Source organism: Lolium perenne, chromosome 1 (assembly GCF_019359855.2).
Source record: "Lolium perenne isolate Kyuss_39 chromosome 1, Kyuss_2.0, whole genome shotgun sequence".
NCBI lineage: Eukaryota > Viridiplantae > Streptophyta > Magnoliopsida > Poales > Poaceae > Lolium > Lolium perenne.
Window position 1 is genome coordinate 153535375 of NC_067244.2, and position 144179 is coordinate 153679553.

The 144179-nt window shown below is 42.9% G+C and overlaps 3 protein-coding genes across 8 annotated transcripts; 2 read left to right on the top strand and 1 right to left on the bottom strand.

Annotated features, from left to right (window-relative positions):
* The first annotated feature begins 56175 nt into the window (after positions 1-56175).
* On the top strand, positions 56176-65254 carry LOC127308289 (carotene epsilon-monooxygenase, chloroplastic). 2 transcript variants are annotated; one of them, XM_051339069.2, is made up of 11 exons: positions 56176-56765; positions 60704-61000; positions 61127-61324; positions 62266-62367; positions 62466-62606; positions 62677-62784; positions 63258-63340; positions 63464-63626; positions 64208-64266; positions 64812-64903; positions 64988-65254. In XM_051339069.2, exons 1-10 carry the CDS (start codon positions 56283-56285, stop codon positions 64822-64824), a joined length of 1647 nt encoding a protein of 548 aa, XP_051195029.1. In that variant the 5' UTR covers positions 56176-56282; the 3' UTR covers positions 64825-64903; positions 64988-65254. The 2 variants fall into 2 exon arrangements, with proteins under 2 accessions (XP_051195029.1, XP_051195038.1); XM_051339078.2 differs by having other exon boundaries at positions 64812-64898.
* A 20587-nt stretch (positions 65255-85841) lies between these two features.
* LOC127308339 (RING-H2 finger protein ATL39) lies at positions 85842-87933 on the top strand. Of its 2 annotated transcripts, none has more exons than XM_051339144.2 (2): positions 85842-86624; positions 87541-87933. In XM_051339144.2, exon 1 carries the CDS (start codon positions 85971-85973, stop codon positions 86577-86579), a length of 609 nt encoding a protein of 202 aa, XP_051195104.1. In that variant the 5' UTR covers positions 85842-85970; the 3' UTR covers positions 86580-86624; positions 87541-87933. The 2 variants fall into 2 exon arrangements, with proteins under 2 accessions (XP_051195104.1, XP_051195110.1); XM_051339150.2 differs by having other exon boundaries at positions 87544-87933.
* LOC127308303 (uncharacterized) lies at positions 87891-98681 on the bottom strand. Of its 4 annotated transcripts, none has more exons than XM_051339104.2 (9): positions 98371-98681; positions 96833-97030; positions 96603-96725; positions 96047-96081; positions 95705-95861; positions 90343-94716; positions 90124-90263; positions 89246-89504; positions 87891-87991 (listed from the first exon to the last, which is right to left on the bottom strand). In XM_051339104.2, the coding sequence occupies exons 1-8, from the start codon at positions 98452-98454 to the stop codon at positions 89300-89302; spliced, it is 5316 nt and encodes a 1771-aa protein (XP_051195064.1). In that variant the 5' UTR covers positions 98455-98681; the 3' UTR covers positions 87891-87991; positions 89246-89299. The 4 variants fall into 4 exon arrangements, with proteins under 4 accessions (XP_051195064.1, XP_051195050.1, XP_051195054.1 ...); XM_051339090.2 differs by lacking the exon at positions 87891-87991 and adding an exon at positions 88062-88164; XM_051339094.2 differs by lacking the exon at positions 87891-87991 and adding an exon at positions 88187-88564.
* Between the last annotated feature and the right edge of the window lie 45498 nt (positions 98682-144179).

Genomic DNA, 144179 nt, shown 5'->3' on the forward strand with positions numbered 1-144179 from the left:
CCCATGTGTTATTTTGCTACAGTAATTTGTTTTATATTTGTGTCTTGGAAGTTGTTTACTACTGTAACAACCTCTCCTTATCTTAGTTTTGTGTTTTGTTGTGCCAAGTAAAGCCGTTGATAGAAAAGTAAGTACTAGATTTGGATTACTGCGCAGTTCTAGATTTCTTTGCTGTCACAAATCTGGGTCCACCTCCCAGTAGGTAGCTCAGAAAATTAAGCCAATTTACGTGCATGATCCTCAGATATGTACGCACCTTTCATTCAATTTGAGCATTTTCATTTGAGCAAGTCTGGTGCCATTTTAAAATTCGTCAATACGAACTGTTCTGTTTTGACAGATTCTGCCTTTTATTTCGCATTGCCTCTTTTGCTATGTTGGATGAATTTCTTTGATCCATTAATGTCCAGTAGCATTATGCAATATCCAGAAGTGTTAAGAATGATTGTGTCACCTCTGAATATGTTAATTTTTATTGTGCACTAACCCTCTAATGAGTTGTTTCGAGTTTGGTGTGGATGAAATTTTCAAGGATCAGGAGAGGAGTATGATGCAACATGATCAAGGAGAGTGAAAGCTCTAAGCTTGGGGATGCCCCGGTGGTTCACCCCTGCATATATCAAGAAGACTCAAGCGTCTAAGCTTGGGGATGCCCAAGGCATCCCCTTCTTTATCGACAACATTATCAGGTTCCTCCCCTGAAACTATATTTTTATTCCATCACATCTTATGTGCTTTGCTTGGAGCGTCGGTTTGTTTTTGTTTTTGTTTTTGTTTGAATAAAATGGATCCTAGCATTCACTTTATGGGAGAGAGACACGCTCCGCTGTAGCATATGGACAAGTATGTCCTTGGTTTCTACTCATAGTATTCATGGCGAAGTTTCTCCTTCGTTAAATTGTTATATGGTTGGAATTGGAAAATGATACATGTAGTAATTGCTATAAATGTTTTGGGTAATGTGATACTTGGCAATTGTTGTGCTCATGATTAAGCTCTTGCATCATATGCTTTGCACCCATTAATGAAGAAATACATAGAGCATGCTAAAATTTGGTTTGCATATTTGGTTTCTCTAAGGTCTAGATAATTTCTAGTATTGAGTTTGAACAACAAGGAAGACGGTGTAGAGTCTTATAATGTTTTCAATATGTCTTTTATGTGAGTTTTGCTGCACCGGTTCATCCTTGTGTTTGTTTCAAATAAGCCTTGCTAGCCTAAACCTTGTATCGAGAGGGAATACTTCTCATGCATCCAAAATACTTGAGCCAACCACTATGCCATTTGTGTCCACCATACCTACCTATACTACATGGTATTTTCCGCCATTCCAAAGTAAATTGCTTGAGTGCTACCTTTAAAATTCCATCATTCACCTTTGCAATATATAGCTCATGGGACAAATAGCTTAAAAACTATTGTGGTATTGAATATGTAATTATGCACTTTATCTCTTATTAAGTTGCTTGTTGTGCGATAACCATGTTCACTGGGGACGCCATCAACTACTCCTTGTTGAATTTCATGTGAGTTGCTATGCATGTTCGTCTTGTCTGAAGTAAGAGCGATCTACCACCTTATGGTTAAGCATGCATATTGTTAGAGAAGAACATTGGGCCGCTAACTAAAGCCATGATCCATGGTGGAAGTTTCAGTTTTGGACATATATCCTCAATCTCAAATGAGAAATTTATTAATTGTTGTTACATGCTTATGCATAAAAGAGGAGTCCATTATCTGTTGTCTATGTTGTCCCGGTATGGATGTCTAAGTTGAGAATAATCAATAGCGAGAAATCCAATGCGAGCTTTCTCCTTAGACCTTTGTACAGGCGGCATAGAGGTACCCCTTTGTGACACTTGGTTAAAACATGTGCATTGTGATGATCTGGTAGTCCAAGCTAATTAGGACAAGGTGCGGGCACTATTAGTATACTATGCATGAGGCTTGCAACTTGTAAGATATAATTTACATGATACATATGCTTTATTACTACCGTTGACAAAATTGTTTCATGTTTTCAAAATAAAAGCTCTAGCACAAATATAGCAATCGATGCTTTCCTCTATGGAGGACCATTCTTTTACTTTTATTGTTGAGTCAGTTCACCTATTTCTCTCCACCTCAAGAAGCAAACATTTGTGTGAACTGTGCATTGATTCTTATATACTTGCTTATTGCACTTGTTATATTGCTTTGCATTGACAACTATCCATGAGATATACATGTTACAAGTTGAAAGCAACCGCTGAAACTTAATCTTCCATTGTGTTGCTTCAATACCTTTACTAAGAATTTATTGCTTTATGAGTAAGTCTTATGCAAGACTTATTGATTCTTGTCTTGAAAGTACTATTCATGAAAAGTCTTTGCTATATGATTCAATTGTTTACTCATTGCATTTACATTGTTTCGAATCGCTGCATTCATCTCATATGCTTTACAATGGTATGATTAAGATTATGTTGGTAGCATGTCACCTCAGAAATTATCTTTTATCGTTTACCTACTCGAGGACGAGTAGGAACGAAGCTGGGGGCAGCTGAGACGTCTCCCACGTCTCGAGAATTTCCGATGTTCCATGCATGAAGTATGACAACACCAACATGTTTGGTTCACACTTTATATCATTTTTATGCGTTTTCCGGAACTAACCGATGGACGAGATGCCGAGAGGCCGATTCTGTTTTCTGCTGTTTTTGGTTTCAGAAATCATAGTAACGAAATATTCTCAATCGGACGAAATCAACGCCCAAGTTCCTATTTTCATCGGAAGCATCCAGAACACCGGGAAGGACCGGAGGGGAGCCACAGGGGCCCCACACCACACCCCGGCGCGGCCAGGGGGCCGCGCCCCTATAGTGTGGGCCCCCTAGAGACCTTCCGACTCTGATTCTTCGCCTATTTAAGCCGTCGTGACCTAAAACTTCGATACCAATTGACGAAACTCCAGAAAGACTCCAGGGGCGCCGCCACCGTCGCGAAACTCCAATTCGGGGGACAGAACTCTGTTCCGGCACCCTGCCGGGACGGGGAAGTGCCCCCGGAAGGCTTCTCCATCGACACCGCTGCCATCTCCACCGCCATCTTCATCACCGCTGCTACTCCCATGAGGAGGGAGTAGTTCTCCATCGAGGCTCGGGGCTGTACCGGTAGCTATGTGGTTAATCTCTCTCCATGTACTTCAATACAATGATCTCATGAGCTGCTTTACATGATTGAGATTCATATGAGTTTTGTATCACAATTCATCTATGTGCTACTCTAGTGATGTTATTAAAGTAGTTCTATTCCTCCTGCACGTGTGTAAAGGTGACTAGTGTGTGCACCGTGTGGTTCTTGTCGTAGGCTATGATCATGATCTCTTGTAGATTGTGGAGTTAATTATCATTATGATGGTATTGATGTGATCTATCTGGTTATGTTGATCTATCTTACACTATAAGGTTACTTAAATATGAACAAATTGTGGAGCTTGTTAACTCCGGCATTGAGGGTTCGTGTAATCCTACGCAATGCGTTCATCATCCAACAAGAGTGTAGAGTATGCATTTATCTATTCTGTTATGTGATCAATGTTGAGAGTGTCCACTAGTGAAAGTATAATCCCTAGGCCTTGTTCCTAAATACTGCTGAGTTACTATCGCTTGTTTTGTTTTTACTGCGTTACTACTGCTGCAATACTACCACCATCAACTACACGCCAGCAAGCTATTTTCTGGCACCGTTGCTACTGCTCATATATATTCATACCACCTGTATTTCACTATCTCTTCGCCGAACTAGTGCACCTATTAGGTGTGTTGGGGACACAAGAGACTTCTTGCTTTGTGGTTGCAGGGTTGCATAAGAGGGATATCTTTGACCTCTTCCTCCCTGAGTTCGATAAACCTTGGGTGATCCACTTAAGGGAAAACTTGCTGCTGTTCTACAAACCTCTGCTCTTGGAGGCCCAACACTGTCTACAGGAAAAGGAGGGGGAAGTAGACATCACAGCCCACGGGTTTCATCGACAGCGCCCACCCCGACCATGTGTGCCTACTCTCGCGCTCGTTATACGTGCTCAAGCAGGCCCCACGCGCCTGGTACCAGCGCATCGCAGCGTTTCTTCACCAACTCGGCTTCCGCTCCACCCGCTCCGATGCCTCGCTGTTTGTGTACAACAATGGCACCACCACCGCGTACCTGCTGCTCTACGTCGACGACATCATCTTGACGGCTAGCTCGACGGACCTCCTGCGACAGATCACTGAGCGTCTTCGCGCTGAGTTTGCCCTCAAGGACTTGGGGCCCCTACACTACTTCCTCGGCATCGAGGTCGTACGTCGCACCGACGGCTTCTTCCTTCATCAGCGCAAGTACGCCCACGAGCTCCTGGACCGTGCCGGTATGCTTAATTGCAAACCCGCGACCACGCCTGTCGACACGAAGTCCAAGCTCTCCGCCACGGATGGTTCGTTGGCCACAGACGCGTCATTTTATCGCTCCATCGTCGGTGCCCTGCAGTACCTCACCTTGACCCGCCCCGAGCTGCAGTACGCTGTCCAGCAGGTGTGCCTTCACATGCATGCTCCGCGGGATCCTCATTGGGCTGCGGTCAAGCGGATCCTCCGCTACATTCGTGGCACCATGGACTTCGGCCTCTCCCTCCACGCCTCCACCGCCACAGACATCGTCGCCTACTCGGACGCCGATTGGGCAGGCTGCCCCGACACGCGTCGCTCCACGTCTGGCTACTGCGTCTACTTCGGACCTTCGCTCATCTCCTGGTCATCTAAGCGACAACCCACTGTCTCTCGCTCCAGCGCCGAAGCGGAGTACCGGGCTGTTGCTAACGCGGTTGCCGAGGTCTCTTGGCTGCGGCAACTCCTCGTTGAGCTCTCATGTCCTGTTGCCAAAGCCACCGTGGTCTATTGCGACAACGTCTCCGCCGTCTACCTCTCCTCCAACCCGGTCCACCATCGCTGCACCAAGCATATTGAGTTGGTCATCCACTTTGTTCGGGAACAGGTGGCCCTTGGACACATTCGAGTACTTCATGTGCCCACCTCCCAATAATTTGCGGATAACATGACCAAGGGTCTTCCTACGGCATCATTTGAGGAGTTCCGGTCCAGTCTATGCGTTCGACCAGGCGACACTTCGACTGCGGGGGGTGTTGAGATACATATCCTTACATATCCGAATGTGTATCTTCTGTAGTTATGTATAGCGATACATATTTTTGTATTTATTATTGGGCCCGCCTTCTTCCTTGTATAGTCGAGGACGTGGCCTATATATGTAACGTCATATGCACCCAATCAATACATTGTGAGTCGCATCCCTTTCTACATCCAACGTCGACCATATTTTTGGTCCGCGCGAGGATCATCCCGAATAAAAACCGTGGCGCCATCTAAATTTTGGTATTTCTGTGTTTTTATGTTATCCTTCGTGACCAATTCGGCCTCGGCCTCGCTCTCTTCAATTTAAAAAAATCTTTTTTGTGAGGTGCCGCATGCGCTTCTCATTCTCTTTGGCAAATGGCTCCTCAATGCAAGTGCGGAAATACTACGCCTGAGATCGGCGGCTTCCACGGCTGGAATTCCTACAGCCGCCGCGAATTTCCGGATGGCCGCCGGCGCTGCTGCGCGCGGCTCCCTGCCTCCTTGTCCTGTACCAGGCCGAGCCGCTCCAGCATCGGATGCCGCCGCCCGTGCGCCAAGATTTATTCGGCGCTCGTCCTGTCGTGATCGAGCCCGCGACGCCGACGTGTCTCGCGCAGAGCCTACCGGCAGAGCTGCAGCAGGCACATCGCCGAGGGAATCCGACTCTGCCCTCTCAACAAAAGGGTTTGTTTAAAAAATGTGCTGCCTCAGAGTGACAGTTGCTACTCAGTCGCCGTGGTCTGCCTAGTACTGACTGTGTGGGTAAAAGAAAGACAAAATCTTAGAGGCGTCTCTCGCTCTGCTAGTGGTAATAATTTTCGAAATGTGATCCTCTCACCGGTATAAAGATCATCGGTGATTGTTCTCTCGGTTATGGTTCTGTTCATGTTAGATTGCTGACTCCAGAGCACAACATTGGATACTCATACAACACCACAAAGTCGTATTTTAGGTATAAAAAACCAAAACCGACTAATAAAAAGCACGATTAATTATTTGAAAATGCTCTTGTGTTATCGATTAATTAGATGTGTTGCGGCCTCCTTCTCTGTAGTTGCATCCAACATTCAACTAATGAGCACCATCCTACAAGGTAGAAATCTAATCATTTTTTCTCGATTATTGTTCGTGGCCTTGTACAGATAAAACAAATGAATTTTTTAATAGTGCCATTTTATTCAAGAACAAAGGGAGTACTAAGATTTCTTGACTCTAGAACATAACATGGGCCTGTTTCGAATATGGTTTTTTGTTACCCAAGCTACATGCAGTTCACTTATTTTTCTAAAAAAAATCGGAAAAGGCACTTTAAAGTTCCGAAACAATCTAGAAATATATCTGTACCTAGACAACGTTGTGTTCTACCAAACTGGAAAGTTTCAAATCGAAATATCTTATATTCGTGCAACATGTACCTCACTCTACATTTATGGTGTCCAGTTTATTTCATAGCGTGCCATAGTGCTTCCTAGGGCCGGCTATGACCCTAGGCAACGATGGGTCACCGCCTGGGGGGGGGGGGGGGGGGGTCAGCGTATCTCTCCCACATTGTAAAAAACATTATCGAAAAGGTCTAGGGAGGGAAACATATGCAGTCAAGCTTTATTATCTCTTAATTTATATTTGAGTCAATAATGAACACCATACTATTAATAGCGGTGGTCTCGATGAGCTCGTTGGGGATGTTGCCAAAGCCATACACACACATCCTACCACCAAATAGATCTATCACACTTTGTGGGTGAGTTGACTTTTTGGATAAAATTTACGTATTTTTGGAAGTTTTTCTGGAAAACCGGCGGTGCCGATTTCCCTTTGGTAGACCAGGACCTCCGACACGTTGCTCAATCAAGAGATTAATTTGTTGATCATGAAGGAACCATCCAAGATCAAGATCGCCACAAAGTCAAGTGGGATGCAAGTGGACAAGATCCTTGGAAGCATTTCCAAGAGAGTACCACAACGTTACACATGTTTCATCCCAAGACATCAAGTGTCGCAACGTTACCAAACTTCTCTTTGCATCGTGTCTCGCTTACACGTTTCTTAGTTGGACACACCCAAATTAATCTGTTGAGTAATTCACGAGGAGATCTTTACCGAACAAGATTATAGAAGATACTTAGAATACTGGACATAACTGTACACCACCCAAAAGAGAGAACACATAAATGCATCATGCAGATAGAGAAATGTCTTTGAGATAGAATATCAACACCGCTACACACATATCTTCAAGACATGAGATATGTCATATCTTTGACATTTATTTTTCTTCAGGCCTGCTTCTTATCCTCATCCATGTCTATAAGAACTGGCATAGACTATTTGGGTGTGCATCTATATATTGTGTGCTCTCTTACTTGCCTTGTTTACGCTGCATTACTTGAGACATGGGAAACGTCGACGTGACAGTCCTGCTATGTTTGCTACTACTAATGCCACTCCATTTGGTTCCTGGTAAATATTTTCTAGAAAAATCACATGAAAATCAATGCACTTCCTCAATGTACGGTTCGTACTTTTGTTATTCATACGTACAATTTATAATACACGCAATACATTCCTTGTTACACTTTAGAATATTGTAGGGTCTAAAAATTTTCATGTTCCATATTTTGATTGTTTTCTTGTAGGTTTAGAGGCGTACACTTGCAAAGATCTCAGTTCGAAATATACCACTTCAGCATGCGTTGAGAAGGAATGTGGCGATGCCTGCCACAAGGAGGGCTATAAAGAAGGGGTGTGTGACATTGCTATAAGAAGAAGAAAACTTAGTCTACTTTGTTTCTGCAAGAAAGAGTGTTGAATAAAAATGTGTAACAACTATTGCAGGATGTGTTGTAGTTAGTAATAAAATGGTGTAGCAAGAAGAAACAATAAAGATCAGTGGTAAATTTGTGACTCTCGCAAATTGTCCTTATGTTTTGTCCGAAAATATATACATGAATAATTAACTCATGAGTGAGTGAGCTATTCCATAGTACCGCTGGCACACCGAAAAAGTGGTACGTCAACGGTAAATAACACTCAGTAATTTCGTGCACCATTGGTACGAATCATGCTATAGGATTTTTTTCTTACATGTGGTCAGGGGCGGAGCTGGACTGAAAATTTCCCTCATGCACGTCCAAGCTTGCAACCTTGCTAGGTGAATTTTTTTCCTCCATGATGCACTTTTCTCACCGTAACCTGATGCATTTGCCTTATAAATCTCACAAAGTAGTACTAAATTTTTCTTTTACCCTGATGCATGTGCATCAGGGTCAGCCTATGCAGATCCACTAGTGGAAAACAGGCCTTTTGATCCGGGTGGTTAGGGCCTTTTGTCGCGGGCGGCCAGCCGCGACAAGAAAGGCGCGATAAAAGGGAGGCCTTTTATCCCGGGTCACTTACGACCCGCGACATAAGGTCCACCACGTGGCAGCCGCCTGGCGCGCAGGGCACAGGCCCTTTTGTCGCGGGCCGTATTACCACCCGCGACAAAAGGCCCTCTACGTGGCGCGCGCACAACGCTTCTGCTTTAGGGTTTGAGGGGTGCAGCACCCCTCCCCCCCGCCACCGACCGCCTGTTATTTCATTTTTTTCGTCCGAAAATAAAAGTTGCATATATTTGTACGCTACTAGAAGTTGTACACATTCATTCATTATATATATATATAGATCGATCAAACAAATATTGGAAGCAGAAGTCGATTCCCCTTACACATATTCGTAGGTTCCCTACATATATACATGGAGCTCACGATCGACAAACGGTACTAACGACCGTCTATTTGGAGGTAGAACAACTATTTGGACTAAACAAGCCTTTGTTGTTTATTACTTCTCTAACCAAAAGTCCCGCCAGTTCCTCCGCGATTCCTAGTGCGTGTTCCTTTGGTTGGAGTCTCATCCCCGCATGAAGTCGACCTATATACGAAAATGAGATGAGTATGACTATATCAGTCTTGATAACGAAATATTGATGATAATAAATATAGTTGTGAATGTTGTTGCTTAGGTCGAGTGTATTTTTGTTCTGCTTCTCAGTGGTTAACATGCGAATGGACTCGCAAACGTAGTATCCACATAGATTCGTCCCTTGTGGCTGCTGGGGGCACGGTACAGGAGTAAATGTTAGCTTCTTTGCAAAGGTAATCGTCTTTCGGAACAGGTCGACTGCCTGGACCCTTTCCAAAGATAACATTTAAATCCTTGACCATGTCAAATATATCAGCACCACTACGGGGGACAGGCTTCGGACGGCGGTCTGCCTCGCCATCGAAATGCTTGCCTTTTTTCCTTAAGGGATGCTTGCGCGGGAGGAAACGACGATTGAACGGATACACAACTTTTCTGCTTTTTCCCAAATATTTACTTTCAGTCTCATCTAAACAGTGTGTGCATGCATTGTATCCTTTGTTCGTCTGTCCTGAAATGTTACTGAGAGCAGGCCAATCATTGATGGTTACGAATAGCAACGCTCGTAGGTCAAATTCTTGCTCCGTGTGCTCATCCCACACACGTACACCTGGTTTGGCCCACAACTCCAAAAGTTCATCGACTAATGGCCTTAGGTACACATCAATGTCATTGCCCGGTTGCTTTGGGCCTTGGATAAGCACTGGCATCATAATGAACTTCCGCTTCATGCACAACCAAGGAGGAAGGTTGTAGATACATAGAGTCACGGGCCAGGTGCTGTGACTGCAGCTCTGCTCCCCAAAAGGATTCATGCCATCTGTACTTAGACCAAAGTATAAGTTCCTTGCCTCACCTGCAAAATCCGGAAACTCTCTCCCGATGTTTCTCCACTGCCGACCATCAGCGGGGTGCCTCAACATCGCGTCTTTCTTACGTTCTTCCATGTGCCATCGCAACAACTTAGCATGCTCTTTGTTTCTGAACAAACGTTTCAACCGTGGTATTATTGGAGCATACCACATCACCTTCGCAGGAACCCTCTTCCTGGGTGGCTCGCCCTCAACATCACCAGGGTCATCTTTTCTGATCTTATACCGCAATGCACCACATATCGGGCATTTATTCAAATTCTCGTACTTCTCACCGCGGTAGAGGATACAGTCATTAATGCATGCATGTATCTTACGCACATCTAATCCTAGAGGGCGGACAAGCTTCTTTGCTTCATATGTCTTGACGGGCAATTCATTATTTCTTGGAAACAGACTTCTTTAATATTATCATCAATTTCTCAAATCCCGAGTCAGTCACACCGACCTCTGCCTTCCATTTCAGCAATTCCAATATGCTACCCAGCTTTCTATGCCCATCTTCACAACCTGGGTACAACAATTTGTGGTGGTCCTCTAACATCTTGTCGAACTGCAACCTCTCCTTATCCGTGTCACAGTCTCTTCTTGCATCAGAAATGGCCCGACGAAGATCATCATCAACAGGATCATCTGATGCCTGTTCTTCACCTCCTTCTTCTTCATTGTCGTCCATTGCGGTATCAAAGCATTCAGAGAACATAGATCGGTACTTCTCATCATTATCTTCTTCCTCATCGCCGTCTTCCATCATAACCCCTTCTTCTCCGTGCTTGGTCCAAACATTATAGCTGGACATGAACCCAAACCGAAGCAGGTGGCTCTTAATATCTCTTGAGCAAGAGTAATCCTTCTCGTTCTTACATTTTAGACATGGACAGCACATAAAACCTTGCTTCGACTTGTTGGCCTCGGCCACAAGCAGGAAAGAATTCACGCCCTCTCTGAAAGCGGGAGCACATCGGTTACCGTACATCCATGGATGACTCATCTGCATCATAAGTACAATTATATATGTATCAGATGCAATCACCTTGCTAAAATTAGTATTGTATGGACTATGCATATATATATAGTCGAGAAAATAGTTGCTAACCTTTTTGGATCAAAAAGAGGAGAAATCTTATCAAATAAAACCAAGTGGCATCCCTCTCACAAGCATTCCATCAAACACCTCTTGTGCACATGTAGAAAAAATGAGCTAGCATACACCTCCACCTTCACCACCAAGGAAAAAATGAGGTGGGGGGGGTGGCTGGCTGCTTGTATATATATAGGGGGGGACATTTGTCGCGGGCCGTATTACGACCCGCGACAAAAGGGGTGGCCACGTCGCTCCTACCCCTTTTGTCGCGGGTCGTAATACGGCCCGCGACAAAAGGCCGCGACAAAAGCCTCCGCGCGCTCCACATGGTTTCGGGGCGACGTGGCCAGGCCATTTGTCGCGGGTGCAGGCGCGCCCGCGACAAAAGGCTCCCACGGAAGCCCTGTTTTCCACTAGTGATCCATCCCTGCCTGTGGTAGGTCTTGCACGCATCCATCGGTTATTAATTTGACCAGTATAATATAAATTGTACAACAAAAAATATATTTTAGAAAGTATAACATGTGAAATTTTTAATAATATATATTTTACAATACTACCTCTATCAATAAAAGTATGTCGTAGATATTTTTAAAATCGAATGTATGTAGACACTATTCAGTGTATAGATACATCTAAATTTAAACAAATCTAACAAACCTTTTTTACCAATGTAGGTTGGCGAAAATGGAGGCATAGGAATACATCTGTGACCTAGGACTCCTTTGATTCATAGCATAGGAAAAACATATGAATAGAAAAGCAAAGGATTGTGATGTCATGCCTATGTGAATCCTATGGGAAGATGGAGTGTGTTTGATAGCAAAGGAACTTTTCCATGATGTATGGCCTAATTCTTTTTCGCTATAGGATTTACACTACAAGATTTCTATAGGCTTAGTTTTTATAGGATGTGTTCCATAAATCAAATTTGCATAGGAAAAGTAACCATAGGATCTAAATCCTACACAATACAAATCCTATGAATCAAAGGAGGCCCTAAGATTTAGCGATTGTTGACTCTGGAACAGTGGATATGGTAAATCCTTCCGTTGTTGGATCCGGTGTGGCAACGCTCGTTAGGGATGGCACCCGCATGTTATGGGTACGGGTAGAGCTATCCCATACACGTACCCGTACCCATAACCGTCAATGGGTGTAAGGTTTTCCCATACCCGTCACCCGGCAGGTAAATGGGTACCCGTGGGTAAAAAATACCCTCCGATTACAACACATCAAATTGATAAAAAAAATAACATGGGGTGAAAGGACCTAAATAGGGATCTAATCTTCACTAACCTACCAACGATTGTGAAACCGGAAAGCGTGAGGTTCAGACTAACAACATGAAGGCATGATTAGAGGGGAAATTAAGGTAGTTTAAAATATTACGGTGGCCCACCTGTCAAATTTAGATGGGTAAATGAGTATATGGGTATGGATTCTACGATATCATACCCGTACCCACTCTACCCAATAGGTATGATATTTCTCCATTTACAAATTCATAGGTAATATTTTGTTTCGTACCCGTACTTGTATTGGGTTTTTACCGATGGGTACACGGGTCATGGGTACCCATGGCCATCCTACGCCGGTAGTTACTGTCCGTGAGCTTTTGTTTTTTTTGTTTTTTTGTTTTTTTTTGCTTTGCTCTTTTCTCTTTTTCTTTCGTTCGCTTATTGATAAGTTTGTTGTGTCGCCCTTCACAAAAAAAAAAATTTGACGTGTGGCCGTACGAGTTGCCAGGGAACCGCAGTGATTGGCCACATGTGAACGCGGCCCGCCGGCCGGGTACGTAGTTATCGCCCTGGATTAAGTACTGCTCTTTTTCCCCTAGGGTAGTGCACATATACAAGGGCTGCCCTAGCTAGCGCTCGATCGCTAGGAGATTAGCGAGCGATCGGGTTCGGACATGATTAGGAGCAAACGTGTTTTCCCTTGCCGTACATTTGCATGCATGTAAAAGGGAACAAATTTGAAAGTTTAAAACGATTTAACTTTCAAACGACAACTCCAAATTAAGATCCGCTTTCACCAATAAATTCGTCTCGGCGAGATCTTCAAAACTAGCACCCATGTTAATATGTTTCGACGACTTTTTTTTCGGGCTAAAAGTTATCAACTCTCTCTATTTGAATAATCAACCCCTCCGTAGTTGACTGATCAACGGCAAATGTATAAAATTATCAACCTGGTGCAGGGTATTGAGGGAAAGTTCTGCATGCATGCACAAATAGACGAATCTGCTTATGTCAGCGGAATCTTTTCCACATTTGAAAATTCAAAACGTTTTAACTTTCAAACTACAACTCCAAATTAAGATTCGTTTTCACCAATAAATCCGTCTCGATAAGATCCTCAAAACTAGCACCCATGTTGATATGTTTCGAGGAACTTTTTTTCTGGCTAAAAGTTATCAAGCCTCTCTATTTGAATAAACAACCCCTCCGTACTTGAGTGATCAACGGTAACTGTATAAAATTATCAACCTGGTGCAGGGTATTGAGAAAAATTTCTACATGCATGCACAAATAGACGAATCTGCTGATGTCAGTGGAATCTTTTTCAAATTTGAAAATTCAAAACGTTTTAACTTTCAAATGACAACTCCAAATTAAGATTCGCTTTCACCAATAAATCCGTCTCGACGAGATCTTCAAAACTAGCACCCATGTTGATATGTTTCGAGAAACTTTTTTTCTGGCTAAAAGTTATCAAGTCTCTCTATTTGAATAATCAACCCCTCCGTACTTAAGTGATCAACGGTAAATGTATAAAATTATCAACCCCAAAGTTAATTTTATTTTAAACATTTTAGCGAATCTTTTTTAGTTTAGAAGCTATCAACCCAGTATCCTGATATTTATCAATAGTAAATATGAATAACTACCAACCCTAAAAATCTAAATTCATTTCGAATATTTTGGCGACTCTTTTTAGTTTACAAGTTATCAACCCGGAGCCCCGTTATTTATCAATGGTAATTATAAATAACTACCAACCCTAAAAAGTATTTCATTTAGAAATATTTTAACGAACATTTTTTTATTTTACAAGCTATCAACCTTGTGCCTCGTTATTTATCAACTGTAAATATAAATAAATAATAACGCTAAAAAGTATTGAATTTAGAATATTTTAGCGACTCTCTTTTAGTTTACAAGCTATCAACCCGGTGACCCGCTATTTATCAATGGTAAATATAAATAAATGTCAACCTAAAAATTTAATTTAATTTAAAATATGTAGCGACTCTTTTTTTGTTTACAAGTTATCAACCCGGTGCCCCGTTATTTATCAACGGTAAATATAAATACCTAGTAACCCTAAAAAAGTAAATTTTATTTAGAATATTTTAGCAACTTTTGTTAGCTTACAACTTAAAACAATACTTAATTTGAGTAGCAAGTGGTAGTTCATTTGAGTTGCAAGTGGATCTTCCCACCCGTTATTTTCCCCCTTAAAAACCACTGGCCCGAAAAAGGGAATTGCAAAAGGACCCCCTTAAACATGAATTACCGTACGAAAAAAAAACAAAAGGGAATTGCAAAAAGAGAATTGAGAGTATGCCTCGTGCTGAAGAAAAAAAATGAGATGTTATGTGTATGCATGCAACAACTTACGAAAGCATGCTGAAAAGTTGGCTCATTAAATGCAAATCCATGAGATGATCTGTGCATGTGCATGCATGCAGTGTGAACGCTCTTTGCTGCATGCAACTTGCAAAGTAGTAATACAAGTTGTTAGTGTGAACACATGTGAACACAATTAAACACTAGGTGATAAAAAGGGAATTGACTCGCTGCGCCAGCCCTTTCGCGCCACGAAAAGTGATTGCTCGAGCGCTCGATTGCCAGGGAGGGGATTTCCATATACAAGCTGTGCAGATATACAAGCTCTGGGTTGTTCGACAACTTTTGTGCGAGACAGTGTACGCAGTGAGTACGTACGTGCACCATGGTCGAATGTGCAGAAGTAACTTCAACCTAAGCCGTGTGAAACGGGTAGTAATTATAACCTATATAAAGGGTGGACGGATTCACGTTCCTGGGCTGCTCGGGACACTGTTGATGGTTATTTTTTGCCAGTCACGTAACTGCAGGTGATGGGCCGCTCCATCACTCTCCTTTTCCTTAGGATTCTTTCTCCATGGCCGTTGTACAACCTCCTAAGGCGGCCATCGGCGCGGCTGGAGGCGCGCTGGAGGAGCTCTCGGTGCCCTCCTCTCCCTCAGGCGGCTGATGGCGAGGAGGATTTGGCGGAGCAGGACGGCGACCACAGGGAGAGGTGCAGGCGCCGGCTAAGGACGGCTCATGGCGGTGGCGGCGTGGGCCGGTGGCGGTGACCTCGGAGCGGAGCAGGCGCAAGCCGGGGATGGCGACCTTGCTGTCCTGCGGGTGGAGGTGCGATTGGGTGGAGGTGCGATCGGCTGGCTCAGCTGGTCTGGCGATGCCATCCATGCCATCACGTTGGCACACATCATCCACCGAAATTACTATAGGCTCGGCGATCTCGGGAGCGGCGACCGTCTCGGTCGCCGGAACGCACGCAACCTGCTCTGAAATCTCTACGTCTTGTGCTATGTAACCTTCCTAGAGATGAGATGGACACTTCCGGGTTCCAGCAACACTACCTAATTTTCATCCATGTGTGTCATGTATTGCAAGCTGCAGTATATTGATCAAATAAATTTTTCAGCAATATAAATTGATCCTTCTTTTTTGTTACCTCAGGTTCTGAGTAGCGGAAAGAACAAGGCCCACATCGATATGATTACCCTGTTGGATTCAAGATCACCTGGAGTGAAGAATTAAGATGCAATAAGTATGTTGGTTACATTACATATGTGCCTCATGACACAAGAGGTTCCAGGTCTAATGGCATTATTAAAGAGTGCCTTCAGGTTAGTTAGATTTTTCAAGTTTGGCCTTTTGCACTTTATGATCAGACATCTACGTCGTTGTTTAATTGTAGTTTCATGTACTGCTTTGGTGGAAACATAAAAATAAGAAGTGGTAAATAATTGTTGGATCGTACTGAAAGGCTAGGGATATGACTTTGTCACTTTCTGAAAATTGTTGCAATCCTTTAGGAGATGCACCCAACTGCTCTTTGATTGATCAGTTTGTCTTTGCAGGCTATCATATTTGTACAGACCTATCATTTTTATCTATACATATCCATGTGCCGATATCTTTTGTATGCAAAATTCTGCACTACCCTTTTGGCTATGATTCACTCTTCGATTTGCTCCAACGTGAGCAAAATTATAAGTCAAAAATGTATTGTGTTGTCATATAGTTGTTCAGTTCATAATGGATGCGCAAATTCATAATTATGAACTCTTCCTTCATTCTAATACTAATATAGTATATTCACTTCCATAATAAGGTGATTCTACAAAAGTTATACCTTTAGGAATGCCTTTTGTGATATTGCATACAACTTGGAAAGGCGTGTATTTCGGAATCAAATAGTTGTGTCTAGAATTTTTATATAAAAATAAATCTTGCACTTCTCGGGTGCAGTATGTAGGATAACCCATAGCTCTCTCTTATACATCACTGCTCATTTGTATTCCTTATGGTCCTTACACACTTGGTTATGGAAGTGACATGGCATCTGGAAGGTTTGATTTTAGTATGATGATAGTTCGGCTATCACTATCCAAGTTGTGATCCCAGGTATGTTTACACATATGGTTACATTATCAACCGGATTCACTTACTTCAGAAAATAGCTATGTATATGAAATGTAACACGTACCTAATGGTGACCCGGTACAACAGCATGTTCTGCTCCGCTGGACGCCCTCATCGCCAGCATATCGACCATAGCATGCACTCTCCACACTGGTGTTTACAGTATTGTTGTCCTCTCCGGGATTGTGCATGCAGAAACTCCTGAGGGTGAAGCATGTGCCAAGATGAACGGTCAGGAGAGGTGGAGATCATCACAACTAGCTCAGCTCAGCCAGGAGAGTGATTGCAATGACACGGCCAGGCAAGGTTGGTGTGACCTGCAGCCCACAGGAAACAATCTTAGAAAGTGACAACAAGAAATGTACAAACTTATGACCTACTACTGTAGTAACTATAAAAGGTATACTTTCAGGACATCTACATACAAGCCATACTAACTCAATGTATATACTTTTTCAACAGTGCAACTCATGAGAGGAAAAAACATCCAAGGATTTGTTATATCTGAACTGGACAGATGCTTCAATTTCTTTTATCCTTTTTTGAATCAATAAGAAAAGAGGATGCCGAAATTGTTCTCCTCGGCCTCCTTCTATTTTTTAGATGGTTGATTACTTCATTGATCTTTTTGTTATACATATATGTAACCGAGTAAGAGACTTTCAAAATTGACTTTGTGCTTGGTGTCACACCTCATGTAAATGGTACATAAATACTCTTCAAAAAATATCACTTGCTATGCACATACCACGGCCTGATGCGGCGAGATGCCGCACTGCGCTGCGGCCAGGTCTTGACGAGCGATGCATCCCTCATGGGACTTCCTTCACTTCTTACTAATTCATTTTTTCTGATCTATTCGTGATTCTAGGTTTTTCTATCACCTCCATCTTACTGATTCCTTAGGTTGTTGCGTTCTGAGCATCCATTCTAAGAGATCAATTTACATTTGATTTCTGCATTTTTTAACTGATTTTTTACCACCATGCATATCTCTCAATACTAAAAATAATATTTTGCAGGGTATAGGGATCAAGCGACATGGCAAAATTTGTTCGAGTTCGACTTCATTATTATTACCAGGGAGGTACCTTCTAAATGTTCAGAAAATTCATTTAACTATTATCACTTATAAATACACAATTAGCTCATGGAATTGATCATATTAGCTGTGAATGCCCACTCTAATATCAAAGGACAGTAAGTAAACACATATGTTTTTTTGACGACAAACACACATTCTTATTGGCTTGCTGCACTTATATTTTAACTGGCTGATTTACCACCATGCAACCAATCAATGCTAGATTTCCATATTGTTACCTGCTAACAAACTTATTTGTTTTCCGCGTGAGATATACACGATATACACTAGGTTTAACTGATGTTTCAGGGCAGCACAGTGGAAGGTTGCATGCCATCCAATCAAATATACAAGTTCAGAGAACAACTAAAGGAAGGTTCGATCTACAGAGTTGAGTCTTTTATTGTTTCAGCGACGCTGAAAAAATACATGACACCACATCATCCTTATCGGATCGATATTGGTCAACGCACAAAGGTCATCGAAGCTATTCCAGAGCCTTAAAACTTTCCTTTGTTGAAATCATTTCATGTTCTCCAGTCACGCAGAGAGAATAACACCGTTCTATCAGGTTTTTCCCCAGTGATTACAAGCCTGTACTTTTCATATTAAACTGTCTGCAATTTATGCCCACTAAATTCTCTTTTTTCTATCAATTTCAGATGTGGCTGGACTGGTGGTAATTGTTAATGGATGTCATTTCAAAGACGAGTCGAGAGACACGGAGGCATATTCACTTAAAAGATGTTTGGTATATGTAACAATGCTTCAGCAGGCCGTTATGAACCTGCATGCGTACTGATAGTGTACATCTTTGTTAAGCGGTAAACACAAGCATGTTCCCTCTAGGTATTGCAAGGTATTAGTGATGTTCTACATAGAGGGCTACAGAGTATGGTTTGGGTTGTTGCTGCAAATCGCTATCTGAAAAGATACTTTGTTATTCCTAACTTTGTACTTGCTTGCAATTTTGCAACGCCTACAATGATATGTTGTGCTTATATCAGGACCTTAAAAGCAAGAAAAAAGATCAGGTCATGTCGGCGTATGATTATCGCTTCAGTTTTCCAATTTATGAATTTCTGCAATTTTGATGATTCTTTTTTACTCAGCTTTTAAAGCATAAAGATTGCAACTATTTTCATACTGGTTATTGTACATACTGCACATCTCTTCTTTTTAACAAAATTTGGCTGGGCCCTATTTACTCAAACAACTTCATGAATACACTTCTTCACTTACCTTTCCCAAAATGTTCTCCTTCTATTATACTGCAAGAAACTTGCTATTGAGCGTTCTTCAATATAAGTGTTCCCACCATTTCAAATATGCAACGAATCAGATCAATGAGGGAAACTATTAGATGATGTTAGTCTTTAACGTGATACTGTACTACTACTTCAGTATAAAATTTACAAGTTTCTAAATTGTGTTCCGTTGATTGGCAGGAAGTGGACGCGGTGGGGTAGTCCTCCTGTTGGTGATCTTTTTCCTGAATTCATTTGTATGCAAACAACCTATTTTGCGCCTCCTTCAAAGAACTCTGGTATCTGGTTTGATCACTCAACCGCATACATAGTCCGATTTGTTTGGGTAAATGCCGAAACTGCCATAATGTTCTACTGGTATCTGTGTGTTGTATATAGTTGCGGTCAACGAATATATCAGAGACTGTCTATTTTATTTCATCTTCTTTGTGTTACTTTTTATGCCCTAAAGAGATCCCCTGTTGTATATAGTCAAGCATATCATAATAATATTTAGGCATAGTAGAAACATTAGCAGTTTAGCACCTAGCTCACATAAGCATAGCATTCAGATTTACGGATAGTATCAGGGGAAGTGATATCAATATGGCTGAACTCGAGTTGCCAGAGTTACCAAACTGAAATTGTGTCTTAGGGTGTTTTCAGTTACATTAATGCGATGATTTCATTTTTAATCTGTGTACTAAGTTTTTGCCCGCAATACTGTAGCGTCCCAAAATCCGTATTTTGGAACCTCTAAAAATTCTAAATAAAAATTTGTATATGGAGGATGCACGTGTGTGCGTGCGTGTCATTTTTCTTACACAAATTCAAAAGTATCTTGCTCAGGGAAAAATGACAAGTTTTAGATAAATAGTATATGAAGGAAACTGGTCCCTTCCGAAATAGTTGTAACTTAGGGGGTCGAACACCATAACTTAATGGAATTTTGAAGTACAGTCGGATTAGGACCAGGTTCTGAAAAATCGCGTTATCTACTTACATCGCTTCTCAGCACACACTGAGGCCAATTATACCGACAAGTTTGTCAAGCCTAAAGCTAAGACAGTCATCAACACGAAAAGGCAAATCAGTGCCATTTCTAATTCACATCCTGATCAAAGTGATCGGATTACACATCTAGATATTTTGTTTCTCATACGAGTATTGAAACGTAAACAACTCACACATGCATTCTTTATCCAAAAAACTCACAACGAGCATTTCAAAAAACCAAAACTAACACTGAAGAGTAGATTGCCTCATGGTTTTAAATTTCAGTTTTGGAAATATTTTATCTAATGCTGAAATCACTAAAATTCATTTAATTTTAGTGATTCCTGTTTGCAATTCGGCCGAAGGACCGAAATTGTCTCTTAAAACTCGTTAAAACAATTATTTAGATTTTTAAAATTCCTGAGTATTTCCATAGATAACGCTAACATGAGCGCGGCGTGTCGCCGCGCCATTGCTTCCTAGTTCAGATTTACGGCAGGCCGCAGGCAAATGCAGCGCTCTACGGCAGTTAATGCTCACAAGGCTAAGGGCATCTCGAGCGGCGCGACGAAAACGGACGCTGAGCGACAGTTTTCGTCCGCCGTGACCGGAAATGCGTCTGAGATCTGCTCCAACGGGGCAACGCAAAGTGACCGGACCGTCCGCGGAGACGCAAACCTGACCCAAATATGCGCCAGGTTTGCGTCTCCGCAGACGATCGACGGTCGCTGAATCTGTCCGCCTTGGGTACATCCGGGCTCGGTCGGCAGTGAGTAGGTAAGCAAGAGATTTTTCATTACTATTGATTGGCCAAAAGGACCATCTTTACAGAGATGGTTAGTCGAGTTAACCTAAAACTACAACGGCTGTACCTACTCGCCGTCGCGTGGCCTACACCGGCCTCGGTTACTCGCAGTCGCGCGCCCTAGTACTGGCCGCCGGAAGGGCCGGCGCCGTCGTCGAAGCGGGAGCGCTTCGCGCACTCCGCGCGCCGCGCACGCCGGCGAACGAACATCTCGTCCTGCCGCCTGCGGCGTTCGAGGGCCTCGGCCAGGGAGCTGTCCCACAGGGTCGTCGCCTGGGCAATGGCCACCTTGTTAGCCGCCGCCTCCGCCGCCGCCCGGGCCTCCTCCTCCTCCTCCGCCGCCGCGTCCACGTTCGCCTGGATCGCCGCCACGTCGGCGATGAAGCGGGCCCTGTCCCTAGCCGCCGCCACCGCTTCGTCCCTGGCGGCGATGGCGACCTCCAGCTCCCGGTTCTCCTGCTCGACCCGCGCGGGAGAAGGGCCCCTACGCTGGAGCGAGTCCAGGTCGGAGCACATTAACCCCCGAGCCATGGCCATCGCATAGCTGTGGGCTTCCTCCTCCGCCACCCAAGCCCGGCGGCGTTGGGCGTCCCCAGCCAGGGACTCGAAGGACGCGAGCAGAACCCACTGGTTGCCGGCGCAGTCGAAGCGTCTAGGCACGGGGGGTCATCAACCGCGATGTCGTGGATGACGGCGTCGGCCGGAGGGGCTGCGATGGCCGCTCGCGCCTCCGCGAGCTCGGCCCTGGCGTCGGCGAGCTCGGCCATGGCGTTGGCGATCTCCGCCCTGATCGCCGCGAGGCGCCCTTCCGCGCGCTCTGCCGCCTCCAGGTCTTGGGCTTCAACGCCGGCGGTGGCTACCTCCTCCTCCTCCTCTGGGTGGAGCTGGCGGCACATGTGAACAACGTGCTCCCAACTCATGTGGTCGGCCATGGATGGATGGTAGGGTTAGCTTGAGGTGTGCCCGTCGCCCCCGCCGGTGTCCACCATATATAGCCACGGCGGGGCGAGAAACGGCGTTGGCGCGCAGGCGTTTCCCCCGCGCGCGAAACGCCGGTGAAATTTGCCAATGTATTGGGCACACGCGGGAACGATCGTCGTCGCGCGGGAACAGTTAATCGCCGGCGGCAGTCCTCGACGGGACGTAAAACGCCATTAGCGAGGCTGACGCTATCCCCGGATAAAAAAATGCGTCCGCACCGCTGGAGGTACCCCAGATGCAAACGGTCGCCCTGGCCATACGTCCGCGGGCCGACGCAAACGGACATTTTGAACGTCCGAAATGCGTCTGGAGATGCCCTAAGTTTGAAAACGAAGAAGATGGGCGCACGTGCGATGGGAGGAAGATGCAGCTGCACATACGCCGCATAGGTTTCAGCGCCGCCCAGGCGGCAGCGCCACCGTGGTCCAGCCGGCCAATCAATCGAAGTGTCGCGAGCCGCGGCATACACGAGCGCACGCACGCACGCCTCGCCTAGGAGCAGTATCCGATCTCGGACCACGACGGCGCCACGCCACGCCACGCCACGCGACCGGCGGCGGCGGCCCCCTCAGGTTTTCTCTCGATCGATCCCCGTCCAGTCCTTTCCGAGGAGCATTTTTCTGAGGAGGCGTCGACGGATCACACGGCTTTCGCCGTCGCCGGACCTTTTGCTGTCGGGATGATTGGCTGCTACTCCATCGTGTTGGAGTTTTGGCTCTAGTATTCTGTTCGACTTTTTTTTTTGGAGGTTGAGTATTCTGTTCGACCTGGTCATATAAGCTGAGGCGGGCGTCAAAGATTGGGGGGAAAATGAAATGGGACCAGACGGTGGCCGGCCTTGTTTTTTTTTTTGAGAGATTGGTGGCCGGCCTTGTGATACGGGGCTGGCGCAGACCGTATCGCGTGTCCAAGACGTGGGCTTGTCTCCCATGTATGGGCCATGTATGTACCCATCTATTTTTTTTGACAGGTGTATGTACCCATCTACAGCACCGCCCACTACGGATACTACTCAAGCCCATGCCGCTCCGAGAGGTATAAGAATTGTTTAGTTGCTCACCAAATCTGTGTCCTTATCTCAACCTCTCCATCCTATTATTATTTTCTGAGGAACAATAGTACCCCATTCGTTTCCAAAAAAAAATATCCTTGGTTGTGTAGTTTAAATTATGGAACGGAGAGAGTACAAGCTTTGCTACGTCCTTTTTTTTGTTAAGAAAGGATGAGACTCGTATGATCGCTGCAGCGAGTACTGTTAATCCAAGCCTTGTTGGCTGAGATTTTTCTTAGGGTTTATCTACGTGTCAGTCAGTTGAGATTTTCTTAGGGATTTTTTCCCGGTGTCTCGGACTTTACAAATTCTCTTGAGACATAGCAAATTCGTTTTTCTTAAGCCAGAATAGATTTCTCAAAAGCTGTAACTTCCAAATATATGAGATTTTCCTTTTACAGAGCGCACATTTCACTAAGTTGGAGCAGATTCGCAAAAAAAACTAAGTTGGAGCTGCACCTTTTGTTTTTGAATATGTTTAAAAACCTAAAAATCTCAAGGAAGTGAGAATTACCTAATATAGCTTTATATTGGTATATTGCGGTGACCCAGCATACCACTGCATGTTGTAGTATACAAGTCGTTGATATGATCTTTGTGAAGGGGCTTCCTCACAAATTGCCATATCCCTCAGAGTGGTACAACAGAAACATTGCAGGTCATAACACTCCATACTTTATTACAAACATTGTCTTAACAAGTTGGTATTCTCACAGGTCCTATGAGAACACCCTAAGATACTACTTAAGTACGATTACAACTCATAACAAATATAAAGAGCTCAACAACTTATTTAGGTAAGTTCTACGCTGCTCGGCTCTATGATGTTAGGGTATGTCACTACTCCTCCACCTCCGTGTCATCTGGTCCGTAGACTATCCCATAGTCTACGCCTTCCACTCCGCCGGTAAGATCAGGTTCTTCGTAGACCAGTTCATAGCTTCCTTCTGGTGCTCCATCGTTGATAGTCTCCACTTCCGGATCACAGTCTAGCAAGGGTGTCGAAAGAAAGTGAGTACAGAGGTACTCAGCAAGTTCTAAAAGAATAAAAGGTGTTTGATGCACTAGCTACGACCATTGATCAGGAAATCGCAGGTCAATGCATGTTTTGAAAACATTTCTTCAAAAGGTTGCTTTTATTATGAAAACTATGCCCGTCAGTCTTCACGGGTTGACCGAGAACTTCGTGGAGTTCCTTTCTGCCCGCGTTCGCGATTCCTTCCGGAACAAGGAGTAGCGACCACAATTTGATACACTCTGCAGAGGTGCGTTACTTTTCCCACAAGAGATCTCACCCTTTTTGCCATCCGCAGGGACTTGCCCCCGTTCACACTTCCTTTGGTGTGAGGCCAGGTATAAAGATCCAAGCCCACACCGCCTTCTCCGCGACTGCAAACCCACCCTTTTGTCCACCCGCACACCTCCAGTAGACTTCCCCCGATAATACGGCTTTACTCATGATGTACTTTGGACAATCCTTCATAGATCGTAGAGCCATCATCACTAATGGATGGGGATTTAAAAGGCTATCCCAACCTACGGCAGTGCCTCCAGCACCCCGCCGGCTCTACCAATCCGTTGGCGTGCAGAAGGGAAAAGATACAGCTGGCTTTTCCAGAGCCATTATAGATCTCATGGTCAACGCGGTTTGTACGGCGCTAGAATCACTGGACGGCATTGGTAATTTAATCCTAGGGTGATATAACCCATTGCAATGGAACCTCCACCATATCAACACATACCATGGTTCCATTGCCAGCCACATAGTCATATTCATAGTTGGAAAATAACATTTCATTTGCGATGCAGGAATGATAAGTATATAGCTTTGCATTAAAGTAGTAGAAAATAATCAAGTTGACATGAGCAAGGGTGAACTTGCCTGTGGACTGCGAGATAGTGCAGTTCAATGCAGTTGATGGAACCTGGACCTCGGGTTCTGTAAAAAGCATCATTGTCCGGTAAGGACAATGTTATAAAAATCCAAATAATGCAATCATGGATGGATTATTTTATGTTGAATCCCTTTACCCCAATGAGTTATTACAATTTAGGGTTGTATTTAAGATTTATGTCTTTGACGGTAATTTACAATTGATTTAAAAGTATTAATCATTGTGATTCACACAAAGTACAACAATTCAAAGTAAAATGATTTTACTTGATGATTACCTTAGTCATCCCAAAATAATTTGAAATTATAGAGTGAACTCTATAGTTTTTGGAATAAAAAGGAGTATAGTATTTTTTTCTGGGAAAAATACCCTTTTTCAAAAGAAATGACTTGGAATAATAGAATTTCATTTTGAAATATTTGAAAATAAGTATTTGAACTTATTTGAGATTTTTCCTTGAATTTTAATTACAAGGAAATAATAATTTTAAATTCCAAGTTTATTATCTAAATTCTTAAATTCATGATTTTGAATTTGTTTCATAAATTCCATTTCATATTTTATTCTTGTTAAGATTTATTTTTCATTCATAAATCCAATTTTATTGGATTTTTAGAGTTGTTTATGATTTATTAAAATTTGGTAAAGTTTTGATCTTTTATTAATTGTAAAAAGACCAAAATACCCCTCTGGACCCATATTGGGCCCAGCCCAATTACTTAACCCAGGGACGGCCCAATAAGGCTGGCCCCCTTTTGGGTTCGGTGGCGCCGTAGCGGCCCACCTCACTCACTCTCACTCGGTCCTCTCACTCGCTCGCCTAACCCTAACCTTTGGCGACTCCCGTGGCGATGGCGTCGCCGCCATGGCCGCCGCCCTGCTCCGGCCATCGCCGGCCTTCTCCGCCGTAGCCACCAACCGATCTTGAACCGCCGTGAGCAGATCTATCGATCTGTCCGCGCAGTTTCTCCCTTCTCGTCCTCTCCTGGCGAATCGCCTCCGATCTGGATCCACTGGAGAATCGCCTCGGACGATTTGGTGGTCTCCGGCGAACTCTCGTCCTCGCCGTCGACGTACGCGCCCCCTGAGACCGACCTGGTGCGGTGCTGCTTGCAGTACCAGTGCCGTCGTCTCCGTGCCGTGCTGCTGTGGTGGTGTTCGTGCTCGTCGGTGTAACGCCGGCGCCTACCCTGGGTCTTGCAGCTGCTATGGCCGCGCGAGCACTGCCTCGCCATGCCATAGCCTCTGCCACCAGGCGCATGTAAGTGTTCTGCTCCTCCTCCTTCTCTTCTCCATGCCTGTGCTCCTCCCAAGCTACTGTGCCTCTTCTTCCTCCTGTTTTACTGCTCTCTGGTGATCCTGTGATCACATAGAGCCTTGCCATGGCTGCCTAAGTAGCCTGTGCTTCCATTTTCTGCAAGCTATGGCCAATCTACCAATTTCTGGTACTGGCCAGTGCTGCCTTGCTTGCTGTACATGCCAGGTGATAATTATCTATTGCTTCTAGCATGCTCTGACCTTGCTATGCTATGCTGTGCTTGCTTATGGCTTGATATACCCTGCTGTTCATGCTTATGGGCTTGCTATGCTTACTGGTCTATCATGCTTGCTTGTCTAGGTGTACTTGTGTTGCATCTGTGACACTTGTGTGTGTGCCAGTGGTGCCTGATATGTTCCAGTACTATCTCTGTAAGCCAATGATCCCTTGGATCATTCCTTGCTTGTTGGCTAACTTCTCTGTGTAACTTGGCTTGCTCTAATTGATCCATTTGATCAATTGATTGTCAGTAATTGCTTACTGTCTAATACTGTGTCTATATGAGTTAATTATCTGGTGATGCTGATGCTCAAGCATCACTGTGCTGTTGCTTACTTGTGCTGTTGCTTATCTTAGCTACCTAGACTTGTTCTAGTGGCTATAGATTAACTGTGTTGCTTAACAGTGTGCTACTGTCATGCTTAGCATGGATCTGTGATAAATTCATGCTTGTATTACTTAAATTATGATGAACTGCTCATGCAGTGATGATTAAGTTACTTGCTTGCAAATGATTTGACTGTTCATGATTATCTAGCAAGCAAAATAGAATCTGAATCCATTTCTGGATAGTGATGTGATATATTTGGCTTTCTCTTATTTGATGCTAAGTGTGATGTGACCTCAGTAGCCTTGCTACTGACTGGTTGCTCACATGATTGGTTGGATCTTTGTTGGCTACTCAACTTTGCTTGCATATTTGGGGATCATACTAACTATGAATGCCAATATGCTTGCCTGTGATGAAATCTAGGGTTTTACTGATGGTTATGTGCCTAGGATTTTCTGTGTAGTCTATACTAGCTGCTATTTATTGCAATACATCTACTGGTGCTATCTGTGCATCAGATCTTGCTTCTGTGCACAAGATCTGTATCTGGATGGTTTCTATTTTGGTGGCTTTTTAGACTAGCAATGATCCTTGGTGAAAACCAAGTGATGATTCACCCTGTTGAGCATCTGCTCAACCCCATGACTATGTCATGCATATGATGGATTAGATCCATTGGATCTTCTCCAGGAACTTGGTATACCTTGTTCCAGCTCCTAGTATGAGATTTTGTGTTGATGCAGACTTGTGGTTTGTTCACAGCCCTTCACCTCCAAGTCTAGTTGATCTTCTAGGTCACCATGATTTCTGGTGGCTTAAGTGGTTGTGTGGTTTGGTTCTGTTCTTGAGCAAGAACTGGATGAACTGAGCTGGTTCTTGCTTCACCCTTACCTGGTGAATCTCTATCTGGTCGTCTGGTTATGATTTCTAGGGTTTGTGCCCCTTTTATATGAACCCTGCTTCTATCCTTGCTTTGACACACAAGCCTGGCTTGCTTTGGTGACTAAGCTAATGCATGGCTTTGCTGTTGCTGCCCAGCACACTTGAGCTGTGTGCTCTCATATGCTGAAACTTGAGCCCCTGGTGTGTGCTCAGGTTTGGTCTGCTGCTGCCCTTATCTTGTGCTGTCCATGGTTTTGGACAAGCACAAGTGTGTTGTGATAGTTTACACTGTCCAAACTGAATCTTTGGCTAACACTAACATTCTGGCTAGTGTTGATTCTTTGTTTTGCAGGTTTGAAGATGGACATGACCATGAAGAAATACTTCAAGTCATATAGTCTAGGTTTTAGTTTAGGAATCATATTGTAATCTTCATTTTTATTTCTGTTTATTATTCATCAATTCTTGTATCAAGAATTTTGTAAAGACAATGTAATTTGTGTTGTGATATCAATAAAGCCCAAGTTTTTGTTTATGAGCTTTTGATTTATGTAATATTTATATTCTGGAATAAACATTGTATTTATGATTCACTTTGAAATTCAAAGTTGTTTGAATTCATAAGTTGTGTTTAAATTATGAATTCCATTTTATATTGTTCAATGCTTATTGTTAATTGTATTAACACTTGTCAAATGAAATCAAATCCCCAAATCAACAAGATACAAAAGAGATCATGTCGAAATTTCCCTAACTCACATTGCCTAACCCTAAGTGCAAAATGAGAGAGAACCTCGATCCCTCTTAGGTTTAGTTGCAATAAAGCGCGAAAATTTCCCCCATTTTGCGATGAAATGCACATCCCATTTCTAAATCTACCCTTCGTTGTTCCTATGTTCTGGGTTATTACAGCCTCTCCCCCTTAACAGAAACTTCGTCCCGAAGTTAAGATTGGTACCTGAACATCTCGGGGTAAGACTTCCTTAATTCTTCTTCCGTCTCCCAAGTTGCTTCTCGCTCAGGATGATGTTGCCATTGCACTTTACAATATTTGATTGCCCTGTTCCTTAACTTCTTCCACTGTACTTCCAAAATCTTTTCCGGTCTTTCCACATAAGTTAGGTCAGATTGCAATTCTATTTCTTCATATGTGATAGGATCATCCGGTGCCTTCAAACACTTTCTGAGTTGTGATACATGAAATACATTATGAACTTGACTTAGTTGTGCCGGTAACTCCAATTCAAAAGCTGTTCCTCGATTCTGACTGATTATCTTAAATGGTCCAATATATCGAGGGCTTAACTTTCCTTTCACTCCGAACCTCTTAAGTCCTTTCATTGGGCTAACCTTCAGATAAACCATGTCTCCCACTTTCGGTTCCCAATCTCTTCTCTTTAAGTCAGCGTAACTCTTCTGACGACTCTGAGCTATTTTAAGTCTATCCCGGATCACCTCGATGACGTCTTGTCTCTCCTTGATGTAGTCCGGTGTAAATTCCTTGTTTTCTCCGGTTTCAAACCAACAAATTGGTGATCTACACTTCCTTCCGTACAATGCTTAAATGCGGTGCCATCTGGATGCTACTCGATAACTATTGTTATATGAGAACTCCGCTAAAGGTAAATGGTCCTCCCATGAGCCTCCAAAGTTCAGAGCACAAGCTCTAAGCATGTCCTCAAGTATACTGATTGGTTCTTTCGGTTTGTCCTCCGGTTTGTGGATGGTATGCGATGCGAAATCCAACTTGGATCCCAAAGATTCTTGTAGTTGTTTCCAGAATGCTGATGTGAAAATCGAACCTCTATCTGAGACTATCTTCTTTGGTACTCCATGCTTACTCACAATTTCCTTCACATAAATATCCACAAGCTTTTCTGCAGTATCTTTTGTGTTTACGGCTATGAAATGAGCACTCTTGGTGAGTCTATCCACTATTACCCATATCATATCCTTCCTCTTACTAGTCATTGGTAAACCAGTAACAAAATCCATTCCTATTTCATCCCATTTCCATTCCGGTATTTCTAGTGGTTTGAGTAATCCCGCAGGACTCTGATGCTCTGCCTTTACTCGTTGACATGTATGACATTCCGAGACATATTGTGCTATTTCTCTTTTCATGTTGTTCCACCAGAACATCTCCTTCAAATCCATATACATCTTAGTACTTCCCGGATGTATTGAATACGGGGTTTCATGTGCTTCCTTTAATATGATTGACTTTACTTCTGGATCATCTGGTACACAGATCCTTTTCTGGAAGTATAATGAATCAAAATCCCCTAGATGGAATTCCGATGGTCTTCCTTCGCCAATCCTCTTGATTTCTTCTTGGATGAACAAATCATCCGCTTGCTTTCGGATAATCTCATATTTCAAGTCTGAGTACAGCTCATCCATAATCCTCATGGTTGCTATACTTCCCTTCTCATCACCTTGAATAAACAAAATCTGAGCATCCTCTAACTCTTTCCGAAGTTCCTTTGGAACCTCCCATTCCGTAGGTTGATTCTTCGTACTCTTCCTACTTAGAGCATCTGCTACTACATTAGCTTTACCTGGTGTATAGTTGATCTTAAGATCGTAATCCTTAATCAACTCTAACCATCTCTTCTGCCTCATGTTTAATTCTTTCTGGGTGAAGAAATATTTCAAGCTTTTGTGATCGGTGTATAACTCACACTTGGATCCATATAGAAATTGTCTCCAACTCTTCAAAGCATACACAACTGCCGCTAATTCGAGATCATGTACTAGGTAGTTGTGTTCATGTGGTTTTAACTGTCTTGATCCATAAGCTATTACTTTTCGATCTTGCATAAGAACACATCCAAGTCCATTCTTGGAAGCATCACAATACACCGTGTAATCCTTTCCAGGTTCAGAGGCGCTAACACCGGTCTTGTGGTTAACTTATCTTTGAGTGTTTGGAAGCTGGCTTCACACTCATCTGTCCATACAAATGGAGTATTTTTCTTGAGTAACTTGGTCATTGGTCCTGCAATCTTCGAAAATCCCTCTATGAATCTCCGATAGTAGCCTGCCATACCAAGAAATCCTCGTATTTCTTTAGCATTTTTAGGTGATCTCCATTCCAATACGGACTGAACCTTGCTTGGATTCACCGCTATGCCTTCTTTGGTTATAACATGTCCAAGAAATTCAACACTATCTAACCAAAATTTGCACTTGCTGAACTTCGCATATAGCTGATGTTCCCTCAAAGTTTGCAGAACTATCTTCAAATGCTTGGCATGTTCTTCTTTATCTTTGGAATAGATTAGAATATCATCTATGAACACTATCACAAACTTGTCCAAGTACTTCATGAATATCTTGTTCATCAAATTCATGAAAATTGCTGGTGCATTTGTTAGTCCAAATGGTACAACCAAGTATTCATGGTGTCCATACCTTGATACAAACGCTATTTTTGGTACATCTTCCTTCTTGATCTTGATTTGATGGTATCCTGACCTTAAATCTATCTTTGAGAAGACTCCCGCTCCTTGAACTTGATCAAAAAGATCTTGAATTCTAGGTAAAGGATACTTGTTCTTGATAGTTACATTGTTCAAATTTCTGTAATCTCCACACATCCTCTTTCCTCCATCTCTTTTATCCACAAAAATAACTGGTGTACCCCATGGTGACACACTTTCTTGAATAAATCCCTTCTGTTCCAGTTCATCTATCTGAGCTTTTAGTTCCACTAACTCCTTTGGCCCCATCTTATATGGTGGTTGTGCTATTGGTCTTGTGCACGGAATCGGATCGATTGTGAATTCTATCTCTCTATCGGGTGGCATTCCCGGTAGTTCCTTAGGAAATACATCTTAAACTCATTCACTACAGGAATATCTTCAATTCTCACTTCCTTCAAGCTATTGAGTTCCAATCCGATCTCCAAACTCACTGTACTTATCTCCTTGGAACACTATTCGACCTCCTATGGAGTTGCGAAGTGATCTTGTTTTGTCTCCACGAGTTAATCACCGCTCCATTTTCTGTCAACCAATCCATCCCTAAGATGACTGATATGTCCTTCATGGGTATGATGAATAGGTCCGCGAAATACACACAGTCACATATGGTTAGGACTTGTGCTTCTTTCACGTGGGTTACTAAGATCGTCCCCCCCGCGGATAGAACAGTTATAGGGGTTTCTAACTTAGAACATCTAAGCCCGAACTTTTCCACAAACTCCAATGCAAGAAATGATGTGGTTGCTCCAGTATCAAATAATACTTTGCCAGGATGAGTAAGAATGCTTAGCGTACCTAAGACTGTTTGATCCGACTCTTCCGCTTGTTCCAAAGATGTGCAATTCAGCTTTCCATAAGGCTTTCCCCTCTTATTGTTGTTGTTGTTGTAGTTGCGGTTGTTGTTGTTGTTGTTGCGGTTGTTGTTGTTTCCACCTCGTCCTCCAGAGCTCTGTCCGCTCCAAGATGACTTGTTTGGACACTCCGGCTTGATGTGTCCTTCCTTCCCACAACCATAGCAGATGATTACGGGTTTCGACGGTCCTTACGCAAATGACCCTTTAGGCCACAATTGTTGCGAGATGATTTGGTTGATTGGGTTCGACTACGACCTCCCGGTTGTATTGGTTACAGTGGTAGGTCTGTATCGGGGTTTGAAACTCCGATCAGGTGTTGGTTTGCGATTGGGTACTTCCTTGGCTCTATACGAGCCCTCTTCCTCCTGTCCTCTTGGACTTGCCGGTAATCATCCTCGAAAGTGATTGCCGAGTCAATCAGTTCCTGGAATTCGGCAGTCCGTGCCAACCTCAGTTGCATCTTCATGTATGGATTCATGCCTTTCATGAACCGCTTCTTCCGCTTCTCCTCTGTATCTACATCCTCAGGTGCATACCTGGATAACCTGTTGAAATCCCGAACATACTGCATAATTGGTGCAGTATTCTGTCTTAGTTCTTCAAACTCCCTCTTCTTCAATTCCACCACGCTGTCCGGAACATGAGCATCCCGAAACTTCTTCTTGAACTCCTCCCAGGTGAATACCTTATCTGGAGGGTGTACTGCTACAAGGTTCTCCCACCATGATGCTGCTGGTCCTGACAACAGATAAGTGGTATATCTGATCTTCTCCTCATCGTTGCAACCAACGGTCTTCAATTTCCGTTCAGTATCCATGAGCCAATCTTCAGCATCCATTGGTTCTGGAGCTGATGTAAATGGTAGTGGTCTTGCATTTTGGAAGTCCGATAGAGTTACTCCCTTGCCTTCATTACCCCTATCATTAATGACATGGGTAAAGAAATCCTGCATGTTTTTGCTCTGGCTTTCCTGGTAACGCCTCCTATCTTCCTCCATTGACCTCATATACTGTTGGAAGTCTGGGTGCAACATTGGGTGTGGTGGTGGTGGTGCATTCTCTGCTCTAGCTGCTGCATCTGCCTCCTCTTTCTCTCTGGCTTCCCGCTCTCTGCGAGCCTCTTCGGTTTCTACTAACGCCATTTCCCCCTAGTCCTGTAACAAAGAGTGATTACTCATAATTACACCATGCGAATGTTTTCTGAGCTCAACTCATTGCCCAGAACTAGTCACACAATAAAATCAAGAAGCAAATCCAAAACAAACATTTATTATGTATATACACCGTATAATACATAACACACTCACAAACTTATATTACATGTGGTATATATAAACCACTTATTTGGCTCAAAGCCCAAGCCAACGGGAATTTAAAATACGTTCTATTACAATACCACCTAGATTACTGTATTCATCCCTGGGCTCTACTCCTCATCGTCTTCATTCGCCTCCGCATACATTCCTGGGGTCCATCCGGTACAGCGGTCTGTCCTCCGAAGACCGTCCGGAATGAAAGTTCTTCCCGTAGGTATGTAGTCTGAATCGGAGGAAGTGCCGAGACAGAGATCTGTCATGCCAAAGTAACTAGATAAAGACTCATACATATCCCCAGTGGAATACAGCTCCTCTTCTCCAGTCATCCATGGAGGATTCCTATTCACTTGACCCCTCATCTTCTTCTTCTTCTTTTTCTTGGTTCCAGAACTCTCACCTACGACGTACTGGGATGTTTTGGGTAACCCCATCTCCAAATCTAATGAAATGGAGTTGGTGTCTTTCTCTTTCTGCCCATAGCTTTGGTTAACATTCTGGTTAACCGCATCACTCTCATCTCCTGTATCACATGGAATTGGCTCCTCCTCATCACCGAAAGGTTCCCCGAAACGCCAACCCGTCGAGTTCTCGATCGGTGACTCCGAGCAGTTTATGTTCCATGAATGGTCTCCCCCATATCCAGTATCATATGATGCTGACACGTGTGGATAGTGCGGAACAAAGTTAGGTGTAAGGGGATCTCTTGTAAGTGGATTTCTCTTGGACCACTGGTCGCTCAAATCTACATTGCTGTTCGGGTTAAAGAAAGGTGTAGTATGTTGTGGTTGTGCCCTCAAATCACGCATCCGAGTTTGGACTTTATCAGGGTCCGTGAACTCAGCTAGCATGTGGTCAATCTCACCTCTCATCTTCATGTGTAAAAGATACATCGTGGTCAATAAAGACTTACAGCTATCCATGTCTTTGTCTTTGCGGCTTCAGGACTTACGTGTGCTAACACCAAATGATTAAGAGTGGGATCCTCATCTTCCTCGGCATGAGGTATATGAGAAAACTACGAACATAGCAGTTCTGCGACTTGTGCTGCCTTATCTCAAGGATCGCCTTGAATAGGCCCATATGGTAGAGAGTTTGTGGTGATAGTTTTGGCTTCTCCGTATGGCATTATACGACTCATCAAGTTTTTCCGGTAGTTGGACCGATACTCTGCACTTGGCTAGGATTTCCCCATCATAGTAGGTATACTTGATAACAGGTATCCGTGGATCACAATGAAGTTCCTTCAGCATCCCACACAGGAGAGCTGTTATTGGTCCATCATAATCACCGAGCCAACCCTCAACTTTCCTCAAAGTCCTCTTAGGAAAAGTGTTCGCCATTATGGCTGTATACAAAAGCAGAATATTAGTAATGATAATGCATCATAATAGCTATAATAAAGAATTATCGCACTAAGATATATGGTTTTGCTATTCTCAAGTGAATAATCACCATATTTCTAGAGAATCCTTTACTATTTCTACTAGACTCCTACAGGTTCCTTCCCTATACTAGGTTTTTCCAACCTAAGGTCGCAACATTTGCTCTGATACCAGCTGCGGTGACCCAGCATACCACTGCATGTTGTAGTATACAAGTCGTTGATATGATCTTTGTGAAGGGGCTTCCTCACAAATTGCCATATCCCTCGAGTGGTACAACGAAACATTGCAGGTCATAACACTCCATACTTTATTACAAACATTGTCTTAACAAGTTGGTATTCTCACAGGTCCTATGAGAACACCCTAAGATACTACTTAAGTACGATTACAACTCATAACAAATATAAAGAGCTCAACAACTTATTTAGGTAAGTTCTACGCTGCTCGGCTCTATGATGCTAGGGTATGTCACTACTCCTCCACCTCCGTGTCATCTGGTCCGTAGACTATCCCATAGTCTACGCCTTCCACTCCGCCGGTAAGATCAGGTTCTTCGTAGACCAGTTCGTAGCTTCCTTCTGGTGCTCCATCGTTGATAGTCTCCACTTCCGGATCACAGTCTAGCAAGGGTGTCGAAAGAAAGTGAGTACAGAGGTACTCAGCAAGTTCTAAAAGAATAAAAGGTGTTTGATGCACTAGCTTCGACCATTGATCAGGAAATCGCAGGTCAATGCATGTTTTGAAAACATTTCTTCAAAAGGTTGCTTTTATTATGAAAACTATGCCCGTCAGTCTTCACGAGTTGACCAGAACTTCGTGGAGTTCCTTTCTGCGCGTTCGCAGTTCCCTTCCGGAACAAGGAGTGACAGCCACAATTTGATACACTCTGCAGAGGTGCGTTACTTTTCCCACAAGAGATCTCACCCTTTTTGCCATCCGCAGGGACTTGCCCCCGTTCACACTTCCTTTGGTGTGAGGCCAGGTATAAAGATCCAAGCCCACACCGCCTTCTCCGCGACTGCAAACCCACCCTTTTGTCCACCCGCACACCTCCAGTAGACTTCCCCCGATAATACGGCTTTACTCATGGTGTACTTTGGACAATCCTTCATAGATCGTAGAGCCATCATCACTAATGGATGGGGATTTAAAAGGCTATCCCAACCTACGGCAGTGCCTCCAGCACCCCGCCGGCTCTACCAATCCGTTGGCGTGCAGAAGGGAAAAGATACGGTGGCTTTTCCAGAGCCATTATAGATCTCATGGTCAACGCGGTTTGTACGGCGCTAGAATCACTGGACGGCATTGGTAATTTAATCCTAGGGTGATATAACCCATTGCAATGGAACCTCCACCATATCAACACATACCATGGTTCCATTGCCAGCCACATAGTCATATTCATAGTTGGAAAATAACATTTCATTTGCGATGCAGGAATGATAAGTATATAGCTTTGCATTAAAGTAGTAGAAAATAATCAAGTTGACATGAGCAAGGGTGAACTTGCCTGTGGACTGCGAGATAGTGCAGTTCAATGCAGTTGATGGAACCTGGACCTCGGGTTACTCAAAAGCATCATTGTCCGGTAAGGACAATGTTATAAAAATCCAAATAATGCAATCATGGATGGATTATTTTATGTTGAATCCCTTTACCCCAATGAGTTATTACAATTTAGGGTTGTATTTAAGATTTATGTCTTTGACGGTAATTTACAATTGATTTAAAAGTATTAATCATTGTGATTCACACAAAGTACAACAATTCAAAGTAAAATGATTTTACTTGATGATTACCTTAGTCATCCCAAAATAATTTGAAATTATAGAGTGAACTCTATAGTTTTTGGAATAAAAAGGAGTATAGTATTTTTTTCTAGGAAAAATACCCTTTTTCAAAAGAAATGACTTGGAATAATAGAATTTCATTTTGAAATATTTGAAAATAAGTATTTGAACTTATTTGAGATTTTTCCTTGAATTTTAATTACAAGGAAATAATAATTTTAAATTCCAAGTTTATTATCTAAATTCTTAAATTCATGATTTTGAATTTGTTTCATAAATTCCATTTCATATTTTATTCTTGTTAAGATTTATTTTTCATTCATAAATCCAATTTTATTGGATTTTTAGAGTTGTTTATGATTTATTAAAATTTGGTAAAGTTTTGATCTTTTATTAATTGTAAAAAGACCAAAATACCCCTCTGGACCCATATTGGGCCCAGCCCAATTACTTAACCCAGGGACGGCCCAATAAGGCTGGCCCCCTTTTGGGTTCGGTGGCGCCGTAGCGGCCCACCTCACTCACTCTCACTCGGTCCTCTCACTCGCTCGCCTAACCCTAACCTTTGGCGACTTCCGTGGCGATGGCGTCGCCGCCATGGCCGCCGCCCTGCTCCGGCCATCGCCGGCCTTCTCCGCCGTAGCCACCAACCGATCCTGAACCGCCGTGAGCAGATCTATCGATCTGTCCGCGCAGTTTCTCCCTTCTCGTCCTCTCCTGGCGAATCGCCTCCGATCTGGATCCACTGGAGAATCGCCTCGGACGATTTGGTGGTCTCCGGCGAACTCTCGTCCTCGCCGTCGACGTACGCGCCCCCTGAGACCGACCTGGTGCGGTGCTGCTTGCAGTACCAGTGCCGTCGTCTCCGTGCCGTCTTCTTTGTGGTGGTGTTCGTGCTCGTCGGTGTAACGCCGGCGCCTACCACGGGTCTTGCATTTGCTATGGCCGCGCGAGCACCGCCTCGCCATGCCATAGCCTGCGCCACCGGGCGCATGTAAGTGTTCTGCTCCTCCTCCTTCTCTTCTCCATGCTGTGCTCCTCCCAAGCTCTCGTGCCTCTTCTTCCTCTGTTTCTTGCTCTCTGGTGATCTGTGATCACATAGAGCCTTGCCATGGCTGCCTAAGTAGCACATTGCTTCCATTTTTACGCAAGCTATGGCCAATCTACCAATTTAAAGTGCGGCAGTCTTTGCCTTAACTTCTTTGTACATGCCAGGTGGTAATTATCTATTGCTTCTAGCATGCTCACGACCTTGCTATGCTATCTTTGTGCTTGCTTATGGCTTGATATACCCTGATGTTCATGCTTATGGGCTTGCTATGCTTACTGGTCTATCATGCTTGCTTGTCTAGGTGTACTTGTGTTGCATCTGTGACACTTGTGTGTGTGCCAGTGGTGCCTGATATGTTCCAGTACTATCTCTGTAAGCCAATGATCCCTTGGATCATTCCTTGCTTGTTGGCTAACTTCTCTGTGTAACTTGGCTTGCTCTAATTGATCCATTTGATCAATTGATTGTCAGTAATTGCTTCTTGTCTAATCTGTGGCTATATGAGTTAATTATCTGGTGATCTTGATGCTCAAGCATCACTTTGTCTTATTGCTTACTTGTCTTTGTTGCTTATCTTAGCTACCTAGACTTGTTCTAGTGGCTATAGATTAACTGTGTTGCTTAACAGTGTGCTACTGTCATGCTTAGCATGGATCTGTGATAAATTCATGCTTGTATTACTTAAATTATGATGAACTGCTCATGCAGTGATGATTAAGTTACTTGCTTGCAAATGATTTGACTGTTCATGATTATCTAGCAAGCAAAATAGAATCTGAATCCATTTCTGGATAGTGATGTGATATATTTGGCTTTCTCTTATTTGATGCTAAGTGTGATGTGACCTCAGTAGCCTTGCTACTGACTGGTTGCTCACATGATTGGTTGGATCTTTGTTGGCTACTCAACTTTGCTTGCATATTTGGGGATCATACTAACTATGAATGCCAATATGCTTGCCTGTGATGAAATCTAGGGTTTTACTGATGGTTATGTGCCTAGGATTTTCTGTGTAGTCTATACTAGCTGCTATTTATTGCAATACATCTACTGGTGCTATCTGTGCATCAGATCTTGCTTCTGTGCACAAGATCTGTATCTGGATGGTTTCTATTTTGGTGGCTTTTTAGACTAGCAATGATCCTTGGTGAAAACCAAGTGATGATTCACCCTGTTGAGCATCTGCTCAACCCCATGACTATGTCATGCATATGATGGATTAGATCCATTGGATCTTCTCCAGGAACTTGGTATACCTTGTTCCAGCTCCTAGTATGAGATTTTGTGTTGATGCAGACTTGTGGTTTGTTCTGACCCTTCACCTCCAGGTCTAGTTGATCTTCTAGGTCACCATGATTTCTGGTGGCTTAAGTGGTTGTGTGGTTTGGTTCTGTTCTTGAGCAAGAACTGGATGAACTGAGCTGGTTCTTGCTTCACCCTTACCTGGTGAATCTCTATCTGGTCGTCTGGTTATGATTTCTAGGGTTTGTGCCCCTTTTATATGAACCCTGCTTCTATCCTTGCTTTGACACACAAGCCTGGCTTGCTTTGGTGACTAAGCTGATGCATGGCTTTCTTTGTTGCTTGACACACTTGAGCTGTGTGCTCTCATATGCTGAAACTTGAGCCCCCTGGTGTGTGCTCGGGTTTGGTCTGCTTCTTGCCCTTATCTTGTGCTGTCCATGGTTTTGGACAAGCACAAGTGTGCTGTGATAGTTTACACTGTCCAAACTGAATCTTTGGCTAACACTAACATTCTGGCTAGTGTTGATTCTTTGTTTTGCAGGTTTGAAGATGGACATGACCATGAAGAAATACTTCAAGTCATATAGTTTAGGTTTTAGTTTAGGAATCATATTGTAATCTTCATTTTTATTTCTGTTTATTATTCATCAATTCTTGTATCAAGAATTTTGTAAAGACAATGTAATTTGTGTTGTGATATCAATAAAGCCCAAGTTTTTGTTTATGAGCTTTTGATTTATGTAATATTTATATTCTGGAATAAACATTGTATTTATGATTCACTTTGAAATTCAAAGTTGTTTGAATTCATAAGTTGTGTTTAAATTATGAATTCCATTTTATATTGTTCAATGCTTATTGTTAATTGTATTAACACTTGTCAAATGAAATCAAATCCCCAAATCAACAAGATGCAAAAGAGATCATGTCGAAATTTCCCTAACTCACATTGCCTAACCCTAAGTGCAAAATGAGAGAGAACCTCGATCCCTCTTAGGTTTAGTTGCAATAAAGCGCGAAAATTTCCCCCGTTTTGCGATGAAATGCACATCCCATTTCTAAATCTACCCTTCGTTGTTCCTATGTTCTGGGTTATTACATATATGGTCCTCATTTTCGTAGATTCCCTTATCACAAATAGGTAACATCATTTCACTAGGCTTTTCACAATGCAAAGTATTTTAGCAGGTTAACCTTGGCATAAGTGTATATTGAAAGCATGTTCAATAGTATAGCTAATATCTGGCTATAAAATGTTGCCATGTTATTATAACTAACCTTATACTAGTAAGCTTGCACGTGCACGCACGTCTCAACTAATGCAAATATATACACTAAATAAGTCACTCTTCAATATTCTGAAGTTATATGCCCTCTAATATTGTCCCCTGAATTTTTTTAAAAATCTTCTTCATTTGTTTAAAATATAGTAATAAAACTATTCTAATCCATTGAAAATATATATCTAACATAAGGGAATGGGTTTACATGGCGTATAAGAAAATTTTCATATTGACAACCGTTCTAAACCAGAAATGAAAATACCATGTCCTCCTCATATCACTGCAATCTCCTTATCATCAAAAATACCCTACCCTCCAAATAAGAATTCTCTCGGTCTTGCAATCTACACTTGAAAGAACATCAATGACTCTCTCCAAAGTTTGATACAGAAACTAGCACTTGTTGGTGCTCAGAACAAATAGCAAAGCAATTAAAAAAAACAAATAGCAAAGCCTCAAACCACAAGTGTTGTTTAAAGTGGTCGACAAAGTAGCTTCATATTGCCGTGGGAATAGATCGTCATCGTGAATTTGAGTTTCCTAAGATACATCACATGTCTATATATCTATATATTATATAAAAGAACAAAGAGTACCATTAGTTAGATTGTACAAAAAATCAAGATAATGTTTTAGCATGAAAGGTAAATGTAATTCTTGCTCTCTCCACCTTTGATGATGATACATTGCTTAGTGCCAGCAACATATTAAATGAAAATATATAAGGCATGTCATAACCAATAATTAACAAACTTACTCATGGCTCACAAGATGGGCTGAAACTTCTCATAACCCAAAACAAAGTCATAAAATCATTTATTTGTCTATAGATAACATGGTTAAACATTTCTTGTGACATTTCCATTATGCCCGCCAAACATCATGTAGTTCTCTGCATATGTTCTATCCATCCTTCTTCAAGGACTTTCAGTCCTGAAATAAAGCATTCTCTGCATCACGGATGGTTGTTGCCTGATTAAGCCTAGAAATATCTTCTAGAGGGAAGATACAAAGCTATTAGATTAGAGAAAAAATGCATCAACTTCACTGCGATATAAGCACCATTTTCTGACAAATTAATTATCTGGCATTAATTGCAAAAAGAAAACTAAGTATTTTTCTTAGCTTAGTGGAAGACAAACACACATCGAAATATATACCATGAAATTTGATCAGATGCTAACTAAATTTGCTTTGTATTCAGTTGCTAACAAAATCAAGGTTTTAATCCATAGAATATACTTGTCTAATTAACAACAGTATCTCCCTCGGTCAATCAGGTTGTTGCATGACTGGAATAGGAACAATTACGTCAGGGAAATCCATAGATGGAGAAATTCAGACAAACGCACCATATTATTCAGATATTCGGTTCACCCATTCTTCCAGTACATATACATATTTCACTTCTTTCTGACTGCGAGTCAAGATATTCTGTCTTATAAATATCTCATAGTCCATCCGTCAAAAGCCGTGTGTGGCTTCTTATCTGCAGATATACTGCATTAATAATTAATAAATTATATAAAATAACAACTCTCTTTGAAATGAATTCAAAACCTGCAGCTAGTACATTAGACATATGATCGATGTACTCCACAAATTTCCTGGGAACGTGAAGAACTTGGTGTAAGCATACATTCAGAGACAATAATACTGCAGACCTATGATATCTCGCCGGTTCCGTCAGACGGCAATACGCACGATCGAGGGATCGATCGTCGATGGCCACCGCGACGACATGAACGACTAAGGAAGTGTTGTGGGCAGTGGCGGACAGGGAGGCGTGGCGCGTGGTCTGCTGCGGATGTGAGCACATATCGGCACATCGCTGAGGGTGCTTTTTGGCAGACGCGATAAGACTGGCTGGGAGGTGCCGGAAGAGAAGGAGGGCGGGCGCTGGGCGGGGCGGCGACGTATGGAATTCATTGAGATGAGGAGAACTGCAAAGGAGGAGAATAATTGGGCAATCAGCCGAACGGTTTAATGGCAGTTCCCTGATTTGTGGATCGTGCGGGACGTGGGCAGCGACATGTGTTCCTCTTGCGGTGGAGAATGGTCAGTCAATGCAAATTACTAAGTGCACCCCAGGCAACGATTAGATCAATGGCAGCTGTTAGATTGAGGTTAGTGGGTATAATCGTGTGGTGTTAATCTTTTCGTGTGCATTGGGTGGTGTGGCTTTAGAAAAATTCAGGTTTGCTCTTTTATTAGTAGTTTAGCATGAAAGGTAAATGTAATTCTTGCTCTCTCCACCTTTGATGATGATACATTGCTTAGTGCCAGCAACATATTAAATGAAAATATATAAGGCATGTCATAACCAATAATTAACAAACTTACTCATGGCTCACAAGATGGGCTGAAACTTCTCATAACCCAAAACAAAGTCATAAAATCATTTATTTATCTATAGATAACATGGTTAAACATTTCTTGTGACATTTCCATTATGCCCGCCAAACATCATGTAGTTCTCTGCATATGTTCTATCCATCCTTCTTCAAGGACTTTCAGTCCTGAAATAAAGCATTCTCTGCATCACGGATGGTTGTTGCCTGATTAAGCCTAGAAATATCTTCTAGAGGGAAGATACAAAGCTATTAGATTAGAGAAAAAATGCATCAACTTCACTGCGATATAAGCACCATTTTCTGACAAATTAATTATCTGGCATTAATTGCAAAAAGAAAACTAAGTATTTTTCTTAGCTTAGTGGAAGACAAACACACATCGAAATATATACCATGAAATTTGATCAGATGCTAACTAAATTTGCTTTGTATTCAGTTGCTAACAAAATCAAGGTTTTAATCCATAGAATATACTTGTCTAATTAACAACAGTATCTCCCTCGGTCAATCAGGTTGTTGCATGACTGGAATAGGAACAATTACGTCAGGGAAATCCATAGATGGAGAAATTCAGACAAACGCACCATATTATTCAGATATTCGGTTCACCCATTCTTCCAGTACATATACATATTTCACTTCTTTATTGCGAGTCAAGATATTCTGTCTTATAAATATCTCATAGTCCATCCGTCAAAAGCCGTGTGTGGCTTCTTATCTGCAGATATACTGCATTAATAATTAATAAATTATATAAAAGAACAACACTCTTTGAAATGAATTCAAAACCTGCAGCTAGTACATTAGACATATGATCGATGTACTCCACAAATTTCCTGGGAACGTGAAGAACTTGGTGTAAGCATACATTCAGAGACAATAATACTGCAGACCTATGATATCTCGCCGGTTCCGTCAGACGGCAATACGCACGATCGAGGGATCGATCGTCCATGGCCACCGCGACGACATGAACGACTAAGGAAGTGTTGTGGGCAGTGGCGGACAGGGAGGCGTGGCGCGTGGTCTGCTGCGGATGTGAGCACATATCGGCACATCGCTGAGGGTGCTTTTTGGCAGACGCGATAAGACTGGCTGGGAGGTGCCGGAAGAGAAGGAGGGCGGGCGCTGGGCGGGGCGGCGACGTATGGAATTCATTGAGATGAGGAGAACTGCAAAGGAGGAGAATAATTAGGCAATCAGCCGAACGGTTTAATGGCAGTTCCCTGATTTGTGGATCGTGCGGGACGTGGGCAGCGACATGTGTTCCTCTTGCGGTGGAGAATGGTCAGTCAATGCAAATTACTAAGTGCACCCCAGGCAACGATTAGATCAATGGCAGCTGTTAGATTGAGGTTAGTGGGTATAATCGTGTGGTGTTAATCTTTTCGTGTGCATTGGGTGGTGTGGCTTTAGAAAAATTCATGTTCGCTCTTTTATTAGTAGTTTAGAAGCACGTGCTAGAGTAATGTACTTTCTCAATCATATTCTCTCTCATCAAACAAAGGACAAATATATTTAAATCGTTATAGTCTGCTGACTAGATCTTATTGTACTTTGCTTCAAGAGACAATACCCCAACGTATTGTCTATTAAGAGTTATATCTATATTTTATGATTTTGGGAATATGTGTGTATATGATCGGCTTAGAAACCTTTTTTTAATGAAGTTGTGCAATAGGTGTATCCTGCTAGCTAGTACTAAAAACAACAATCCCTTTCCCAATTAAATATATTGCCACGTAAGCAAAGTATCTAGAATACAACATCGAGAAACCCATGTTGTGAAAAGCCTTAGGAGAAAAGAAAAACAATACTTCTCTTGACCTTTTGTGATGAAGTGGGATAAGAGTTTTGGTGCTACAAACTCTTTAGTTGCACCTTGCTACATAATGGTACAATGAGAAAAACAGTCGTCTCTTAATTTATAAGAGATCGTACTTTAGTTAGAAAAAGAAAGACCCTACGTTTACGAAAATTATGGACTTGCAGGTGTGGTGGTGGGTCATGATTTACATTGTTCATGTACATATTGAAACATACGTAGTATATGTTTCACCGCACCCCGGTGTATTGTGTCCTAAAAGTTATATCTACATTCAATGATGATATGGTATAACGAGGAAAACATAACTCTCCATTATGTTTTGGGAAAATTTGCCACAAAATATTGTTATTTTGTGGTCTTTGCAAAACACACCGCTAGAATATGTCTTTGCTGAGTACCACTAAAATTTGGTGACACATTTGCCAGTACACACCGTAATGACCAAAATTGAAAGTTTGATGTTTTTCTTAGAACAACCACACTAGGTTCGGTTTTGAATTTGAACAGGTTTTTTATGTACGTATCAATTTTGACTTTTTTTTTTGCCACAATACGGTAGTTGTAGTTCACATCTAATTGGAGGGATCCGGCACAGAAACTTCATGCACCCAGGCCATATAGTTCATCACGAGCAGCTCATGGTCCAGCGACCAGCGGGAGGGTGCTGATGAGTGCAGCTGAGGGGCCAGTAAGATTGACCCATAGCATCGGTGAAGGGCCCGGACTCCCCCCGAGTGGCGTGGCGCCTTTGCCTCCCTGCGGCCGATCGACGTAGGTGCGGACGCGAGAGAGAGGCGACGATGGGGAAGAGGGAGGTGGGCTCGCTGGTGGAGAGAAGTGGAACAACGACGACATGCACTAGTGGAGAAGTGGCCTTTGGACCCAAGCAAATGACCCACTGCTGAACCAAACCGGGTCCAATGCCCCCATTGGACCCGGTTCGTTTCTGCCCAGGACGACCCCACCCGCTGGCGCCTGTCCTGTAGCGGCCTTTGGACCCGGTTTGTATGACAAACCGGGTCCAAAGGTCCACCCGCAGGGCGCGCCAGGCCGTGTCAGCCTGGGGAACCCTTTAGTCCCGGTTTGTATGACAAACCGGGTCCAAAGGCCCCTCGGCTATATAACCTTGCCTGCCCAAGTGTGAGCCACACTGAGCCATTTTTTCACTATCTTCACAAGAGGGTGTATTGCTCTCCTCTCTTCTTCACATGCACAAGAGGTGTTTGATGAAATGCTTAAGAGGATTTGCCACTTGAGTTTACACAAATCAAGCCACACTTAACTTGCTTTTTTCTTCTTCATCGAGGTTAACAACTTTATCCTTTTCATCTGCAATTGATAAAATGCATGTGTATATATACATCGTGATGTTCTGTAATGGTTTTGATCAGCTTAATTATATCATGCAGATGAATCGGCAATGGATGTACATTGACCGACGGTTTGACGAGTTCACTGCGGGCCTGGATAATTTTATGGCCGTGGCGGAGGCAAACAAACATGGTGGCTTCATGTATTGTCCATGTGTGGACTGCAAGAATACCGTAAATTACGCTCGCTCGAGTCTCATTCACAGCCACCTTCTGCGATCCGGTTTCATGCCCAGTTACTATTGTTGGACCAAGCACGGAGAAATAGGGGTTATGATGGAAGACAATGACGAAGAGGAAGAGGATGATGACGGTTATCCCAATTTCCACTGAATACGATGATCTGCAGAAGGCAATGAAGACAATGAAGTAGAAGATCAAGAGGCACCGGATGAGCACTGCGATGATGATCTTGGCCGGGCCATTGCTTGATGCAAGGAGAGAATGTGAAACTGAAAAGGAAAGGTTGGCCTTCGACAAGATGATAGAAGATCACAACAAATTGTTATACCCAACTTGCGAAGATGGCCATAAAAAGCTAGGCGACACTGCTGGAATTGTTGCAATAGAAGGCGAGAGAACGGTGTCAACGACTCGGGATTTGGAAAGTTCTTGACAATAATTAAGAGGAAGCTTCCAAGGGGTAACGAATTGCCCGCCAGTACGTACGAAGCGAAGAAGATTGTCTGCCCTCTAGGATTAGATGTGCAAAAGATACATGCATGCATTAATGACTGCATCCTCTACCGAGATGAGTACGAGAATTTGGATGCATGTCCGGTGTGCACTTTGCATTGCGGTATAAGATCGGACGAGATGACCCTGGTGATGTTGAGGGCGAGCGCCCGGGGAAGAGGGTTCTGCCAAGGTTATGTGGTATGCTCCTATAATACCACGGCTGAAACGCTTGTTCGAAATAAAGAGCATGCTAGGTTGTTGCGATGGCACAAAGAAGACCGTAAGAAAGACGTGATGTTGAGGCACCTAACGATGGCTCCCAATGGAGAAAAATCGATAGAGAGTTCCCAAACTTTGCACAGGATGCAAGGAACTTACGGTTTGGTCTCGGTCTGAGATGGCATGAATCCTTTTGGAGAGCGAGCTGCAGCCATAGCACCTGGCTTTGTGACTCTTTGTATATATAACCTTCCTCCTTGGTTGTGCATGAAGCGGAAGTTCATTATGATGCCGGTGCTCATACAAGGCCGAAGCAACCGGGAACGACATTGATGTGTACACTGAAGCCATTAGTCGAAGAACTTCTACATTGTGGTCCCTAGCAGGTGTACGTGTGTGGGACGAGCACAAGCGGGAGGAATTTGACCTAAGAGCGATGCTTTTCGTAACCATCAATGACTGGCCTGCTCTTGGTAACATTTCAGGACAGTCAAACAAGGGATACAATGCATGCACACACTTGTTTACATGAGCTCGAAGGTGATTATTTGGAAAAAGGTCGAGAAGGTCGTGTACACAGGGCATCGTCGATTTCTTAGGCTTACCCATCCCGTAAGAAAGAAAGGCAAGCATTACAACGGTGAGGCTGATCACGGAGGAAGCCTCCCCATCGTGATGGTGTTGATATATTTGGTATGGTCAAGGATCTAGATGTAATATTTGGAAAGGGTCTGGCGGACGATGCATTCCGAATGACGATGCCGGACACGCGCCCATGTGGAAGAAGAAATCTATATTTTGGGATCTACCCTATTGGGAAGTCTTATAGGTCCGCTCTTCAATCGATGTGATGAACGTGACGAAGAATCTTTGCGTGAACCTTCTAGGCTTTCTGGGTGTGAACGGGCTGACAAAAGGTACACCCGCAGCACGGGCGGTCCAGCAACGCTGGAACGACGCCAAATCGCTGCATGAGAGAGTTAAAGGACGTCATTTATCCAGCTACGCTCTTACAAAAGCAGAGAAGGAAATATTTTTTGAATGTCTTAGCAGTATCAAGGTCCCGTCTGGCTTCTCCTCCAATATAAAGGGAATAATAAATATGGAGAAGAAAACATTCCGAACTTGAAGTCTCATGACTGTCACGTGATAATGACACGATTGCTTCCGATTGCATTGAGGGGCTTCTACCGAAAATGTTCGATTGCCCATTGTGAAGCTATGTGCATTCCTCAATGCAATTTCTCAGAAGGTAATAAATCCAGAAATTCTACCGAGGTTGCAGAATGATGTGGTCCAATGTCTCGTTAGTTTTGAGCTGGTGTTCCCACCATCCTTCTTCAATATTATGACACATCTCCTCGTTCACCTGGTCGATGAGATTTCCATTCTCGGTCCTGTGTTTCTACACAATATGTTCCCCTTCGAGAGGTTCATGGGAGTCTTGAAGAAATATGTTCATAACCGTGCTAGGCCAGAAGGAAGCATCTCCAAGGGCTATGGAACAGAGGAGGTCATTGAATTCTGTGTTGACTTTATTCCTGACCTTAAGCCGATTGGTGTTCCTGAATCGCGGCATGAAGGGAGACTAAGTGGAAAAGGCACGCTAGGAAGGAAATCAATGATATGTAGGGACGGGATTTCTTTGACTCAAGCACACTACACAGTCCTACAAAGTTCCACATTGGTGGCTCCGTATATCGGTGACCACAAGAACTTTCTACGCTCCCAGAACCCGGGGCAGTCGAACGATTGGATTAGACGTGAACACATGTCGACTTTCGGCGGTTGGTTGCAAAAACATCTCCTGAATAACGAACATATTGAAGATCAGTTGTACTTGCTGGCCCAGACACCATCTTCGACTGTAGTGACTGGCCCAGACACCGCCTCCGTCCTCCCGCCATTTTTTCACTATATATATGTTGGCTTGGCCTCCATTTACATATCACATCTAGACTCATATCTGCAAACCTCATCACCAGGTCACATGGCTTCCATCGTATCTCTAACCCTCCGGGAGGCGGAGGCGCTTTGCGCGTCGAACTACCCCTGCCCGCCGGGCTACCGCGTCCCTACCGGCTGGTTGCTGAGCGTCGGAGGGGTACCGGTCCCTCCTGTCCCTCTAGGTGTGGCGCGCGAGATGGCCATCACGAACCACTACTACTTCGAGCTCACGCCAGAGCAGCGGAGGAATCCCCAGTGGCATCCCGACTACAGCCCGACTTGGGAGAGCTTCTTCATCAATCGGCGTGAGAGGGCGCTCGCCAGGCACGAGGAGGGCGGCCCGCCTCCTTCGAACTTCAACGAGGCCGGCCGTCGGCTGTGGTGGCGCGACCGAACTCTCCGGGCGTCATGGCCCACCGTGGCCCCCGCTGCGCTACCCTCGGTCCCAGCCCACGCGTGCTCTCCCGCCGAGGTTTGACTACCGCGACCCCGATGCCGGCGACGATGATGACGGCGACTACGACGACTACGGTGGCGAGTACTATAGGGCTAGGCACGAGTATGGTGAATGACTCGAACGATCGAATCTGGCCATGTATCTTAATTAATTTTCAGTTGAGCTAGGCACGAGTACTATAGGGCTAGGCACGAGTACTATCTGGCCATGTATCTTAATTAATTTTCAGTTGAGTTACGTACTTTAATTCCACATGTAATCTGGCGGGAAACTTTTCTCATCATCGGCGTACGCACAACGACTTTATTGAAAATACAATAAAATAGATAAACAACTAGTCTAGTCGATCTACTCGTCGTCGGAGGTTGTCTCGGTCCAAATGTCGTCCCACCGAGGGTCGTTGTCGAGCGCGTCGTGGCGCGCGCCGCCAGCTCCCGGGGGTGTTGTACGTGCCGAGGGTGAGCCGGAAGCCACCGGCACGCATCTCGGCGTAGAACCTACCGTTCGGCCGCGCTCGGACGCCACGGAAACCGGACGAGCCGCGACGGCGCGGCGGCATCCGGCGACGAATGAACGGAGGCGACGGCGACGACGTGTGGTTCGCGCGCGCACGCGGCGCTTTATAGCACGGCGACGCGGCAAGTTTGGCGACGGTGGCGCGGGAAGCGGCGGGCGTGGCACGTGGAAGCGGCGGCGACGGGTGGCGCGAGGAAGCGGCGGGCGTGGCACGTGGAAGCGGCGGCGACAGGTGGCGCGGGGAAGCGGCGGGCGTGGCACGTGAAGCGGGATCTACACGTCGCACGGCGGTGGCGGCGGGCGAGGCACGTGGAAACGGCGGCGACACGTGGCACGGGGAAGGACACGTGTGGCGGTGGCGGTGGTGGGCAGTACACGGCGGTGGCCCGTACATGGCGGTGACGGTGGTGGCGAGCGGTGGCGGTGGCGGTGGTGGGCGGTACAGCGGTGCCGACGGTGGCGATACAGCGGTGGCGGTGGTGGGCGGCGGTGGCGGCGATGGCCACTACACGGCGGTGACGGTGGTGGCGAGCGGTGGCGGTGGCGGTGGTGGGCAGTACTGGCGGTGCCGGCAGTGGCGATACGGCGGTGGCGGTGGTGGGCAGTACAGCGGTGGCCCGTACATGGCGGTGGCGGCGGGCGAGGCACGTGGAAGCGGCGGCGACACGTGGCACGGGGAAGGGACACGTGTGGCGGTGGCGGTGGTGGGCAGTACAAGGCGGTGGCCCGTGCGGGCCGTACACGGGGGTGGCCAGGCCGTGGCGGTGGCGGTGGTGGGCGTACACGGCGGTGCCGACGGTGGCGATACACGGCGGTGGCGGTGGTGGGCGGCGGTGGCGGCAGTGGCCACTACACGGCGGTGACGGTGGTGGCCAAGCGGTGGCGGTGCGGTGGCTTTTTTCATTTGAAATAAGGCGGGAATGAAATTTTTAAAAAAATTGGCCTTTGGACCCGGTTTGTATTACAAACCGGGACTAAAGGCTTTTTCTGTGCGCAGCAAAAACGCGACTAAAAAAGACCTTTAGTCCCGGTTTGTTTTACAAACCGGGTCCAAAGGGGTCTTTGGGCCCGGTTTGTAAACGCACCGGGTCCAAAGGGGGGCACTATAGCTGTCGCCCCTTCGTCTCCGCGGAGATCAATCCCGCGGAGACGAAGGCAACGACGCCGCCGAGCTGCCGCCGTGCCGCGCGCCGCCGTTCGCCTCCTCACCGCGCCGCCGCCGTCCGCCTCCTCTCCGCCGGCCGCCACCGCGCCGCCGTCCGCCTCCTCCACGCCGCGCCGCCCGCCTCCGTCTCCTCCACGCCGCGCCCGCGCCCGCCGCGCCGCGCCGCGCCGCCGTCCGCCTCCTCTCCACCGCCGCCCGCCGCGCCACCGCCGTCCGCCTCCTCTCCACCGCCGCCGCCGTCCGCCTCCTCCACGCCGCGCCGCCCGCCTCCCCTCCGCCGGCCGCCACCGCGCGCCTCCTCCTCGGCAAAGGTGAGCCCGGCCCCCCGGCCACATCCCCTTTTTTTTTTTTTTTCATTTGTTAGATTATAGTGTAGTTAGTTTGTTAGAAAAATTAGTGTAGTTAGTTTGTTAGTAAAATTTAGTGAAAAAAAAAATAGTGTAGTTAGTGTGTTAGAAAAATTAGTGTAGTTAGTTTGTTAGTAAAATTTAGTGAAAAAAAAATAGTGTAGTTAGTGTGTTAGAAAAATTAGTGTAGTTAATTAGTTTGTTAGTAAAATTAGTTAGAGAAAAGTTAGTGTTAGTAAAATTAGTGTTAGTAAAATTAGTTAGAGAAAAGTTAGAAAATTAGTTAGTTAGTGTTAGTAAAATTAGTTAGAAAAAAGTTAGTAAAATTAGTTAGGAAAAAGTTAGAAAAGTTAGAAAATAGATTCATTTGTGTCGGCGCCGCCCCCCGCGGGGTTGTGGAGGCGGGGTTGTTCCAGCCCGAAAGAGAGAACGATGAGCTGACACGCGCCCTTGGGAACAAAGAACACGGCGGACGAACACGAGGCACAGCAGGCTCCGTTCCGTGGAAGTATGGCTTTCCTGCGGAAAGGAAGAGATTTCCTGATAAAAGCCATGAGAGGAGGAAGGCAAGGGAAACAGACCGCCTGGCTAACTTAGAGGAGGGTATGAGCACCATGCAAGCCCAATTAACCATGGTAACCCAAGTACTTACATCTCAGATGGCTCGGGGGCAGGCTGTAGATCTGCCTTTGCTCAATGCCATCGCCCCGCTGCAATCTCAACCACACCGGAAAAGCAGCGTGGCTTCCTCTCAGCAGGTGGATAATGATGACCAGGTGGTCGAGCCTCCTCGCTACCCCCCCGTGGATGATCTCACTGAGAGCCGTCCTTGTGAGCTGCATGTTAAAGTTTTCAACCTATCCTTCAAGGCGGCGGTCGGCATCCTCTTACCTACAAGGTCTTACCATTGCCGTCCGGTCCAAGACGACTTTGCTGTTGTGATGGTGGATGAAGTGTTGAGAGAGTATGAGGGGTTGGTGCTTGAGCACCCTGCAGGTGAAGATGGGGAAATCAAAGAACTGGGAGAAGCCCGTAGAACCACCGTGCAATGGCGGAAGGAGAACATTGTGTTTCCAGGTGAGAAGCCAACAAGCAGGCCACCTCCGCCTCCTCCGCCACCTCAGTCTCCTCCGCGTGATGATTCTCCTCTGCGCGATGATGATTCCCCTATCCATGACCAGTCTCCTCCGCGTGAAAATACTCCGCCGCCTCCTCCTCCTCGTCAAGAGACTCCGCCGCTTCCACCTAAGCAAAAGAGGAAGCGGTCCGCGGCACCTCCTACAGCTCCGAAGAGATCATCAACTCCAATGAGGGAACAGACTCGAGTTGTTGCCACATGAGCGATCGAAGAGCAAAAGGCGTTTCTTGCAAGCGCGCCGAAGAAGATGTTTATTCCACCGCAGACGGTGAAGCACTTTGCCGAGACGAGAATGAAGAGACCTGAGCTGAGAGCTGATTATGACCGCTCTCTTGGACAGTCCTCTAAAGCGATGAAAGAAGCAAAAAAAGTCGCCCAGCTTGGACAGCAGGACATTCAGGCCGCACCCCACTTCATCGTGGAGCCATATCATGATCCAGAGACGGCATCGATGATCGAACGGGCGGCTAGAGCTCAGGGAGCATCAGTTGAGTACGAAGATTACTATCCGACGGCTCAAATGGTAAACAAGTATAGATACGGATCTGATCTCGTCAAACCTGGCGAGCTCGCGCGTCTAGGGACTCAGATGCGAAGGTTGCATGACTGGTACCTGAAAGCCTGTCGAAGAGGTGATCGCTACCTCACGTTGTATCTTAGAGATGAGCATTACTTCCCGGGAAGACGAGATAAACATTGACGTAGAAGAAGCTGTTTCAGTTATTCAATCAAGACGCCCTCGACAAAGCTGTCATCGGTTACTCTGCTGTAAGTGATTTATTTGTGTAATTAAGTTTGTAGCTCATTCATTTGCACTAACAATTATCCTCATTATATTCTTTGTGTACGCTATACATTTAATTATGCAGAATGAAGAAAGCTGGAATACAAAAGAGGCAAGCTCCTACCGCTGGGGTTCATAGACCCAAACACGAGTTCATGAAGTTACGGTTCGAGACTTCGCCAAGGACACAGAGGACAACATCGTAATGTTTTTAGAGAAGCAAGCAGACAAAGAGGATATATTCTTTCCCTACAACTTCAAGTGAGTGTTATATATAACATACATTATGCTTGTGCACCTTCCACTTTATTCTCGTAATCATTGAGCTATGCTTATGCAGTTTCCATTTTATTCTCCTAATCATTGATCTTCACCTTGGAGTCGTAAACGTCATGGACTCGAAACGTAAAGAATATGCGGAATGGGCGGACATGGCTGCCATCCTCAGAGGTAGTTTCAATCAATTTCGTATTGGCATCTTCATCTGCTCTAATTCGAAGATATCATCAACTAATCAATTACTCATTTACTCATTATTTTTTGCCGGGCAGGGCTTGGAAACGGTTCATCAATACTGTTAGGGTGAATGGAAACCGGAGCTTACATTTAGAGATTACCCTGTAAGTAGTACTATATATATAGCTATGTCCGTGAAACTTTATATATGATATTTACTTTCAATACGATGCTTGATTATTAGTTTGATCGAACTATTTTTCGTAAAGTGTATGAGGCAGGAAAAAGGGAATAACTTATGTGGATACTACGTACGCACCTTCATGCGTGACATGTCTGTCCCAAGGGTGGGGATGCCCAAATACACCACACTCGTGTACGATAACAAATTTTCACAATTAATCTTAATTAGTACCATCTATTGTATTGAGTTCCATTCATATATTGATCTCCTTTTTTAAATATAGATGACACGCCTGCGGGACACTCTCATAACAGCGGATCAAATAAAAGCAATTCAAGAGGAAATCGCGGGATTCTTTATTACCGAGGTCCTTACCCCAGGTGGAGAGCACTATCGGAAGATCGTGACGTCGGACGATATTCGTTCAGGAAAAGTTGTATTGTAAATATGCATGCATTACGTGTACTGTGTTGACTATGTCGTGTACTGTTGACGATGTCTATATATATTCATGACGATTTTTTGTGGTTTCTTGAATGATATATATATGCATTGCTGAAACTCTGCCGCGGCAGAGAAACGCCCTGTTTCTCTGCCGCGGCAGAAACGCTGGTACAGCCTAAATGCGTGCGCGCGAGAGAAATAGCAATTCTCTGCCGCGGCAGAGAAACATAGGCCCGGTTCGTACCACGAACCGGGACCAAAGCCCTTCCAGCGCGAGCTCCCTGGTCGCACCACGTGTTGAGGCCTTTAGGCCCGGTTTATCTTTGAACCGGGACTAAAGGGTACCCCCTTTAGTCCCGCCTTGTTGGTCCCGGTTCAAGAACCGGGTCTAAAGGCCCAAATGGACCGGGCCTATTGCCCCGTTTTCCACTAGTGATGCGAGATCAAGCCATGGAGTACAGAGCTAGCCGCTAGGCTTATCATTGATAGATGCAGGATTCGTCCTCTTATGGCTGTATAGCATACAGGAGAAAACCGGTTTGATTCAGGAACATTTGCCAAAGGTTAATCTGGTGATTTGATTTCACGAAATAAAAGTAAATGTTTCTATTTTTAGCATATAGTGTGTATCGGCAAATGCACCGTAAAATTTTAATGGTACTGCGCAAAGACATGTTCTAGCGACGTGTTTCGGCAAAGACCAGTAAATGTGTGTAATACCCAATTTTTTTGTTTGGTTATGTCAAAAGATAGTTTCACAGGTTGACCACCGTAATCTGATCATCTGTTTGTCAGTGCCAAGTGGCAACCTTGTGTTTTTAATTAATTGATGAAGTTCTAATTTTATAAGTTTGGCTTAATCGCTTTCATTGAAATTTTAACTACGGTATTACTTAATTTACTAGCAAAAGTGCCCGTGCGTTGCATCGGGAAAAAACTTCAACACTCAAAAGTCTCATTAGTGCGGACACTTCTCTTATGTGGTGGAATCATCTACGAAGATGGTCATATTTTCTCCTATTCACGACCAACATAATTAATTAGCTATGAATGCAGAGTTTGAGAATTAGGCTTTTTGTAAATAATCTCGTCGCTATTTAAATTTTGGCTCAAAGTCGATTGACCCGCACCGTCTGTTGCCGCCAGTTTTCTAGATCTTATATTTTCACAATCTATCAATAGTTGTACAGGAAGTCCCGAAATAATGGCGTCTGGGAAATGTGATTTTGTTTAATCGTCGTCTTTTGTCAACTTGTGGTCCACATAATTTAAACATATTTTGCATTAATATTTTTGAGAGTAACTTGATATTGTAGGTCACTACTCAAATTTTGGCTCAAAGTAGATTGACCCATTCCGTGTGTTGCCGCCAGTTGCGGAGCCTTCTCTCCTTTCACCACTCACCCATGAGATGATTTTCTTCATTGCTTCCTGAGGTTGCAGCACATCACCATGTATGTACGTACGCACATATTACTCGGCAACTTGAAATCGATCAGTACATCAGTCACGTGTATCGTTATTTTGGATCCATCACCACAGTACTCCTTGACGTTGACGACGGATTCGATGTCTGGTCGGTGGCCATGGCTTGCTCCGCCAGCGCACAGTCGAACCTGGCGAGGTCGTCACGCTAAGACGCACTGGATACGCCGATCAGCTCCAAGATGGTGGGCTCGTGGGCGCTGTGGCCGGGTAGATGGACACCGGCTAGAAGATGAGGCTGTGGTTGCTCCTGCCATCGTTCTGCGGACGGCTGACGTATATGATATGTAACAGACGGAAGGCGGTCATCTCCTAGCCTGCTATTGCGCTGTTCTCTCTCTTTGCCCGCACGAGTTATCGCCGTGCTCTGCGTTTCTCTGCTCCGGTGTAGATATTACACTATCGACCGGCGCCGCCATGCTAGGCTTAGGCTGTGCGGAGCGATTTGGTGACGGCTCTCAATCTGGCTTGTCTCCTTTTATGTACTCGGACGCCTGTCTGATCAGATTTGGGTGCGTGTCCCAGTGTTGCACGCAGCGGTTGATGAACACGAACGCCAAGTCCCTAACCCAGTTCCGATCGGTCGATGGTTTTTTTATTATTTATTATGTAGGTAAGGTATGACCTAATAGATCTGTATTCAGAGATATTGGGCCTAGAATTTGGAGGAGACGTTGGACCTAGAGAAATAAAAACTTTGGTCCGTTTGTGACACCAGGCAGCCACCTATTGCAATTTAATAGTAAAGATAATGAAGAGGTTTGAAATTGAATACTGGAGTATGTGAATACTGGGATTTACAGAACAGGTGTCGTAATAGGCGTGCACCACCGAATTCGAAACTCAGCCCGCCCCGTGTGCTGTTTCCCCGCCCGCTTACAGGCGGGGCCCACCTCATCCTCTTCCACCCCCGCATCGAGAATCCCCGACGACTCCCCTCTCCTCCCTCTCGTCTCTCTCACCGGTGGCCGGCGCGATGCCCTCCGCGGCATTCGCCTCCGCCTTCGCGGCGTCCCCTCCATGGTCCCCACGACCGCCTCCTCGCCGCAGCCTCCGGCTACCCCCGCCAAGGAGCAGCGGCAACAACAGCGGCGGCGGGGGAGGGGACAAGCCGACCACGTCGTGGGTCAGCCCCGACTGGCTCACCTCGCTATCTCGCTCGGTGCTCGGCCGCGGGAATGACGACTCGGGGATCCCCGTCGCGTCCGCCAAGCTCGACGACGTGCAGGACCTCCTCGGGGGCGCGCTCTTCCTCCCGCTCTTCAAGTGGTTCCGCGAGGAAGGCCCTGTCTACCGCCTCGCCGCGGGGCCGCGCGACTTCGTCATCGTCAGCGACCCCGCCGTCGCCAAGCACGTGCTCCGCGGGTACGGCACGCGCTACGAGAAGGGGCTCGTCGCCGAGGTCTCCGAGTTCCTCTTCGGCTCCGGTTTCGCCATCGCCGAGGGGGCGCTGTGGACGGTGAGCTCTCTGTTTCTTTCTCGTTTCAACTTCACGGAAACAACTTTAAGCCACACCATGCAGTAATTCAGACTAAACTCCACTTGGTGGCTGCTGCCCCCGAATATCATGTTTCTGAGAGGAAGTACCCCATTTAGAGCATGTCTAACAGGAAAAGAGACCCCGTATCCCCACCCCGTAAAACAGAATAGTCTGCTAGCTCGTCCGGGTTTTCAACCCCTCAAAACAGGTTTTTTTTTGACAAATTGCATATTAGAACCAACACACCATTCACATAAAATAAATGTTTTACATCACACAATAATCGTCATAATTATTACAATAATGTTTTTCGGAAATGTCAACAAATGTTCTAATGGAAGAATTAAACAAATAACAAATGTTTCACACATACAACAATAGGAAATGAATATTTCACACATACAACAATGGGAAATGAATGTAATAAATCATTGGCCATGCAACTGCCAATGGTGATCAATCAAATCTTGGGTGAGCTGGTGATGAGTCTCGGCATTTTCAATGCCTCGATGAGCTGCAAGAAAAGCTTCAATCCGATCAGGGTTCCTCTCGGGCTGCACTCGGGTGCCAACATTGTCATAGAAACATGGCAAGTTCAAACCTCTTTCATCTTCAATGATCATGTTGTGAAGAATCACACAACATGTCATGACATCAACAAGAGTTTCCTTGTCCCAAAACCTAGCAGGACCCCGGACAATTGCAAACCTTGCTTGCAAGACACCAAAAGCTCTCAATATCCTTGCGGCATGCCTCTTGATTTTTGGTGAAGCAAGCTTCCTTTCTTGTCAAAGCCCTGTCCTTTTTCTCTTTTATGGACTTGACAAGGGTTGCATAGTTAGGGTAAATACCATCTGTGAGATAGTACCCCATGGTGTACTCATTGTTCATAACTTTGTAGTTACAAGGTGGAGCTTCACCCTTAACTAGTCTTGCAAACAAAGGGGATCTATTCAAGATGTTGATGTCGTTGAGTGTCCCCGGCAATCCAAAAAAAGCATGCCAAATCCATAAGTCTTGAGAGGCCACAGCTTCAAGAACAATGGTAGCATCACGGCTTTTGCCACAATACATTCCATGCCATGCTTTTGGACAATTTTTCCATGTCCAATGCATGCAATCCAAACTACCAAGCATCCCCGGCCACCCCCTCTTTTCATTGATCTCCATGAGCCTTTTTGTATCATCCTCATTTGGAGCTCGGAGATACTTCTCTCCATACAACTTGATCACCATCTTCGCAAACATACGCACGCAATCCGTGGTTGTTTGCACACCAATGCGAAGGTACTCGTCGGTATAATCTGCTGGTATACCGTATGCAATAACCCTCATGGCGGCAGAATTTTTTTGATATGGGCTAAATCCCATGACTTGGGCAGCATTTCTTCTTTGCTTGAAATAATCGCAATTTGCCTCGCAATCTTTGACGATTCTCTCGAACAAAGACCTACGCATTCGGTACCGTCTACGGAAGAGGCGGGGAGGATAGGTCGGTACCTCGGCGAAATAATCTTGCATCAGCTGTTCGTGGCCGAGCGCGCGGTTCCGCGGAATGCACATACGCCCCATCACGGATCCTTTCCGCTGATCCAGCAGCTTCATGCGGTCCTCCGTTTGCTTCAAGCCGAACAGGAGCACCATCATCTCCGTCTCGTCGTCGTTGAGCAACTCGTCGATGTCCGAATCGTCGGAATCCGACGACGACCAATCGGTCGACGTCGCGTCCAAATCCGCCATGTGCACATCCTCCGAAGCCATCTACCACGGTGTACCATACATCAGCCCCAAATCCGACCAATTTACCGGCGGCAACGAAGAAGAACGCGGCGGAATACTCACTGGCGACAAACGGCGGAGAAGACCACGGCGGGAGGGCGGCGGTGCGCGCGGAGGGACGCGGAACTTCGGCGGGGGTGCGGCGGAGGTGCGGCGGGCGTCGACGCAGCTCGGCGCGGCTCGGCGGACGGCGGAGGGGCGCGGATCTGACGGATTCCGGCGGCGGCGCGCGGGTGGCTGCGGCGGCGCGCGGGGGAAAATGGGTGGGGGGAACTGAAATGTCCGCGCGCGCTTTCGGAATTGGGATACTGGTTTCGCCCACTATCCCCGCTCCCACCCCGCACAAGTAGGGGGCGACGACCCGCCCCGTACTCGAAAACAGCAAAAAACGATGCGGGGGCCATTTTTACGGGGCGTGCTAGACAGCCGGGTAGAGCCGAAACCCTCAAATCGGCGGTTATTATACGGGTTTGCCCCTTTTACGGGGTCTGTTAGACCTGCTCATAGCAAACTTGTTGACACGGTGTAACAAATAGCAAAAATAGGAAAGGTGTTTTTTTTTTGCTGGAAACAGTAAGAGTATGTTGTCTAAAATGTCATAAAATACTCAAATTTTGAACTCGAGCTTTAAATGTATTTAAAAATAGAGAAAAATAGAAGTTTATGTAGCAGTACTATTTCTTGACATTTTTCTATTCACCTTTTTGTGGATTTGTCATTTGTCAGAAATATCTCATTTGTTATGTCAAATTGGATAAGGAGTATTTGTGGCGCTATATCATGTTAGATAAACTAAATCTGTCAAATGGTAATCAAATATCTAAATTGTTACTCCCTCCGCACCGTAATATAAGATGTAATAACAAGAAATATATGAGTATATTGGTTGTAATAACATCTTATATTATGGGATATAGAGAGTGCTCACTTTTCTTAAATAAAATTGTTTTGATAGATTTATTACTATTTGCTAGTAATCTGTACACTCTGCATCTTCATGTATTAGGACAACTCTAAGCCAGTAAGTTAAACCTAAAAAAACAAATAATATGACGAAAAATCAACTTTAAGCCACACCATGCACTAAATTTAGAGCAAATTCCACTTTTTGCCCCCAAATATCATCTTTCTTAGAGGAAGTACCCCATTTAGCAAACTTGTTGACACGGTGTAACAAATAGCAGAAATAAGAAAGCTGTTTTTTTTGCAGGAAACAATAGAATATGTTGTCGAAGATGTCATAAGCTACTTTTAATTTTAAAGTCAAGCTTTAAATGTATTTAAAAAATAGACAGAAAAATAAGTTTATGTAGTAGTACTAGTTTTTGACAGTTTCCTTTTCACCTTTTCGTGGATTCGTCATTTGTCAGAAATTTCTCATTTGTTAATCTAAAATTGTATAAGGAGTATTTGTGATGCTATATCATTTTAGATAAACGAAATCTGTTAAATGTTAATCAAAGATCTAAATTGTTTGTTGCTATTAGTATTTTCCACTTTTCTTAAATAAAAAAGGATGCCATGTAGAAATCACACCAGTGCATCAAGTTTATATCTTATTTTATTTTCACTCACTTCAATGTGGCCTCTTTTTGGGCATTTATGTATTCTGTTTGTATTGGTTTTCCATAAAAACTCTAAATGTTGTTTATGTAATCATTCCTATGTACATATCAGCAAATGTGTGTAACCCTGTTTTCTTGGGAAATAGATCTGTTGGTTTCACCTCTACCACTCAGTGAGCAGGTAGGAAGTTATGCATTCCTAGTTGATAGTTTCAACTGAAGCTTCTAGAAATCTACTCAGCAAAATCTGCTACACTTAGCAGCACCTATTATACATCTTCATAAAATCGTAGCCCAGGGGGACACTTACTATTTCTTATGTCCCGAATCTAATTCACACGAACTGGATTTCAATTTTTCTTTCCCTTCCTCTCTTGTTCATGTTCATACCTTTTATGTCTTATTATTAATCCTCTTTTCAACTTATTACTAATCTGGCATCTAGGTGAAACGTAGAGCAGTTGTACCATCTCTACACAAAAGATTTCTCCCAGTGATAGTTCGTCGTCGTAGCTTTTATATCTTATAATGAACCCTTTCTTCAACTTATTATTTGTCTGACATCTATTTTAGGTGAGACGTAGAGCAGTTGTACCATCTCTACACAAAAGATATCTGTCAGTGATGGTTGATAAAGTATTTTGTAAATGTGCCGAGAGATTAGTGGAAAAGCTTGAGACATATGCTTTGAGTGGTGAACCTGTTAATATGGAAGCGAGGTTTTCTCAAATGACTCTAGATGTGATTGGTTTGTCCTTGTTCAACTACAACTTTGATTCCCTCACTTCGGATAGTCCTGTTATTGATGCTGTTTACACCGCACTCAAAGAAGCAGAGGCTCGTTCCACAGATCTTTTACCATACTGGCAGGTGGGTACTTTTTCATCATGTCCCATTCCTTATATTGGACGTCTGGTTGACTTTTCCCTTGTTAACTTGCAGAAGGGAAAATTTGCATGACTGATGCCTGATGTGATCCTTGTTTATTTTTGACAGATTGATTTGCTGTGCAAGATTGTTCCTAGACAGATAAAAGCACAAAATGCAGTTAACATAATAAGAAATACCGTTGAAGAGCTAATTACGAAGTGCAGGGCGATTGTTGATGCTGAAAATGAACAGATTGAGGGTGATGAATACGTTAACGAGGCAGACCCTAGCATACTGCGTTTTTTACTAGCTAGCCGTGAAGAGGTACTGTAGCTTATCCCGGGCTAAAAAACAATGTTTGTTAACAGTTTCCTATTGTTTCCATTGATTTTTTCTACTGCTAGGAAGCTAGCCTCTCATTTCATATAAATCTTGAAAATTAGTTCTATTGTTGTTATCTCAGAGTTTTTCACCCTTACCTTATGATGGCTACTATTATTATGGAGCAATAGCTGATTATGTTTTGTTCATAGGAATGCTGACAAATATTGCTACTGTCAGTTCAGTTCAATGATTTGGTAGAGAAAGCATGCTTGGTTTTGGAGCAATTCTTGACATCCTATTCCTATCGCAGCTTGACAAATGTATTTAAATCCCGGTACTCATATTTAAAGGGCTGTGTGCGTCCCTAGTTGGTGCAGAGGCCGAGAGAAGTGAAATTCTTTTCCAAAATGTTACTTTTCAAAAAAACTTCAAAAATGTATACATAGCAAATGGATATTATTGCTATAGACCATAATATTGTTGCCTTTGAATATTTCTATTTACTGTAGTGGACTTTGTTACTGTTTCCTGGTCAAAATAATATTAATTTCTTTTTAGCTTTAGCCTCTTATTCAAACCTCATTCAATTTGTATGGTTACTGCCTTACTCGTAACTAGGTTAGAGTGCACGATGAAGTTTATCCGGTAAAAGTGGGCCCACCACCTTTGGTATTTCCTCAGACCTGGTTTCTACAGGCATCCTTCTTTTCCTACGGATCTCAGTAAACTTTGATGTGAAGTTATTGGTTCTGCCAAGATTAAGTATGTTTGCTGAATTTTGACAGCTATAAGACACATTATATGCTTTTCTGCTAAGCCATTTGTGTCGTTTTTGCATGCAATGTTTGCTATTGGTTTCCCCTATTTCACTATTTATGTTATATGCACTTTGCTCAGTTGTTTACTGCTTTAACTAACACAATTTTCTTTATATAACTCAGGTCAGCAGTTTGCAGCTACGTGATGATCTACTGTCAATGTTAGTTGCTGGTCATGAAACAACAGGCTCTGTACTGACATGGACTATTTATCTTCTCAGTAAGGTACTCCTTTCTATCCTGGCCAAATGAAGTGAGAAACAACACATTAATTAAATTATCTCTTTAATATCCGTTGACTGCTCAGTATTACACTGCTGAAGGACCCAGCAGCGCTAAGGAAAGCTCAAGATGAGGTAGATCGTGTTCTACAAGGTAGACTCCCCAGATATGAAGATGTAAAAGAGCTGAAGTACTTGATGCGCTGTATCAATGAGTCTATGCGGCTATACCCACACCCTCCTGTAATTCCTTGTTCTTCAGACAAGCAACTTCATAAATAGTGTTGGTTACTTAAGGACACTTCATTAACAGGTGCTGATACGGCGTGCACTAGTTGATGACGTGCTTCCTGGGGGCTATAAGGTTAAGCCTGGTCAAGACATTATGATTTCGGTCTACAATATACACAGATCACCTGAGGTATATCTTCCATCTGAATATTATAGCTTATTCTCTGTTCAATGGTACCTTTTAAGCACTTTAGTTCAACCATTTTGCCTAGTGAAATATGATATTTCTGTGTCTAGCCTATCGATGAACAATGTAGAGTTTTTTTACGAGAATTTGTAAGGTTACTCAGCAATTTTCAAACCACGGCCTACTAGGTAAATAGCTTTCTTATGTGTAGGGCCTTAATGCAGTCTACACTGAGGTTATCATCAATTTATGATACCAAACTATCAATTTAAACAATAGAATGATAAGCATGATCTCAGCGATTTTTTGTATCACACTAAGTTTCGGAGATTGATAAAACTTGAAGTTGTCTGTCTACTGCAGAACCTTTGTTCATACAATATCATCATCCTCTAGCGTGTCTGAGCATATGAATAACTGGATAATATCCAATATTCTGACATTGCAATAATACTTCTTTTGTTCCAATTGCAAAGGTATGGGATAGAGCAGATGAATTTGTTCCAGAGAGATTTGGTTTGGAGGGACCCATTCCAAATGAGTCAAACACTGACTTCAGGTCACAATACAACCTTGAGATACATTCTTTTACCCTGTTATTTTATATGGCTCATTTACGATCCAATTGATTTTGTTAATCTGACATAAACTATTTTGTGCTCCCATCACCATGTTTTGCCAGGTTTATCCCTTTCAGTGGAGGCCCTCGAAAATGTGTTGGAGATCAGTTTGCTCTTTTAGAAGCAATTGTGGCACTTGCAATTGTCGTACAGAAGATGGACGTTCAACTTGTGGCAGATCAAAAAATTAACATGACCACCGGGGCCACTATCCATACAACTAACGTAAGGAAGCATGGTCTTGTATGTATTATTCTATTACTTACAATGTCTTGCCCATGATCAAGTTGCTTTCATTTTGTAATGGACGCATAAACTATAGCAAACACTGTAGCACTCACGAGTAGACTATGCAAGATGACACAATAGGTGTTCTTTTCCGCCATGCTCTTAGTTTAAGAGTTTGTCTAGATCAATTTTAAAATTGGTTGAAAGTTCCCAGATAATGATCTTTCCACCATCAACCAGATGGCTCAAAATGTTAAGTTTCAAACACTAGAAATAAAATTTGATGAAATCTGGAAAGTATAGTGAAATTGCAATCTGGAGCTCGAGTCACGTTTTCCTCATAGAGTGAAGGATAAAAGGATAAAGCTGCTTTAGTCATCCATGACATCTTTAGATTACTTGAATGGGTAGCCACTGTAGCCATCCATGCTGTCCTGTAATTACTTGAGTGGGTAGCGATGGTTCTGATACTAAGAAATGCATGTTTCAAATCAATTCAGACCTTCACTTCATTTCATTGGCTTTGTTACATTTGTATTTCCGATCTGAAATTACCCAACAAATATTCTTTTCTGCAGGGATTGTATATGAATGTAAGTCTGCGTAAAGTCCAGCAAGAATCTGATTTAGCACTGAGGTAAATGCATGATGTTTGATATGTTTCATATTATATTTATATAAGCTAACAGATACCAAAAAGTGTCTTTGGCACATGAGCACTAGTGCTCCTGATTTTTGAAAAACATATTTCTATGATTCTAAAAAATCTGAAAATAAATTTGCACATACTTATAAACATTCTGAAGGTATGGTGTAAATTTCGGATGAAAATATGTTGTATTTTGAGCTATACTAAAAAGACAAATTTCTGATAAAAATTGAAATTTTCCATCCCTGTATACAACCACAAATTTGTTATTTTTCCGTAGCTCAAAATACAACGTAATTTCTACCGAAACTTTGCACGTTCAGAACATGTGTATGTATTCATGGAACACAATTTATAATTATTTAAAACACAGAAGCACTGGTGCTTGGGTGCACCAAATCTCTGTCCGACAGATACATATTACCAAGAGTTTCTCTGTAGTTTCCTTTAGTAGCGTTGGCAGTTTGCCAGAATGATGCAACATGCATGAAGGGTATATATTTCTTCTGATTATTTTTATTCCTCTCATGCAGTCAATCGAGATAGACAAAATATCTTGGAAGCTGGGACACAAGATAGGCTGAGATTACTACACACAACGGCAGCAGAACTGTCAATACGTGAGGTCCTTTCGTAGTTCAGTTTAGACAAGTTACAAAATTTTCTTGTCCATATATTTCTACGCATCTAAATGTTTTTCTTCCAACAGGTTGCAGCTATCATCGGCTTATAGATGGAAACTGTAAAGAAATGGATCACTTGTTCATTTTTTCAGTTACTGTAAATCAGTAGTGCATTGTTTACCGTTCCAGAAATATACGTGGTCTCCCTACCAAAAAGAAAGAAGTATACGTGGGCTGAGAAATGATAACTAGGTCAGGTGAACAGCATGTCGAGAGTAGTCCCATTAGGGAATGTACAGTGCTGGACGCCTAGTTGGACGCTTAAGCGGAAAAAGAATCGGTCCAAGCTCCAACGCGCATCTGTTTTGAGACACTTGCTTCTCTACCTAACTCCAGCTAGATATTTCGCACGCTCCTCAGGTCGTGTGGGAATGAAAGAGAGTAAAGTTTGATTTAAACCTTAAACTCATAGATCCGGTCTGAACTGAACCTTGAACTTTCAATCCCTGAAGTTGCCACCCTGGTTCTGGTCAACCTCGACCCTGTAGCTGTTTGCTAGTGACTGGGATCATAGCTACTCTCGCTAGCCCCAACCCAAAATCTCCATTTACCCCTTTTGACACCGGAGGTGGCGGGGATGCAGATCTACCACTCCGGTAGATTCCTTTTACTCCTGCATCGTATCCTTGTCGTCCTATGGAGGAGTAACTCGTCTTCTTGGTCTTTGGCACCGAACCCGTGTTGCCGTGTGGAGCGAAGATAGAGGTTGATCTCGTTCTCTGGCTCCTACCTGTTGGCTCCTACCTGTCGTTCGGCATGGTGGGGGTAAGCGACACTCTTCTTCTGTACTCTTTGGTCTAGTGGTAGATCCATTTACCTATAACTCCATAGCTTCGCTTTGGATGTCCTAATGCTAAATGACGACCACATCTAGCTTTTGCATCACGCGACTGCAATCATCATTGTCATTCAGGCCTGGATCTTGCTGCTGCATAAGATAGTAGCTAGGTGTGCTGCCTTTCCTCGACTCTCCTACGGTCCAATGTTAGCACATGATCATGAGAGGATTGCCAACCTGAACTACTTCTACAATTGTATCGGTGTAGATGCTAGCAAAATGCTACACATAAGAGGAGCCACTTTCTACGCATTTGTCAAAACATTCAGGGAGAGAGGACAGCTTCAAGATAGCGTCCACACCTCTATCGAAGAGCAAATAGCCATGTTTTTTCATGTTGTGGGTCATAACTGAAGGTTTAGAGTGATTCATAGCACATTCAGACGATCAATAGAGACAATATCTCGATACTTCCATCATGTGTTGTTTGCAGAGGAAAAATGATCAAGCCACCATCCAAGAACACACCCCAAGACGAATAACAACTACATATGGTTGCCATATTTCAGGGTGAGCAGTAATTACATTCTTTCATTTCTTCGTGTGCTACGTGTTGTGGATTTCGATCTAAAGTTCACATGTGTGCTAGCTGGTTGGGAGGGTTCTACTTATGATGCAAGAATCGTGCATGGCTGGCAACTTGTCTAGGCCTGATGGATTGAAAATCCCTAATGGTAAGTTCTACCTCGGTGATGTTGGATACATCTCAACGAGTTTAGTGCAAGGAACAGACCCCCCCCCCCCCCCGAATGCCAAGGAGGTGTTCAATCTGAGACACTCAAGCCTTAGAGTAATAATCGAGAGGGCTTTTGCTGCTTTGAAGAATAGGTTTAAGGTCCTTGACATGAAACCCTTCCACACTTACGAGGCTCAAGTGAAGCTGGATCTTGCTTGCTGCATCATTCACAACTGGATCTTAGCTTGGGGCGAAGATGACTACTTCCCAAACTGTTGTGCATAATGAAGTTGAAACCGACCATGACGTGGAGCAAGGCGACAATGAAGCTTGGAAGAACAAGAGGTTGGAGTGGGAAAACACAATGTGGCAGGACATAGGCAACGCCAAAATCTAAGAAGAAGAGAAGGAAGAAGATGAAGGAGAGAAGAAGAAACCACCATTTGATGAACTACCCCTTTAATTACCATCGTACTGTAATGTTAAACCCCCATTCGTAGTAGCTAGGGACTATGCTTATGAACTACCATTCGTAGTAGGTAGGGACTCTGCTTATGAAGTGACGTATTGTTAGGATGAACTTTCATAATGTGTGCCATGGTGGTGATACTATGCTATGGCCACCAGTAGAGAGAAGCGGTGTCTGCAACCGTTGCCTGGATGGTACCAAACATCCAATGTTGCATCGACAAGGCCATTTGGGCTAAGATGCAGACAACCAATCACATGGAGCTTTTTTGGCCCTAGTGATGTAACTCATGCCACCAAACAAATCGTCAATTGTGGCCTGGAGCTCGTTTGCAACGGGCTAAGACCCACAGAGCCTGCCCCTAGGGAGCCTCAAAATCAGCCCAGGCTACCAAACTCTCCCTAAGCGACTGGTGCAAGGCGTTGCGTCTACGCGTGGAAATTAGTGCCCATTGGCTGGGATTCTATGTCGCAACTTCACATTTACTGGGAATGAAATCCTAGTGCCCGCACTTAGCGAGTTAGCGTCCTCCATTCTATATTAGGGCGTCCTCCATTCTATATTAGGGCGTCCTCCATTCTATATTAGGGCATCTACAATGGAAGCGGTGACAACAGATGCTAGGGCACTAGGGAAGAATTCGTGGTCGTTAGGCCCAAATCCACGTCAATCCTAGGAATTGTCCTTCCATTCGCAATCCCTATTCCCCGCTTACTGCGGGAGGGGTTTGCTCACGCTTTTGCTCGGTTGCACGAGTTTATATCCACTAGTGGATCTAAACCTGGGAGAGTTCGGGTGAACCCCAACCACCACCCGTATCCCCACCGACCCTCTTCTTTTATTCCATGTTTTCCCCGATGCTTTTGCTCATTCAGTTGGTCCATGGAGCATATTCGGCTAGCATATATACTGTAGTAGCAAAGCAACAACAAATCCAAACAAGGAAAAGACACCAACTTTGGACATAAGACAACAAATTTAACATCAAATATTAATGCAACATACAAACAGAAAAAACAGTAACTTCAACAATGCTAGAACAACATGGTTTAAAATTAGTGGTACATAAATAGCTAGTAATAAAAAATATTCCATAACATTCTAGCTTGGCCATTAAATTTGTAGTTCTAACTTTGCAAGATGATCCATCGGAATTTAAGAGGGCACAACTACAATATCCAACAAACAAATGTTTAGCCTTTCGGCAGTAAACCATGCATGAATTCATCTAATATGATTCACCTTTGCCCATCTTCTCCTAGAGCTTCTTCATGTAGAACTCTAGCTCTTTCCGCTTCATCTTGTACCTATAGTTTACAGGGGAAATGTAAGCACAAGGCTTGAATAAAAATTGCACCAATGTTGAGAACGAGACCACAAGGAGTATGCAGACAAGAATTGAATCACTCAACTCCATTCACCCAACATATTTCCAAGGAATACAAACTTACAATCTAACTAGGAGGGATAGCTAGGCTACCAACTTTAGATATGGAACAGTGTATTACATAGTGTAAGAAAATAATGGATTGGAAGAGAGCTTATGCATCGCTATGATTGGTAGAGGCATATCTAACTACAAATTTCTCTACAATTTCCGATAGCACTAAAATGGCTCTTCCAGAAGGGAGAGATTAAGGAACCACTAGCCCTCTAGATGCTAAATATATGCAGATAAAATTGTTGTGCTTCCAAAAGGCAGTCATTTCGATGGACATACAAATGGTTGCATAACCGGTATTTTCAGGAGAGACCAGCCTCTCGTCTTTGTTGGTTTCCTTGGCGCACACATGATATATTGAATAGCTATGATCCCAATATTGAGCGTCCATGACATGATCTATTGCAATAATCACAGTATTCACAGTTTTACCATAATGTGCAAAGTAAAAAATTGAAAGAAAGGTAAAAAAAATGAGATTTTACCTGCCCTAAGACATTTCGGTCCGCAACCACATCAGAGCGGTATCCAGATCAACGCAAATGAAGAGCTCGCGATTCTGTGCATTGATACGTCTCCAACGTATCTATAATTTCTGATGTTCCATGCTTGTTTTATGACAATACCTACATGTTTTGTTGACACTTTATATCGTTTTGATGCGTTTTCCGGAACTAACCTATTGACGAGATGCCGAAGGGCCAGTTGCTGTTTTCTGCTGTTTTTGGTTTCAGAAATCCTACAAAGGAAATATTCTCGGAATCAGACGAAATCAACGCCCAGAACCTTATTTTTCCCGGAAGCTTCCAGAGAGCCAGGGAGGGACCAGAGGGGAGCACTGGGGGCCCCACACGTGGTGGCGGCGCGGCCCGGGGGGAGGGGGCGCCCCCTAGTGTGTGGGACCCCCATGGCACCTCCGACTCCGCCTCTTCGCCTATTTAAGCCGTCCTGACCTAAATCTTCGACACAGATTGACGAAACACCAGAAGACCTTCCAGAGCCGCCGCCATCGCGAAACTCCAATTCGGGGGACAGAAGTCTCTGTTCCGGCACCCTACCGGGACGGGGAAGTGCCCCCGGAAGGCATCTCCACCGCCATCTTCACCGCCATCGCTGTCTCCATGATGAGGAGGGAGTAATTCTCCCCCGAGGCTGAGGGCTCTACCGTAGCTATGTGGTTCATCTCTCTCTTTGTGATCTAGTTGAATATCATCTATGTGTTACTCTGGTGATGTTATTAAAGTAGTCTATTCCTCCTCCATGATGTAATGTTGACAGTGTGTGCATCATGAAGTACTTGGTATAGGTTATGATTGTGATCTCTTGTAGATTATGAAGTTAACTATTACTATGATAGTATTGATGTGCTCTATTCCCCCTTTCATAGCTGATGTTGACAGTGTGCATGCTATGTTAGTACTCGGTATAATTGCGTTGGTCTATCATGCACTCTAAGGTTATTTAAATATGAACATCGAATGTTGTGGAGCTTGTTAACTCCGGCATTGAGGTGCTCTTGTAGCCCTACACAATTAATGGTGTTTGTCATCCAACAAGAGAGTGTAGAGTGGTTTTATTATGTGATCAATGTTGAGAGTGTCCACTAGTGAAAGTATGATCCCTAGGCCTTGTTTCCAAACATCGAATTTCCGTTTATTTACTGTTCTGTTGCATGTTTACTCGCTGCCATATTTTATTCAGATTGCTATTACCACTCATATACATCCATACTACTTGTATTTCACTATCTCTTCGCCGAACTAGTGCACCTATACATCTGACAAGTGTATTAGGTGTGTTGGGGACACAAGAGACTTCTTGTATCGTGATTGCAGGTTGCTTGAGAGGGATATCTTTGACATCTTCCTCCCTGAGTTCGATAAACCTTGGGTGATTCACTTAAGGGAAACTTGCTGCTGTTCTACAAACCTCTGCTCTTGGAGGCCCAACACTGTCTACAGGAAAAGAAGTGTGAGTAGACATCAAGCTATTTTCTGGCGCCGTTGCCGGGGAGGTAAGGTAAAAGGTATTCACATCCTCCGACTACCAAGCTACCTAGCATTGTTGCCGGTGTGTGAGTGCTCGAAGCTATTTCCTTTAGATCCTGCAATTGCATCTTTTTGTTTCTTGTTTACACCAGTTAGGCTTAATGGAAAACAACAAAAAAATTTAGAGATCTTTATAGTATCTATCTTGAGTTAGGACATGAGGTGTTTGAAGAGAGAATTAAAAAACCAATGGAACTTTATATGCATGATAATGCCAATGTTATTAGTCTGAATGCTTTGAACACCATTGTTGCTAATGCTATGGAAGAATTTAAGCTTGGGGAAGCTGGTTTTGATGAGCATGATATTTTTAGTCCCCCAAGTTTTGAGGAGAAAATTTTCTTTGATGATACTTTGCCTCCTATTTATGATGATTATAATGATAGTGGTATTTTGGTGCCACCTACTATGGAGGATAAAGATTATTATGATTATACTATGCCTCCTATATTTGATGATGAGAATAATAATGATAGCCACTTTGTTGAATTTGCTCCCACTACAATTAATAAGAATGACTATGCTTATGTTGGGAGTAGTAATTATTTTATGCATGAGACTCATGATAAGAATGTTTTAAGTGATGGGTATATTGTGGATTTCATCAATGATGCTACTGAAAGTTATTATGAGAGAGGAAAATATGGTTGTAGAATTTTCATGGTACTAAAACACCTCTCAATATGCTGAAGATTTTGAAGTTACTTGTGTTTTATCTTCCTATGCTTGTTACTTTGTTCTACATGAATTTATTTGTGTACAAGACTCCTTTTCATAGGAAGTGGGTTAGGCTTAAATTTGTTTCATACTTGCTTTTGATGCTCTCTTTTGCTTCAACTCTTATTTCTTGCGAGTGCATCATTAAAATTACCGAGCCCATCTTAATGGCTATAAAGAAAGCACTTCTTGGGAGATAACCCATGTCTTTATTTTGCTACTGCTTGTTGTGTCTTGGAAGTTGGTACTACTGTAGCAACCTCTCCTCATCATTATTTTATTGCATTGTTGTGCCAAGTAAAGTCTTTGATAGTAAGGTTGATACTAGATTTGGATTACTGCGCAGAAACAGATTTCTTGCTGTCACGAATTTGAGTAGTATTCTCTGTAGATAACTCAGAAAAATCTACCAATTTACGTGAGTGATCCTCAGATATGTACGCAACTTTCATTCAATTTGAGCATTTTCATCTGAGCAAGTTAAGTACCCCAGAAAAATTCATCTTTACGGACTGTTCTGTTTTGACAGATTCTGCCTTTTATTTCGCATTGCCTGTTTTGCTATGTTGGGTGGATTTCTTTGTTCCATTAGCTTTCAGTAGCTTTGTGCAATGTCCAGAAGTGTTAAGAATGATTATGTCACCTCTGAATATATGAATTTTCAATTATGCACTAACCCTCTAATGAGTTTGTTTTGAGTTTGGTGTGGAGGAAGTTTTCAAGGGTCAAGAGAGGAGGATGATACAATATGATCAAGAAGAGTGAAAAGTCTAAGCTTGGGGATGCCCCCGTGGTTCATCCCTGCATATTTCAAGAAGACTCAAGCATCTAAGCTTGGGGATGCCCAAGGCATCCCCTTCTTCATCGACAACTTATCAGGTCACCTCTAGTGAAACTATATTTTTATTCCGTCACATCTTATGTGCTTTACTTGGAGCGTCTGTGTGCTTTTATTTTTGTTTGTGTTTGAATAAAATATGATCCATCATGCTTGTGTGGGAGAGAGACACGCTCCGCTTTTTCATATGAACACTTGTGTTTTTCTTTTTACTTTAATGTTCATGGCGAAGGTTGAAACTGATTCGTTCATTATTATTTGGTTGGAAATAGAAAATGCTTCATGTGGTAATTGGTGTATGGTCTTGAATAATTTGATACTTGGCAATTGTTGTGCTCAAATAGATCATGTTTAAGCTCTTGCATCATGTAGTTTAAACCTATTAATGAAGAACTACCATAGAGCTTGTTGAAATTTGGTTTGCATGATTGGTCTCTCTAAAGTCTAGATATTTTCTGGTGAAGTGTTTGAACAACAAGGAAGATAGTGTAGAGTCTTATAATGCTTGCAATATGTTCTTATGTAAGTTTTGCTGTACCGGTTCATACTTGTGTTTGCTTCAAACAACCTTGCTATCCAAAGCCTTGTACTGAGAGGGAATTCTTCTCGTGCATCCAAATCCTTGAGCCAAAAACTATGCCATTTGTGTCCACCATACCTACCTACTACGTGGTATTTCTCTGCCATTCCAAAGTAAATTGCTTGAGTGCTACCTTTAAAATTTCATTCCTTGTCTTTGCAATATATAGCTCATGGGAAAATAGCCTTAAAAACTATTGTGGTATTGAATATGTTACTTATGTATCTTATTTCTTATAAGTTGCTTGTTGAGCGGTAACCATGTTTCTGGGGACGCCATCAACTATTACACTTTTGTTGAATATCATGTGAGTTGCTATGCATTTTCGTCTTGTCTGAAGTAAGGGTGATTTATCATGATCAAATGGTTTGAGTATGCATATTGTTAGAGAAGAACATTGGGCCGCTAACTAAAGCCATGAATCATGGTGGAAGTTTCAGTTTGGACATTAATCCTCAATCTCTTATGAGTATATTATCTGTTGTTGAATGCTTATGCATTAAAGAGGAGTCCATTATCTGTTTTCTATGTTGTCCCGGTATGGATGTCCTAAGTTGAGATTTATCAAAAACGAGAAATCAAATGCGATCTATCTCCTTGGACCTTTGTACAGGCGACATAGAGGTACCCCTTTGTGACACTTGGTTGAAACATATGTTATGCAATGATAATCCATGTAAATCCAAGCTAATTAGGACAAGGTGCGAGCACTATTGGTATTCTATGCATGAGGCTTGCAACTTATAGGACATCTTATGCATAACACATATGAATTATTACTACCGTTGACAAAATTGTTTCTATGTTTTCAAAATGAAAAGCTCTAGCACAAAAACAGTAATCCATGCTTCCCTCTGCGAAGGGCCTATCTTCTACTTTATTGTTGAGTCAGTTTACCTACATCTTTCTATCTTAAAAGCAAACACTTGTGTCAACTGTGTGCATTGATTCTTACATGTTTACCTATTGCACTTGTTATATTGCTTTATGATGACAATTATCCATGAGATATACATGTTGAAGTTGAAAGCAACTGCTAAAACTTATATCTTCCTTTATGTTGCTTCAAAGCTTTACTTTGAATCTATTGCTTTATGAGTTAACTCTTATGCAAGACTTATTGATGCTTGTCTTGAAAGTACTATTCATGAAAAGTCTTTGCTATATGATTCAGTTGTTTAATCATTGTCTTTACCATTGCTTTGAATCACTTCATTCATCTCATATGCTTTACAATAGTATGATCAAGATTATGTAAGTAGCATGTCACTACAGAAATTATTCTTTTTATCGTTTACCTACTCGAGGACGAGTAGGAACTAAGCTTGGGGATGCTGATACGTCTCCAACGTATCTATAATTTCTGATGTTCCATGCTTGTTTTATAACAATACCTACATGTTTTGTTCACACTTTATATCGTTTTGATGCGTTTTCCGGAACTAACCTATTGACGAGATGCCGAAGGGCCAGTTGCTGTTTTCTGCTATTTTTGGTTTCAGAAATCCTACAAAGGAAATATTCTCGGAATCGGACGAAATCAGCGCCCTGATGGCGTGTAACTCACACGTTCGTTGGGAACCCCAAGAGGAAGGTATGATGCGCACAGCAGCAAGTTTTCCCTCAGAAAGAAACCAAGGTTTATCGAACCAGGAGGAGCCAAGAAGCACGTTGAAGGTTGATGGCGGCGGGATGTAGTGCGAGCGCAACACTGTGGATTCCGGCGCCAACGTGGAACCTGCACAACACAACCAAAGTACTTTGCCCCAACGAAACAGTGAGGTTGTCAATCTCACCGGCTTGCTGTAACAAAGGATTAACCGTATTGTGTGGAAGATGATTGTTTGCAGAAAACAGTAGAACAAGTATTGCAGTAGATTGTATTTCAGTATAGAGAATTGGACCGGGGTCCACAGTTCACTAGAAGTGTCTCTCCCATAAGATAAACAGCATGTTGGGTGAACAAATTACAGTTGGGCAATTGACAAATAAAGAGGGCATGACCATGCACATACATATTATGATGAGTATAGTGAGATTTAATTGGGCATTACGACAAAGTACATAGACCACCATCCAGCATGCATCTATGCCTAAAAAGTCCACCTTCAGGTTATCATCCGAACCCCCTCCAGTATTAAGTTGCAAAGCAACAGACAATTGCATTAAGTATGGTGCGTAATGTAATCAACAACTACATCCTTAGACATAGCATCAATGTTTTATCCCTAGTGGCAACAGCACAACACAACCTTAGAACTTTACATCCTTGTCCCGGTATCAATGTAGGCATGAACCCACTATCGAGCATAAATACTCCCTCTTGGAGTTACAAGCATCTACTTGGCCAGAGCATCTACTAGCAACGGAGAGCATGCAAGATCATAAACAACACATAGACATAACTTTGATAATCAACATAACAAGTATTCTCTATTCATCGGATCCCAACAAACGCAACATATAGAATTACAGATAGATGATCTTGATCATGTTAGGCAGCTCACAAGATCCGACAATGAAGCACAATGGGGAGAAGACAACCATCTAGCTACTGCTATGGACCCATAGTCCAGGGGTAGACTACTCACACATCACTCCGGAGGCGACCATGGCGGTGTAGAGTCCTCCGGGAGATGAATCCCCTCTCCGGCAGGGTGCCGGAGGCGATCTCCTGGATCCCCCGAGATGGGATCGGCGGCGGCGGCGTCTCTGTAAGGTTTTCCGTATCGTGGCTCTCGGTACTGGGGGTTTCGCGACGGAGGCTTTAAGTAGGCGGAAGGGCAAGTCAGGAGGCGGCACGAGGGCCCCACACCACAGGGCCGCACGGCCAAGGGGGGGGGGCCGCGCCGCCCTAGGGTGTGGCCACCTCGTGGCCCCACTTAGTCTCCTCTTCGGACTTCTGGAAGCTTCGTGGCAAAATAGGACCCTGGGCGTTGATTTCGTCCAATTCCGAGAATATTTCGTTACTAGGATTTCTGAAACAAAAAACAGCAGAAAACAACAACTGGCACTTCGGCATCTTGTTAATAGGTTAGTTCCAGAAAATGCACGAATATGACATAAAGTGTGCATAAAACATGTAGATAACATCAATAATGTGGCATGGAACATAAGAAATTATCGATACGTCGGAGACGTATCAGCATCCCCAAGCTTAGTTCTGCTCGTCCCGAGCAGGTAAAACGATAACACAGATAATTTCTGGAGTGACATGCCATCATAACCTTGATCATACTATTTGTAAAGCATATGTAGTGAATGCAGCGATCAAAACAATGTATATGACATGAGTAAACAAGTGAATCATAAAGCAAAGACTTTTCATGAATAGCACTTCAAGACAAGCATCAATAAGTCTTGCATAAGAGTTAACTCATAAAGCAATAATTCAAAGTAAAGGTATTGAAACAACACAAAGGAAGATTAAGTTTCAGCGGTTGCTTTCAACTTGTAACATGTATATCTCATTGATATTGTCAACATAGAGTAATATAATAAGTGCAATATGCAAATATGTAGGAATCAATGCACAATTCACACAAGTGTTTGCTTCTTGAGGTGGAGAGAAATAGGTGAACTGACTCAACAATAAAAGTAAAAGAATGGTCCTCATAGAGGAAAAGCATCGATTGCTATATTTGTGCTAGAGCTTTGATTTTGAAAACATGAAACAATTTTGTCAACGGTAGTAATAAAGCATATGTATCATGTAAATTATATCTTACAAGTTGCAAGCCTCATGCATAGTATACTAATAGTGCCCGCACCTTGTCCTAATTAGCTTGGACTACCGGATCATCACAATGCACATGTTTTAACCAAGTGTCACAAAGGGGTACCTCTATGCCGCCTGTACAAAGGTCTAAGGAGAAAGCTCGCATTGGATTTCTCGCTATTGATTATTCTCAACTTAGACATCCATACCGGGACAACATAGACAACAGATAATGGACTCCTCTTTTATGCATAAGCATGTAACAACAATTAATAATTTTCTCATTTGAGATTGAGGATATATGTCCAAAACTGAAACTTCCACCATGGATCATGGCTTTAGTTAGCGGCCCAATGCTCTTCTCTAACAATATGCATGCTTAACCATAAGGTGGTAGATCGCTCTTACTTCAGACAAGACGAATATGCATAGCAACTCACATGAAATTCAACAAAGAGTAGTTGATGGCGTCCCCAGTGAACATGGTTATCGCACAACAAGCAACTTAATAAGAGATAAAGTGCATAAGTACATATTCAATACCACAATAGTTTTTAAGCTATTTGTCCCATGAGCTATATATTGCAAAGGTGAATGATGGAATTTTAAAGGTAGCACTCAAGCAATTTACTTTGGAATGGCGGAAAAATACCATGTAGTAGGTAGGTATGGTGGACACAAATGGCATAGTGGTTGGCTCAAGTATTTTGGATGCATGAGAAGTATTCCCTCTCGATACAAGGTTTAGGCTAGCAAGGCTTATTTGAAACAAACACAAGGATGAACCGGTGCAGCAAAACTCACATAAAAGACATATTGTAAACATTATAAGACTCTACACCGTCTTCCTTGTTGTTCAAACTCAATACTAGAAATTATCTAGACCTTAGAGAAACCAAATATGCAAACCAAATTTTAGCATGCTTTATGTATTTCTTCATTAATGGGTGCAAAGCATATGATGCAAGAGCTTAAACATGAGCACAACAATTGCCAAGTATCACATTACCCAAGACATTATAGCAATTACTACATGTATCATTTTCCAATTCCAACCATATAACAATTTAACGAAGAAGAAACTTCGCCATGAATACTATGAGTAGAAACTAAGGACATACTTGTCCATATGCTACAGTGGAGCGTGTCTCTCTCCCATAAAGTGAATGCTAGGATCCATTTTATTCAAACAAAACAAAAAAAAAACAAAAACAAACCGACGCTCCAAGCAAAGCACATAAGATGTGATGGAATAAAAATATAGTTTCAGGGGAGGAACCTGATAATGTTGTCGATGAAGAAGGGGATGCCTTGGGCATCCCCAAGCTTAGACGCTTGAGTCTTCTTGATATATGCAGGGGTGAACCACCGGGGCATCCCCAAGCTTAGAGCTTTCACTCTCCTTGATCATGTTGCATCATACTCCTCTCTTGATCCTTGAAAACTTCCTCCACACCAAACTTAGAACAACTCATTAGAGGGTTAGTGACAATAAAAATTAACATATTCAGAGGTGACACAATCATTCTTAACACTTCTGGATATTGCATAAAGCTACTGGACATTAGTGGATCAAAGAAATTCATCCAACATAGCAAAAGAGGCAATGCGAAATAAAAGGCAGAATCTGTCAAAACAGAACAGTTCGTATTGACGAATTTTATCGAGGCACCAGACTTGCTCAAATGAAAATGCTCAAATTGAATAAAAGTTGCGTACATATCTGAGGATCACTCACGTAAATTGGCATATTTTTCTGAGCTACCTACAGGGAGGCAGGTCGGAATTCGTGACAGCAAAGAAATCTGAAACTGCGCAGTAATCCAAATCTAGTATGAACTTTTCTATCAACGACTTTACTTGGCACAACAAAACACAAAACTAAGATAAGGAGAGGTTGCTACAGTAGTAAACAACTTCCAAGACACAAAATAAAAACAAAATACTGTAGGTAAAAACCATGGGTTGTCTCCCATAAGCGCTTTTCTTTAACGCCTTTCAGCTAGGCGCAGAAAGTGTGTATCAAGTATTATCAAGAGACGAAGTGTCAACATCATAATTTGTTCTAATAATAGAATCAAAAGGTAACTTCATTCTCTTTCTAGGGAAGTGTTCCATACCTTTCTTGAGAGGAAATTGATATTTTATATTACCTTCCTTCATATCAATGATAGCACCAACAGTTCGAAGAAAAGGTCTTCCCAATATAATGGGACAAGATGCATTGCATTCAATATCCAAGACAACAAAATCAACGGGGACAAGGTTATTGTTAACGGTAATGCGAACATTATCAACTTTCCCCAAAGGTTTCTTTGTAGAATGATCAGCAAGATTAACATCCAAATAACAATTTTTCAGCGGTGGCAAGTCAAGCATATCATAAATTTTCTTAGGCATAACGGAAATACTTGCACCAAGATCACATAAAGCATTACAATCAAAATCTTTAACCTTCATCTTAATTATGGGCTCCCAACCATCCTCTAGCTTTCTAGGAATAGAGGCTTCGCGCTCTAGTTTCTCTTCTCTAGCTTTTATGAGAGCATTTGTAATACGTTGCGTGAAAGCCAAATTTATAGCACTAGCATTAGGACTTTTAGCAAGTTTTTGCAAGAACTTTATAACTTCAGAGATGTGGCAATCATCAAAATTCAAACCATTATAATCTAAAGCAATGGGATCATCATCCCCAATGTTGGAAAAAATTTCAGCAGCTTTATCACAGCGAGTTTTAGCGATTTTAGCGATTTGGCAGTTTCTCGCGCTTTGCATTAGAAGTGGAAACATTGCTAACACCAATTCTTTTATTATTAATAGTAGGAGGTGCAGCAACATGTGTAGCATTAGCATTACTAGTGGTGGTAATAGTCCAAACTTTAGCTACATTCTTCTCTTTAGCTAGTTTTTCATTTTCTTCTCTATCCCACCTAGCACCTTGATTCAGCCATTAATCTTATATTCTCATTAATTCTAACTTGGATGGCATTTGCTGTAGTAACAATTTTATTATGATGATTTTCATTAGTCATAACTTTCGATTTCAAAAGATCAACATCAGCAGCAAGACTATCGACTTTAGAAGCAAGTATATCAATTTTCCCAAGCTTTTCTTCAACAGATTTGTTAAAAGCAGTTTGCGTACTAATAAATTCTTTAAGCATGGCTTCAAGTCCAGGGGGTGTGTTCCTATTATTGTTGTAAGAATTCCCATAAGAATTACCATAGCCGTTGCCATTATTATAAGGATATGGCCTATAGTTGTTACTAGAATTGTTCCGGTAAGCATTGTTGTTGAAATTATTATTTTAAATGAAGTTTACATCAACATGTTCTTCTTGTGCAACCAATGAAGCTAATGGAACATTATTAGGATCAATATTAGTCCTATCATTCGCAAGCATAGACATAATAGCATCAATCTTATCACTCAAGGAAGAGGTTTCTTCGACATAATTTACCTTCTTACCTTGTGGAGCTCTTTCCGTGTGCCATTCAGAGTAGTTGATCATCATATTATCAAGAAGCTTTGTTGCTTCACCAAGAGTGATGGACATAAAGGTACCTCCAGCAGCTGAATCCAATAAATTCCGCGAAGAAAAATTTAGTCCTGCATAGAAGGTTTGGATGATCATCCAAGTAGTCAGTCCATGGGTTGGGCAATTTTTAACCAAAGATTTCATTCTTTCCCAAGTTTGAGCAACATGTTCAGTATCTAATTGTTTATAATTCATTATGCTACTCCTCAAAGATATAATTTTAGCAGGGGGATAATATCTACCAATAAAAGCATCCTTGCATTTAGTCCATGAATCAATACTATTCTTAGGCAGAGATAGCAACCAATCTTTAGCTCTTCCTCTTAATGAGAAAGGGAACAATTTTAATTTTATAATGTCACCATCTACATCCTTATACTTTTGCATTTCACATAATTCAACAAAATTATTGAGATAGGCAGCAGTATCATCAGAACTAACACCAGAAAATTGCTCTCGCATAACAAGATTCAGTAAAGCAGGTTTAATTTCAAAGATTTCTGCTGTAGTAGCAGGTGGAGCAATAGGTGTGCATAAGAAATCATTATTATTTGTGGTTGTGAAGTCACACAACTTAGTATTTTCAGGGTTGGCCATTTTAGCAACAGTAAATAAAGCAAACTAGATTAAGTAAATGCAAGTAACTAATTTTTTTGTGTTTTTGATATAGCAAACAAGATAGCAAATAAAGTAAAACTAGCAACTAATTTTTTTGTATTTTGATTTAGTGCAGCGAACAAAGTAGTAAATAAAACTAAGCAAGACAAAACAAAGTAAAGAGATTGAGAAGTGGAGACTCCCCTTGCAGCGTGTCTTGATCTCCCCGGCAACGGCGCCAGAAAAAGAGCTTGATGGCGTGTAACTCACACGTTCGTTGGGAACCCCAAGAGGAAGGTATGATGCGCACAGCAGCAAGTTTTCCCTCAGAAAGAAACCAAGGTTTATCGAACCAGGAGGAGCCAAGAAGCACGTTGAAGGTTGATGGCGGCGGGATGTAGTGCGGCGCAACACCAGGGATTCCGGCGCCAACGTGGAACCTGCACAACACAACCAAAGTACTTTGCCCCAACGAAACAGTGAGGTTGTCAATCTCACCGGCTTGCTGTAACAAAGGATTAACCGTATTGTGTGGAAGATGATTGTTTGCAGAAAACAGTAGAACAAGTATTGCAGTAGATTGTATTTCAGTATAGAGAATTGGACCGGGGTCCACAGTTCACTAGAGGTGTCTCTCCCATAAGATAAACAGCATGTTGGGTGAACAAATTACAGTTGGGCAATTGACAAATAAAGAGGGCATGACCATGCACATACATATTATGATGAGTATAGTGAGATTTAATTGGGCATTACGACAAAGTACATAGACCGCCATCCAGCATGCATCTATGCCTAAAAAGTCCACCTTCAGGTTATCATCCGAACCCCCTCCAGTATTAAGTTGCAAAGCAACAGACAATTGCATTAAGTATGGTGCGTAATGTAATCAACAACTACATCCTTAGACATAGCATCAATGTTTTATCCCTAGTGGCAACAGCACAACACAACCTTAGAACTTTCTGTCACTGTCCCAGGTATCAATGTAGGCATGAACCCACTATCGAGCATAAATACTCCCTCTTGGAGTTACAAGCATCTACTTGGCCAGAGCATCTACTAGCAACGGAGAGCATGCAAGATCATAAACAACACATAGACATAACTTTGATAATCAACATAACAAGTATTCTCTATTCATCGGATCCCAATAAACGCAACATATAGAATTACAGATAGATGATCTTGATCATGTTAGGCAGCTCACAAGATCCGACAATGAAGCACAATGGGGAGAAGACAACCATCTAGCTACTGCTATGGACCCATAGTCCAGGGGTAGACTACTCACACATCACTCCGGAGGCGACCATGGCGGCGTAGAGTCCTCCGGGAGATGAATCCCCTCTCCGGCAGGGTGCCGGAGGCGATCTCCTGGATCCCCCGAGATGGGATCGGCGGCGGCGGCGTCTCTGTAAGGTTTTCCGTATCGTGGCTCTCGGTACTGGGGGTTTCGCGACGGAGGCATTAAGTAGGCGGAAGGGCAAGTCAGGAGGCGGCACGAGGGCCCCACACCACAGGGCCGCGCGGCCAAGGGGGGGCGCCGCCCTAGGGTGTGGCCACCTCGTGGCCCCACTTCGTCTCCTCTTCGGACTTCTGGAAGCTTCGTGGCAAAATAGGACCCTGGGCGTTGATTTCGTCCAATTCCGAGAATATTTCGTTACTAGGATTTCTGAAACCAAAAACAGCAGAAACAAGCGGCACTTCGGCATCTTGTTAATAGGTTAGTTCCAGAAAATGCACGAATATGACATAAAGTGTGCATAAAACATGTAGATAACATCAATAATGTGGCATGGAACATAAGAAATTATCGATACGTCGGAGACGTATCACGCCCAGAACCTTATTTTTCCCGGAAGCTTCCAGAGAGCCAGAGAGGGACCAGAGGGGAGCCCTGGGGGCCCCACACGTGGTGGCGGCGCGGCCCAGGGGGGCGCCCCCCTAGTGTGTGGGACCCCGTGGCCCCTCCGACTCCGCCTCTTCGCCTATTTAAGCCGTCCTGACCTAAATCTTCGACACGGATTGACGAAACACCAGAAGACCTTCCAGAGCCGCCGCCATCGCGAAACTCCAATTCGGGGGACAGAAGTCTCTGTTCCGGCACCCTGCTGGGACGGGGAAGTGCCCCCGGAAGGCATCTCCACCGCCATCTTCACCGCCATCGCTGTCTCCATGATGAGGAGGGAGTAATTCTCCCCCGAGGCTGAGGGCTCTACCGTAGCTATGTGGTTCATCTCTCTCTTTGTGATCTAGTTGAATATCATCTATGTGTTACTCTGGTGATGTTATTAAAGTAGTCTATTCCTCCTCCATGATGTAATGTTGACAGTGTGTGCATCATGAAGTACTTGGTATAGGTTATGATTGTGATCTCTTGTAGATTATGAAGTTAACTATTACTATGATAGTATTGATGTGATCTATTCCACCTTTCATAGCTGATGTTGACAGTGTGCATGCTATGTTAGTACTCGGTATAATTGCGTTGGTCTATCATGCACTCTAAGGTTATTTAAATATGAACATCGAATGTTGTGGAGCTTGTTAACTCCGGCATTGAGGTGCTCTTGTAGCCCTACACAATTAATGGTGTTTGTCATCCAACAAGAGAGTGTAGAGTGGTTTTATTATGTGATCAATGTTGAGAGTGTCCACTAGTGAAAGTATGATCCCTAGGCCTTGTTTCCAAACATCGAATCTCCGTTTATTTACTGTTCTGTTGCATGTTTACTCGCTGCCATATTTTATTCAGATTGCTATTACCACTCATATACATCCATACTACTTGTATTTCACTATCTCTTCGCCGAACTTGTGCACCTATACATCTGACAAGTGTATTAGGTGTGTTGGGGATACAAGAGACTTCTTGTATCGTGATTGCAGGGTTGCTTGAGAGGGATATCTTTGACCTCTTCCTCCCTGAGTTCGATAAACCTTGGGTGATTCACTTAAGGGAAACTTGCTGCTGTTCTACAAACCTCTGCTCTTGGAGGCCCAACACTGTCTACAGGAAAAGAAGTGTGAGTAGACATCAAGCTATTTTCTGGCGCCGTTGCCGGGGAGGTAAGGTAAAAGGTATTCACATCCTCCGACTACTAAGCTACCTAGCATTGTTGCCGGTGTGTGAGTGCTCGAAGCTATTTCCTTTAGATCCTGCAATTGCATTCTTAAACACCTCTAGATTTTTGACCTTCTCCTCTTGTGGGACGGTCATTATGTTTAGCCGAGCAACACAATTCTTGATTGATAACTCATCCATATTTCTTGAATCAGCTTTTGCAGCCTCAATCTGCTTACCCTCGATCTGCCTCGTATCCATTTAAATGTATTTTTCCATCACTGCAACAACATCTACATTTGACCGGAGCTTCATGGGTCTGTTGTCCATGCTCGTTGATGGCGCAACAGCCACCATGGGTGGAGCCTCCGCGTTCCAATCAGTGTTGTCCATCATATTAGCCTCTTGCATCCCTCCTAGTGTATCATCCAGAATATCCACCGAGGTCTCTGCAGGAATGTGTGGCCTCTACAAAACTGACCTCGGGATTGAACTCCACTTGTTTTTGTTTTGGTTCAGTGGAGGTGAAGTTTTAGTTTTGACCGACAAGTTGTCCATCGTATAGCTCTCCCAAGGCATCAAAAAGCGGAAAAGCCTTATTGCTACGAAACTTCCTAGTCTTAGTAAATGACGGCAATAGAAATGAACACATGAGTGATGCATACTGTAAAATGGAATGAATAGAAGCATGTAATGAGTAATATGAACTATCTTACAATGATGAGGTTGTCCCATAGCTCTTGTTCAATTTCACCGTTTCTCATTCTAGGAAACTCCACTCTGCTGTCTAGCCTCCTTGAGTATCTTGTATTCCACTTTCAACTATTTTTTCCTTATCTTGGATTTGTCACTCTATGTAATTCACATATGGATGATTGTCGTGGAATATTTTGACCAAACATCAGAGGACCCCCCATTCTGACCCGTATATTGAATGTTATTGTGCTCATGCAGCAAATCCATGAGAGACTTTTCTAGGTCTGCATTCCAAGTGGCCCTAGCTATTTCAGTGAATTTGTGTTACCCATAGATCAGGTGTCAAAACATGGAAACAACTTTATCTACTCCTAAAAGGCTAAAACTACAATGAGACATAACAAGGAAAATTTATCAATTGTGCTTTAGTTATTCATCAAAAATTGTGGTGTGACAAAATTAGCATGACTATCTAATCCACAAACAATAAAAAATATAATATTTATCAACACATTTTATGCTAGCACATTATTATTCAGCGAACCAATTTATAAAGAAGGATGTGCTAGTGCTATAGTTTTACCTTTTACAAGAACTACACCAAGTATGTGCATGAAGTGTTCAATTTAACAATGCTATTTTGGTTTAAGATTTGAAGACACGCACCTTTAGACGATGTTCCACTCTTTTCCCCCCAGCTCTTGGTTGAAGCATCTTTTGGGAATATTTAGATTGCGACTGATCTAGCCCTGAAGATCGTCTTACAATCGTCACCGTCAACATCTTGACCCCTGAAAATATTAATGATACAAGCAGCAACACATTTATTCATCATATAAGAGTAAAAAATCTCACATGAGCTGCTTTATTAAATCACATACGAAAGACACAAGTTCATATGAACTACTTTATTACACCATATGAAAAAAAGTTCATGTATGGTATTTTATTACATCACATAAGAAGCACAATAAGTTCATATGTCACTACTTTATTATATCACATTTGACTTGCACTCCCACTACTTAATGTCGATGATCTTCCCACATTTGATGTTCAATCATATCTGTAAGGTGGTTACCTTCATTGTTGACTTGATGATTTTGTGTAGGCTCACCGTTAGGAAGGTCCACATAGTTTGCTGGAGGTATGTTGGTTATCTAACCAATTCTCATCTCTCTTGCGCATATGGATTATGTTATGCAATATTACAGCAGGAGCCGGTAACTTTACTTGGTTCTCTAACATGTCGTTTTCACTTTGATAATGGGGAAGCGCTTGTTTAAGAGTCCCAAGTACCGTTCAATACGATTCTATAACACGGCATGGCGGTGATTGAAAAGTTCTTTGCAGCTTTGAGGTGCTCGGTGACCGCGATCAAACTCGTTCAAATGGTATAGAAACCACCATCTACAAGATACAACTTGCAAGATTCACACTTGGTTTGGGTCAAGCTCAGAGTTTATTTTTCCTTTATTTTTCTTTTATTTTTTGGTTGTGTGCATCTTTAATATGTAAGAGGCTATGTCGGTACAGAGACGGGATGCAATCGGTATGTTTGTGATATTAATATATATTTTTATTAAAAAAATGTTAAGTGAGTGGCGTGTTCAGTTTGCATTCGCAGAAATCACCCTATCACATGACAAACGAAACGCGCGCGTTCAACAATGAAGAAAAAGTCTACGGCTGTTTAGAACTCCCTCTCGCCAGTCTCGCGGCCTTGCCTTTCGCCACGACCATTCAACCAGCGTCTCACACACGGCCGGCGCCTGCGCCGGAAACATGGCGGCGCATGCGAGACGGCTGGCGACGTCGCGCGACGACCCTTCGGCCAGCTCGACGTCAGGTCGGTCGCAGTTCGACCTCTCGTCGGGGGCGGCCACCACCGTGGTTTTCCTCTCCATCTTGCTCTGCTTCATCCTGCTCTGCACCTACTGCCGCTGCGCCCGGCAGCGTGCCATGTCGGGCGCGCGCGGCGGCCGTGCCACGCGCTATGGCTTCCCGAGCATCCTCCTACGCCCCGCCGATGGCACGGCGCTCCCCGTGGTGCGTTACGCCGGCGCCAAGAAAGGGCAGCAGCCCGAGGGAGATTGCCCCGTCTGCCTCGAGGCCTTCGGCGACGACGACGGCGTCAAGGTCGTCCCGGCGTGCGGCCACGTCTTCCACGCCCCGTGCATCGACCGGTGGCTCGACGAGCGCAACTCCTGCCCGGTCTGCCGGTGCGCCGTGGTCTGCTACTGCGCCGGTCGCCCAGGCCACAACGTCGACGTCGGCGGCGACGGTGACGACCAGGAGGTCGTCCTGGAGCGCGTGGTTGCCATGATTGAAGCAATAAGAGAAGAGGAGGCCGCGGCGAGGCGCATGCCGGCGACTGAGAGGGCCGGTGGATGATGATGCGTCCATGTCTGCTTGAACAGATACAGCTGACCTAACTGGGTAAGTAGTACAGAGAGATAACTGGTGTAAGTTTTTAGTAACACCCTGAGTTGTGTAGAAAAGAGATGTTGAACCATGTGGTGAAAGTCTAGCTTCACAACCAAATTTATTCCGTGATGACTTTGCTACTCTATTTCACCGTGTGTTACGTTCCACAGAGGCAACGCAAAACTAATGCAAACATCTTCTAAAAAGTAAATAAAAAAACATGTTACCCCCTCCGATCCATATTATTTGATGCTAAAATAGATGTATCTATAACTAAAATAGGTCTAGATACATCTATATTAGCTTTAAGTAATATGGATCAGGGGAGTAGTATCTTTCGCGATATTTGTTAAACGTGCAGTGCTTAATCATTCTGAGCATATAACCAACGACCACCTTAGTTGGAGACATTATCACCTTAGTTGGAGACATTACAAACCAGCTAATTAACGTATATTCTCAAGGTTATCATACAATTATACAGTTATAGACAGCAAGCCAGAAATTCAGAAATAAGCATCCTCCTTGTTGGCAAAAGGGAGCACAAATCATTGACCCATTCCTCACCTGACACTCCATTCTAGAATAGATATCAATGGGGTCAAGCAAACTGGGACACGTTTTATTTTAAACTGCTAATATTATTGGATAGGCACTAGGTGGTTGCTTGAACTATATTACAAATCGAGTTGCGGTATGAGCCAATCTGTCACTTGGGAAAATTGCAGCCCGCTAGATAGTGACATGTTGAATACCCAATTTGATCCCTGTTCCTGTCAGTCTCAGATAGGATTTTCTGTACGTAGCATATTAGTTTGTAAATACCGACCTTCTCAGCAGGGTCAATATTGGAAGAGACCGTCTGGCTCAGTAGTTACTTCAGTACACAGTTATCTTTAGTGTAATTATTTGTCTACAATACATGCAGCAGAATTCGGGACGGCCCCTGCGTGTTTCAGTTCAGTTCACAAGCCATGTATCAAGTTTCAAACAAGAGGAGCATGCCCTTTCCTTTGAACATAGGATTCTATCAACTGATCTAAACTTGCAATGAAGCTAGTGCGAAGGACGTTCGAAAGACTGCCTGCTTAATGCAATGTATTGATCTGGAAAGTACCGGATCCAACCCAAGATTTTTCCAGGCTACATTCCATGGGCATCATCACAGGTGGACTGAACCGACCGTTCTCTTCAATGGTGACCTGATTGATAACAGTTTCAGATTGCCAAATAATCCCATTTCTTTCCTTGCTACTGGAGAGCTATTGTGGCCATTGCCCGCTAATTTGTTGATGACTTATATCGGGTTCTTGTTGGGTTCTGTTGTCATATGCATTCAAAGAAGCAATCGGGCATTGCTATGTTTGATAGAATACTATCTGCAATAACCGGATAAGAAAGTAGTTGAACTCATACAACCTGCAAGTTAGTGAGCAAGTTTTGTTTTTTGTTTTCTGGTTTCAGAGGGTTTCAGGTTGTTGGCTCTCTGAATCCATCCGTCTTTGTTGGCTTGTACAGCTTTCCCCCTTCTATAAATGAAAAAGCAGGGCTCCTGCGGTTCGGGTCAAAGAAAGTAGTTGAAAGACCAAGTGCATGTACTATATTACATGTGAAAGAACATTAGACTACAAAAGAATAGCATGTGATGAACTATATACAAATCAATACAAAACGAACTACACTTATCAGTAGATATTAATTTACAAAGATGAACTAATGTTTAGGCTAACCCTAGCACTATGTATACTTGCAATAACTAACAATCGATCAAAAGTAAGTGTAGTAGGGCCTTCCAAGTGCAGTCTGAATGGTTGCTGTTCAGAAATGAGAACCGTGCGTCTTTTATTCTTTTGGGCACAGCTTCCCATGCAGTTCATAGCACATCATCCAGTTCTGCACTTGCTTGCACGGTGGTTGTCTAAAAATATGGTACCCTCCGGCGTTGACAACATCTGTCCTGATAATTGGGCAACCATGTCGTTACAAGGACACAAAAATATGGATTGATGGTACATCTACAAGACCAGAAGAGCATCGGCGATTTTCTCAATAAAAGAGTGTTTCTTGCATAGTTTAAAATAGCCGGCTATAGCCCGCCCCGCATGGTGCGGCTAACTGCATTAGCCCGCTAAAAGGTGTTAAAGTCCTTAAATAGCCGGCTATAGCCAGGCTATAGCCGGGCTATAGCTGTTTGGGGAGGCGCGGCTATATCCTGTAGCCGGCTATTTTAAACATTGTCTTGCCATAATTTTCTTCAGTGGAAGATGGTTTCCTTCCATGATTTTCTTTAATGAGATGAAAGAGGGTTCCTTACCACTTCATAACTGTAGTTTGGCCCATTTTCTTATGAAGTAGTATCCGTCACTAAACCACGTGGTCAATATGGCGTCAATGTTTCATGTTGATATCATTCTTTGAGTTTTATCACAACAGATCAACGTTTACAGTGTAAATTTCCATAATCACACTACCTAGTATCTACTGAATCTTTCATGGTGTTTCTAAATATTTGATGGTAGCTTAAAAATTTAACAACCTTCAGTTGAACACAATTACTTTTTTCTGCATTACGCATCTATGAAATCAAACTGCAACTGCATGTATATGAAGGAACAGGAGAATATATGTAGTACCTGTGTGGTGGAGTGTGGGCCTTATGATTATCCCATGCAGTTGCTTCTCATCTCTTAGAACCATCGTCCCTTCTTTGCAGTTGCATTTTTCAACTCCATTACTAGTTCTTCCCGTTGAGCCTCTACTTCTGCATACTGCATGCTTACGTTGAGTAACCGATCCTGCATATCTTTTAGCTCTGACTCCAGTTGTGCTACCCTGTTATCATCCTTGTTATCCTTTTCATCCCTGCTACCAGATTGCCCCTCTCCCGTTGGACTGCAGAGGGTAAAATGAGAGAATATGATCATTTGAAAGGTATCCCAATATCATTAATGATGCACAGCAGTACAAACCACTTGAAATGAAAACCATTCTAATGTGCATATTATTTTGACCATGTTAATGGTATGATGAGGTTATTTATTAGAAGCTGTCAAATAACAGACACACAAATCAAATGTCTCCTTGTTTCTTTTCTCTCGATTACTAGCAATATTTTTACTGTAACTGTTTTAGGATGTCATCTATTCTAGAACCGACGTATTTTGCACAGAGACCATGTAGGGCCAGCTACATTGCAGGAGTGGCGGAGCCCTAGCCCATTAAAATTTTGCCAAAGAGACCCTTGGAAATTGGTCCATTTGCACCAAACCTTCTTGCTTTTGCCCTCTGGGTCCATTTTGTATAGAATAGTTAGTGCCACACAGACTATTTCCCAGGAGCACTGTTGCTTTCTTGATGCTTAATGGATTGACCTAGATGGGTTGCGTCTCTCAGAACACGGGAGCTTAGCTAAGACTCAAATATGCATGGTATAGCAAATGAAATTCAGTGAAATTGTGTTTTACTAGTAACAGAATGTCTGAGGGATCAAGGATGATATGAATAAATTCACCTCTGCAGTTGTGCCCTATACAGTTTATTTTGCTCCAGTGCCTCAGCAAGTCTAGTCTCCAGTAAATGTATCTTCGATTGAATGTCTGGATCCTCATGAACAGGAGTGCCTCCATTGTCATTAGCACTATCATCATTACCCTAAAGCAGTAAGGAAATAGTTAAGTGAAAATAGTGCACGTGGCCATCACAAGTTAAGGTATAATTCTAAATGGCTCACCTGATTTATTACAAGCCTTGCTTGCATGGATTTACCACGGGTTTCTTCATCAGCTTCATGCGAAATACTCTGGATACAAGAGACTTTGTCTGTTAACATGGCCTTCTGCACCTTTAGTTCTTCACATTCTTCAGACAATGATTGCAGGACCTCTTCTAATTTTTTCTTTTCAAACTTAGCCTGATCAAGAGAATTTTGTAGTTTGGAAACTTCATCTTGGATGCTTGCCATTTTGTTGACCTGGATTTTTAGCTCAGAAATTTCTTCCATTACTTGCTGTTTCTCATAATCACTAGATTTATACTTTAACTCTAGTTCGTCTGAAGTTTTCCTCAAGTTTTCTTCATTGGATCTAGCAGCTTCCATCAATCTTCTTATATGCTCAACATCTGTTGTCAGTGTTTCTTCATTCTGTTTGGATGCATTAAGCGAATCAGTCAGGTCTTTAATTTTGCTCTTAGACTCCGTACGAAGATCTTCCAACTGGGACTCATAATGTCTCATTTGTGCATTGATATCTTCAAGATTAGCCTCAAGTTTACCCTTGTCTGCTCGTAGGATAGAGACCTCATGTATGTTATCCACGGCAGTACTTTCTCGCTCTCCGTCTGTGGATGACAGTTCTGCGGTAAGGCTCATGATCTCCCTCTCAAGATTCTTCACTTCAACAATCTTTTCATTCTCAATCTTGTTTAAAAGGAAATGTGCACGATTTATCCTCTCCTCATGTTCCTTGTGCTCCTGGAATATATTCTCCAGCTTTGAAAGCAAAGATTGTTCTTTTAAAGTTATGTCTTTTTGAAGCATAGATATTTTTGTCTCTAGGAACTCCACTGTATTGAACAAATCTGCTGTCTTCCTTTTTGATTGATCCAATTCCTGTTCTAGCTGTGCACAACGGCCATGTAATTCTAGCTTTTGCTTCTTTAGGTCCACTGTTAGAGTCTGAAGAGAACTGCATTCTTCAGTAATACTGTCAATTGTGGCCTGTAGTTTTTCTTTCGATCTGCTTAGAGCGTCCGAATCCTCTTGAAGCTCTGACAACCTTCTCTGAGAATCTAAATGTTTTTGCTTCAGTTCCAGCTTTGCAGCCTCAATCTCTGCTTGCTGCTGTTCTACTAAATCATTAATAGTTGTCATAAGTGATATAGAATCATCCATTTGTAGCTTGATTGACTCGTTTTCACTTGCCAGAGAAGTCAACTGAGCCTCTAGTTCAGATATGAACTGTGTCAGCTCAATATTCTCATATTCCAACTTTGATACATGCGACTCCAGTTCAACTTTTCGCCTTTCAACCTCACTGATCGTTTCTTCGAGAACCTTATTGGCGGAAACATGGGAATTTACGCTGCTGGTGAGCACAAGTAGATCTTCTCTCGCTTCATCCAAGCATTTTGAAGTCATGCTACTTTCTTCAAGTGAAACTGCCAAACGTTCCTCTAACTGACTCTTCTCCTTCTGAATATCAGCAAGGGTGTTCTCCATTTCTCTCACACAATGGTGAAAACCATCAATGTCTTGTTCTTTCAGCATAATTGTATCCACAAGCTCACTGATCTTTGCTTCGAGAACCTTATTGGCAGAAGCATGGGAATCTACACTGCTGGTGAGCACACGGAGATCTTCTCGTGCTTCATCCAAGCATTTTGAAGTCATGATACTTTCTTCGAGTGAAGCTGCCAAACGTTCCTCTAACTGACTTTTCTCCTTCTGAATATCAGAGATGGTATTCTCCATTTCTCTCTTACAATGGTGAAAACCATCAATTTCCTGTTCTTTCAGCAGAACTGTATGCACAAGCTCACTGATCTTTGCTTCAAGAACCTCATTGGCAGAAACATGGGAATCTATACTGCTGGTGAGCACACGGAGATTTTCTCGCGCTTCATCCAAGAATTTTGAAGTCATGCTACTTTCTTCGAGTGAAGCTGCCAAACGTTCCTCTAACTGACTCTTCTCCTTCTGAATATCAGAGATGCCATTCTCCATTTCTCTCTTACAATGGTGAAAACCATCAATTTCTTGTTCTTTCAGCAGAACTGTATGCACAAGCTCACTGATCTTTGCTTCCAGAACCTTATTGGCAGAAACATGGGAATCTACACTGCTGGTAAGCACAAGCATATCTTCCCGCGCTTCATCCAAGCATTTTGAAGTCATACTACTTTCTTGAAGTGATGCTGCCAAACGTTCCTCTAACTGAGTCTTCTCCTTCTGAATATCAGAAATGTTGTTCTCCATTTCTCCTACACAATGTTGCAAACCATCAATCTCTTGTTCTTTCAGCAGAACTGCATGCTTCAACACATCCAACTCATTGTCAGTATAATCAGGTTCCTTTAACTGACTCCTCTCCTTCTGAATATCAGAAATGGTGTTCTCCATTTCTCTTAGACGATGCTGCAAACCATCGATCTCTTGTTCCTTAAGCAGAACTGTACGCTTCAACACATCTAACTCAGTTTCAGTATCATCAGGTTCCTCTAACTGACTCCTCTCCTTCTGAATATCAGAAATGGTGTTCTCCATTTCTCTTAGACGATGCTGCAAACCATCGATCTCTTGTTCCTTAAGCAGAACTGTACGCTTCAACACATCTAGCTCAGTTGTATCATCAGGTTCCTCTAACTGACTCCTCTCCTTCTGAATATCAGAAATGGTGTTCTCCATTTCTCTTATACGATGCTGCAAACCATCGATCTCTTGTTCCTTAAGCAGAACTGTACGCTTCAACACATCTAACTCAGTTTCAGTATCATCAGGTTCCTCTAACTGACACTTCTTCTGAATATCAGAAATGGTGTTCTCCATTTCTATCATACGATGCTGCAAATCATCGATCTCTTGTTCTTTCAGCAGAACTGTACGCTTCAACACATCTAACTCAGTTTCAGTACCATCAGGTTCCTCTACCTGACACTTCTTCTGAATATCAGAAATGGTGTTCTCCATTTCTCTTATACAATGTTGCAAACCATCAATCTCTTGTTCTTTCAGCAGAACTGTACGCTTCAACACATCTAGCTCAGTTTCAGTATCATCGGGTTCTCCACTTCTCAGTTTGTAATGTCTTGAAGTGTCAGTGTCCGCTCCCTCCAGTTCAGTGGCATGGAGGAGCTTTTCCCTCAGCTCAGACAATTCAAGTGTTGTCTCTTTTAACTCATCTTGGCTAATCTGAAACTTCTCTTCTAGCCCACTGAACACAGACCTCAAATTCAGCTCCAGCTCAGTGGCATGGAGGAGCTTTTCCCTCAGATCAGATAATTCAAGTGTTCTCTCTTTTAACTCATCTTGGCTTTTCTGAAACTTCTCTTCTAGCCCACTGAACTCGGACCCCAAATTCAGCAGATTCAGCTCAAGGTCAGCACATTTTCTCTCTAGGTGTTCTACGTCAGATGATGATCTGCCTGCAGTGGGTATTTCTTCACTGCTAGAAATGCAGGGATCCTCTCCTTTTGTCATCCCGCTCGCTTCTTTCAACTTATATATAAGCCCCAAATTTTCCTCGGTTAATTCAGAACAGTCATTCTCCAGCTCCTGTATTTTGACCTTCAAAAACTCGTTTTCTTTTTCCACTTCAAGATAAATAGTATTTGGGCCTACACCATCGGCATTTTCTATACTGAGCATACGATTCAATTTCTCCCTCAACATTGTGATTTCATCTTCTTTTAGCGACAGTATTCTAGCCCATTCGGCAGCATCTCGAACTGTCGATTCACTTTTCGAGACATCATGATCAACCACATCACTCGCTTGGGGAAGTTTGGACATTTCCACTCTCTGTAGTTCTATTGTTTCTTCCAGTTCTTGAAGAATAGAAACAAGCTCTATATTGGTTTCTTGGGTCTTGTTCAGTTGGGTTGTTAGGTTTGCATTTGACTCTTTCAGAAACTGCACCTCGTCTATAGTTTCCTTCTGAAGAAATATGACATCCGCACATTCTGGAGTTCCTACAATAGTTTGACGTGCGGTTAAATCCTCCAAAGATGATTTCAGTTCTTCAATTTCCCGCCTCAAGGAATCCCGTTCAGAATGTGAAGCAGAAAGTTCCAGCAATAGCTCAGCTTGCTGCTTCGATTTGTCAGTGCATTCATTCTTCAGTGTCTCCATTTCAATTTTCAATTTGCGAGAATGCCTTTCCCACATTTTTGCCTTTCCTTGTAATTTCTCAACTATTTCTTCAGCGGTGTTACGGAGATCTTTGGATGAATCATCACCACGATTCAAACTATCATGGTTAACATAAGAACTAGCGGCATCTTGGCTCCCCATCTGCAATCCTTCATTTGAGTTATCCCTAGGAGACAAGTTCTTCCTATCTCCAGAATTTGAACTTCGACGAGACTTCGGTGCTGAGAAACTCGCATCCTGAAATTACATATGCAGTCTGTATTTACACATAGCACATTGAAAAAGTAAGTAGCATGTGCATTCCACGAATGCAGAAGCTGGGAGTTATCTAAGAAACAAATAGTACACTGATTGCTGAAAAAGGAAGTTATTATTCTTTGTTAGCTTTTAACCATATTCAGACATTTACTTTTATCTATTATTTAGTTATTCATAATGCTAGAGTTCTCATAGAAGACAAATGAACATCAACAAGTACATAATATTATTAGGAAAATACTTGCAAGGGGGTGTGGCAACCATAGCCAAAGGGTGTGGGTTGAGTCATGGACTTGAAACAATTTTTATTTTTTATTTTTGCTTCTTCACTTAGAACAGACATTTACCAGTACGGTCGAAAAGGAGGGGATATATGAATGTTGATTGGATCTATCTCTGACAGAAGAAGACAAAACAAATATCGTCTATTTAACATATGTCAGTAGTTATATAACAAAGCGGATATGTATCCTCAGAATACACTCTTTTTAGTATCAAACATCATATTAGCCTGAGCGAAAACTTCTGACTGCATATATTGAGATCTAACAAGATAACTAAGAAGCCAAGACCATCAATATGGAAGTGTTGTTTGGATATGGAAGAATGTTTTAGCTGTAAATTTGTTATTGGTCATCCTTATGCACATGTGAATGTAACTGGAGGAAATATGTTTGAAGTATTTGGAATATGGGGGAATTAAGCAATAGAAGCAACAGAGTAGCTACGAGCCTACGACATCCCAAGCTATAGTTTTCAGCTCAAACTCACAGCTCATCAGTGGACATAACTGTTCAAGCAGGAACCATTATAACATATGGAGGCATTCAAACTGTTGGGAGTTATTTCATTTGCTGCATGCCTGCACCACGTGTCATCTATGAGGACCAACAGCTTTCTGTCTCGACAAACTTATTTGAAGAAAGAATACTTGGTCAGATATGAGTTTTAGCCAAGCGAATCGTACCCGATTTCCAGATTCATCTTGACAAGCACCTTCATTTCCTGGCAAAGAGCGAGCATGCTTGTTCACAATATCGTAAAAGCCAGATTTTCTGCCCATCTCACCGTTGGTTGGACTAGAGTCAACAAGATGAGTAGACAGCTCACTCCATGATTTCCCACTGCATATAATGCCAATATGAGAATAGAAAACAAGACCTATGAGCATTCAAGAGACAATAAATAGTAGAAGTTTAGGCTGTCAAAGTGTCCATCAAAGACCAAAGATACATATTTGCAAGAACTGGAGTGAAAATAGGAACGATGGACATGTCATTATGTCGATGTGAAAACATGGCCCAGTTACCTGGATTTCTTTGCGCCAAGACACTGAATCTTAAGCTGCAAAACAGAAACAGTAGAGATCATCATAAACAGAACAAAGACAGATTTGATAGTTTTTTAATCCAATACAATGCTTCCTTCTGGCCTGTACAAAGTGCGACTGCTAGTAATACTAGGTTACAAGCTGAGGCTGACAACCATAAACTAACATATATCTATCAAAGAAACTGTACTTTTAGAGGTACATAAATGAGACAAAAGGTTAGATAAAGTTAAGCATTTGTGGTACATCCAAGAATCAACTAACATAGATGGCAGGTCAACAGAACTGAGAAAAGGCTAGAGAATATCAAAGCATCTGCACTTTTGAGAGAGCTATCAACCTGTAGGAAACTCTATGGTTCAGGGCAAAGCATCTGCACTTTAAGTGGTATGTACAATGAAAGCAAAGGCTAGAAAATATCAACCTGTACGCAACTAGATGGACCAAAGCCATTGTGAAATAGAAGGTCGTGTGGGATGAAATAAACCATCAGAAATTCTCTAGAATACAACAAGTACAAATAACTGAAATATACCTGTAAAACTGTGCCAGAATTAGACTTCTTCAATGGCAAAGAGATGTCCGTGGAATCTGATGAACTGAGATAGGTTGTCAAGTTAAGGAACGCTTCACCAAGAATAGCAGTTTTTGTTGATCCCTGTAATGGTAGATGTGTTGTCGGTAAGGAAGCAGTATAATGAAGGAACGGAAAATTGGTAGGCAAGTGTGTGAGATTTGTAAAAATCATGCTAGCAATAGCCTTACCATGGAAACAACAATCTTGCACTGATACTCCTGATATTCTTGTGACACTTCATCTCGAGAAAACCGAATAGATTGCAGGATGGAGTCAGGCCATTCACAGATTCCATTAAGAGCAGCTGCTTTACTTGATTTGGCAATTGTTTTTCCACTGCCCACTGAAATAATTGTAATGAGTAGCCTGTCTGATACTACTGGTACCTATTGAGCAAGCACCAATCAGAAATTCATCAATTGCATTGTTGTGGTATTTCCTTTATAGTGTGGTGCACTGCTATGTGTTTCCATGTCATACCAAACAAAAGGAGTGCAGCTATTCAAACAACTACTATTAAATCTTCCTCCCTCTATTCGAGCAATTGGTGTAGCACCTCATTATTTGCAACTGGAGTAGAAAATCCTTTACAGCTCATGCTTTTACATATCAGTGAGACAATAGGGTGGCAAATCCTAAAGTGCCACCAAATGGAGTAGAGGAAATCCTCAATTTTTGTCCTAACGAAGATCATATAATATCAGAGTCCATTTTTATCGAGCTACTTTAAGACGCATGCTCGTCTTAGCTAGGACCTAGGATTGAAGCAGTCCTAACGAATGGAGTAGAAAAATCCTCATTTTTTTGTAACAAAGATCGTACAGTATCAGCTCATCTTCTATCAAATTACTTTCTTAGCTAGGGCTAGGACTGAAGCATGCCACTCCATGTATAAAAGGGAACTGTCGCCACCTTACGATGCCTCCATGGCCCAATGTTAGACGTCACAATCACAACTGAGCTTAAATATGTCAAGCTAACAAATTGCAATTAATTTGTATCCGGATACATAATCATGTCAACATTCTTTCTACGACTAGCATTTATTGCCCTGTCTTATCGAATAAAACCATACCACGCATCTCAGTGTGAAGTTTTTTGCTGACTCTTTTACGTTTTCTCTTGCTCTTTTTTATTTTGCCGTTTGGCTGTTGCCTTTAAACTGTATACTTTGCCAATACAAATGACACGCGTTTTGATGCAGGTTCGAGAAAAAGAAAACCACACCACACATGGGTTATGTAATTCTTTGCCACCAAACTTCTCCTACTGCATGACCGACATAGACATTCATAAATAACGAGAACAGAGGGGGAGACCTTGAACCTGGGCCGGTTGAAACACACCACTGCAAGTCAGCCCAGGATTGTTTTCGCACATATTCATATACATTTATCGTTTTTCCTAAAATGTTGCAGACACAAAACTCATGCAGTAGGAAATTAATTGTATAAATGTGTCTATTCTCGTAGTCAAATAATCGGTACATTAGGGCACCGATTAAAAAATGAGCATATTCTCGAAGTCAGAAAAACAATCGACCATTCACGCGCCAATTCCCTAACCAAGAGAGAGACTGCGAACGCCTGATCCTGCATTGAGATCACCGGGTAACGAAACAAATCTACAATGTGTCCACTCTAGCAACCGAACCGCCAATTCCATCCCAAATCGCTCGAAACGCAAGAATGCAAAATGTGAGCAGCATATATTCCGAACAATTCACCTGGACGGCGCAGAAGTCGGAGAAACTGAACTCCATCCGCCGGCCGAGCCGATCCGACGGGCGGCTCCGATTCGGCTTCGACATCCCGCCTCCCCTCCAATCACCCCGTGTCTCTAAACTCGTCCGTTAGCGCCGCCAAAATCACCCCCTGTAGCTCAGGCGCGGCCCGGCCGGTCGCGCCCTCGTCGTCCCCGCCGCGGCATGGCACGGACGGATTTGTTCGTCGACGGAGCGCCGAGACGGAGGTGGAGGAGGGAAATGGATTGGGAGATTCGAGGCGAGAAAATTGCGGGAGGCGGCGAGGAGTTGGCGCCTGGTTTAGCAAATGGGCCGAGAGCTTAACACGGGTGCTCGTCTCGATCCCTTTTTTTTCTTCATTTTCAGCATTTAATTTTTTACTAGAAAGCACCACTCTACGAAAACCACTCTACGAATGTATCCAGTATTTTCACGCGTGTAGTGCTCCCACAAATAAGTACTCCCTCCGTCCTATAATAGAAGGCTCTTGTTTTTTCAACTTTTGTGTCATGAATTTGTCATAATTTATCTTCTAAAACATTAACTTGATTTGCGATTCATATTCGCTGCGGAGTTTGTCTCGGCAAGGAATTAAAATGTGGATCTCCATTTTCTATGTTCTACCGACTGTTTCTGGCCGTAACAAGTTCTAACTTTTTGTTGTTGTGATTACCAATTTAACAATGAAAAGTTGTCACGATAATAATACACAATCCAAGATGAGATCAAGAGTGTGGGTATTCTAGTGTTAACAGTATCTAAGAGATGATAATCAAAATGTTAGCTACTCGATTAAATAGTATTCTGCCTAAGATTATTGTAGAACGTAGAGTGCATTCCTACCAAGCCGTTTCATAACAAATAATGTGTTAGTTGCTTATGTTAGTATTCATACTATCAAGAAAAAATCAGGGAATAATGGTTTGTGTGCGGTAAAACTAGATATGCACAAGGCCTGTGATAGAGTTGAGTGGTGTTTCCTTGAAGGCATCATGTTGAAGATGGGGTTTGATCAAAATTGGGTCAAACTAATCATGGAATATGTTTGTTCCGTTAGATATACTATTCGGTTTAATTCAGCTGAAACATGCCGGTTTGTCCCTACATGGGGACTACGTGATCTTCTTAGTCCCTACTTATTTCTACTGGTGGCGGAGGGCCTTTCTGATCTTCTTTTGGATGCTGAGCATAGATGACTATTGGATGGGGTAAAGGTTTGTAGAGATGCTCCTTCCGTATCTCACCTTTTTGCAGATGATTCACTTATTCTTATGAAAGCAAATCAATAAAATGCTATCTGTTTGAAGAAATTCCTCGATGATTACTGCAAGGCTTCAAGTCAAATGGTGCGTGAAACCAAATGTAGTATCTTTTTCAGTCCCAACACAAATGTTGATAGAAGGGTGTGTACTGTTCTAAATATTATGGTGGAGGCCTTGTCAGACAAGTATCTCGGACTACCATTACCGTTGGGTGCGGATAGGAGTGACTTCATGGTGGTTTGATTAAAACGTTATTCATGGGAGGAAAGGAGGTAAAATTAAAAGTTGTTGCTCAAGCAACTCCAACTTATGTGATGTCTGTATTTTTGCCCCAAAGAAACTATGCAAAGGTATTAGTAATGCAATTTCACATTGTGTGGTGGAAACTCTATGAACCAAAAAAGAGAGGAGACATGGCTTTAGAGATCCACATTGTTTTAATAAATCCATGCTTGCAAAGCAGATATGTAGATTGATTTCAGAACCTGATGGTTTATGTGCTAGAGTGTTAAGGAGCAAATACTATCCCGATGGGAGGATTTTAGAAACAAATCTGGAAAGTGGGTCTTCTTTTACTTGGCAAAGTATCATGACTTACAAAATTTCAATAAAAGGGGCCATCTGGAAGGTTGGAGACGGGAGACAAATAAATATTTGGAGAGATTATTGAGTGCCTCTTAGCCCTAATGTGGAACTCTACACTCCGAAAGGAAGAATTTTACTGGAGCATGTGGATGAGTTAATTGACCCACACACCGGAGAATGGGATGAGCAGCTAGTAAGGGAAATAATTTGGTCTATTGATGTTAACAATATTCTTTCAATACCACTTAGTCAAAACGGCATGGAGGATTTTGTAGCATGGAGATTTAACAAAAAATGGACTATTTTCTGTTCAATCTGCTTATCATATGGAGTGGGAATCTCAGATTGGGAATAAGATGAGAAGGAGGGATGGGTCTGACTCGGCTAGACCTAAGCAGTTTGGAATGAGTTATGGAAGTGTAAAACACAAGCTAAGATAAAGATTTTTGCTTGGAAAAGTTTGCATGGCATTCTTCCGTGTCTTGGACCTTTGGGGAATAGACATATCATCAATAATAGCTCGTGCCCCGTTTGTTCAAATGCATGTGAAGATATAAAACACACTATATTTTGTGTGAAGGTGGAAATATGGAAGAAGATGGGTTTATAGAAAATTATGGAAGAATCATGTGCTTTGGATAGATCAGGAAGTTCAGTTCTTGATTATCTGATTTTGGGAAGGTTTATGCAGCAAGTGGAGAGGAATTTTGAAAATTTCAAAGAGATAATTATTACTATTGTGTGGTACATCTGGTGGATTAGAAGGAAAAAAGTCCACGGTGAACCGGTTCAAAATATTTTTCAGAGTGCAATGTTGATCCAAGTTTTGACAGCGAATTTTGTTCGGGCACTTAATCCGAAACATGTGGGAAAGAAGAGCAGATGGATCAAGGCAAGAGAATGCTTTGTTACTACACAATCTTTTATTCAGAATGACGTGTGGGAGCTACAAGGGCTATAATTTGTGATAACAATTGTCATTTTCCGGCTGCAAGCAACAAGGTTGTAATGTGGCACAGTTATCTGAGTGTGAGAAACTTCCGTAGACTGTGATGTTTATTCCATTGTTTCCTGGCATCTTGAGCTTCAGATACGCGTAATGTGGCACAACCATGAACTTGGCATAGGCTAGTCTCGAGTATAGCGTGGTACCGTGATTCCCAATCTACTACCTTGAACTCTATCTTTTCCTTCCGGAAATTGTCAGGCTTCCCAAAGACAACATTCAAGAAAACCCTGCCAAGAGAGTACGCCAGTGAGGTGGGGAGGATGCCGTGAAAACATGTTCCTGACTTGTGTTTGCGAATATCAGATTTAAGCCGCTTCCACCGTCCATGAATACTTTGCTCATATTGTATCCTCCTACTTGCGCCTCGACTACCAATGCAGCGTGTCCTGGTTTTGGGATTATCATCGGGTGATCCGCTCTGCTGAACAGGATACTCTGAGAAGACCAATCGACATACTGTCAACACCCGAATTTGTAAGTCCAAATGCCTATTATGCCATACATCGCAATCCCAGGAAGATTGTTTTTGCGAGACATAACAGTTGAATATCGTAGAGTCATAATTCATTACAATATCATAATAGTCTTACAACAAAAAGGATCACATGATGCAGTCTCATTACAACACTTGATCTAAGGATCAATACATAACACATAGCGGAAATACGTAGTAGAGGTCCATCTGTTCCACAGGAAACTGTTGACGTCAGGAGTAGTCCTAGTTGTCGTAGACGTCCTGATGTCCTTCCTCTTGGTACTGGGGCTCATCTTCATAGTCTGGCCATTTGAATAGTCAGGGACAAAGCCATGAGTACTTTAAAGTACTCGCAAACTAATACTAATGTAGTACTATCAACTATGGTAAGGGGGTGCTAAGCTCTAGGTTCATTTGCATAAAGCCAGTTTTATTTCATAAGTACTTTAGTAATAAAAGACTCTTTGATTGTCTAACTAACTCAAGTGGGAACATTAGTGTCATTCCCACAACTCAGTTGTGATTCAAAGTCAAAGTCACATTTCAAACTCAAGTCACAAGTCACCATTCATATTATTGGAAAATTTCTGATGACGGAACAGTATGGCCTTTCCAACTGTCCATGACCGCGGACGCGGCTATTTGAATAGTTTAAACTCTGCAGAGGTCGTACACCTGTGCCACAATAATTGCAATAGTTCGTCAGGGGTAACTGGCCCTGATTTATCGCACTCAGTGCGCGAACTACCAATCTTAACCTTTCATTTACATACCCTAGTATAGGCACCTCTCCCCATGAGCTTGGCCTCCCAGTGAAGACCAACCTTCAGCCTGGGAACAGCACAGGGCTTGGGTAGGACATTCACCTCAATTTACGTCATTTCACTTTCAATGGAGGCAGCCTCGGCATAACCCCTATGACGCTTGTTCAGAGGGAATCCATACTAAAATACATAAGTTTCCAGTTAAGCCTTACCCAGATTCAGGTATTGTGGGGGTACTTGAAATTGGAAATGGTATCACATCCGAACCCAACCATCAGTTTTTGTAAAGTTCACCAAGTCATTCACAAGTCATATTCACCTTCAAAATCTTTCAATAGAATGACTCATCATTCCAAGGTTTTCAAAGTCATTGGTTTTCACAAGTTCCCATCTAAAGTAGTCATTTTCAATTTTAGCACTAGCCACTAGTCATGAGGAGGTGCTAACTAGCTTATAGCTTTCTAGGCTAAGTGTGTTGCTCTTGTACTACTCCATAACTAAACCAAGTGAATCATGAATCAAAAATAAACTTTGATAAACCAAAGTCACAACTTGTAAGGTAAGAACTTGGGATAGCATTATTAAGCATAAAGTAGTATGTAATGATGCCTTGCTCTTGTAGAGCTTTGCACTAGGGTAACTTGCAAGAGTACAGCTTGCAACAATATAGCTTGCATTAGTCTAGCTTGCCTTGATTGGTGAAGTGATCAAAGTTCTCTTCTTCTTCCTCTTGGTAGAAGGCCTCCTCCTCTTGATAGTCTCCGGTACTAGCGTCTATAAACGAATATGATGATACAATCACCAAACTATACTTAAGTAGACTAGTTTAGCCTTAATGGCTCACTCAAGATGATCTAGCATCATCAGCTACATTATTCAACATTAGACTAGAGTTTCTTCTTTAGTGTTTTAGAAAACAACTCTTCTTAGTGAAATAGGGATTAGGGTTTCTATTTAGTTCTTTGGAGAAATAATTTCCTCTCATTGAATCTTCTTAAGATTTAATCTCCTCAATTCATAAATGTGAGATCATGTTGAGCAAGGTCAATACTTCACATTTATCATTTGAGAAAAATGATTTAAATGAGATTCATCATCTCATGAAATTTAAATACTACTTTGATTTAAGATCCTCAAGTAAACAAGTATGAGACCATGCAACAAGGGTCATCACATTACTTCATACTACTTGGGAAGATGATTTAAATGAGGTGCTACACCTCATAGATTTAAAATCCTAAATTGGAAAATAATTTAAATGGGCTAGTATTGATTACATAGCCAATTTTTGATTCTAGCCCATGATCATACAAACAACTATGCTATGTTTTTATAGAAACAATTAGGGTACTTGAAATGTGAATCATAGCAATTGGATTCACCTCAAAATTCAATATGGTTGATTTTATAAATTTATTTGAATTTGGAAAACCTTCTGACTTGTTATTTTTACTATTCAAATTCTACAATATATCTTGATGTGAATCCAGTGGGGTTGGATAGATATTTTCACAAGCTTTCTAACAACATCAAAATCACTAAATTTGACCAAGTAGATTTGATTCTATTTGATTTTGAATAAAGCATCTGCAAGTAAATTTGAATCAAAAGAATTAAAGCAGATTTGAATTTAACGGGCCACGCGGGAAAAATTAACGGGCTGGCCCAGCTATGCACACGTTGCACGCGGGCCGCCTGACGGGGTGGGACCTACTTGTCAGCGACACTTAACAAACCGAATCGGTATGCGAAATGGTGGCCGCGCGATTAGAATGAGATCGGATGGACGAGAGAGGTCGTCGTCTCCAGCGAGAAGGGAGCCTACTGGCGGTGAGGGTTGGGGTCCGTCGAGCTCACCGGCGCTCCGGCAAGGGTTGGCAAGGTGCAGGAGGAGGTTGTCGAGGATGGGGAAGCTGCTGGTACAGATGGCGTCGCTCGAGGTGGCGCCAATCAACGACGGCGTCTGCGGCGGTTCCACGGGCTCCGTCGACGAATTGGCTCGCTCTGGTGGACAATGTGGACGGGGGAGGAGTGGAGAGGTCAGGGAGGAGATGGGAGCAAGATCGTGTGAAGAATCGAGGCGCGGGAGCTCTCCTTTTATAGCGGCGTGAGGTGATGCGGGTGTGAGCTCGGGTCGATCATGGCGCGGCATTTCTGGATGGCGAAGGGGCAAGAGAGTGGGCGCGTGAGAGGGCTGGCATCATGGCGAAGCTGGCGTGCTTGCTGGCGTGGCGAAAGGGGGACAGTACAGCTTGGGTGGCCTCCATGTCTGCCATGGTACTGGCGGCGAAAGCTTGAAGAGGACAACGGTGATGGTGCCTCCACGTGCATTCGAGCATGTCTATGGTGTAGCTGGTGGTGCGGTGAAGCTCGATGCAGAAGTAGAGGAGTAGGGGAGGACTGAGGCGATGGTGCGACGGCGTGCTCTGGCGCGTCCAGTGCTGCGCTCGTGCGCGCTCTGGCGTGTACTGGCGTGTCTGGGCGCGTCAGTGCATGTCGTGTTCCAGGCGCTGGCATGCTCGTCTTCACCCAGGGATGGTACACGCGTGCTGGAGGGAGTGTGGGCCAGCTCGTTGACATGGTGGAGTGGACCAGAGAGAGATGGAGAGGATGGGTGGCATGGTGGTGGCAAGGGTGCTCGGCATGGCTCACTTTTGATCATGTCTCCACTTTAATCATCAGTGCAAGGCTTGGTTTGGTGCAGAGGAGGTACCAGGAGGTTGATGATCACAAAGCAAAATGGGTTTAGGAAAAAATCTGTTGGGTAATAGCATGTATGTGCAAAGTTGGATTCTGCCTGCCAAGTGTTTGATGTAATGGCCGCATGAAATGAATTTTGGAAATTTGAAAATCTTTTTGGTGGAGTTGATTAAAATATTGTTTGGAGTAGAATGGTGGTGGTGGTGTGCAAAATTGAGTTGGTTTGTGAAATCTCAAAATGTGTATGATCTACACATTATTTCAATGTTGCCACTTGTCACTTTTATATTGAGTAAAAGAGGCAGAGTCAACTATGGTGGTCAACACAAAAAGTGTTCATCTTGATATGGTCTTGGATGAGGTGGAAATAATTGAGAAGGTTTAGTTTAAGGATCTCTTAAACCAGAGGCTCAAAGTCGGTAACATTTTATTATGGGCAGATTTTACCATTATCATATGTGATGAGAATTTGAATTTTCCTTGGCTTTGATTTGTGTTTCTTTGATGCAAAAGTGTTTGTTATTGATCTATTGATGTTTCCCAAGCATTGGCACAAGCCATTGTGGCCTTGGTTAAGGATTTGCAAATTTTGCCATACTCACATAGATGTGTTATTTGCATTTTTCTTATTCTTCTATTTTGTTTCACTTGATTCCTTTGGGCATGGTCTAGGGTACATTTAGGGTTAGATTAGGTTTAGTAATGGTTTCAAACCATTTGGGCAAAGTATAATTGCATAGGTCAAGGTTTGGTAATATGGCTATGTGCCACATATGCCTCTATGCATATTTTTATTTTCTTTTTATTTCACCTTAGCTTTAGTTGGGAAAAGATAGGCTGAGTTTGTTGAGGACTTTCAAAACATCTAAACAAGGTATATCATGGCATAATTCATTATTTGCAAAACTAGCCATAAGCTTACCTAGGCCTTTTCTTTTTAATTTAATTTTCTTTTTATTTTGTTTGATCTTGGAGATTAAAAAGAAAAGTAAGGTTTAGGGTTTTTGGAACATTTGATAAGCATACCAACAAATATCATGGCAATAGCACAAGAATTAAGTAGGAGCACTATGCATAGCACATGATGTAATAAAAGTTTTTGTTGGTTCTCATTTTTTGGAAAAAGGGAAATTCATTTTCTCTTTGTTTTAAAATTTGGGATGTTACACATACTATGGAAAGTTTGCCATCGTACTTTCTGCCAGGTTGATTTCTTGAGCCAGCTTCTTCATCTCTCTTCTCGAAACGCAAATTTTGTGGATCATACTCATCTGTCCTCGCGGCGGAAGGAAGGACTCGTTAGGATTGCGAGGCTGTACTTGCTAAACTTGGTGCTGAGGTGGTGGTGGCGGTTGGCTTGGCTGCTGCTGCTGATGCTGAATAAACTTCTGCATCTCGATGAACTGCCGACAATCCCTGAGTAGGTGACTCGACTTCGTCTGGTTATCTTTAGAGTCGACATAAGCGTGCAAGTAACAGGCAGCGTTCAACTGCTCGGCAAAAGGGAGTTCTGGGACCCTTGAAGGTCGTGATTTGTAATTGCTGCGGTTCCCGCGATTGTTGTCCTGTCGATTGTCTCACCTGTCGTCGTATCAATCATCTCGTCGATCGGAATATCCTGCAGCTACCATGTTGGTATCATCGTATCCACGCTCTTTTCTCCTCTTACGACGGTCTCTTCGACTACCCGAATCGTTCCTCGGTTGATCGTCGTCTTCATCGTCACTGCGCGGTCGAGGCTTTCGTACATTATCTTCACCATCAGCCCAATTGTTGGCGATCTCCATTAATTTGGTTATGGTCATTGGCTTTTTGCGTCCAAGCTCCTCTATGTAAGATTCACGTCGGATGCCGTCACTAAAAGAGTCGATTGCTCTGTCGATGGAGACGTCTTCGGCGGCGTTCAGGAGCTTGGTAAACCTCCCGATGTATGCGCACATCGACTCCTTCGGCTTCTCCAGGACCTCGGCTCCTGCTGCCCATCATACTTGGCGGCGTCAGTAGGAGTCGGCTTAAACCTTTTGGGCGGCATTGTCTCACAGATCTTGTAACTTAAACAATCGGCTCCTCTCATCTCGCTGTCGTATTCCCGGCTTTCTTCAGAATCATCACTGTCGTATTCTTCCCTTGCTGCTCGCCGTCGCCTAGCTCTGTCGACCTTGCTCTGAGTGATTTCATATCGAGCATCCCTCGAACGATGCCTTGAGCCGCTGGCTTGGAGCGCAGATTTTTCTTTTCGTGGAACTAGGTTATTTCCAAGAATTGCGAGGCTTTCCAAGGCACCCCGATGAGCTTGGACCATGGGGCCTTCGGGTGCTGGTTGATGGTTAATTAAATACGCCGCGAGGTTCGCGGTTGCTCCTTCGACGGTCTTTGGCCTTAGCATACTGACACGCGTACAGCACGCGACCGTTGGGAACCCCAAGTGGAAGGTGTGATGCGTACAGCAGTAAGTTTCCCTCAGTTAGAAACCAAGGTTTATCGAACCAGTAGGAGTCAAGAAGCACGTTGAAGGTTGATGGCGGCGAGATGTAGTGCGGCGCAACACCAGGGATTCCGGCGCCAACGTGGAACCTGCACAACACAAACCAAGTACTTTGCCCCAACGAAACAGCGAGGTTGTCAATCTCACTGGCTTTCTGTAACAAAGGATTAGATGTATAGTGTGGATGATGATTGTTTGCAGAAAACAGTAGAACAAGTATTGCAGTAGATTGTATTTCAGTATAGAAAATTGGACCGGGGTCCACAGTTCACTAGAGGTGTCTCTCCCATAAGATAAACAGCATGTTGGGTGAACAAATTATAGTTGGGCAATTGACAAATAGAGAGGGCATGACCATGCACATACATATTATGATGAGTATAGTGAGATTTAATTGGGCATTACGACAAAGTACATAGACCGCTATCCAGCATGCATCTATGCCTAAAAAGTCCACCTTCAGGTTATCGTCCGAACCCCCTCCAGTATTAAGTTGCTAACAACAGACAATTGCATTAAGTATTGCGCGTAATGTAATCAATAACTACATCCTCGGACATAGCATCAATGTTTTATCCCTAGTGGCAACAGCACATCCATAACCTTAGAGGTTTCTCTCACTCCCCCAGATTCACGGAGACATGAACCCACTATCGAGCATAAATACTCCCTCTTGGAGTTACTAGCATCAACTTGGCCAGAGCATCTACTAATAACGGAGAGCATGCAAGATCATAAACAACACATAGATATAAATTGATAATCAACATAACATGGTATTCTCTATTCATCGGATCCCAACAAAGACAACATATAGAATTACAGATAGATGATCTTGATCATGTTCGGCAGCTCACAAGACCCGACAATTAAGCACAATGAGGAGAAGACAACCATCTAGCTACTGCTATGGACCCATAGTCCAGGGGTAGACTACTCACACATCACTCCGGAGGCGACCATGGCGGCGTAGAGTCCTCCAGGAGATGATTCCCCTCTCCGGCAGGGTGCCGGAGGCGATCTCCTGAATCCCCCGAGATGGGATTGGCGGCGGCGGCGTCTCTGGAAGGTTTTCCATATCGTGGCTCTCGGTACTGGGGGTTTCGCGACGAAGGCTTTAAGCGGAAGGGTAGGTCAAGGGGCGACGCGAGGGGCCCAGGAGACAGGGCGGCACGGCCAAGGGTGGGGCCGCGCCGCCTACCCTGCTGGCCACCTCGTGGCCCCACTTCGTTGACTCTTCGGTCTTCTGGAAGCTTCGTGGCAAAATAGGACCCTGGGCGTTGATTTCGTCCAATTCCGAGAATATTTCCTTACTAGGATTTCTGAAACAAAAAACAGTAAAACAAAGAATCGGCACTTGACATCTTGTTAATAGGTTAGTTCCAGAAAATGCATAAATATGACATAAAGTGTGCATAAAACATGTAGATATCATCAATAATGTGGCATGGAACATAAGAAATTATCGATACGTCGGAGACGTATCAGCATCCCCAAGCTTAGTTTCTGCTCGTCCCGAGCAGGTAAACGATAAACAAAGATAATTTCTGGAGTGACATGCCATCATAACTTTGATCATACTATTGTAAAGCATATGAGCTGAGATCAAATCATTCAAAGCAAGTATCTATATTGATATAAGAGATGATAATGCAAGAGTTAGACAAGCTAGAAGTTTTCATGAACTATTGCTTTAAAGACATGCAACCGTACAAAGTTCATTAAAGATGTATTAAGTATTCAGCATAGAATTTCTATCCTTCATTCCAAGCATCAAGTAAATTTTCACAACATAAGAAGGATTCAGTCAAGTAAACATAAACATGAACGTCATGAATCAACTGTTTCGAAGTCTACTCAACCGGTGAGCGCAAGCATTTGGTATTAGCACCAGGATGTTATGGCATAAAGAACGTTAATGGGGGTTTGGAAGGTCAAATGGAAGAAAGGCTTGCAAATCTGTAAATGACCATTAGACAAGAGGAAGCCTTATGATCGAAGCTATGCAAGGAGTAGTGATTGCCATGCAACGGATGCACATAGAGCTATATGTGTATGAAAGCTCTCCAATGGAACTAGTGGAGGTGCATCCAACTTGGTTGCTCACGAAGACCTAGAGCACTTTTGAGGAGGCTCATCATTGGAATATACAACCCAAGTTCTATAGTGTAAATTCCCCACATAGTTATACTAGTAAAACATGAAAACTCTCTCATATGAATGTAGGTGCTAAACATGAGCACAAATGATGACTATGAATAATGCGGGTGCTAAAACATGAGCACAAGTGTGAATAAAAGATAGTAATGTTGCCCCCTTTTTCTTTATTCTCTTTTTCCTTTATTCTTTTTTTTTTCTTTTTTCTTTCTTTTCATTTTTTTCTTTCTTTTTTTCTTTCTTTTTTCTTTTTCTTTTTGATGGCCTCCACGGCTCTTTTCATTTTTAGGGGCAACATCCTAATATGACAACACACTTTTTGGTACAAATAACTCATAATGAATGAAACATGATGTATGAAACTGTATGCCTCTTCCAGTGTAGCAGGATGTGCAATGATCTAGCGTAACATGGGTAAACCACACATCAGCTGTATATGATCATGCAAAGCAATATATAAATAATAAATGACAACATGGCATGTAATGTAAAATGGATGTTGCATGGAAATATATCTCGGAACAGCTATGGAAATGCTGTGGTAGGTAGGTATGGTGGCTGTTTTGAGGAGATGTATGGGCTTATGTGTAGGAGAACAAGAGGAAGTTCTCCCACGGGTTTGGATGTACCGGTGAAGTATGCACAATTCTCAATGTGAGCAAAAGGCAATGCACAGTACCGAAGAGGCTAGCAAATTTGGATGGTGGAAGTGCCAAAAACCGTAGCTTAACATTAGTCAAAAAGAACTCACAAGCTTATTGCAAACAACTAGCAGGTTCATCATTAAGAGCATGATTAAAATTTACTCCAAGGAGGGCCGTTCACGGTGGCACAAGTACCCCGCTAGCTCACTCGACCTTCAGCACAACTTAGTTATTACGATGAATTCTCAGACATGGAAAGCTATCAAGTCCAACTACGCCTTCAACTATTTAAATAGAGTTTGTAGTACGGCACAAGCTTAAAGACAACAATCCACTACTAATTTTAACTTATTTATCCAGCAAGCCTTACCATCTAAATATCTCAAAACATCTGCAAAAAATCAAGTTATCAAAGCTCAATGTTCTACAAGTACTTTATTTATACACTACCACATGCAACATTTCCCGTTTCCAACCATACAACAATTTAACGAAGAAGAAACTTTCGCCATGAATATTATGAGTAAAGCCTAAGGACATACTTGTCCATATGCTACAGCGGAGCGTGTCTCTCTCCCACACAAAGAATGCTAGGATCCATTTTATTCAAACAAAATAAAAACAAAAACAAACCGACGCTCCAAGCAAAGCACATAAGATGTGATGGAATAAAAATATAGTTTCAGGGGAGGAACCTGATAATGTTGTCGATGAAGAAGGGGATGCCTTGGGCATCCCCAAGCCTAGACGCTTGAGTCTTCTTGATATATGCAGGGGTGAACCACCGGGGCATCCCCAAGCTTAGAGCTTTCACTCTCCTTGATCATGTTGTATCATCTCCCTCTCTTGATCCTTGAAAACTTCCTCCACACCAAACTCAAAACAACTCATTAGAGAGTTAGTGCACAATCAAAATATACATGTTCAGAGGTGACATAATCATTCTTAACACTTCTGGACATTGCACAAAGCTACTGAAAGTCAATGGAATCAAAATATCCATCGAACATAACAAAACAGGCAATGCGAAATAAAAGGCAGAATCTGTCAAAACAGAACAGTTCGTATTGACAAATTTTATTGAGGCACCAGACTTGCTCAAATGAAAATGCTCAAATTGAATGAAAGTTGCGTACATATCTGAGGATCACTCACGTAAATTGGCATAATTTTCTGAGTTACCTACAGAGAATTTTGCCCAGATTCGTGACAGCAAAGAAATCTGTTTCTGCGCAGTAATCCAAATCTAGTATGAACCTTACTATCAACGACTTTACTTGGCACAACAAAACACTAAACTAAGATAAGGAGATGTTGCTTCAGTAGTAAACAACTTCCAAGACACAAAATAAAAACAAAGTACTATAGTAAAAACATGGGTTGTCTCCCATAAGCGCTTTTCTTTAACGCCTTTCAGCTAGGCGCACAAAGTGTGTATCAAGTATTATCGAGAGACGAAGTGTCAACATTATAATTTTTTCTAATAATAGAATCAAAAGGTAACTTCGTTCTCTTTCTAGGGAAGTGTTCCATACCTTTCTTGAGAGGAAATTGATATTTAATATTACCTTCCTTCATATCAATGATAGCACCAACGGTTCGAAGAAAAGGTCTTCCCAATATAATGGGACAAGATGCATTGCATTCAATATCCAAGACAACAAAATCAATGGGGACAAGGTTATTGTTAACGATAATGTGAACATTATCAACTTTCCCCAAAGGTTTCTTTGTAGAATGATCAGCAAGATTAACATCCAAATAACAATTTTTCAATGGTGGCAAGTTAAGCATATTATAAATTTTCTTAGGCATAACAGAAATACTTGCACCAAGATCACATAAAGCATTACAATCAAAGTCATTGACCTTCATCTTAATGATGGGCTCCCAACCATCCTCTAGCTTCCTAGGAATAGAAGCTTCGCATTCTAGTTTCTCTTCTCTAGCTTTTATGAGAGCATTTGTAATATGTTTCGTGAAAGCCAAATTTATAGCACTAGCATTAGGACTCTTAGCAAGTTTTTGTAAGAACTTTATAACTTCAGAGATGTGGCAATCATCAAAATTCAAACCATTATAATCTAAAGCAATGGGATCATCATCCCCAATGTTGGAAAAAATTTCAGCAGCTTTATCACAGGCAGTTTCAGCAGTTTTAGCAGTTTCAGGCAGTTTTTCGCGCTTTGTATTAGAAGTGGAAACATTGCCAACATAAATTATTTTACCATTAATAGTAGGAGGTGCAGAAACTTGTGGAGCATTAGCATTACTAGTGGTGGTAATAGTCCAAACTTTAGCTATATTATCTTCTTTTTCACTTTCTTCTCTTTCCCACCTAGCACGCAATTCGGTCATCAATCTTATATTCTCATTAATTCTAACTTGGATGGCATTTGCTGTAGTAACAATTTTATTATGATGATTTTCATTAGGCATAACTTTCGATTTCAAAAGATCAACATCAGCAGCAAGACTATCAACTTTAGAAGCAAGTATATCAATTTTCCCAAGCTTTTCTTCAACAGATTTGTTAAAAGCAGTTTGTGTACTAATAAATTCTTTAAGCATAGCTTCAAGTCCAGGGGGTGTGTTCCTATTATTGTTATAAGAATTCCCATAAGAATTACCATAGCCGTTGCCATTATTATAAGGATATGGCCTATAGTTGTTACTAGAATTGTTCCGGTAAGCATTGTTGGTGAAATTATTATTTTTAATGAAGTTTACATCAACATGTTCTTCTTGGGCAACCAATGAAGCTAACGAAACATTATTAGGATCAACATTTGTCCTATCATTCACAAGCATAGACATAATAGCATCAATCTTATCACTCAAGGAAGAGGTTTCTTCGACAGAATTTACCTTCTTACCTTGTGGAGCTCTTTCTGTGTGCCATTCAGAGTAATTGATCATCATATTATCAAGAAGCTTTGTTGCTTCACCAAGAGTGATGGACATAAAGGTACCTCCAGCAGCTGAATCCAATAGGTTCCGCGAAGAAAAATTCAGTCCTGCATAAAAGGTTTGGATGATCATCCAAGTAGTCAGTCCATGGGTTGGGCAATTTTTAACCAGAGATTTCATTCTTTCCCATGCTTGTGCAACATGCTCATTATCCAATTGTTTAAAATTCATTATGCTACTCCTTAAAGATATAATTTTAGCAGGGGGATAATATCTACCAATAAAAGCATCCTTGCATTTAGTCCATGAATCAATACTATTCTTAGGCAGAGATAGCAACCAATCTTTAGCTCTTCCTCTTAATGAGAAAGGAAACAATTTTAATTTTATAATGTCACCATCTACATCTTTATACTTTTGCATTTCACAAAGTTCAATAAAATTATTAAGATGGGTAGCAGCATCATCAGAACTAACACCAGAAAATTGCTCTCGCATAACAAGATTTAGTAAAGCAGGTTTAATTTCAAAGAATTCTGCTGTAGTAGCAGGTGGAGCAATAGGTGTGCATAAGAAATCATTATTATTTGTGGTTGTGAAGTCACACAACTTAGTATTTTCAGGAGTACCCATTTTAGCAGTAGTAAATAAAGCAAACTAGATAAAGTAAATGCAAGTAACTAATTTTTTTGTGTTTTTGATATAGAGTGCAAGACAGTAAATAAAGTAAAGCTAGCAACTAACTTTTTTGTATTTTGATTTAGTGCAGCAAACAAAGTAGTAAATAAAACTAAGCAAGACAAAAACAAAGTAAAGAGATTGCGAAGTGGAGACTCCCCTTGCAGCGTGTCTTGATCTCCCCGGCAACAGCGCCAGAAATTTAGCTTGACACGCGTATAGCACGCGACCGTTGGGAACCCCAAGTGGAAGGTGTGATGCGTACAGCAGTAAGTTTCCCTCAGTTAGAAACCAAGGTTTATCGAACAAGTAGGAGTCAAGAAGCACGTTGAAGGTTGATGGCGGCGAGATGTAGTGCGGCGCAACACCAGGGATTCCGGCGCCAACGTGGAACCTGCACAACACAAACCAAGTACTTTGCCCCAACGAAACAGCGAGGTTGTCAATCTCACCGGCTTGCTGTAACAAAGGATTAGATGTATAGTCTGGATGATGATTGTTTGCAGAAAACAGTAGAACAAGTATTGCAGTAGATTGTATTTCAGTATAGAGAATTGGACCGGGGTCCACAGTTCACTAGAGGTGTCTCTCCCATAAGATAAACAGCATGTTGGGTGAACAAATTACAGTTGGGCAATTGACAAATAGAGAGGGCATGACCATGCACATACATATTATGATGAGTATAATGAGATTTAATTGGGCATTACGACAAAGTACATAGACCGCTATCCAGCATGCATCTATGCCTAAAAAGTCCACCTTCAGGTTATCATCCGAACCCCCTCCAGTATTAAGTTGCTAACAACAGACAATTGCATTAAGTATTGCACGTAATGTAATCAATAACTACATCCTCGGACATAGCATCAATGTTTTATCCCTAGTGGCAACAACACATCCATAACCTTAGAGGTTTCTCTCACTCCCCCAGATTCACGGAGACATGAACCCACTATCGAGCATAAATACTCCCTCTTGGAGTTACTAGCATCAACTTGGCCAGAGCATCTACTAATAACGGAGAGCATGCAAGATCATAAACAACACATAGATATAAATTAATAATCAACATAACATGGTATTCTCTATTCATCGGATCCCAACAAACACAACATATAGAATTACAGATAGATGATCTTGATCATGTTCGGCAGCTCACAAGACCCAACAATTAAGCACAATGAGGAGAAGACAACCATCTAGCTACTGCTATGGACCCATAGTCCAGGGGTAGACTACTCACACATCACTCCGGAGGCGACCATGGCGGCGTAGAGTCCTCCGGGAGATGATTCCCCTCTCCGGCAGGGTGCCGGAGGCGATCTCCTGAATCCCCCGAGATGGGATTGACGGCGGCGGCGTCTCTGGAAGGTTTTCCGTATCGTGGCTCTCGGTACTGGGGGTTTCGCGACGAAGGCTTTAAGTAGGCGGAAGGGTAGGTCAGGGGGCGACGCGAGGGGCCCAGGAGACAGGGCGGCGCGGCCAAGGGTGGGGCCGCGCCGCCTACCCTCCTGGCCACCTCGTGGCCACACTTCGTTGACTCTTCGGTCTTCTGGAAGCTTCGTGGCAAAATAGGACCCTGGGCGTTGATTTCGTCCAATTCCGAGAATATTTCCTTACTAGGATTTCTGAAACCAAAAACAGCAGAAAACAGCAACTGGCACTTCGGCATCTTGTTAATAGGTTAGTTCCAGAAAATGCATAAATATGACATAAAGTGTGCATAAAACATGTAGATATCATCAATAATGTGGCATGTAACATAAGAAATTATCGATACGTCGGAGACGTATCACATACCCGCAGTGTCCGTGGTCATGAAAGATTTCGATAAATTTGACGTTATATCTCTCGCATCATTTTCTGAGAGCCTGGACAACCTTGAACGATGCCTCCCTACGCCATGACTGCTTCGAGAGGCGCTTCCGTGCGAGGCTTGCGACGCTCACTAGACTAATCCGCTGCGAGTATGCGATGATTGAGAGTAGCTTGCTCATTCGACAATCGCTCCCGATTCTTCTCCAAGATCCTTCGGTATGCATTGAGAGTACCAACAGAAGTCCGGGCGGGAAGTGACGTGTTGCTTGTTATGGCATCCCGAGCCGCTGCCCACTCTTCCTCCGCGAAGGTGTAATCGCTATCGTCGTTGCTGGCGCTATTTTCAGAGTTACGCCGTCTGCCGGAGCGGGGGGTGCGATCTCCTTCTCCTCTGTTCCCAGCGTTTCCTGCGTTGAGGGTAGCATAAACTTGGTGACGCGCTGTCCTCCAGGTAGTCATCCTGACGGCGCTGTCGATACTTTCCTCTCCCGATGAATATCTGGCGCTGCAGATGAACGGTGTGTCGCTTGACCCCAATCCGTGTCTGGTGTCGCAGTTTAAGAAGTAATACAAGGTCATATCGGATGACATGGAGTTATCGGATCTAACTGACATCAAGGACACCGACTGAGGGGTCAATGGTGGAGACGAATTCGTCGAGTCTGTTAAACTGGCCGACAGATCGATTGACGATGACACGATCGATCCTGCAGCCGATGATTTCCTTGCTGATCTGGGAACAAACAGCTCGATCAGCCGAAGGATCCCTTCCGTGTTAACGTTGCAATGAACATTCCCGAACGTCATGCCCAAGTTCCCTTGCATATCTGAAAAGGTCGAACGGGATGAATCGCTGTGCTGGGTGAACTCAAAGGAGCCGAATCGAATCGAACTCCCTGAGCTTGGCGAAGAAGGTGCCGGCAGTGACGCTGGCGGTGTCGACGAAGCTGCCAATGACATGGCCGAATCTTCCGATGACGGGTCTTGTGCCAACAGGTTTCCCACAGACGGTGCCAATCGTCGAGGGTACTCCTCGGCAATGCCCCCCGTAAGGGGCTTAGGGTAGATGGAATCCTGTAGGATGACACGAGCCATCGGTTATCAAACAAGCGGGGAGAGCGATTTACCCAGGTTCGGGGCCCTCGATGAGGTAAAACCCTTACGTCCTGCCTGTCTGATCTTGATTATAAAAATATCGGGTTACAATGGGGTGCCGAAGGTTTCAGCTATGATCTCGTCGAGAGGCTAAGTTCTACAGGGACCTAGCTCTAGACTTGTGGTGGCTATGATTGCTAATATTGCGTGTGTCATCGGCAGCCTCTCTCCTGGTTCTTATATTGGGAGCCAGGTCTCGAGAGATCTGTCCGGGTACGGCTAGGTTACAAAGGGTCCTAGTTCTAAACTTTCCTTGTATTATTCGTCTCCTTGTCTTGTTCTTCAAGGATTCTTCTTCGGCACCAACGTAGTGGCCCATGATACGTCTCCAACGTATCGATAATTTCTTATGTTCCATGCTTGTTTTATGACAATATCTACATGTTTTATACACACTTTATGTCATATTTATGCATTTTCCGGAACTAACCTATTGACGAGATGCCGAAGTGCCAGTTCCTGTTTTCTGCTGTTTTTGGTTTCGGAAATCCTAGTAAGGAAATATTCTCGGAATTGGACGAAATCAACGCCCAGCATCTTATAATTCCACAAAGCTTCCAGAACACCCGAGAGGGACCAGAGGAGAGCCACAGGGGGCCCACACGTGTGCCCGGCGCGGCCAAGAGGGGGGCCGCGCCCCCCTATTGTGTGGCGGCCCCGTCAGCCTTCCGACTCCGCCTCTTCTCCTATTTAAAGCTCCCTGACCTAAAACATCGACACCGATTGACGAAACCCGAGAAAACCTTCCAGAGACGCCGCCATTACGAAACTCCAATTCGGGGGATAGAAGTCTCTGTTCCGGCACCCTGCCGGGACGGGGAATTGCCCCCGGAAGCCATCTCCACCGCCATCTTCACCGCCATCGCTGCCTCCATGATGAGGAGGGAGTAATTCACCCCCGGGGCTGAGGGCTCCGCTGTAGCTATGTGGTTCATCTCTCTCTCTTTGTGATCTAGTTGAATATCATCTATGTGCTACTCTAGTGATGTTATTAAAGTAGTCTATTCTTCCTCCATGATGTAATTGTGACAGTGTGTGCATCATGAAGTACTTGGTATATGCTATGATTGTGATCTCTTGTAGATTATGAAGTTAACTATTACTATGATGGTATTGGTGTGATTTATTCCCCCTTTCATAGCTTGTCGGTGACAGTGTGCATGCTATGTTAGTACTCGGTATAATTGAGTTGGTCTATCATGCACTCTAAGGTTATTTAAATATGAACATCGAATGTTGTGGAGCTTGTTAACTCCGGCATCGAGGTTCTCTTGTAGCCCTACACAATTAATGGTGTTCATCATCCAACAAGAGAGTGTAGAGTAGTTCTATTATGTGATCATTGTTGAGAGTGTTCACTAGTGAAAGTAGGATCCCTAGGCCTTGTTTCCGAACATCGAATCTCCATTTGTTTACTGTTCTGTTGCATGTTTACTCGCTGCCATATTTATTTCAGATTGCTATTACCACTCATACTCATCCATATTACTTGCATCTCACTATCTCTTCGCCGAACTAGTGCACCTATACATCTGACAAGTGTATTAGGTGTGTTGGGGACACAAGAGACTTCTTGCATTGTGATCGCAGGGTCGCTTGAGAGGGATATCTTTGACCTCTTCCTCCCTGAGTTCGATAAACCTTGGGTGATCCACTTAAGGGAAAACTTGCTGCTGTTCTACAAACCTCTGCTCTTGGAGGCCCAACACTGTCTACGAGAATAGAAGCGTGAGTAGACATCAAGCTATTTTCTGGCGCCGTTGCCGGGGAGGAAAGGTAAAAGGCACTCACACTCCAGTCCCAGGTAACTAAGTTATTTTCTGGCGCCGTTGTAAGTGCTCGAAGCTATTTCCTTTAGATCCTGCAATTGCATCTTTTTGTTTCTTGTTTTTATTTCACTAGTTAGGCATAATGGAAAGCAACATGGAGCTTTTTAATCTATTTCCTGAGTTAAGACATGGATGGTTTGATGCGAAAATTAAAAAACCTATGGAACATATTAGTATGAACGCTTTAAAAACGATTGTTGCTAATGATATGGAAAATTCTAAGCTTGGGGAAGCTGGTTTTGATGAGCATGATATTTTTAGTCCCCCAAGAATTGAGGAGAAAATTTACTTTGATGATACTTTACCTCCCATATATGATGATTATAATGATAGTGGTCTTTTGGTGCCGCCTACTATGGAGAGTAAATTTATTTATGATTATACTATGCCTCCTACACTTGATGAGAATAATAATGATAGCTACTTTGTTGAATTTGCTCCCACTACAATTAATAAGAATGACTATGCTTATGTTGGGAGTAGTAATAATTTTATGCATGAGACTCATGATAAGAATGCTTTATGTGATAGTTATATTGTTGAGTTTGCTCATGATGTTACTGGATATTATTACGAGAGAGGAAAATATGGTTGTAGAACTTTAATGTTACTAAAACACCTCTCTATATGCAGAAATTTTTGAAGTTACACTTGTTTTATCTTTCTATGCTTGTTGCATTATGCTTCATGAATTTATTTGTGTACAAGATTCCTATGCATAGGAAGTGGGTTAGACTTAAATGTGTTTTGAATTTGGTTTTTGATGCACTCCTTTGCTTCAACTCTTGTTTCTCGCGAGTGCATCATTAAAATTGCTGAGCCCATCTTAATGGCTATAAAGAAAGCACTTCTTGGGAGATAACCCATGTCTCTATTTTGCTACTGTTTTGTTGTGTCTTGGAAGTTGTTACTACTGTAGCAACCTCTCCTTATCTTATTTTATTGCATTTGTTGTGCCAAGTAAAGTCTTTGATAGTAAGGTTGATACTAGATTTGGATTACTGCGCAGAAACAGATTTCTGTCTGTCACGAATTTGGGCAGGGTTCTCTGTAGGTAACTCAGAAAAATCTGCCAATTTACGTGAGTGATCCCCAGATATGTACGCAACTTTCATTCAATTTGAGCATTTTCATCTGAGCAAGTCTGGTGCCTCTAAAAAATTCGTCTTTACGGACTGTTCTGTTTTGACAGATTCTGCCTTTTATTTCGCATTGCCTCTTTTGCTGTGTTGAATGGATTTCTTTGTTCCATTGACTTCCAGTAGATTTGTGCAATGTCCAGAAGTGTTAAGAATGATTGTGTCACATCTTAACATGTGAATTTTTGATTATGCACTAACCCTCTAATGAGTTGTTTTTAGTTTGGTGTGGAGGAAGTTTTCAAGGGTCAAGAGAGGAGGATGATACATGATTAAGAAGAATGAAAACTTTAAGCTTGGGGATGCCCCCGTGGTTCATCCCTGCATATTTCAAGAATACTCAAGCATCTAAGCTTGGGTATTCCCAAGGCATCCCCTTCTTCATCAACAACATTATTAGGTTCCTCTAGTGAAACTATATTTTTATTCCATCACATCTTATGTACTTTACTTGGAGCGTCTGTGTGCTTTTATTTTCATTTTTGTTATTTTCATTCTCTGAATAAATGCTTGTGTGGGAGAGAGACAAGCTCCGCTGTTTCATATGAACACTAGTGTTCTTAGCTTTACTTTTAATGTTCATGGCGAAGGTTGAAACTGCTTCGTTAATTGTTATATGGTTGGAAACGGGAAATGCTACATGTGGTAATTGGTATAATGTCTTGAATAATTTGATACTTGGCAATTGTTGTGCTCATATAGATCATGTTTAAGCTCTTGCATCATGTACTTTGCACCTATTAGTGAAGAAATACTGTAGAGCTTGTTGACATTTGGTTTGCATGATTGGTCTCTCTAAAGTCTAGATATTTTCTAGTAAGGGTTTGAACAACAAGGAAGACAGTGTAGAGTCTTATAATGCTTGCAATATGTTCTTATGTGAGTTTTGTTGTACCGGTTCATACTTGTATTTGCTTCAAACAACCTTGCTAGCCTAAGCCTTGTATTGAGAGGGATTACTTCTCATGCATCCAAAATCCTTGAGCCAAAAACTATGCCATTTGTGTCCACCATACCTACCTACTACATGGTATTTCTCTGCCATTCCAAGTAAATTGCTTGAGTGCTACCTTTAAAATTCCATTCTTTGTCTTTGCAATATATAGCTCATGGGAAAAATAGCCTAAAAACTATTGTGATATTGAATATGTACTTATGTATCTTATTTCTTATAAGTTGCTTGTTGTGCGATAACCATGTTCCTGGGGACGCCATCAACTATTCCTTTGTTGAATATCATGTGAGTTGCTATGCATGTTCGTCTTGTCTGAAGTAAGGGTGATTTATCATGAGTTGAATGGTTTGAGCATGCATATTGTTAGAGAAGAACATTGGGCTGCTAACTAAAGCCATGATCCATGGTGGAAGTTTCAGTTTTGGACAACAATCCTCAATCTCTTATGAGAATATTATTTGTTGTTGAATGCTTATGCATTAAAGAGGAGTCCATTATCTTTTGTCTATGTTGTCCCGGTATGGATGTCTAAGTTGAGAATAATCAAAAGCGAGAAATCCAATGCGAGCTTTCTCCTTAGACCTTTGTACAGGCGGCATAGAGGTACCCCTTTGTGATACTTGGTTAAAACATATGTATTGCGATGATAATCCATGTAAATCCAAGCTAATTAGGACAAGGTGCGGGCACTATTGGTAATCTATGCATGAGGCTTGCAACTTGTAGGATATCTTATACATAATACATATGCTTTATTACTACCGTTGACAAAATTGTTTCTTGTTTTCAAAATAAAAGCTCTAGCACAAATATAGCAATCAATGCTTCCCTCTTCGAAGGGCCATTCTTCTACTTTTATGTTGAGTCAGTTTACCCACTTCCTTCCATCTTAGAAGCAAACACTTGTGGTAATTGTGCATTGATTCTTACATACTTGCTTATTGCACTTATTATTTTACTTTATGTTGACAATTATCCATGAGATATGCATGTTGAAAGTTGAAAGCAACCGCTGAAACTTAATCTTCCTTTGTGTTGCTTCAATGCCTTTATTTAGAATCTATTGCTTTATGAGTTAACTCTTATGCAAGACTTATTGATGCTTGTCTTGAAAGTACTATTCATGAAAAGTCTTTGCTATATGATTTAATTGTTTAATCATTATCTTTATCATTGCTTTGAATCGCTGCATTCATCTCATATGTTTTACAATAGTATGATTAAGATCATGTTGGTAGCATGTCACTTCAGAAATTATCTTTGTTATCGTTTACCTACTCGAGAACGAGTAGGAACTAAGCTTGGGGATGCTGATACGTCTCCAACGTATCGATAATTTCTTATGTTCCATGCTTGTTTTATGACAATATCTACATGTTTTATACACACTTTATGTCATATTTATGCGTTTTCCGGAACTAACCTATTGACGAGATGCCGAAGTGCCAGTTCCTGTTTTCTGCTGTTTTTGGTTTCAGAAATCCTAGTATGGAAATATTCTCGGAATTGGACGAAATCAACGCCCAGCATCTTATAATTCCACGAAGCTTCCAGAACACCCGAGAGGGACCAGAGGAGAGCCACAGGGGGCCCACACGTGTGTCCGGCGAGGCCAAGAGGGGGGCCACGCCCCCCTATTGTGTGGCGGCCCCGTCAACCTTCTGACTCCGCCTCTTCGCCTATTTAAAGCTCCCTGACCTAAAACATCGACACCGATTGACGAAACCCGAGAAAACCTTCCAGAGCCGCCGCCATCGCGAAACTCCAATTCGGGGGACATAAGTCTCTGTTCTGGCACCCTGCTGGGACAGGGAATTGCCCCCGGAAGCCATCTCCACCGCCATCTTCACCGCCATCGCTGCCTCCATGATGAGGAGGGAGTAATTCACCCCCGGGGCTGAGGGCTCCGCTGTAGCTATGTGGTTCATCTCTCTCTCTTTGTGATCTAGTTGAATATCATCTATGTGCTACTCTAGTGATGTTATTAAAGTAGTCTATTCTTCCTCCATGATGTAATTGTGACAGTGTGTGCATCATGAAGTACTTGGTATATGCTATGATTGTGATCTCTTGTAGATTATGAAGTTAACTATTACTATGATGGTATTGGTGTGATTTATTCCCCCTTTCATAGCTTGTCGGTGACAGTGTGCATGCTATGTTAGTACTCGATATAATTGAGTTGGTCTATCATGCACTCTAAGGTTATTTAAATATGAACATCGAATGTTGTGGAGCTTGTTAACTCCGGCATCGAGGTGCTCTTGTAGCCCTACACAATTAATGGTGTTCATCATCTAACAAGAGAGTGTAGAGTAGTTCTATTGTGTGATCATTGTTGAGAGTGTCCACTAGTGAAAGTAGGATCCCTAGGCCTTGTTTCCGAACATCGAATCTCCGTTTGTTTACTGTTCTGTTGCATGTTTACTCGCTGCCATATTTATTTCAGATTGCTATTACCACTCATACTCATCCATATTACTTGCATCTCACTATCTCTTCGCCGAACTAGTGCACCTATACATCTGACAAATGTATTAGGTGTGTTGGGGACACAAGAGACTTCTTGCATTGTGATCGCAGGGTTGCTTGAGAGGGATATCTTTGACCTCTTCCTCCCTGAGTTCGATAAACCTTGGGTGATCCACTTAAGGGAGAACTTGCTGCTGTTCTACAAACCTCTGCTCTTGGAGGCCCAACACTGTCTACGAGAATAGAAGCGTGAGTAGACATCAGCCCACCTTGCCATCGAGTGCCTTCATGGGCCCTTAGTTGGGCCGCAAGAGGTAGTGCAACATTAGTTACCCGAAGGGTAATGCCCACAACAGACGTTTTCATCAACACCATACATGTGACCGAGTGCGGAGGTGCCACCCGATTGCGGCACCATCGGGATCTTCTGCTCGCTCCTGAGAGCGGCAAGTGATCGACTACATCATCCATGAGATTTATCTCGTTAACTCTTAGCAATCTTTGAGGGCATGTTGATCCCATCTCGTTGCTACCATCTATTAGATTAGATCTTGGCTTGTTATGGCCATGATGTGATTGTGATTATATTTGATGTATGAGATGATCCTTATTGTATTGTGGGCTTGTGGCAACCGACATGAGCCTAATGGTTGTATTTAAATTATGTTAAGAACTGTGTGTCAATCACCATGCAATAGCTTTATTTTATTACTATGAGTTAGTAGTTGTAATAGGCCATGGACCTTGGTGCAATGTTGGTGATTATGGAGATCATGCTTGTGTGTTTTGAAGATGGAGATCAAAGGCACAATAAGAAAATGCCATATCATATCACATTATCCATGCATGTGATGTTTAACCTTTTAAGCATCTTATTTTGCTTAGATCACGATGGTAGCATTATAAGATGATCCATCACATTATTATCGAGATAATAAAGTGTTCTCCCCACGTATGCACTGTTGCAAACGGTCGCCATGTTGAAGCATCTCGTGATGATCGGATCTGATAAACTCTACGTTCACATACAACGAGTGTAAGCCATCTTGCACACACAGAAATACTTGGGTTTGCTTGACGAGCCTAGCATGTACAAACATGACCTCGAAACACAGGGAATCGAAAGGTTGAACACGAGTCATATGGATGATATGATCAACATGTTGATGCTCACCATTGAAGCTACATAATCTAACGTGATGATCGGACTTGGTGTAGTGAATTTGGATCATGTGCCACGAAACAACTATGAGGGATATTGATTAAGTGGGAGTTCATTAGTAATTTGATTAATACTTGAACTAATTATCTTGAACATAGTCTAAATTGTATTTGAATTAAATTTTGTAAAATTGGCAACCGTTCTTTACTTTGCGCTAGGCTTGTAAATTGAGATAGAAACACTGTTAAATCTGACAAGTAACTTTACGGACTGGTACCGTATTGTTAAAGAATCAAGAAATGATTAAGTCCTATTGCAAACTTTTGGCAACCCTCAAATTGCTAATCCAAAGAGCAATGGTTTCAATTAGTATCTAAAATTATCTTGTCTCCGTGAAACTTGATGTTCAAATCAGTTTGAAAAGTAAGGAGCTGAAAAGTTTGTTTTCAGAAATAAGTAAGGTGTGAGATATATGTGATATCTAAAACCTTATTACAAGATGATAGACTATAATTTAGTGAGATTACATAAACTCATAAGTTTTATGGGAATGTACGAATGTAGAAGACGCTAGGCGTCTCGATCCTCCAACTAGTTGGTTACTAACGTTATTCACGCATCCAAATATGAACCATAGTGGTTTCATCATGAAGTTATCATGATTTTATGGATAAAATTATGAGTGAAATTGTTCATCCCATTAAAAGGTTAATAATAGTGAAATCCGGAACACTTGTCATGTGATGATCTTCAAAGTACGAAACTCAAGGGTGTTGGTATTTTACCAACAAGCCTAGAAGTTATTGATGTTGAGTGTTTCTAAAATATGAGGAAAATCAAAAGAGAAACTACAAAATATTATGGCAAAAAGAAAGAAAATATTAGAAAGTCTAGCTCAGGTGTATATAGATGATATACATGTTATGAATGTATGTTTTTTTATTAGTCACACAATGAAATTCTTAGGTATTTGTACCATATTGGTTGGTATGGGGTGTCATACAATACAACACAATACAAAAATACAATGGCCTAAGTGACTGACAAGGAATGTGGTAACAATGCATGTCTGGAACAAAATAAAGTGTTATTGTGTTCATCGTTGGTATTATACCTAGCCCTTGAGATTTATTATAAAGAACTTCATAATTTTTATTTTGCTCTGGTCAAATGAAAGCAATGAGTTGTTCAAATCATGACCATACTCCATGTACGATGGATAAGTTATTATAAATTTTAATGGTGAAACATACATGCATAACACTGACGCTAAAATGCCATAAGGCAAATGATCAGAATTCCACTTCTTTGTGGAACCGCCATTTAGGTCATGTTAGAAAGGAACGCATGAAGAAACTCCATGCAAATGGATCTTTGGAGTCATTCGATTTTTGAATCATTTGGCACTTGCAATTTTTTTCTAAGGAGAATGACTGAAACACCGTTCATAGGTCAAGAGTTGAACGGGCAACTAGCTTAGTCGAAACATATACATGATGATGTATATGGTTCATTGGGCATAGTTGTGTGCGGAAGATTCTTCTACTTCATAAAACTTCCAACGATTAATTGAGTGTCTATATATGGATATGTTTATTCGATGAGGAAGAAGTCCGAAATATTTGAATAGATTCAAATAAATTTCAACACGAAGTGGAAATCATCGCAATGGAAAAGTCAAATATCTATGATTGGATCATGGTGGAAATAATTGGATTACGAGTTTTAGCAAATATCTAAGAGATTTGCGAAATTGTTCCACAACTCACGTTTCTCGGAGCACCATAGTTATGATGGATTATTTGAGAGACGTATCCAAACCTTGTTGGATTAATGGTGAGATAAAATAAAATAAATGATGCTATTTTTGTGTATTATTCTTTAGAGACTATAACTTTTACACTAAATAGAGCGTCATCATAATCCGTTGAAATGACACCATACGAGTTATGACATGGGTATAAACCCTAATAGTCCTTTCTTAAATTTTGGTATGGCTAGCATAAGTAAATGAGTTTACAACCAAAATTGGATGAATGTCTTTGTTGGTTATCCCAGAGAATAAATTGGGAATTCTTTCCACGATGAAGTTAAAGACAAAAGTGTTTGTCGATGTTTCTTGCTTATTTTCAAGAAATTATTTATCGCGAAATATTTGAGTGGGAGGACGATGGAGCTCAATAAGGCTGAAGAACCTGAGCATGATGAGAAGAGTAGCGCAGTGTCGGAAATGGTCCCGGAAGCAGCCACAACGCTCATGGCTCACATGTCTACAAAATGTTATGGCCATGGAGATCGAAGTACCTATTGAACCTTGTAGGTATGGTTTACTTCGTGATCAAATAAATAATTTGTGGAAAAATGATTGATTTTCAACAATGATAAACCAACTACATACAAAGAAGCTATGATGGGCCCTGACCCCGTTAAAATGACTAAGTGCCATGAAATGCAAGATAGTATCTATAATCAAGCTTGGAACTTGGTAAACCTTCTGAAGGTATAAATACTTTTTGAAAGTAAATGGATATAGAAAATTAATGGGCATGGATGTCATATCCTTGAAGAAGCTCGACTTGTTGAAAGGTTGTTTACGACAAAGTTCAAAGAGTAGACTGTGATTAGATCTTTCGTAGCGATGCTTATAGTCTATGCGGATTATTCTAGTAATCGCTACATATTTCTTTCATGAGATATGTTAGTAGGATGGTAGAAACATATTCCTTAGCAGAAGTGTGTATCAAATGTGTATAAATGATACAACCCGAAGTTTTGCTAGTCCGTAGAATGCTAGATAAACTTCACTGGATGAAGTGAGTATCACGGAGTTGGAATCTTCACCGAATGAAATAATCAAAGAGTTTTGATTTCATCGGAAATGATGAAGATGCTTGCATTTGCAAGAAATTAAGTGGGAGCGTTGAGACATATTTATAATACTTTATGTGAATGATATATCGTAGATTAGAAATGATGTAATTTTATACTTTATGTGAGTAAAAGGTTTCATTGAAAGTTAATTTCATTAAAAGGACATGGACTAAGAACATATTTAGCGCCAAGATCTATGAAGATAGATTGAAGCGCATAATAAGTTTAAGTCAAAGTACATAGAATAAATATTGAAGTAGTTCAATATGAAAAACATAAAGAAGGTGTTCTTTTCCATGAGGAGGTTTAACAAAACTTGAGTGTATTTGACACTCAATAAGTAAAAACACATGAGTGATTTTAGATCACGTAGTATGCACACAATTAGATGTCCTATGCTCTAAAGTGTTATGAGCATATACCAGAATGATTCATATGATGGTCATTGGACAACAGTAAGAATATCCATAAGTTCTTTGGAAGAGCCAAGGATATATATATATATATAATTTTTGTATGGGGTAATGACAAAAAAATTGTTGTAAGATGCTGCACCGGTATTAGTTTGGTCACATATAAAAATGAATTTCAATCTCAGTTAGGCTAAGTGTTTATTAAAAGGTAGCACAATGGGCTAGAAGAAATCTATGCTAGATTTAGATGAGTTCTACAAACGAAGTCAGAGTATATCATTATTTTGACAATGACCGAGGGTGTTTGAGTCAATGTGTTCTTTTAGAACTTGGTGTAATTCCGGTAGTGTCACAACTATGAAGCTATATGTCTTTGACAATATTGGTAACATATTTCAGACCGCGGAATTAAGGTTCCACCAGAAGACAAACATATACGATTAATGCCGACTCATTTGAAAAATGAGTGATGCGTGGAGACGCAAATGAATTGCAAAAATATATACGTTTCTGAGCGTGTCAGATTCGTTGACGGAAACCTCTCCCACGAGCAAACATGATAAGCACCAGAAGGCCAGGGTGTTAGATCTTTACAAATGTAAACTAGATTATTGACTCTAGTGCAAGTGGGAGACTGTTGGAGATATGCCCAAGAGCCAATAATAAAATGGTTATCGTTATATCTTAGTGTTCATGATAAATGTTTACATCCCATGCTACAATTGTATTAACCGTAAACATTAATACTTGTGTGTTTTGTAAACATAAAATAGTCCCTAGTAAGCCTCTTATTAAACTAGCTTGTTGATTAATAGAAGCTCACAGTTTCGTGATCATGAACATTGGATGTTATTAATAGCAAGATCCTGTCAGTAAGAGAATGATGTGACGGACACACACCCATAGTAAGCATAGCATATGATCAAGTCATTAAGTTCGTTTTTCTACAAGATTTAAGATACATAGTAACCTAATCCTTCAACCATGTGATCATGTTAATCACCTGCATCAGATGGATGCTTTGATGACATCAAACACTACTTCGTAAATGGGAGGTTATAAAAGGTGGCATTAATTATTCGGAAAGTATGGGTTGAAGCGTGACGTGGGCATAACCCTTTGGGTACTCGACATTGGCATACCGGATGCAAATTATGAAGATGGACCAGCACAAGGACTCGAAGAGCTGGACCCGCAAGGAATATCAACTTGCACTACAAGGAAAGAAGACTCCAATACGAATCCTACTAGGACTCTTGTAAACCCTAACTTGGTTGATATATAAAGCCAGGCAGGGGCACCCCTTGGGGACACGCACAATGAGAAACACAAACCATAGAGGCGACACACCTAGAAACCGCAATCCGCGGATTAGAACTAGACTAGATCCAACAACTCCGCCTATGACGGCCCCCTGTACATATATATTCATATACTGGATTGCTAGCAGGACGTAGAGATCCTCCACCGCGGAGACGTGAACCTGGGTACGTCGTGTACCGCCTCGCTCCCGGAACTTCCTTCGTCGCCTTTCTCTAAAACCCAAGCCCCTCATGGTGGGCATTACCGAGGAACCGCCTCGTCAATTGACGCCGTCTGTGGGAAACACGACGGCTGAATTTTGTCATCCGGGCGAGATCCATCAACCTCTACAATTTAAGGCTCAAGATCGCCATCAGCCGACTAGTCGGCGTCTGTGGCTTCGGTTTCGTCACGGCTGTCCAGAGAACAGCGGAGGATTCATCGGATCTAAACTCTGCTGACTCCCGCAAGACCTGCTTGTGTCAAAGCTGGCTATCCATCAGATTAACATGATAGCGTTAGGATGGTGTGCATCTGCGTGCTGCCATGTGAGTAGAACCTTCGGAGCAGAAGAATCAATGCTATACAAGAAAGTACTAGTGTGCAGCTTCCCGTACGAGAAAGCCAAAAAGAGAACAATTCACGAAGAGTTTCCAAGCCAAGGATAAAGAAGAAAAAAAAAAGAGCCTGCCCAACGCAAGTCAACTAGCTTTGCATGTCCTGGGAATGGTTTATGGGATTGAATAATTGCAGCATATGGAGCAAATCAGCTAGCATGCTAGAGAGCAAAGGGAAAAAAAAGAGGAGATCGATCGTTGCAGCCGACGGAATTATAAAGTGAGTACATGTTTGCCCATATCAACACTGGCCGAAACTTTATCCGATCGGACCAGCCAGCGCGCCTTTCGCGGTCGCAAATTCGCAGCCGATACGAAGACCAGTTCATCAACGACGAAATATCAGGTGCTATATTTTCAATTAATTACTACTTGCAAAATTTATTTGGCCAGATATTTTCCGTACTATTATTTGCACGCAGGTTTTTGCGTCGCAATATACCTGCAGATTCAAACAAAGCTTCGACTGCTCTGCCTGGTCGACTGCGCCCCACCACTGCGCCAGCTGTTGTGCACTTGCCGCGCTTGGGGGCTCGCCTGTCATGGACCCGACATTACGGACTAAATATACTCGGGTGTTCGCCAGTCGTGGATCCGCCATATCAACTACGTCTTCTTCACCGGCCACGTCAGCCAGGCGCCGCATAGACTATCTTGGATGGCTCAATTGTTTCGGCTGCGCCCGCCTAACGGACTATTTTGGATGACGCAATTATTTCGGCTGCGCCCGCCGCATGAATTATCTTGGATGGCGCAATTATTTCGGCTGCACCCGCCGCATGAATTATCTTGGATGGCGCAATTATTTCGACTGCACCCGCCACATGGATTATCTTTGGTTGGATGATTACTTCAATTAGATATTGATTACTTCGACTGCGTTCGCAATGCGACCAACTTCCGTATTAGCCTCGCCGCAAGCCGAGTTAAATGACTTATCTTCTTCGGCTCTGGATATATCTTCTCCCGATGCACTCTCGGGTCAGTGGATTCATCGTCTGGAATATTTAATGGATACCATCTTAAATAAATGATCTGGTGCACTCCCGGGTCGATGGCTTCATCATCTATGGTTATCAACGGATATCATCTTATATAAATGATCCGATGTACTCCCGGCGCTGGAATTACTCGGGAGCTCCTGGAAGATCTTCAACTATTATGTCTATTCCAATCGGGAGCGCTAGTTCGATGGGCGCTGTAATTCAAGAAGATATGAAGACTCCTTACTCCCATCGGGAGCGCCGGTTCACTGGAATTCAAGAAGATATGAAGACTCAAGTTTTGTTTCATTGAAGAATTGCAGTAATTCGGGACACCCGAACTGCGTCGTCAGGAACTTTGTTCGTATATTACAACGAACATCGGTTCGATGGAAAATACGCTCAGAGATTGCACTCTAAAAAAGCCTCTGAAATTACGAGTGCTATGATGCAAAATCAACGGGGACCTTGCTATTTTCCTTCGCTATAGATGCCTGAAAGAGTGCAGCAGATAGCAAGGATCATGAAACAACGGGGACCTTGCTCTTTTCCTTCGCTATAGATGCCTCGAAGAGTGCCGCAGATAGCAAGGATCATGAAACAATGTGGACCTTGCTCTTTTACTTTGCTATAGATGCCTCAAAGAGTGCCGCAGATAGCAAGGATCATGAAACACATACGAAAACGATCCACGCTCGATACTTTACATTGAAGAAGTGTCAAAGAGTGACGGAGTCATCGACAGATCTAGTGCCACCGATCTATTCGGGAGCTGTTGTCAAGTCATGCATCGGTTGAAATCAAAGTTGCACATACAACAGGTTTAGCAAAACCTGCAACACGAGCTGATCACTCAAATAGTTTGCTGCCGATAAACTTACAAACAATGGCATCAACGATGTTCAAGGTGCATTAAGAATTGCCCCTTGAAATAAACAACAATGTGTCAATGGCACCTAAAGAAAACTATAAACATCGGGTTGCCCGACTTGAGTCTACTCACGGTTGCAAGAATCAGTGCCCATACTCGGTGGCTACTTCCATCGGGAGCGCTGGACGCGCACCCGATAAAATCATCGGCTCCTCCTGGATATCATCTAAATTATCGGCTCCTCCAGGATATCACCCAAATTATCGGCTCCTCCTGGGTATCATCTGAATTATCGGCTCCTCCTGGGTATCACCCAAATCATCGGCTCCTCCTGGATATCATCTGAATCATTGGCTCCTCTGTGACATCATCCAAATCGTCAACTCCTCTATCTATGACATCATCAGAGTCATCGACATCATGTTCTCGTAACTCGAAGACATGTACGGTATTCGACTCAGCATTTTTTACACTCTATACATAACTATTTCATATTCATTTACAGGCTCGGGAGCTACTCCCATCGGAAGCGCTGGTCGCGCACCCGAGAAAAAGATGGCAACCTGGCCAACAAAGAAGAATAAATTTGAAGACGCCGGCATCAACAACCAAGATCTTCGAGTAGTACAACTTGAGTCTATGCATGGCTGCAAGCACCCGCCCATAGACTCGGGGCTACTCCCATCGGGAGCACTTCACGCACCCGACAGAAAGCAACTTCGACTCTACATTGATACGTCTCCAACGTATCTATAATTTATGATGTTCCATGCTAGTTTTATGACAATACCTACATGTTTTGCTCACACTTTATAATGATTTTATGCGTTTTCCGGAACTAACCTATTAACAAGATGCCGAAGTGCCAGTTCCTGTTTTCTGTTGTTTTTGGTTCCAGAAAAGCTGTTCGGGCAATATTCTCGGAATTCGACGAAATAAAGGCCAAATATCTTATTTTCCCCGGAAGGTTCCAGAACACCGAAGGAGAGTCGGAGGCGGGCAGCAGGGGACCCACACCATATGGCGGCGCGGGTGGCCCCCTGGCCGCGCCAGCCTAGGGGGAGGGAGCCCCGTGGTCCCTCCGACTCCGCCTCTTCGCCTATAAAGTCCCTCGCGACCTAAAAACTCGATACCAATTGACGAAACTCCAGAAAAACTCCAGGGGCGCCGCCGCCATCGCGAAACTCCAATTCGGGGGACAAAATCTCTGTTCCGGCACGCCGCCGGGACGGGGAAGTGCCCCCGGAAGCCATCTCCATCGAAGCCACCGCCTCCATCATGCTCCGTGAGTAGTTCCCCCATGGACTACGGGTTCTAGCAGTAGCTAGTTGGTACTCTCTCTCCCATGTACTTCAATACAATGATCTCATGAGCTGCCTTACATGATTGAGATTTATCTGATGTAATCGGTGTTGTGTTTGTTGGGATCCGATGGATGATACATTATGATTAGTCTATCTATAAAGTTTGTGAAGTTATTGTTGCTTCAATCTTGTTGTGTTTAATGCTTGTCACTAGTGCACGAGTGGCTTGATCTTAGATTTAAGCTCTATAATTATTGCTTAGATTGTATCTACAAGTTGTTTGCACATGTCTATGTCCGGAACCCGAGGCCCCAGAGTGACAACAACTGGGATAACTGGAGGGGAAGGCGTAGGTATGAGGATCACATGTTTTCACCAAGTGTTAATGCTTTGCTCCGGTGCTCTATTAAAAGGAGTACCTTAATTGCCAGTAGATTCCCTTGAGGCCCGGCTGCCACCGGCTGGTAGGACAAAATATGTTATGCAAGTTTCTCATTGCGAGCACGTATGACTATATATGGAAAACATGCCTACATGATTAATAAACTTGTTATCACCAGATTTTGGACAAATCCAGAGGTGGGCCGTAAGAGAGATGGGCTTGGAAGACTACACGTGGAAGATCTCTGGAGCGGCCTTGCGGAGAATTTGGGCTAGTTTGCCCGTGTATCTTTAATTATAGTAGAATATATCTTAGATCAAGATTTAGAGTTTGTATCGCACACGGTGGGATATTCCCACGATAGAAAGTCCCCTGGACTATAAATATGTATCTAGGGTTTATGGAATAAACAACAACTCACGTTCAACCCAAAAAAAACCAATCTCGGCGCATCGCCAACTCCTTCGTCTCGAGGGTTTCTATCAGGTAAGCGACATGCTGCCCTTGCGATCTAGGCAGCACAAGCCCCACGTTGTTCACGCGTTGCTCGTACTGAAGCGTCTTTGATGGCGAGCAACGTAGTTATCATAGATGTGTTAGGGTTAGCATAGTTCTTCGTATAACATGTTTACGTAGTGCAACCCTTGCATGTCTAGCCGCCCTCACACCTATCTCAGGTGTGGGGGCGGCACCCCGCTTGATCTTTATTTAGTAGATCTGATCCATTACGATTGCTCCTTGTTCTGCAAGGATTAGTTTAATATCTGCAATAGTTAGGCCTTACAAAGGGGTGGAGGATCCAGCGGCACGTAGGGTGGCGTTCGCAAGTCCTAAACAGGATGTTCCGAGGATCAACTTCATGTTGGTTTTTAGGCCTTGTTTAGGATCGGCTTGCGATCACCGTGCGTGGCCGCGAGGCCCAACCTGGAGTAGGATGATCCGATTATGCGGTGAAAACCCTAAATCGTCGTAGATCTAATTAGCTTTATCTTGATCAAGCAGGATCACCATATATTCGTGCACCCCGTACGAATCATGGGTGGATCGGCTCTTTGAGCCGATTCACAGGATAACCTGAGAGCCGATCGAGGCTCGTATTTAATGTTTACGTGTATGCCATGCAGGAAACTAAGCGAGGCATCCCCATCACCTTCCTGACCAGGTATAGGTCAGGTGGCACGCCCTTGCACTTCGCATCGGACGTGTGACCAGAAGAGCATTGCGGGCCGTCGCTCGGAGGGGTCTCAGCCAGCCGCAGCTCTAGGCTCTTCCCGGCTCTACCGTGTTGACAGTCGCTGCCCGCCGGTGGGTTTTGGCAGTCAACACATTCTGGCACGCCCGGTGGGACCATCGTCTACATCAACCACATCGCCATCTACATCTGAGATGGCGGACGGCACGCCAGTCACCTACGAGGAGCTGCCTGACGAGCTCAAGAAGAGATACGACGAGATCAAGGTCACCCTCGAAGCCGACCTCATCGGCTCTTTTCAGAGAACCCGTTCCCATGGCATCAGATGGAAGGGATTCTCACCGCAAGGTGCACTCGATGGGATAGACCTCTCTGCCCCGTCGGAGGAACGCACCAGGGGCCTGCGGCAGGAGATCAACTACTTGGTGGCTCACTCGCTACACCGCCACTCTGAAAACTTGGTCAACGTGTTGGAGCGTCTCGCTCTGCGCGTGATCCAGGAGATCATGAGCCACCAATACTCGCCGGCAGGACCAGCTCTCGGGACGCATCAAGGAGAGTTGCCACTCCAGTCGCGTCCCCCGCTGCCATTTGCGTTGGCAGCACCGGTGAAAGTGCCGGCTACACCGGCATTCGTCGTCTACAAGATCGGTGGTGACCCTAGTGACTGCCGGTTCTTGGCTGAGGCGCCTAAGGAGATCCCTCAAGGATACGCGTGCACGTATGTGCCGGTTGTGGCAGCTGGGCACTCTCAAACCAGGCCACAACATCGGGGACTCCGGCGAAGACGGGAGGAACGTCGGCAACGAGCTTGAGAAGCAGACGTGGCTAACTAAGTATGCCACCCCGACGAAACTCGAGCCCGGCTCCTGCGGTTGGCTCGGAGCTGGAAAAGCAAACATGGCTGGCTAAGTACGCCACCCCGGCGAACCTTCAGAGTGCAACTACTACAGCCAGCACAGCGGATCAGATCAGTACCATACTGAGAGACCAGTTCGGCATGGTGCCGAAAAGAAGGGCAATCGGCTATTCCAAGCCGTACCCCGACGAGTACGAGATGATCCCGCTGCCACCTAAATATCGGCTCCCTGACTTCTCCAAATTCAGTGGATCAGATGGCTCCAGCTCCATCGAGCACGTCAGCCGATATTTGGCGCAACTAGGACCGGCTTCAGTGTCGGATCAGCTACGCGTGAGGCTCTTTTCATAGTCCCTCACGGGATCGGCTTTTGGATGGTACACCTCTCTGCCAGCAAACTCCATCCAGTCTTGGAAGCAATTGGAAGAACAATTCCATACGCAATACCATTCAGAAGCTTCCGAGTCTAGCATTGCCGATCTAGCACAACTACGTCAGAAGCGCGGAGAAACGGTGATAGAGTACATCCAGCGCTTCAGGAATCTTAGGAACCGATGTTATTCGGTTCGTATAACCGAAAAGGAAGCAGTCGAGTTGGCAGTAGCTGGCCTTGCAACACAGCTCAAGGACATGGCCTCCCAAGCAGATTATCCCTCGCTGGCGCACATGGTTCAGAAACTATCAGCATATGAACAGCGCCACCCGGACCTGTACCAAGACAAGTTCAAGCGTGCGATAGTCCCGGTCGATGCGAGAGGAAGACGAAGTTCTGCGGGAGACCAAGAAGTAGCAGTGGCTGAGTGGACTCGGGGAGGAACCCCGTGTCCCGCAAATGGGTAAAGCCACCAGGGCCGCCAGGGGATTTGATTTTGACGTGACCAAGATCGAACAAATCTTCGACCTCCTGCTCAAGGAGAAACAGTTGACGATTCCTGAAGGTCTCAAGTTCCCCACGGCGCAAGAGCTAAACGGAAAGCCGTACTGCAAATTCCACAACTCGCTCTCCCATGCCACCAACGACTGCAGGGTGTGGCGTCAGCACATCCAAGCGGCGATAGAGAAGGGGCGTTTAATTTTCAACCAGTACGCCATGAAGGTCGACACCCAACCCTTCCCCGCCGTTAACATGGTGGAAGTCACCTACCCTGAGGGTTGCCAGCCAGGTCCCTCGTTCAGTATCAACATGGTAGGACCTGGAAACCACTCTGGCAAAGATGGAGATGAGGGCAGCTGCTCTCATAGCAAAGACACAAAGGAGGCCGCTCCACGCGATCGGCTCCATCATGATGGCAAGCGCTACGTCACAGAGGGAGAGGTGAAGAACATAAGATATCAACGACCTCTTTCTGATCACCTCCTCAACAAATATGTGTGTCAGTATGACCAACGCCGACGGTCCAATTATGATGATGAAGGAGATCGTCTGGCTAGAGAGGCCAGAAGACATCGTCGGCAGGATCGCGATGAGGAAGAGCACGAGCGCCGTGCCACGGACACATCAAGGGAGCAAGATGACAACGCCAGACACTGGGACTGCCCTTTCTTCAGACACTGCTGGGATTCAGGAATGAGCCGATTGCCCACAATCGGCAATTGCCCAGAATGCAACAAGAAGAAGAAGGAGGCAGCCAACGTGTCTGTGTTCGAGCGCTTAGGGCCTCTCCCGCCACAGAGCAAACGTGCTGAGTCACCTCGTTGGGCAGATCTTGAGGATTCCGAAGACGAGGGACTAGAAGAAGAAGAAGACAGGTACCACCGTCCAAGGTGGTGCCCTGACGGACTTAGCCGTTCACAGAAGCGCAGGGTTCAGCGGTTGCGCGGCCTGGAGGAAGCCGAAAGGTTATACCTGCATACGTTAAGGAAGGCACGGCCTGATCTGGCTGCAAAGATTCAGCGAGCCCTGGATGAAGAGGGTCGTCCGCGGAGAATGGAGTGGCGTCCCAAGCAAAAGAAAGCCGATGATGAAACATCGGCTGGCACAAACATGGTGCTCGTCTTGCCGACCGAGCTTAGCGCTCCACGAGTCTACGATGCACTCAAAATGGACGACAGCAGGCGCATCAAGTCAGAGGTTGGGTTGGTTTTATCCAGCCTGACCGAGTAGCAAGAACACACCAGTGAGCAAAACAAGACGAGGCTGATCCTTGTGATCGGCTCCATGATTATGAAGGAGCTTTACGTAACCTTGATCGGCACTCTAATGGAGGCCGATTCCAGCAATCGGCCAAAATTATGTTCGCTACATATTCAGCACATATTCTGCTTGTGTTCAGCAATGATTCATTGGGCAGCGGCCACGTCGGCAGATGAAAGGCAGCATGGATCTTTGTTGAGCCGACGCGTAAATACAGGGCCCTGGCTAAACCATAGAAGCCGATATCTACAATCATTTGGCAAATATCGGCTCGGGGAGCATATAGTCAGATGAACATGTGCAGATAAACATGTGCAAACACGTGCAGACATGCGTGCAGTGGAACATTGGGGGCCGATTAAGAAAAATCGGCCAAATAAAAAAAAAAAATTTCAGCCGATGCAGATACGTGGCCATCGACTCAAGAGGTACAATTGTTATGAGCAGAGGGTCAATGAAGCAGGTTTCCTTTTGCGAGTAATGTGCAGATCAGGTTAAGGATGTGTTGCATCAGATCCGATCCACCAAAGGAAAGGAGCCGATCTGACCCGCAAGGCGCGAAGAGTAGACTGAAGAAGCTCGGGGGGCAGCTCACCCTGAAAGTTCTCTGCTCTGGAAAGCCGATTTTGCTGAGATCGGCTGGTTCTGCATCATGACTTGGGAACCGATGACGACACGTTTGGTTAGTCCACTTATATGCTCGCCTTGATAGAGGCTCGGGGGGCAACGGATGGCGCAGAATTTTCTGTTCTTAATAAGCCGATTGAGATTTCATCGGGCTGAAAACCCAGTGGTATCGACTTCAACATCAAGTCGTTTTAGCAGTGATTCTGGGGCTCTCGTAAGAACGTCGATCTGCCTAGTTGTCCGCCAGAGCTCAAAGTCGTCAGTTGGGAAAGGCAAAAGATCAAAAGGATGAAGAATGGGGCATTGAGATACCGGTGCGTTGTCATCGGCTCGTTGGGCATTGGCTAAGTGACGGTCGGCGGGGTCAGTATAAAAGGGAATCGGCTGAATTGGCATAAAAGAAATTGGCAAAATCAAATTGGGGAATTTCTTCATTGATAAACCAGATTTCTTACATAGAAGAGCTGATTGCTCTCAAAAGGGAGTACTAAGGGGATACATTGCCCCGTCTACTGCTGCTGATCCTATTCTAGAGGTCCTATTCTACGGGCCGTCACTGCCCTCGTCGTCACCCTCGTCAGCGCTGTCGGCGCTGCTCCCGGCGGGCTCGTCGTCGCTGCTGTAGCGGCCGCCGGCAGGACCTTCGTTGTCCTCGTCCTCCACGTCGTCGTCGTCGTCGTCGCTATCATAATCACTAAGGTTCCCTGGCCAGGGGCAGTGGCGCTTGGCCGGCGGCTCGTCGGAGGTGCTGTCGTCGTCGTCCTCCTCCTCCTCTTCCTCCTCCTTCACCTCGGAGGAGGTAAAGTCATCCCAGGAGAAGCGGTCGTCATCGCTCTCCTCCTCCGATTCCCCGTCGGCAAGGAAGCGGAGGTCGCTCTCCCCGTCCGTCGAGGACTCGTCGTCCTCGGACCAGATGGAGAAGTCATGGTCTGGCTCCTCCCCGGCCTCTATGGCGCGGCGGGTGTTGGCCGCATGGACCTCTTGTGGGCTCGGTGCTGGCATCGGCTCGGGGGAGGAAGAGGACTCAAAGGAAAGTCCCGACGAGCCAGAGAAAAAAGAGGACATAGTGTGCAGAAGGGTTTTTTGGGGTGCCGATGGCTGGAACAGAGGAAGGGGATAAAGATAACTAATCAATCGGCACGGTTAAATAATGAGAAACCTGGTGGGAATTACTGCCATTACAGTTTCCGAAGGGGTGATGCCAGAGTTGTCAAATTTTGCAGAGAAGCTGAGAGGACAGGGCATAATGATGACGGATGCTGCAAATGGCTCTGCTCTGCCACGACATGACCCTTTGAAGGAAAAACAGAGTGGTTTTGGAATTATCATTGCCAAAACCAGGGGGGCATGTGTTATCACCAAATTTTGGACAAATCCAGAGGTGGGCCGTAAGAGAGATGGGCTTGGAAGACTACACGTGGAAGATCTCTGGAGCGGCCTTGCGGAGAATTTGGGCTAGTTTGCCCGTGTATCTTTAATTATAGTAGAATATATCTTAGATCAAGATTTAGAGTTTGTATCGCACACGGTGGGATATTCCCACGATAGAAAGTCCCCTGGACTATAAATATGTATCTAGGGTTTATGGAATAAACAACAACTCACGTTCAACCCAAAACAAACCAATCTCGGCGCATCGCCAACTCCTTCGTCTCGAGGGTTTCTATCAGGTAAGCGACATGCTGCCCTTGCGATCTAGGCAGCACAAGCCCCACGTTGTTCACGCGTTGCTCGTACTGAAGCGTCTTTGATGGCGAGCAACGTAGTTATCATAGATGTGTTAGGGTTAGCATAGTTCTTCGTATAACATGTTTACGTAGTGCAACCCTTGCATGTCTTGCCGCCCTCACACCTATCTCAGGTGTGGGGGCGGCACCCCGCTTGATCTTTATTTAGTAGATCTGATCCGTTACGATTGCTCCTTGTTCTGCAAGGATTAGTTTAATATCTGCAATAGTTAGGCCTTACAAAGGGGTGGAGGATCCAGCGGCACGTAGGGTGGCGTTCGCAAGTCCTAAACAGGATGTTCCGAGGATCAACTTCATGTTGGTTTTTAGGCCTTGTTTAGGATCGGCTTGCGATCATCGTGCGTGGCCGCGAGGCCCAACCTGGAGTAGGATGATCCGATTATGCGGTGAAAACCCTAAATCGTCGTAGATCTAATTAGCTTTATCTTGATCAAGCAGGATCACCATATATTCGTGCACCCCGTACGAATCATGGGTGGATCGGCTCTTTGAGCCGATTCACAGGATAACCTGAGAGCCGATCGAGGCTCGTATTTAATGTTTACGTGTATGCCATGCAGGAAACTAAGCGAGGCATCCCCATCACCTTCCTGACCAGGTATAGGTCAGGTGGCACGCCCTTGCACTTCGCATCGGACGTGTGACCAGAAGAGCATTGCGGGCCGTCGCTCGGAGGGGTCTCAGCCAGCCGCAGCTCTAGGCTCTTCCCGGCTCTACCGTGTTGACAGTCGCTGCCCGCCGGTGGGTTTTGGCAGTCAACAAAACTGATGTTCTGTCTTAATGCTATTTCAATCCTATCAATTGCCCAACTGTAATTTGTTCACCCAACACTTGTCACTTGTTATTGGAGAGTTACCACTAGTGTAGATAGCTAGGAACCCCGGTCCATCTCTCATCATCATATACTCGTACTATATGTCATTGGAAGTATCAACTATTTTCTGGTGCCATTGCCTCTGTGTTACTGCTGCTGTGTTACTGTTACTATTGCTCTCATATTACTGCTGCTTTCACATCACCCCTGTTACTAGTGCTTTTCCAGGTGCAGCTGAATTGACAACTCAGTTGTTAAGGCTTATAAGTATTCTTTACCTCCCCTTGTGTCGAATCAATAAATTTGGGTTTTACTTTCCTCGAAGACTGTTGCGATCCCCTATACTTGTGGGTTATCAAGACTATTTTCTGGCGCCGTTGCCGGGGAGGCATAGCTCTACTCATAAGTTCACCTGGGGAGTACACTCTACCTCTCTCTTGTTTTTATTTTATTTTGTTTTGCTTAGTTTACTTTTGTCTAGTTTATTTGTGCTTAGTTTATTTCTGTCTAGTATTATTTTTCTTAGTTTACTTTTGTCTAGTTTCTTTTTGTCTTGTTTTATTTTTCTTATATACCCGAAAATCCATAAAAATTTGAAAAACCAAAATTAAAAACTGTTGTTATGGAAGAATGCATAACCATGTTGGAGCTTATAGAATTATATAATAATTATAGAGAATCAAGAACGGGTAAAGTCATGAGTGCTGTGATAGAAAAATTGAATACAATTGCTAAAATCTTGCTTAAACGCCATGATATAAACTGTTGCTCTCAACAGGATACTAAACATCTTAAATTCCAATGTGGCTTTAGTGAAGAAGTTTTAATTATCTTATATTTACTAATTGGAGGCACCGTATAAGCCTCCATGTTAATCCACATCATCAGAATAATTAAGGTTATTAGATCTAAAATTTATGGTTAGGATTAGTGGAGATACCGTAATTTATTGTGTCACGCTAGAAGTCAACTTGGCACGTTCGGCAGGCACGTCTAGGGCATGTTAAAACGATAGAGATTTATTTGGCAATAACTAACTGAGTTTACTCGGGCCGGATATCCCGGAATATTTGAGTCCCTCTCCTATACGCATGTATATATATCCGTTCGTATCACCTAAGAAAGGAGAAGTGCCTAGCGAAATCACACAAAAAAAAGATAATCTTCTTTAATCGTGGGTGTCTCCCGATCAACACGGAACCATGCATGTCGGCCTCTTGATTAATTTGTGTTAGGTCGTGCAGCGGCCACCCCTCGCCGCGTGCGTCCGGATGCAGCGGCCGATATTTTTTCAAGACCCCAGATGTACTGGAGTACTGCAACGCCCTGGCCTCAAGCTGGATCAATCTGGCAGTAGTATGTCTCTTTTGATCGTGAATTACCTATCATCAATGTGAAGAAACATTCAGATGGACTGCGGTACTAGCTGCACATTGGGTCGCTGTCAACGCCGGATGCCATGTAAATCAAGGCAAAACTCTCCCACACTTCATCAGGGTTCGTTCCAGATTGTGATTGAGCAACTAGATCTATTTTTGTTGTTTGCTGCTACTTGGATGAATTACCAGTGGAACGGCAGAGTGCAGCCTTTACATCAACGGATATTCCGGCTAAACAGTTAATTGAATCAATCTAGATTCTGGCGACGCGATTAATTGTCTTGATTTGGGCGATAGTTGATTCCATCCATATGAATTCGATGACATGATTGAACATGGAGCAGCTTGATCTTATCACTGTTTATATTTACAATACGTGGATCCACTTCAGTAATTGAATATCAGGTTAGTTCTTCTCCTGCATCATAATCTAGGCTTGAGCCTATCAGAATTCTAATCTCCTTATAGGGAGTATATAGCATAAAACTACCACTTTCTATGCAAAATTTCGAAAAACTACTACTTTTCGTTCCAATCGCATAGAACTACCACATTTCACGGAGTTTGTCTCAGATAGCACTAATCCTGAATTGAACACGAATTGATAGCCGTTCCGACAACGCTGGCCCACTGGCATGCATGACGTGGCACCCTAGAGTCCATCGTTTTGTAGATAGGTCCTTAAGTTTTGAAGGCAAATTACGCAGGGGTCCCTCGTGTCTCGCAGTTTTCAAATAATCACATATTTATTTTTGAAACCTTCATATCTTTTAAATTTTAATTCAAATCGAAAAACTTTTAATATGAAAAGTGCTCAGAAATGTTTAAATATTTCAAATATAATTTTTTTGAAACCTTCATATCTTTTGAATACTAATTCAAATGGAAAAACTTATAATACGAAAAGTGCTCAGAAATGTTTGAATATTTCAAATATAAACTTTTTAAAACCTTCATATCTTTTAAATACTAATTCAAATCGAAAAAAAATTAATATGAAAAGTGCTCAGAAATGTTTGAAAATTTCAAATATAACTTTTTTGAAACCTTCATATCTTTTGAATACTAATTCAAATGGAAAAACTTATAATACGAAAAGTGCTCATAAATGTTTGAATATTTCAAATTTAAACTTTTTAAAACCTTCATAACTTTTGAATACCAATACAAATGGAAAAACTTATAACATGGAAAGTGCTCAGAAATATTTAAAAGATATGTAGGTTTCAAAAATACAAATTGAAGTTATGAATGTCCAAAGTTTACATTATGAATAGAACTAATTTATTTGTTTGTAAATTTTAATTATTAGAAATAGTGAACTGAATTTATATATTTGAAACATTCAAACATTTCCGATCCCTTTTCATGTTATAAGTTTTTCCATTTGAATTAGTATTTAAAAGATATGAAGGTTTCAAAAAGTTTAAATTTGAAATATTCAAACATTTCTGAGCACTTTTCGTATTATAAATTTTTCCATTTGAATTAGTATTTAAAATATATGAAGGTTTCAAAAAATTATATTTGAAATATTCAAACATTTCTGAGCACTTTTCATATTATAAGTTTTCCATTTGAATTAGTATTTAAAAGATATGAAGGTTTCAAAAAGTTTATATTTGAAATATTTAAACATTTTTGAGCACTTTTCGTATTATAAGTTTTTCCATTTAAATTAGTATTCAAAAGATATGTAGGTTTCAAAAAGTTATATTTGAAATATTCAAACATTTCTGAGCACTTTTCATATTATAAGTTTTTCCATTTGAATTAGTATTTAAAAGATATGAAGGTTTCAAAAAGTTTATATTTGAAATATTTAAACATTTCTAAGCACCTTTTGTATTATAAGTTTTTCCATTTAAATTAGTATTCAAAAGATATGAAGGTTTCAAAAAGTTTATATTTGAAATATTTAAACATTTCTGAGCACTTTTCGTATTATAAGTTTTTCCATTTAAATTAGTATTCAAAAGATATGAAGGTTTCAAAAAGTTATATTTGAAATATTCAAACATTTTTTAGCACTTTTCATATTAAAAGTTTTTCGATTTGAATTAGTATTTAAAAGATTTAAGGTTTCAAAAATA

Coding starts and splice junctions, on each gene's coding strand:
- LOC127308289 (XM_051339069.2), top strand. CDS start 56,283: ATGCCCTCCGCGGCATTCGCCTCCGCCTTCGCGGCGTCCCCTCCATGG. Junction 56,766..60,703: donor CCGAGGGGGCGCTGTGGACG/GTGAGCTCTCTG, acceptor CATCTATTTTAG/GTGAGACGTAGAGCAGTTGT. Junction 62,368..62,465: donor CTATTTATCTTCTCAGTAAG/GTACTCCTTTCT, acceptor ACACTGCTGAAG/GACCCAGCAGCGCTAAGGAA.
- LOC127308339 (XM_051339144.2), top strand. CDS start 85,971: ATGGCGGCGCATGCGAGACGGCTGGCGACGTCGCGCGACGACCCTTCG.
- LOC127308303 (XM_051339104.2), bottom strand. CDS start 98,454: ATGTCGAAGCCGAATCGGAGCCGCCCGTCGGATCGGCTCGGCCGGCGG. Junction 96,726..96,832: donor GCAAGATTGTTGTTTCCATG/GTAAGGCTATTG, acceptor CTACCATTACAG/GGATCAACAAAAACTGCTAT. Junction 89,505..90,123: donor TATAGGGCACAACTGCAGAG/GTGAATTTATTC, acceptor TACCCTCTGCAG/TCCAACGGGAGAGGGGCAAT.